The sequence below is a fragment of the Seriola lalandi genome, unplaced genomic scaffold (genome assembly GCF_002814215.2).
Source record: "Seriola lalandi dorsalis isolate HSWRI2012SDOR001 ecotype SW California unplaced genomic scaffold, Sedor1 jcf7180002054736, whole genome shotgun sequence".
NCBI lineage: Eukaryota > Metazoa > Chordata > Actinopteri > Carangiformes > Carangidae > Seriola > Seriola lalandi.
The window spans coordinates 1,540,275-1,660,009 of NW_019525289.1; the positions used below are offsets into that span (position 1 = coordinate 1,540,275).

At 41.2% G+C, this 119,735-nt stretch overlaps 2 protein-coding genes across 3 annotated transcripts; both read right to left on the bottom strand.

The window, feature by feature from the left end:
• Positions 1 to 14,269: 14,269 nt before the first annotated feature.
• Positions 14,270 to 78,633, bottom strand: LOC111668435 (zinc finger E-box-binding homeobox 1-like). Of its 2 annotated transcripts, none has more exons than XM_023424499.2 (8): positions 78,515 to 78,633; positions 34,653 to 34,832; positions 24,869 to 25,021; positions 24,138 to 24,340; positions 23,583 to 23,709; positions 20,997 to 22,813; positions 19,477 to 19,654; positions 14,270 to 18,191 (listed from the first exon to the last, which is right to left on the bottom strand). In XM_023424499.2, the coding sequence occupies exons 1-8, from the start codon at positions 78,570 to 78,572 to the stop codon at positions 17,266 to 17,268; spliced, it is 3,642 nt and encodes a 1,213-aa protein (XP_023280267.1). In that variant the 5' UTR covers positions 78,573 to 78,633; the 3' UTR covers positions 14,270 to 17,265. The 2 variants fall into 2 exon arrangements, with proteins under 2 accessions (XP_023280267.1, XP_087034957.1); XM_087178831.1 differs by lacking the exon at positions 78,515 to 78,633 and adding an exon at positions 76,862 to 77,023.
• Positions 78,634 to 113,025: 34,392 nt separating this feature from the next.
• Positions 113,026 to 117,673, bottom strand: LOC111668437 (acyl-coenzyme A thioesterase 5-like). Its single transcript, XM_023424500.2, has 4 exons — positions 117,520 to 117,673; positions 115,329 to 115,831; positions 114,906 to 115,108; positions 113,026 to 114,108 (listed from the first exon to the last, which is right to left on the bottom strand). Exons 2-4 carry the CDS (start codon positions 115,783 to 115,785, stop codon positions 113,500 to 113,502), a joined length of 1,269 nt encoding a protein of 422 aa, XP_023280268.1. The 5' UTR covers positions 115,786 to 115,831; positions 117,520 to 117,673; the 3' UTR covers positions 113,026 to 113,499.
• Positions 117,674 to 119,735: the final 2,062 nt, after the last annotated feature.

Genomic DNA, 119,735 nt, shown 5'->3' on the forward strand with positions numbered 1-119,735 from the left:
TGCCCAGGAAGGTGCAGAGGTCTGAGGCCAGGGGTGCAGGTTGAGGCTGGGCTTGGATCAAGGCTGGAAGTGGGCCAGAGGGCTGGACTGGACCCAGGGAAGGGTCATGATGGGTTACAGTTTCATTCTCTCAGTGAACCCAGACTGTTCTCCGGTGTCGGAACTTGTGTCATTGAGAGGGGTTTGTGTCACTGCTATGATTTTTCATCTGGACAGTTAACTTTATTACTTTTTTTTTTTTTTCAACTCTTTCAACTTAGGGACAGTTTGGGGAAAAATTAGCTTTGTTGCTAAAAGAGACGAGAGGATCAATACCACTTTCATGTCCGTACGCTAAAGATGAAGCCAATAGCTGTATATTAGCTGGTTAGCTACCAGCTCCTCTAAAGCTCACTAACACATTATTCAGAATCTTGTTTTTAATCCTTGAAAATGTGTGGCCTGACTAACCCATGTTAACACTCCAGTTTTTGTGTGTGTATGTATATAACAAACAAGATATATAACATTAATTACTGAGACTTTAGTGTCTACTAGCACCTCTAAATCTAACTTTTTTTCTCCCTTCTACAGACAAGATTTCTTACGAAAGACCATTATATATTTTTACTGTGTTGCTGACAGTCAATCTTATTGTCTAATATCTGCTTTCTCTGCTACCACAATAGTGTGCTGCAGAGTTTTGTCACAGCTTCAGGCAGCACATATGTTTGTTTTCTGACCAAACTGTATCATTTTTCACATCTGGATTGCGAAGAAAATATTATTTCAGTTGCAGGGTCTCATAAATCACCCACAATGGGGCCCCAATGTGCAGAGGGAACTTTCATGCAAAAATATTCAACTGCATTAGAGGAAAAAAAAAGTGGTAAAGAGTGAAATACCACAGTACGTCCTCATGTATTGGAGGCATTCTGTGCCTACTATAACACATGGGTTTCTTACACCTTTGTGCAAAGTTTCAAGGTCTTTCTGCACCACGGGCTGTTAATTTGTGTCCCTGAGAGGCCAGCACGCCATCAGTCATGTTTGGGATGATAACAATGGGGACTAGATTGACTGACAACGATGAGTGAAGAGGGACTGGACAGAGGATACAGCCTGGAGCTGGACGGAAAGGTCAAGACCAATATAGCCCAAGGCTGAAAGCAGTGTGGAGTCTGAAGAAAAAGCCACAGCAACTTTAAATCCACTGCACTTAAGAGGACTTTTTGTACAAGCTGTTGGAATGACCTTTGGCTGGTCTGAGGACTTGAGCTTTTCTACAATGTTTGACCTGCAGAAGGACTTTTCTGTCATCTTCCTGTTTTTAAGCCGGAGTCTGAAGTGCTGTCAGCCCTGCACGCTCATCTTCAAGCTTCAGCAGCTCCGTTTATTTCTTCTCTCTTCACTGGAAATGCTGACGGAAAATATACAGGGTCTCCTAAGGTGAAGAGGAAGGGTCAGACACTGAGAAACTAATTCCAGACCCACCACGGTGCTTTGTTACATGAGAACTGGCTTACTCGTCTTTCTGTGGTTCTAGAGATGAATCAGTAGCTCAGTAAAATATAATTTTTATACGGACATTCATGGTCCATGGAGGATGAATCCTTCCTACTTTGATTTCCTCCTAATTTCTTCCTCTAACACCACCTGCAGGTCAAAGTAAAAATGTTCTAAATATCTTGAAAATGTACTTTCTTTCTTACAACCTCTACCATAATCATGCATAAATGTTCAGAAACAAGACCAGGTCAAAACCTAGTATCTGACTGGACCGCCTGTGGTCAATATATCTATATTGTGTCTCTCACACAGGTCATAGCCTCTGTCTGGGATCCTCAACTCCAGAGTGTAACAGACTTTTATTGGAGGCAGACCTTCATTTCTAACTCTGATATTTCAGTACAAAGCCTCATTTTGGGTTGCTCCCGTCTGCCGTGTTAAAGTTGCTGCATTATATGGTAATACAAACTGAACACTTCCTGTAATAATTTCAAATTAAAAGCCCTCTAGCGTTTCAGTGAGCAGAAACAGGGCTTGTATTGCTGTGCTGCAGTAAGCATATTGTCACTTCTGGTTGCTGGTGTTTCTGTTGCTTACATGCTATTCAGATCAGCTCGTTTCTTAAGCATTACCAATGAGTTCTCTCTGTAGTTTATTTGCCATAATGGGGGCAAGGCTCAGTGTATTTGAAGCGCTCCTCTGCTTCCCTGCAGTTCCCGAGCAGCCTGGTAAACTTGGCGGCTTGGTAGACTGCCTGTAAGAAGAGGTGTAGCTCTAAGCCCCTAGTTGGCATCGATGCACAGTCAAGTCATATACTAGGTTTATACACAGTGTTGTTTAAAAAAATGTCTCTGGATAAAGCGAGAATGAGCAAAGTTGGCAACACTGCAGCTCTAAACACCCCCCTAACAGAACCTGTTTGCACCAGAAACTCCAACTCAGTGAAGTGGCATTTAGCTGACCAGTGGTGGAAATCTAATCACTGTCAGTCATGTTCCCGCTGTTGCGATCCAGCCAAAATTCTACACATTATAAAAAATGGTAAAACATTTCCCCACATTCACACAGTGTCTCATTAGTCAGTCAGTTCTCTAAGCAGCAGCACTGACAAGTCGATTTCTCTCTGGCTTTTTCATTTCTCACTACAGGCACATTAAGTTCTCTTAAATCCACATTCTGCTGTGGGTCAAAAGGCAAAGTAAGAGACACTAGAGCTTATCTGGTCTTCCAGCAATTAAAAAAACATAAGCTTTAGTTACAAGATGAGTTTTAAGAGTAAACATAAATATTTAACTTTGCTTTCAGTAAAACTTGTTTCTTGTCTTGCATCTGCAAGAAAACCGAGGCACAGAAATTTATTCCCTCCCACTGACCCTCACTGCATTTACAAGACAGATTGAGACAGCAAACACTTATTTTACTCCCCGTTCCATTTATATATATATATATAAAAAAAAAACAAAAAAAACGGGGTTCTCCTCTGGTTATAAGACAAACTGTGACAGCAAACACTGAGAGCAGGGATTGCACTGTGACACCCAACTGCTTCACAGGACTGAATTACTGCCTACTGCTCACTGGGGGAAAAAATGAGCTGGAGTGGAGCCAACTCATCATCATTCTGCTGGAGAGAAGGCAAGACTCCCATCGCAGACGGAGGGATGCAAGGAAAAAAAGTGAAGAGAGGATAGATGGTTAAAGCAAAGGTGTCAGATGAAGGAAGGTTGGCGAGAGGTGGTTGAGGATGAAAGAGGTTTGAAGTGGAAGAGAAGGAAGAGACGAGCAGAAGCTAATGAGCTGGAGCCTCACAGCAGGAGAGCAGGGTGGGGTTTATACTATTCACACTGTTAATGACTTCTACTGTAGAGTGACATGTAAGTTTTTAAATGCTCTAACTTTGACTAAAGATTCCCATTAATGGCTCTCGCAAAAGATTTTCAGACATTTACCAGTGAGGACCTTTTTAACGATGTCACAATGAAGAACTTACATCAGTATTTACTACCTTAGTCTTTTTGGCAATTTTTCTTTGGTCTGCTTTAACAACAGACTGAAACAGTTAGCAACCACTGAACATAGTGGAATATTTAGTACTAGCAAAGCCAGATATTTCCTCCAGGAGTTGGTATAGAGACCAAAAACGGAACTAACGATGGACGTCCGAATGTATGCTATGTGTGAAATGCAGCTGTTGGCTACCAAATTCATTATATCAACTCAAAAGGTGTTTCCTTTGGTTAATCACAATTTACTCAGCTATAGTAACAGTCACAATGTTACTGACACATGGAATACATTCTCTGAGGTCTTACCTATCATAGTGACCAAGCTCTTGCAAATGGGCCTGATAGAGGTGGAGCTATTCATGATATATTTTGGTTAAGGTTTTGTTAAGTAAATGTGTGTAGCCCACCTAAACCAATTTTAATCAGGTAAGGGCCCTGATTCCCTAATTCAGTTTACAAATAAGAATACTTAAATTAAGGCTGTCCTGTTTTTTCTTCAGCCTATACACTTTAAAGTGTCTTGAGTCTCTTTAATCACCTAATGAGCTATAATGCCCTGATTATTGGGTTTTGTTTACCAGAGATCACACTGGAATCAGCAATAAACAGCTGTTATTTACTTTGAGAATAAATGAAATGAAATGAATATTATTATTTCCACACACACACACACACACACACACACACACACACACACACACACACACACACACACACAAGCTAGCACCCCTTTAAAATAAAGTCCCTGATGCAATGGGAGCGGAGAGGCCCAAAACTATATGGCTGTTTCACTCAAAGAGCATTAAAAGCACTCTGACAGATCTTCCTGGGTCCGTATTCACAAAGCAACTTAAGGCTAAAAGTAGCTGCTGATTCAGGAGAAACTCCTAAAAAAAATATTGGGAGTGTCAGTCCTAACTTTAGGACTCCCATTTTTCCGACAAAGTAATTCACATAACCACTTGACTCTAAAAGTGGCTCCTAAGTCTGGGAGAAGTTAGTAGTGGAGAGGACTCCTAACTCACTCAGACCAAATCACAAAGAATCTTAAAGGGCCGCTGTCATTCCACATTGTGATGTTTTGGAAACCTTACACGATGCTGAATTACTTACAAGATACGACTGAATTGCGAGGGAATAATGATCGTCATGGAGCTTATAAAGGACGCAATAACATCTCTTACTAACCGAAACAACCCGATCAGTGCTAATATTAAGTGTTTCGCAACGCTGCGCTACTTGGCAAAAGCGAAAATCCAAATTTACAATGCTGACAACTTTGAGATGTCTCAGCCGTCTGTACGGCCATCTATCCACCAAACAATAAATGCAGCTCACTCCTTCATCCCTGAGCGCAGTGTAGCTGCACTGGTGCGTCTATTCTGCAGAGTCATTTAACCCGGGTGTGACTACCAATTGTACCCTTTTCCATTGCTGACAAACGTTCGATGTTAGTGAGTCTAGGGGGGAAGATCGTGCTTTTGGCTAAATGTTATGTAACATGTTGTTGGTTGTTCACTGTAGACTTCTTCTGTATTAAACCAGAGCACAATCTTCTCCTAAACATAAACATAAAAAAATGTGATAGTGCTGTTGTCACCAAAAGTAGACATAACATAATCCAGGTGATGAGTTTCTCCAAATGATTTGATGTTGCATCTTAGTTGAATAATGCTTCATTTTATCAATATTTTCCCAAATAATTCCCTGGAAACGTTCCTAATTTTTCGAAAGTAGTTATTTAGCTGTTAATAACTAGGATATTTCCAAGAAAAGCCTCTGCAGCTGTTCAACTGTAACTGTTATTTTTATTTTAATACTGCTTTGCAGATAAATCTCTTGTGTCTGCATGATAAAGCTTGTGTGCCTCAGCTGTTCCCCTCAACCTGGAGAATCTGTGTTCGCAAGAGGTTAGGAAAACATTTATGGAAAATAAACAGGCTCTTACATCCAAATGTATATTACACTCACATTCTTGCTGAGAAAGACATTTTGTGTGTAGAAGTAATGAGACGTTACCAGCTACAAAGCCTGCCTCTGAGCCCTTGTGTTTGTGAGGCATAAAAGGATGAAATATTGTTTTGTTTTTAGCTTCCCTTGCACTATTGGTTGCCTACTACTTGCTTGTTGCTTGGAGATTTATTTTAGATCTTTGTTTTGCCATTCTGTGAGTTGAGTTGAGCGAGTTGTTTTGCATGAGGACATTGATTAGACACCGAGAGTTAAATGTGGAGATGGTGTCTGCAAAAGAGATTGAGTTTGACAGAGGCAGACAGAGACGGAGCCGGGGGGAGAGCTGAACTCAGCGCTGCCACACTGGGGCTTTGTAACAGACGGACTCTTTCTCCCTGCTTGGCTGCTTTAATGACAGGCAGCAAACTCATTCAGCAGGACAAACAAATCACTGGGACAAACCTCAGCAGGCATCTGCTGTCTCTCTCACACACACACACACACACTCACACACACACACACAAACACTGCTCCCTGCTGGAAATCTATAACTCTGCTGGGGTCGTCAAATAGGAATAATACTGCATATAAAACCTGAGAAATCTGCTTTGTCTGAGTTGTGAATGGTCATGAAAAAAGCAAGAGAAAATATAGGGGACACACACACACACACACACACACACACACACACACACACACACACACACACACACACACACACAGAGAGGAATATATAAGCCAAATGTACGTCTTCCTTTTTTTTCTTTTTAATGTCCATCCAGCCGAGCTCACCTTTCAGGTCCCTCATTCAGGGATGAAATTCAGTTTTTATGGTTTATTGGACTGAATGAGTTTTTCACCAATGAATCAAAATGAAGCTCGGCGGCAGGAGTGATAAGGACAGTCATCCTTTCTGTTACAGTAGATTACATGTGGTCCTCACTTTTCAAGTCTTTCTCCCTCCACCATCGATTTACCTTTTCAAAACACTGGTGTAATTTTACTGGCAGACACGTCAACCCCAGTAATTTCACATATGTAATTTTCCAACCTCAATTGATTTTAGCAAGGGACAAACTCCCCCTTCGTGAACTTATTCTTCTGCGTGAGAGCTGATGGAGCTCAAACTCCAGATTTCTCAGCTGCTCAAGAAGCAGTTTGGGTGATGAAGAGGCTGTGGGTTTAAAGAATAATGAAAGTAAATCAACCAAAGATGGGTGTGGGTTGCTAGGCTAGCGCAGAAGTACCCGCACTTGCTAAAACTATGGAGAGTGAAGGCCGGGGTATGCTTTTAGTAAACTAGAACAAATGACGTCAGACCATGTCTAAAGGCAAAAGTGTTCGTGCTTCTTCCAAACGGCCATACTTGAAGACGGGGTCAAAAACCTGCTGACATACACTACTGATTATACACACCAACCTCCGATCAGTCACAACAACGGTATTGTTTGTTTTTTGGTCTAGATACAAAAATGAAATATACTTCTAACAGTATATACTATGAAGTTAATGGAGTATATGAAAAATTGGTCTCAATTGTTCTCCCACTGGTCCAACAACCAAAGTCATTTTAACTTATTGAAGTCATTGTCCATCTCCCAGAAAGAGCTCCCTCATCTCTGCAGATATCTTTTCCAAGAGTGTCTGTCTGTCCGTCCGTCTGGTTCCTCCTCCCCCTTAGGTGGAGAATCACACAATGGCCCTGAACCCTCACAGGTTTAATTGACGTCACCTGGTAAGTGATTGAGTGTGAGAGGCTGCAAGGGCTCAAAATGGTATAAAGAGGAATGGGACAGCACTTTGTGACACTTTCATATCATGTAAAACATGTTGCCTACAGTTGTGGGTTTGGGACTTCTGGTTTTACATTTTTAATTCCCTCCTCGCTCCGTTTGTGAACAAAATAATAATATCTTATCATTTTTTCAGTTTAATGGCCGTTGTTTACTGTTTTTTTTTTTTTTTTACACTTCTGGGCAACCCTTGGTAACCATGGTAACACCCTTGTTTAATGTCACAATGCTATGAACTTTTGATAATTCCCTCAGGCAAAGTCTGCAGAAATGCAGATTTACGGTAAGTGTAAATAAAGGCCTCAGTCTGAGGGTGAACACTGGGATTGAGCCAGTGACTCTAACAGTGGCAACAAGAGCAACATTAATCTAACAGCAGCTACTAAGCCAGCTAGCACTGGTAGCCATCATCCGTTACCAGAGCCTGCTCTTCGGTGTCGTTTCTATGGCGTCTAGGGGGAAGCTCGAGGCGGCAGTCGTCTCCTGGCTTCTTGAGTTGGAGGCCGTCTCTTTGTCTTCTGAGTGCTTTACTGTGATTTACTAAATGGACCTCGAGGTGAGTCTGTATTGTAGAGTAGACGCTCTTGAGCTTTCAGTCAATGATAACTGAGCAAACTCTCCTGCTGAAGATCATGTGATGTAATTGAAAGCTCCAGAACTGCTTTTAAATGAAAGTGAGATTGCTTTGTCAACTCCAGTTTCCAAACTCAAGAATGAACTTTGAGTCTTTTTATTTTGTTATTACCATTTTACTTATTAAATGTATGGGTATGAACGACCGTGTAAATCAGAGTGAAAGCTAGCGCGCTCCAATACACTGCTGTTCGTGGAGCTTCCATATAGTATATGACAGAGTGTTTATTATGCACATGAATACTGTCAAACATTGTTGTGACTATAATTGCAATGTCTTGAGCAGATCTCAACAGACATCAACCCCAAACGCTGAAGTTAAAATTGTACCTTTCAGACACGGGGCTGACAGTGACTGCCAGACTGTGCTGTACATAACAAACACCACACTGACAAGATCTACAGTTATGCGGTGTGAATATTTCAGCCTTTGTTTTGTCCTTCACGTGTCGTATTGTGAGAAGCGGCGACAGTGGAGGATTCGTGTCTGACTGATGAAGACACATTGAGTTTGACACATGAACAGCTCTCACTCACCTTATGATAAGCCTGCTCCACCTGTCTGTGTGCTGTCAGGCATCTTGATAGCTGTCACTGCCATCAGCTCCAGAGACTCAGACTACACCTGCATCTATCACTCAGAAAGATTTCAGGAGTTTTAAAGACCTTCATTTGGACGCCACAAGCTGATTAGTCATTTTCCATTTTGCACATTTCTGAGAGACGCACGATCTCCAGGAAAATCTCTTGTAATCTATTATATACCATGTTTTAAAAAGCTTTTTTAGTCTCATAATTCACTTTCATTTCTTTCAGTGAGCTACTGTGTACAAATAATATTTGGTTTGGCCAACTGGGGCGTGTGGGAGTGGAGGTTCGAGGGTTATTGATTTGTGTTGAAGAATATGTCCTGCCATCATGACAACATTGGCTGTGTGCGTAGAAAACAAATATAAAAGCTTTCTGAAAGAGCGAAGTTGAGCTGCATAGTTAAACTTGTCCTAATACTGGGGAAAATGAGTTATTTCATTAGTTTGAAGCGTCCAAAGTGGCTCTAAAAATCATGAAATGTTCATGACTATACGCTGAACCTGTTCTCTTTCTCCATTGTCCATGACGTCCATCGTGCCATGTTGTTAGTTGAAGCAATAATACTTTTTTTTTTTTGTTTTGTTTTTATCCTGAGATGAGACTGAAATCAATGTATACTGAACAATATTGTTTGTTTCTGGATTTGGTTTTGGACGTTTTATTTATTGAGAGCTGTGTGGAAACATGACCACTGTACCCTCCATTACCCAGAGATCAGGGGCAGCTTGTTGTCTCAGCTCTGGTTCAGGAAACAGTTCAGTGCTTCCCTGAAGGACTCCGTGACATTGATGGACACATTAACTGTGGAGTAATAGACCCTGTGACCCTCCAGTGATGGAGGCTCTCTCCTCCTTTCTCAGCCGTCCTAACTCTAAAGCACCGACTGTGTAAGTCGCCTCCGAGCAAAACCAGCTTTCACTCATGCAACATCCAGTCTGCATCTGATCGGGCAATGGACGCCATAATGAAATAAAACAAGGACTTTTCTTATATTCTTCATTTGGTTAATTGTTCATTTATACTTTCAGTGAACTTTAATCCCAGATGTGCAAGCCCTAAGTGCTTCTGTCAAAACCTTCCCCACAGAGCCAGGCAGAAAAAAACAAATATTCTCTGGGTTTATTCTCAATAAATGAAAATTAGCCGAGCTCCCTTCCAAATGATTTCTCATTATTTAACATAAATAAATACTTTACATCTGGAGCACTGAGACAGAAACAGAAGACAGCAGAAAATGAAGGTTGAGATACTACAAACAACAACAAAAAGATAAAACATGGCTGATCACATCATTAAAAGCATGACAGCTCTCTCCAAAGATGAATGAGTTGCGTTTTTCCTGTCCATTACCCTCAACTCGGCCGCGCGGCCTTCGCCAGCGTCAGTGTTCCTGATCAGTGCGACCAGAGAGATTGATTTGAAAGATTGATTGACAGATGGGATTCTCAGACAACACACACACACATCACAACTAATTTTGACAAATAGCTGTTTGTGTGTGTGTGTGTGTGTGTGTGTGTGTGTGTGTGTGTGTGTGTGTGGCATCACAAACTGCAGAAGCGTGAAATGAGCTTTAATTACTGCCTGTTATTACAGCTCTGACGGTGTTGGTGCTTCGCTTCGCTCCAGCACCAGTTTTGGTTTGTAGATGAGTTGAATATGTTGTGGATGCCGCAGGTGAGCATCGCTAAACATCTGTGCTCCGAGGCATTTTAGACTGTTTCCCTCCACCTATAGATTCAGTATTTAGTCACGCTCACAGTGTTGAGTAACCTGCAGCGGTAACATCTATCATGTTTAAGTGTATTATGAAATCATTACTATGAAGAGGCTGAGCAGCTTCCCTGTTCATACAAGCTGAATTTGAAATTTTGAAACAGTGTTTTTTAAAAAAGGCGCACGGTTCAAGTGGAACCTGCATTTCAAAACAGGAATCGCCCTCACACGCCGTATTAAACTCCGCACACTGCGCTGCATATGGATTCTAAAAAGGATCCTCTCACGGTGAGGGGAGAAAGGTGTTCACACGTGTTTTCACTTAATGTCAAACACAGGTTGTCACACGCCTACACACTCCTGAGAAGTCTAATTAAGCAACATAAGTGAAAACAACTGTGTGGGTGGACTATAGGTGTTGAGGGGCTTTTAAATGGTTGACAGAAGAACTGATTAAAAGGAGCTGCTATTTGGACAAGGAGCAGACCATCACGGTTGACTGGGTCTGTTTCTTTGTCTGACTTTGAGCTCACTGGCTTTTCCACAAATTGATACTTGTTTGTGTTTTGTCCTTTTGCAACTGAATGAGAACCAAGAGAATAAATATCACTATTGCAGATTTTAACATTTGTTTTAATCCTCAGCCTGACATGAGATTGAATATTAATATAAAGATGTGATCACAGCACAGAATTTCAAATCTATATCATTAATTTGTAAATAATATTTGTAAATAGTCTTTAAAAAGGAGTTATATGAAAGTTTTTTCTATTGCTACATAGCTAACGTTAGCATTAACAGCTGTTTAACTACCAGTCTAAAAGAAACCCGAGTTCAGCATAAAACTTAATTCCTTGACTCGCCAAGAGCTGTCTGTTTCTATCTCTTCTTTTCTTGTACTAAAGTTAGCATGCTAACCAGCTAGCTCGGGCCCTGTCAGCCCATCTCGTCACTTTCCGATACCGAGTCACTGTGGCGTCCGGGCTGCCCTGAAGAAGTAGTGCTGCTCAGAGGTAGTATTATTACCTGCTTGTATTGTTATCACAACAAAGGCTGAAGTTCTTGTGAAGACTGATGTGTAAACAGCTGTGAATGCTAATGTTGGCTATGTAGCAATATGAAAACTTACAAATAGCTCCTTTTTATTGGTTCATAGTTATTGGTCTTATTTAGTGATGAAAAATGAATTAAGTATTTAACTACTTAACTTGAAGCCACAATGTTTACTATTAAAACGTTTCCTAATTTTGAAGCCCTCCTCAGGGTACCACCACTCTGAGATAGCTTCTTTAACTTCAACACCAGACACTTTTGACAAAATGTGGAGCATGAAAAAAGGTTTTAAAAAACGTCCATGTCTGCTTTGTCCTAACAAATGCATGTTTAAACTTTTTTGGTGCTTGTTTATTTCAGTGCCAACACTTTAGCCCTAACCAAGATTTTCATGTAAGGACACTGACCTCTCCTGCAGTAATATTTCTTTTTGAGTACTTCTTCCAAACACTGTATAGACAGTGGAAACATGCAGCTAACGGAACTCAGACATCCACTGCCACCTACTGGTCATATTAGGACAAGCAGTTAAGTCATGTCTTATTGGGTAAATTGACACAAAATACAAAATCACACGAATCAAATACCAAGTACAGCCTGTCACATCACTGATTATTCAGAAGTTCATGTTGACATTGTCAGTCCATAGAGAACAGTGCAACAATGATCCAGTGACATTAAAACTGCTACAGCTTGATAGCTTGAAAGCTATCATGAGCCATGATAGTTGCATTCCACCTGTAAACACCTTTTTTTTTAAATAAAAAAAATAATGTTAAAGAAATGTTTCAAATTTCCGAGACAAGGTAACAGGTTATAAAATCAGGTAAAGGTTGATAATGGCTCAGATGATGCTCACATTCTGAGCTAGCACATCACAGTTCTGCATTTTGTTCGTCAACACTGGTTGTTAAAGGCATCAAATGTGTTTTCTGACAGTTACATTAAAGCCTGTGTAAGCAGCAGCAGCTCACCATGCTACATGCTACATGCTGATACTGAACCTGAACTCTGACACCGTCCTCTGTTCAAATCCTACGAGCTCAACAGGAACAAGCAGTTTCCATGAGGGTTTGTTGGGGGCTGCTCAGGTTGGGAAACAGGGTCTTGTCTCTGACTGGTCAGCCTCCTCCTGATGGTCTGGCAGGAGCAGCTCTGCCTCATTCTCAAATAAAAAGAATTTGAGTCTTTCCTCCCCTCTATGGCTCCATGCCCTCTACCCCTAAACATGGAGCATGTGTCCCTTTAGATTTTACTCTTAATCTTTTTTTTTTATTTATTTTTTTATTGCCTTATGTTTCTTTTATATCCTCTATCTTTTGAAAGATGACATACAAATGAACTTGCCTTTCCACCGGGGGGGGCGGCACACACACACACACACACACACACACACACACACACACGATATTTCATACAGGGACAAGCGTCAGTGTGTGTGTCTATGTTAAATCACCTGTGGTGTGTTGTGGTGTTACACCACTGATTAAAAGTGAGAGGGAGAAATGTGAGTGTGGTTTTGTCTTCACTTCCCTCATCATGTTCACACAGCAGTCGCTCCACAGCAAACAAAATATCAGGTGCATCATGAACATTGACTCTGTTAAGTATCACAGAAACCACTCACAAAGTTGTCGTACTTGGCTCCGGGTAAAAGTGCAACACAAGCTGACGTTCTCAGTGCCTGGACATTACACTTCCCTCCCATAAAAAAAGCAGCTTACTTTTCAGTTTGATGAGTTCTCCCTGAAGTGATGAGAAGAGTAAATCTTTTGTTCTCTTTGACCTTTTTAAAATGCTGTTAGACAACATTTAAGTCAAGCTCATCTTTGCCGGCTGGCTGCTTTGTGTCCTTATTACCCCCCACCTCACTATCATTTCATTGATTTCTTTTTCCCTCTAATTACACATAATAACTTTGCATATTGAAATCAGCCATGCAGATAATCTGTCATTTGCACACAGGAGAAAAAAAGTGATGGTTAGATTTCATGGATTTATATTTGGATAGAGCTCAGAATTCTCCTCAGAGCTCAGGGGACACTGGCTTACATTAATAATTGTGACTCAATTATTTATGAATAATTAGTGCTGAGTTCTGATCTCATGACACTGCAGGCTTTAGTCCTTTTAGGTATTGATTGTTGTGTGGTCTTCTAGCACCACCTAGTGATGAGTCTTTATTATTTGATTTGATTGGACTGCACTTTTGACTTCATCTGTTGGGTTAACATAAAAAGGTGAAAGTGAGCGGCAGATGCAAATCATTCAGGTCTCGTTTGTCCGGTTTGTCCAGAAAGCCAAGAGACCTGGTGTTTCCAAACTTCTTCCAGTTCAGTTTTTAAGGCTACTCTTTCTGTGTTAACACTCAAAGCTTTAGAAACAGTATTATTCCCCCAGCTCTGATCTTTCCCTGGTCAGGGTTTTATTTTTTTTCACTTTATTTTCCAAAGACAGGTCCTTGGACTTGATGCCTTGGTTTTTGTCCTGACATGCTGTGCAGGTGCGAGCCTTTTTAAACGATGTCCAATCAATTTAATTTGCCACAGGTAGACACCACTCAAGTTCTAGACACATCTCAAGGACAATTAAAACAAATGGGATGAACCTGATTACAAATTGGAGCCACAGCAAATGGCCTGGATTCTTTTGTAAATGAGATTTCAGTTCTTGATTTATTTTTCTTTATGAAATATTTGCAAATTCATTTTAATGTTTTCACTTGGCCATTATGAATAAGTGAGTGTGGATTGACTGTAGTTTTATCTACTTATAATTCAATTTACAACATGATAAAGGGAACAAGATGTGCAGAGGTTTGAATATGTTGTGTGAGAGTCTGAGAGAAGAGGGCGCTGAATGATCCACATTGTAAAACCCTCCGAGACTACACAGTAGACATGAAACTGAACTGATAAGCTTGGTGTGAAATTGGACCAAAACAACCTGAAACAATTCCTCAGTTTATCCTCAGACTGTATATGCTAGTTGGCTGATAAAGCAGGAAGTGGAGAAGTAAAACAAGTGACTCAGAGATGCTGTCTTATATTTTATTGTGATGGGGAGTCATAAAAATGGAGCAAAACTAAAATAAAAACAATACAAAAAGACAGTGGATTTACAAAGGGTGTGTAGAGGACAAACAATATGCAGCCTTCGACAGTACAATGGAACGAGTTGGCACACAACAGAAAACAAGGTGTTGGGAGGAGCTAAATTTGGCTTCGAAATAAAAAGGGAGGAGTAATGTCTTCATAGCAAGATCCTTCATTAAAACAGCGACGACTCATGCTTTTTAAAATCACAGAGGTTTAGAATTCAGTAGCTTCATAACGACGCAAAGAGCGGATGCACATGTAACAGTTTCTATTTCTCAATTCATTCCTGTCTTTTTTCTTCTTTTTTTTTTTTTTTTTTTAGCTTAAAACAGAAGTCATGTTTACAGAATACATGTTTTATCTTTTTTATGTGTTTTTTGTTAAAACAAACTTCAGCTCCCAGAACCACATTTTGGGATTTTTTCTGTTTGTCTTGAGATTATTTTTCATACTAAAATATATTATTGTATCAATTCAAACTACAGTAATGTACACTACAATGTGTAATAAATAACCATAAAAGAAAATATAAAAATAAGACACATAAATATAAAAAAGTCTTCTAAAAACTAAACAGGTACATTTTTTTTTAATCTGTGAAAAGGGTTCTAATACTGCCATTGTTGAAAAAAAAAAAAACAAACATACAGAGGACACACATAAAAACAAAAAATTAAAAACAGACTAATCCTATAAACACTGTTCGGTAAAACCAACTGAAAACATTTGGACAGAGACCACATTCACTAACGTTTGTTACCTGAAGTGCGGGACAGCTTGCAACAACTTTCTTTTTTTTCTGCTAAAAAGAAAAAGTGCACATCTGACAAAAATGATCCTGTTACTGACAAATCCTTCAGTCTACATTTCACTTTAAACTGAACTTGGCTTTGTGTCTGTTTCATTTCCTCCTGAGCCAACCTGCTGAGTAAACTCCCTTCAAATACTTAAACATGCATGAACAGAAAGTTTTCTGTTTTGAAGCACTTCTGTAAACATTTTAAAAACTTAGACTTGTGACGTAAAGTCCAACATATTAACTTGCATTTCTAAATACTTTTACCATCAGTGGGAAACTGATTATCTCAAGGTTACAAGGCATTTAATATCCACACTCGGCTCAGTCTGGACTGTATTTCTGATTTCTACTTTCCAACACAGTCCGCGTACATTTATCTACTTCTAAACCTTTTTTTTGTTACTGTTGGGCAACGAGGACTTTCAACTAACTAAATGAGTCCATAACAGTATTCAGGTCTATTAAAACATGCACTGATTGGCTTAAGGTCCATAGTTTCAATTTACATAGATCTTCTATGTAGAGCTACATCAAACAGTCAATTAGCTGATTTAATCATTTGTTATTTCTCTGTTTTCAGGTTCTTGTGAGGATTTGGAAAACTGGTACCTCTAATTGACTATTAGTTGATTAGTCGAGTCGTCATATTTAGTTTTCTTTGTAATCTTTGCACAAAAACTGACCATTCTCTGATTCCTGCTTGTCCAAGTTGATGCTTCTCTCTGATTTACATCATGGTAAAGTGAATGTTTGGGTTGTGGACTGTTGGACAGAAAGAAGATAATCACAATGTGCATTTTTCACTATTTTCTCACATTTTGTAAACAAAACTATTAATCAGTTATTCAAAATAATAGGCAGATTAACTAATAATAGAAATAATTGTTAGTTGCAGCCCTAATACTGTGTTTCCCAACTTTCACATGTGGTTCAAATACTGTTCAAGGCCTCAAAAATATTTGCATTAATTTCACAGGAAATATCTTTCAATTACTGTGACATAAATTTGCTGCTCTGTGCAAGTGAACAAACATTAGTCAATATGGGTCTTGTTTAAGTAACAGAGGGACATAATACTGGCTACATGTGTGAAGAAGAAATTATAACACTGTTCAATGGCACTTTTAACAGCACACAGGTCTTGCATAAGGCTGGAGGCATTGGGGTGGAGCAGGAAACGGCCCCGTTCCTTCACGTACAGTATGACTTCATAGATAAGCTAATAACACTGAAACACTGACTGAGAACTAAAGCCAAAATAAGGAGAAGCTTGGTAAGAAATGGCGCGTGTGTTTTGGAACCACAGCTGAAGCCGGGCGGGTGGAGTCTGCTTTCGAATCTTCACCTGGAGACTCCACCTTTTTGGGCTGCGCAGGGTTGCAAAACTCAGGTGCCTGATGCTGGCTTTGAGGTTGTGACTCTACCTTCCCTGATAGGACAAATTTGGTTATGGCGTACAGAAGCCACATTCTCATCCCGGACTCCCCATCCCGCCCACAACCCTCCCCAAGAATACTTTGTTTTCCTTAAGGCTAACAGTCAAACTGAAAGTAATGCTAGCTAGCAAAGACTAACACTAACACGAACAACATCTCGCTAGCTAGTGTACATATATAACACTGAAGGGCATACAATGCATGAGGCATGTTTCCATAGGTAAACCAGGAATACTGTAGTGCAGAGGTTTTTGTTCGTAGAACTCAATAAAATACTGATTTAGGAAACTTCATTGGCAATAAAAAGGTATAGAAATCTTTCTCATCTTTACAGGTTAAAATGTTTCAAACAAGAACAAGATTAGTAACATTGACCAAATAAACACAGAACAAAAACAACCTGGGATGTCTCAGTAACAAGTCTAACAAGTTGATGGGTGAGTTTTGCTTTAAAATCTGTACTTCTATAAACAATTTTAACACTGATATTTAATTTTCACAAGAAAAAAAAGTCACTGTTTTGTTTTTTTTTTTCTTTTTTCAAGTTCAGGCACACCTGGGTTTTTGTACACAGTAGTGGACCGTTAAAATCAGGCAACTGCCGTGACTTTCTTCTGATGGCGAGATGCGGTTTTGTCTCAATAAACTCGACTTTGACGACCTTCACATTCGAACTGTCCCGAAGGGATTCTCCTTCTTTTACTTGGCATTTGTCTCCACTTCCTCTGTGGGTTCGCTGCTGTCTGACTCTTCCCTAATGCTTTTGTCCGTATTTGCTTCAGAGTCCGCCATTTCCTCCGTGTCTACGACTGCTGCCGTTTCCTCCGTCCCCACGACTGCTGCCGTTTCCTCCGTGTCTACGACTGCTGCCGTTTCCTCTGTCTCTACGACTGCCGCCATTTCCTCCGTCTCTACGACTGCCGCCATTTCCTCCGTCTCCACGACTGCCGCCATTTCCTCCGTCTCCACGACTGCCGCCATTTCCTCCGTCTCCACACCTGCTGCCATTTCCTCCGTCTCCACGACTGCTGCCATCTCCTCACCTGCTGCTTCTCGCTTGTCTTCGGTTCTTTCCTCCATCACTTCGTCCCCCATGTGATCGTCCCCCAGCTCGATCTCCACCACATCACACGCAAACTCCTTCTCCACCTTTTCTCTCATTGCCTCTTCTGTTACCTCTTCCTCCACCATCTCCTCTCCGTCCTCCTCATCGTCATCAAAGTTACCCTCGTAGATCTCGCACTCGCCGTCGTCCACCTGCACGACCCGAATGTCGTCCATACACATGGCCTCGTCGTCTTCGTCGTCCTCTTCCTCGCTCTCCCTCTCGTCTGAGTCCAGTTGGGAGGGCGGGGTTGTGGTGCGGCTGTCCGATTGGGGCCCAGCGCCGAGCTCCAACTGAACCCTGCGCGGCCCTGACCCGGAGCCTGAGTTTGGCCCGTCCTTCTTGCAGTAGGAGTAGCGATGGTTCATGTGCTGGGAGTACGAGCCGGAGTGAGAGAAACGCTTCCCGCACTTGTCACACTGGTATGGTTTCTCACCAGAGTGCAGCCTCGAGTGTTCGATCAGGTGATGTTTGTGTTTGAAGGCCTTCTTGCAGACGTTGCACTCGTGAGGCCGTTTTCCTGCGGATGAAGCAAGACAGAGTCAGAGGAGCTTTCAGGGCTTTTCCCTGCGACACTCACGCTGGGTAGAAAGAGTATATGTAAATTTCATAATATTAGTGTACATCAGTGCCAGTACTTCCAAGTGGATTGCAGGATTTGGTTTCTCTGAGTGATCACCTGAAATCTGCTATATTTTTATTTGATTACTAAGAAAACAGTCAGCCAATTAGAGAGGATCAGAGCCTCCTCTCTTCTGATTGGCTCACCGACCTGTTGTTTCTCGAGCTCCAGAGAGAGGCCTGAGAGAGGAGATGTAAAACTAAGATGGTTTTTGGTGATTGGAACTACAAATATATCTTGTAATGGATCCACACTTCAAATAAAACACTGGAAAAGTATAAAGTATAGGACCTTTGAAGTCCCATTAACCACATTTAAGAGTAGTGCAAATATTACTTCAAAGGGGCGAGGCTTTTTTCTTGTCAAAAAATCTCATGAAAAGACCAAAATCAACAATGAATTCAAACTAATTATTACTACTTATTCCTCTTTGTCATAGAGCTAAATTGTTGTTCCTCTTAAAAACAATTAAAAATGAATTGAAATGACTTTACTATTAAAAGTTACTTGGCCTCTGAAACTATATATTGAATGGATTGACTGAAAAATGTCTTTAGTGGGAACCAAAGCGCTTGGGGCTGAGTGTCACATACCAGGTAGGGATCTTTTTTTCATGGGGTCAGGGATTTGTGAAATGATTTGAGATAAGACATGAGAACAACAACAATATCCTTTAAAAAAAAAAAAAAAAAAAAAAAAAAAAAATCACTGAGTCATTCCAATAAACATAGGTGTGTGTGATGGTGTGGATGATGTCATGGCTGAACGGACACACACCTGTGCACTACTGTGCATTAATTAAACCACATTCCAATATGATGCTAGCTGCAGCTTCAGGGAAAACATCATGCTAATTCATCTCCGGAGTCTCACGTCTGTTAATAGTGATGTCACCAGTTCCTGGGCTGGAACATTTACAAGCCAGGTGTCCCATAAAAGTTGTAATCACACACACTAAACATAAGACATTTAATGAGAGATGATGTCACATGTAAAATCACAGCCTTGACCACTGGGACTACCTTTGGGCAACTCGGTGGGAAAAGGAAAACAGAACCCCTGGTGAATAAAACCAGACTTATTTAAATTATCTTTAAAAGCACCTTTTGACTGAGAATGAGCAATGAAACGAAGATTAGTGCATTAGCGATAATCATAGTGAGCTTCTCGTTCGGAGGCATACCTGTGTGTTCGTATTTGTGCCTGAGCAGGGAGCTGCCCTTCTGGAAGACCTTGGAGCAAAGATCACAGGGGTAGACACCGTTTTCCAGCCGCCGCTTTTTCATCAGCCCGGCTGGATCAGAGTCGTTCTGCTCCTCCACTGTGGACACGGCGTCTGAACTGCTGTCCGAACGTTTCTCCTGCTCGCAAACGGAAAAATTACACATGAATACATCATTTAACGCCATGTGTTGAGTGGAGGCAATAACCTGGAAGTGAATTTGAATCCCCAGTTTGTGTGAGAGGTCTGCACAGTGAATGTTAATGTGACAATTTACTCTTTTGATTGAGCTGTCCCTATAACTGATACCTTCAGCTCATACCAATAAAAACCTGGTTACATGACTGAATGACAATGAGTGTAATTTAAAGTGTTTACTTTGGGTTTCTATCGGAACATTAAGAGCCACACAGAGACGGCAGAGGTTTGCCGTGGTGCAGTATTCTGATCGGTTATCTGAGAGACCACAATCAGGCAGAGAAACATTTTTTCACGATGAGACCCTCAGGAGGTTTATAGCAATTAAAGTTTGTCTGAATGACTCTCAGATCTCTGCTGCTGGTGTAATGTTGTGTTGCAGATGGTCTCACCTGCATCAGTCGAGAGAAAGTCACTGCAGCAAAGCATGAACTTGAGTTTGTTCCTAAAATACTTTTCAAGGCCTAGATGATTAATTTCATATCAATCTGCCAAAAATCACTTTATTATGTTTTATTACTGTCTGACCAACCATCCAAAGACATTTCATTTACTATCATATATGACACAGAAGCAGCAAGTCTTCACATTTATGAACTTGCTTGAAAAACAAAAACAATTAATCGATTTATTGAAATTGTTGCGGATTAATTTTCTTTCAATCAACTCATCGATTAATCAACTATTTGTTTTGGGTGGATTTAGAGTTGATGCATCTCTAGTCGTATATGGAATCTGTATCTGAATCTATATTTCATTCTTGCATTAGTAGTACAATGCTCTGTTTAAAAGCTCGAGATAAACATCTAAAATGCACAAGTCATTTATTGTATTATCGTAGGGGCCTGTTCTGCCTAGAAACACTCTTCTGCAATAGATGGGTATCTTGTGTGTATGGTCACATCATCATTGACTAAAATAGAAACTAAAATGGAAGTTTTCACCTCGCGTCATTTCAGTTGAATAACTGAGTAATACAGATCCTGAGCTACCTGACTGCTCAGAAAACATGTTGCTTAGTACAACTGTACTGTCCTGTAACAATAAGTTACATTCACTAGTTTCAGCTTCTCATACGTGAGGATTTGCTGCTCTTATCTGTTTAATATAACAATGTTTAAGACTAAGACACTGAGGACGTCACTTTGAGCTCTGGGAATTTCCCACAATTTCTGAATTTTGATAATGAATTGATAAGAAATAAGATTGACAGATTAACTGATAATGCAAACACACCAACCTAATATTGTTTAGAAGTTATAACAGTTTTTAACATTACAAACCTTATGGCCGTTGAGTACGACAGTCTTCGCTCCGGAGGCATTACCGGCCGTTGTGGCGTAGGTGTAGGTGAGCTGGGGGATGAGGATGGTTCTCTTCGTCGTGGTGTTGATGGCTCTGAGACAGCCCACCGTGCCCTGACCGGCAATGGCCACTAACGTTGGCAGCTGTGCGGCAGTGACGATGTTGACAGGTCTTCCGGTTTGAGGCGTGGTGACGTATATGGTTTGACCATCGAGCTGCTCCTTTCTCAGGCAGGTCAGGTTCAGAGGCTGCTCCTGCTGCTTGGCGGGAGGCGTGGTTGTTTTGGTTTTCGATGCTGCTGCGATATGTTTAGGGAGGGACAGGTCCAGGGGCTCTGCCTGGGAGTCTGGGGCCTCGGGGTCCTCTGGCTCGCTTTTAACAATGACAAGGTCCCCGGTGTTGACGCCTAGTGATGTGGAGTCTGACGGAGACGCGCTTCCAGATTCTGAAGAGTCTCTGTTGAATGTTTCCTGGTTGTCGTCGTCTTCTTCTTCCTCTCCATTCTGATTCAATGTGTCCTCTGAGCTGGAATTACTAGTTTCAGTCTTTTTGGATGTCGTGTCACTGCGGTTTTTGCCCAAATTTTTCCCAGAGTTCATCTTGGCAAACCACTTTCTGACCACTTCCATTGGAATACTAACAGACTCTGAGATCTTTGACAGCTCTTCTTCGCTGGGGTTGGCATTTGAGGCGAAGTAGGTCTTGAGGAGTGAGAGGAGGTCGTCCACAGGCGGCTCCTCCAGTGTCACTCCTGCCTCGCTTAGCAAAGCAGCGAATGAGGGGTCCAGGGCGGCAGAGTCAACCGCCTCCCCGTTGGCTGCTTTACGATGCTGGAGGAGGTGCAACGCCTCAAGGTTGTCGGGACAGTCTTCACATAGTAAACATGTACTGGTGGTGTTGGCTTTTGGCATCTGAGCTGTGTCTGAAGTTTTAACCGTTTCCTTTGCTATCTGTGTGGCCGCCACTGCCTCCGTCTCCACGTCAGTGACGGGCACTGATTCTGGCTCTGCCTTGACGATACTGAGGTCGGCCACCTCTGGGTTTGGGGCTTTATCTGTTTTACTGGGGGTAGGGGCTGCAGCAGTGCTGGTCACAGCGGGAGGGGCAGGAAGGTTGTTTTTGACAACAAGCGATGTAGGCTGGGTAGTGGCAGTGGTGGCGGCAGCAGGGCTGATGCTGTAGTTGATGATGATCTTCGTGGTGCCGTCGTGGTCCACGAAGGCCGGCAGGCTGATGATCTGCTGCTGTGGCTGCTGGACTACAATTCCCTGCTTCCCCTGCGTCACCACCCCGTTGGCTGTGCCCAGCACCTGCCTGAGCACATTTCCGTCCATTGCAACCTTGAGCACGTTCTGCAAGTCATTCAGATTGATGCTGATGGGCGACATCAGGCCCATTGTGGGCACGACCATAGCCACACCCTGAGGCAGGGTTGCAGCTGGAGCCACAGCTGGCTGAGCAGTCCCTCCGTTCACCACTCCATTGGTACCAGCTGAAGTTGCTGGTGCTGCCATCACAGGCTTGCACTCATATTCCACAGGTTCAGATTTGATCTGGGTGACAGGGAGCTGCTCCTGGAGGGGTTTACTTTCAGTCTTCTCTTTCAGAATCATGCGGGCCGGGGCAATTACAACAGGTGCAGTCTGGGTGGTGGGAGGGGGGGACTTGATTGGCGTCCGGGCGACGCCGTTGGGGGGTGCTGCACCCACACACTTCTTACTACTGATGTGGGAGCTGTAGGAGCCTGAGTGGGAGAATCGCTTCTTGCAGTTTGAGCATTCGTATGGTTTCTCACCTAAAAGAGTGCACAGAGAAATTACACAAGCTTTTTAAAAGAGAAGCTCAAGTGCATTTTAAAGTATGTTGTTTTTTTGTTTTAAATGTAAAATATAAATGTTTCATAGTTTTTGAGATGCCACTGTTTTGTCATTGTTAGGTTAAGTCTTTGGTTGAACTGAGTATCTAATCTAAACATGTATTTGGGACTGACCAAAATGTGTTTGTAGCACCGAATACTGAAAAAGCAACAAGTATGACAGTGAAGTTGGAACAGCTGGCATTGACAGTGTGGTCGAATGTGAATCTTAGTTAATTAATCTTTCATCAGATAGTTCAATGTCTTATAACTAATGTAGTATTCTGGGGTCAAAACCAAAATGTAGGCATTGTATTGGCACTAATATATGAAACCTTTTTTAGATTTATTTCCTGTTTTTTATTGTTAACATTTGTGTTTGCATGCACAATTTCTGAATTACACAAATGAAACAAAAGGCCAAATGTACCTAATGTAACACAGCCCTCTTTAATATCCATATCCAAACTTACAGAGCTACCACAAACTGTAGCTGAGTGTGTAGATCTGATACAAACTCTGATCAACCACAAATACAATGATTCCAGCTCATAAATGACTGTCACCAAAACAAGACGTGAGCGGCCTGGAGATTTGAACAGCAGCTTAGATTGTGCCAGGCTGGGGATTGTGTGTGTGTGTGTGTGTGTGTGTGTGTGTGTGTGTGTGTGTGCGCGTGCGTGTGTCAGTTGCTGTGACAACAGCTCACCACTGTGAATGCGCAGGTGCTCCTTCAGGTGGTGCTTGTATTTGAAGGCCTTGGAACACTCCGTGCACTTGAACTTGCGCGTTCCACCTGTTCCTCCTGATCCTCCTGTCGACTGGGAAACGTGAACCTGAGACAGAAAAAGAGAAACAGAGATAAGTGATGAGTAACTACAACAACAACAACAGATGTGTCCAGATGAGTTGCTATGATGGAAATAAATGGGAAACTTCTATTTTTCTATTGTTAGCATGAGCTGTTCAGTATTCGGGGGGGGGGGGGTAAATCAGGATAATTCAGATTGATTAAAGTTATTATTAGGAAAATTCACTCTGCAGAAACACGATATTTAAGATAAATAAAACATGTACATAGTGCACATGCAGAATACAAGCCTTCTAATAAGTTACTGAGACATTTGGGCCTTAAATCTAGCTAATACTTTGATTACTTTAGACTTTTTAAGAACCAACCCGCTCTGTGGTTTCACTTTTGCATTGACCACACACCCGTGCCCTGCACTTTAACAGAGTTGACACCTTCACGCTCTGATGTTACCTGCTCCCTGGTGCCCCTGTGGTGGCTCATGTGCCTCTCAAGCTGCGAGCGGTAGGTGAAGGTATAGCTGCAGTGTGAGCAGCTGTAGTTGTCCTCGCTGGTCTCGTGGCGATACTTGATGTGCTCCTTCAGCGAGGCGTTGCGTTTGTAGCCCCGGGAGCAGTAGGGGCAAGTGTGCAACTGGGAGAAGGAATCCGGTGTGCCTGGAACAGGTACATGCAGGGTGATGGTTTAAGTCCTCCAACCTTCACGTGCATACAGCCTCTGTGCACTGTGTGTAAGGCCCTGAGTCGTTGCATCAATTGTTAGCACTTTAAACCTTTTTGGGAATCATATACGATCACAGCTGCTTTACTTATTTTGCTTTTTACAGATGGACCAAATGTCTTTTCCTTATACTTCAGAATGCTAGTTTCAAGTGAGCATGTTCAGTCTCTTTTATTGTTTCCAATACTCGCTAACATGCTAACAGTGATTTCAGTGAGTCCAGTTTTCTCTAGACAAAAAGCTCAATCCAAACCTTCTCCTTTGGTTTTTACTTGTCATATAATGTGGATAAATAATGCAATTTGTACAACAAAGCAAATGTACAACCACAATCTGAATCAAACCTGATATGACGGTTATGTTTTCATATTAAAAGGAGTGGGCATTCAGTTAAAAATACATTCCTGATGCCATTACCAACGTAAGCTTTAAGCAGCGGTTGTGTGATTGTGTTTCGGTGTTACCGTTCTCATCAGCGCCTCCTGTCTCCACTGGACTCTGCTCGTCCTCTGGGGCTTCAGGATAGATGATGGCTGTGTCTCCCTGCTGGAGAATCTCTTCCACTAGAGCATCCTTCACGGCCTCATCTTCCTCATCTGACACACACTCCTCCTTCACTAAAAACACACACACATGTCCAAAGTTTAGGATCGTTTTAGCAGCTGGAGAGTGGAGGTATGTGGAGTTGAATCTGTCTTTTAAGAGACAGCACAGGTTTATTCTTCTGATACTGTCGATCATTTGGTATTACTTTCTTTGGATGTATCAAACCTCCACCGTCAGATTTTGACATACACAGAAAATTGAAATTAATCTGTTCTGCAGCATCACCACTAGAGAGCAGCACAGGGCTTGTTAATGAACCCTTGTGATGAGCATGCTCCTCTTGAACCACCCATCTATCACCAGTTTATAAATTATTAAGTCACATTTTCCAAAAAAGTGAGAGAAACAAGTTTGGAGGTTTCTAGCATAAAACAAATGGCTCTGACAAATTTCCTTAAAGGTTTTATAGCTGACAGCTCCTCAGAATCTGCAAATCTTCCCCTACCCCTCGGGGTGACGTTCTGAAAGTTCAGTTCAGTTTAATATCATCCTGTTTCCTGAAGACAAAAATCAAGAGGAACAGTGGAGTAAACAGAGGAAAATCCAATAAGATGAAAGGAACAAGAAGTAAAAGCACATCAGTGATTCAGCTTCTATGATTCCTCAAGAGCTCATTTGTATAAAACACACAACAAAATCACACAACAAAATATTCCACTTGAGTTAAGAGCTTGTTCCACTGATGTTTTCAAGTGCAGAATTACTCAGCAGGCTGAAGTTTAAAGAAAAACACCAAAATTGCCATGTGGTGCTGGAGGCCAGTCCTCACTACTTAAGATATGAACCAGCACTGAGCTCAGCTGATACTGTGATGTGTTTTTCCCAAGAAGCACTTCAGGAATAAAACCATCCTTAGTTTATAACCTTTCTGTACAGTTACATCCAGCTCATCTGATACAACAACAGCAGCAGCAGCTGAACGGCCCTGTGAAAGTCTGTTGATGATGTGTGAGTTCACTTGGAACAGCTGGTTTGCTGTGAAAGCGACAGGCAGTGTTTCCCTGTAACCAAACTGAGCTTTACCAACAATAATCAATCCAGTGAGCTTGATTTGATTTGAATGTGGCTCTTCACAGGAAAGTGGCCCAGGGATGTAACGGTACAACACTGACACAGTCTGTCCTCTATCCAACACTTCCTCTCATTAAAACCAAACACACTCCTCTGCTCAAATTAACCTCAGGTATGAGGCGTGTAGCAATACAGACAGGACACAAAATTACCCAGCACAGGCTCGATATTTTACACTTTATGCATTTAGAATAGAAGATATAAACAAGTATGACCATACTAGAAGTTGCAGCTATCATCTGTCATGAAATTACAATGGCTTCTGATCTCTGGTGCATTTACACTTTACACAACCATGTGTTTGTTTGACCATATGAAGAATTACAATGACACACATTAAATCACTGTTACAAATAAATACTGGAAAAAATGGTCAAAGCCACTGATACAAAATATATAAAATGTCAACCTATCACAGCCCATGTTTTGAAAATTAGCTGCAAGTTTGTGTCGTGTAAGTCAAGACTATGATGAAGTCTCAAGCTGCCTTTAATTTTATATCTGTCCAAGATCACTTTAGGATTGCAATGTAATAGGAAGGCTCAACTCTGTTATAATTATTTAGATGCACAAAGTGGAGAAAGTCTATAAAAGGTCAATGTCCGTATAAAAGAGGCCCTCTAGTGATTCAGTACTTCAATAAAGTTGGGGCACTTACAAGAGAATGGTCTAAATTGAAGCAGCAGAGGCTGAGATGTCTTCTCTCTAATACGGATCAAGCTCCAAAAAAATGGATCCTACATTTCCCATAATGCAACAGACCGTAAGTTAAGAATGTGAAGTCTTAAGACCAATGTGAGATAACCTGAGTCAGGTGAGTGCTGAGGCTGTTACATGGTTTATAATGTCTCACAGCTTTTTGTTTTGCTCCTTATCCTATTTTTATGCGCTCGCTCTCTCTCTCTCTCTCTCTCTCTCTCTCTCTCTCTCTCTCTCCTTGTTCAGATCTGTTGTGTCACATAATAATCTCTGTAACATCAGTGAAGAAACTAGCGCAAAGAAGTTACTTCACTTTCAGTGTAGAAACACTGATAAGAACAAGCACTGAGGTAAAACTGTGACCAGTGTTTCCATGGAGATCAAGCATTTTAAATGCTGGCAGGGACCGGTGCCAAAGGCCACGCCTCTTCCTGCTGAGCCATGTCAGGGACAGGTGCAGCTGTGGCTGAGTGTTTGTGTGTTAGTCTGCAGGATCTGTAATCACAGAACCAGTCATAAAAAGCAGGGAGGAGTCTGTGTGTGTGTGTCTTCATGAAGAAGAGGGCCCTGTTAAGCCTCATTTTAAACGCACAGATCTCAGCTTCCCATGATCTCATCCAAAAGCTTTCCAAATATCTCTTTCCCCTCAGAGACACACTCATCCAGCTTTCATACTTATTTCTCCACCTCTTTACTCATCCCTCTTTCTTCTTACACTTTTTCCACCTTTCTCTACCCCTACTCTCTTCGTCTATATCTAATTCTGTCTCACTCCCTTTCCTTCCTTTTTCTCTCTTTTTTGGTCTGCTGGTGTTTTTGACACCTAAAAACTGAGCTTCACAAAAACAGCATGAAGTAGGGAAAATCTGTGGCTGAATCTGAAACCCCCGGCCTCATGCTTTTTGAAGGGATGAGGAAATCTGAGCTTTTGTTAAATGATGACATCAGGCTAGTCGGGTGCTTGATGGCAGTAAAGTTAAGAACACAACATTCATTCACCTCTAACCCTCTCTGTGATCTCTCACTTTAAATGCCAGTGCAGCTGACTTCGCCATACAGGTGCTGCCGTCGGGCTGTATTTTTTTTATGGATCTTTCAGACGCTCCGATCATAACACAGTGATTTGAATGACATCACAGTTCAACAGCGCAAGAACCGATACACAACAGGTAGCTTATGTGTCATACAAATCAAATTATTGTTGTCTGCTCGTTCACCTGATGACAAAAACTGAAAAATATGAAAATGCAGAGGTTTTCCTTCTTCATGCCATTGCCGCTGATTTATTACTGCTCCGCGAAACGTATGATGTGATCAATCGCCTGCTGCGCTGAAGCACGTCGATCCTGAAGCATCTCATTGTTATTAATGTAGTTACTAGATGGCAGTTTATAGGTGCCTCATCGTATAAAGGTAGATGTCCTTGTGTTCTTTGATACTTTCACACATATAGAACTTAGACCTGCTTTACAATCAAAGCGCTCAGTCCACAGAGAAATGCACACAGCCTGTATTCAGAAACTGAGCCTTAAAACCAGCCGTCAGAACTTCTGGAACTTTGTGATGTCACAACGAAGCACTCACTGTCTTAGCCATGCCCCAAACCCCGCCCACCTGGACCATCCAAACCTTGCAGGATTTGGTTTCTGAGTGTAAAAAAAAAAATCCCCTGATGTAGTGCTACTGCTCATTTTCCTAAAGCTTAATAAACCTAATATTACATTTCAGAAGTGTTTCGTGAGTGTTCTTTGTTTCAGGCTGGGTGGAGTGCCTCCACAAAAACGCTGATAAAACCTGAAATAAAAACAACTAAAATGTCAGTTTTAAAACACAGTACACAGTCAGCGATAATGGAGAGCAGGAGCGGACAGACCAACTTTAACCAGCTGAAACTCAACAGAGTAACCAGAAAAGAAAGAGAAGAAGAAGCTAAAGAAATGTAGCTGTGTTCCTGTTGTTTAGGTGTATCACTGTGGATGGAGATCTTTACAAAAACAAACTGAACACAATCGTTTTCACAAGTGTTTTCAAATTAGCCCAGCTCAGTGTGAATCACTTTCTCTCTTCCCTCAATCTCTCAAACTCATCCTCCATTCTTTTACTTGTCTCCTCCTCCCTCCATCAGTATTTCACACTTTCTCTGTCACCATCCCTGTTTGTCTATATCACTTCACTCCTCACCACACACACACACCTCTTGTTACCTCCATCTGCCTCTGCACCTTCATCTCATGCCTCTTTGTTTCTGCCCCCTCCCCCTCCCTCCTTCAGTCGCTTGCTTTATTTTCCTCCATCACTCCTTATCCTGACCCTCCTCCCCCTCCTCTGATACACCTCTCTGCATATTTTCCCACCAAACTCTACAATTACACTTAATGCCTCACAAAAAAGCAGCACAGTAATGACGACCAGGACCCAGCAACACACACATGTGGGATATCAGACTGGAATGAAAACAGGAAATCATGTGACACACACACACACACACACACACACACACACACTCACACACACTCTTAACGGGATACGTTTGCGCAGACAAATACACTTGGCAGAGTTAGTCACAAGTACACACACACACACACACACACACACACACACACTGCACACACTGCACACACTGCACACACTGCACTCCTATACCTTGCCAGAACCTGTCACTGTGAGTCCGTGGTGAATTTATAAGGCAGGATGGATTGGAGCTGCAGTGCGGCCCAGACTGCAGGGGGAGTAGCAGACTTTAATCTCTCTCACTAGAGGACTAATTCAACACCAGCTGCTCTCCCTGCTCTCTCCTCTCGCCTCAGACGGTGAAGAAAGAAAGGAGTGAAAGTTAGACAATTCCAAAAATATCACGCAGAGTCTTTGAAGGGTTCCCACAGTGGCTCCACAGCGCTGCAACATTTCATGACTTTTCCACGACTACCCCCCCCACCCCCCCACCCCCCCCCCCACCAACACACAGTCAGAGTTCATCCACACACATGAGAAACGTTTCTCCTTCCTGGTTTGTTAATGTTTTTCTAAAGGAGTGAACAGGCTGGTTTCTGCTCCAGGTGCAGGTGAAAAACAGGTAATGTCACGACACATGACTCAAGTCAAATATGTTATGTTACATACCTGTGCCGAGACTCAGTTCCTGAAATGCCCCAAAAAACTGATTTGCACACAGCTCCCTCTTCCAGACAACACCTTTTGAAAATTCTGTATCTTTCCAGAAATATGTTGATCTGTATATATGGATACTACTGCTGATAGTAATTATATTGACACTTTATGTATTTAACTGCTCTTATGTATTGGAAAAGTGCACACACAAGTTTATTGTCCTACATTATTACCATGAAAAGTGCCTGATAGTAAAGGTCAAGGGTCAAAAACTGCATTCAGATTATAAATATACAATTTTTCTCTGCTATAGTGCATATTTTACTACAGACTCACAACTAACTAACAATGTCAATAATCAGTAAAAGGTGCACACGGCATCAACAAAGAACTGCTTCCTTATCAAATCCCATGCACCAGCTCTGGCAGTAATGGCAAAGTAATTTATAACTGGTCAGTGTCCAATGAGCAGATGGATGACGGATAAACTTGCTAATTAGAGCAGAGGTCCATAAACAAACAGGAACCTAATAGTAACAATAATTATAATACAATCATTTGTATAGTCACCATCTGAAGAGTCTGCAAAGTGCTATAAAAAAGCAAAACACATACGGAAAACCAATTAGATCCTTCCTAATACTGGGTATTAGTGACCGAACCTAAACAATAAATATGAAATATTTCAGCCAACATTCTTTTTTAAAAATAAACACATAACCGTAAACAAACACTTCTGATACAGATAAATTCAATAGTCTAAAAACTTTGACTAGGATATGTACTGAGCTGGACATTTTACAGCTGGAAAGATAAATCACATCAGACATATGGTATCTTCTGCATTTTCTAATACAGGTTGTCCTGACATGCTCTAATAGCCGCGGCTGTACACACTGTGTGACCTGCCACAGCATTGGCAGGATGAGGCCTCCAAAAGTTAAAGAAGTTAGTTTGTCCAAAAAAAGTCAAATAAGCAATGCTAATATTGAGGTTTACTGAACAACAACAAGCTCAGCAAAGCTTTTGTGGATAATTAACAGCTAATAATATCCAAAGCGAGCAGAGCACCACCTATCACTTCAAACACTGAGGAGAGGCTTTCACATAATATCTGACGTTGGAAATCTGGCAGGAGAAGAACAGAGGAAAAGAGAGGGGAAACAAATGCAAAATAAAAGGCGAGAAGAAAGTGAGGTAGGAGAATAGAGAGATGAAAAGGGATCAGTGTAGAGAAACAGCAGAGAAAAGATCGAGCTGAGAGAGGGAGGAAAACAAAGTGAAAGAGAGCGAGCAGCACTCATGAGCACTGCTCACACCATGTAAGGCTTTATTCAGCAACAATGAAACAAGCCTTGAGAGCAATATCTCTGAGTGTCACATTCTCGCCGTCTCCATGGTTTTAGTATTTCCTGCTTGGCTGTAACTAACTGCTGTTGAGATGAAGGCAGATGCTTGCGTGGGCTGAGCTGTTTGCGGGGAATCGAGGATTAAAAGGGCATTGAGAAGCGGTGTAAACACAAGCCAATCAACCTCTGCTGTTGAATGCAGACTTGGTTCTGCTGCTGCTTATTAAATCTTGTGGCTCTTTTGCAGTTTGGTTTGTATGCTAAGGTGTGTCATGTTTTTCAAAGTGTCCTCGGATGCGCAAGGAGCTAATCCTGCAAACTTGCTTACCGGGGGGTATGTGGAGGTTTAAACGTAAGAGTTTTACAGAGAGCTTTTTTTGCAGGCTGTCTGGAAGTGAAAACCAATTTAAAAAGCAAAAAGACACGAAGCCTCCAAAACATCTGTGTCTGTCTGCACTTCCTGTGGCTGCTGAAACTTCTGAAACTATAAATGGGAAGAAGAGGAGGATGGACAGCAGGACACTGATTGATAATCAACATGAGGTCTAACTGTGCTTAATAAAACAGACGTGACGCTTCCTGCATGATCAAACCTGCTATGTATTAATCTACGAGTGGACATGCAGTGAAAATAAAACCTGTCTGCACTCACAGGCATGAAGCAGTTCAGCTGACTCAGCTCCACACAGTCACACACAATCCCAGCAGTGCTAATGAGGGAGCTCATTACAACATTATTTCACTAATATCTCTGTCAACACACCTGTCTTCACAGAGCACAGACGTGGAAAAGATTTCTCAGATGTAGAGATCAAATGAATAACTGACTGAAAAGACTTGGCAACAACTTTGATAACTGATTATTCATTTAAGTAATTTTTTAAACAACATATGCCAAATAATCTCTTCTAACAGCTTCTCAAGGGAGGAGATACATGGAAAAAAAAAAGAAAACATGAAAAAAGCAAACAATAATAACCTATCGATTTTAATTTAAGTAACAAATTCTCTGTAAATAAACCAACAAATACCACATGAACAAAAAGGAGCAGGAGGAACGTAGTACTTATTTCCTGATCCCTCTCTAATGCTCTGTTTATAAACCTAAATAATAAACTTAGTGTTTATCACACATCCAAATATATTCATCTGGTAATAAATAACAAGAAATACAACAATAGAAATAGAAATATATTGCAATGCATTTTCATGATAGAACACATTTTAGAAGAAGGTACGAGTTTGTTTTTCTCTCCATTAATATTTAAATTGATGCACAAATTACTTCATAATGTCAATAAATATAGAGGTGAACATGTGGACCTGAGAGTTTAAGCAGTCTGAGGACAGAGATGACTTGAAATGATGCTGAAGCTCATCACTGTGTTTTATCAGAGAGAGATGGAGAGGGGGAGATCTCAGTTCAGATGTAGATAATGTGCGTGTGCGTGTTGTAGTTTGATTAGCCTTTAGGATGTGGTGATGTACACAGAGGAGAGAGGGCAGCAGAACATCTTGCTCTGCAGGCAAGTGGGCGTTCACTGAGGCTGAGAGGAGGGTGGAACTAATCTGATCAAAGAAGAGAGCAGGTAGATACACACAGACAAACAACCTTATAGTTACACACTGAGCACCGAATTACCAACAGTAAAGAATACAACCCCTATAAGCTGTGTGAAAACAGTGACATTGCAGATCAGGCTGTGAGCCATCGAAGAAAATCTTGCAATCTGTGTCAATCTCAGTTTTGGAGCATGTCAGTTTGTGTGATGACGAATACCTGATGAGTCCTGGGGCAAAGATGTGAACTAGAAAAAAAAGCATGTCTGCACCGAACCTTCGTCAGCCGGTACATTCTGCATAATTTCATGGTGTATTCCAATAGGTTGTGTTTGTAAGTATGGGTCATAACAGCGATTAATAATGTTTCTGTCTGAATTCTGCAATTAAACAGTGCGATCTAGGACCATAGTTTTGGATTGACGGGCAAAAACTGTCATGTTTTTCTTTTCCTTTCTATGAGCTTCACTTCGTTGCTTTAAATCTCTGACTGGATTGAAGTTTCACTCTGATTTTTCACTTCACAAGTCGTCGCTTTCATCTGAGCTTTGACTCAGTAATATCATCTGAACATCTCTTGTCTTTGTATTGTGTTGGATGCTGTGAAGCAGAGCTGTAAATGTAAAGGGTCGCTTGTATAACTCTCATACCAAACAATAAACAGGAGAAAAGAGGTTGAACTAAACTTTCACACAGACAGTTGACACAGTAAAGTGTTTTGTTACTTTACTGTTTAAAAAAAAAATTAAAAATGAAGTGAGATTAATCTTGGAGTGTCTGACTGAGCTGAGGAGATGGGGGTGCCTGTCATATGACTGGTACTGACAGGGATTTTCACAAACACGGCGCAGCACAAGCTGCCTATGAAGAACTGACCCGCGGCAGAGAACTGCATTATTAAATGGAGTGGTGGTCTTTCAGGGAATATATGGGGTTTATCCAGGTCTGTTGGATGTGAGAGCTGGAGATTACACAGACAAACCCCTCAGCATGACAAACTGAGCTGTGATCGTGTTCAGCTGACTCCAGCTCTTCTACACAACAACACTGGCAGCAGAAAGCTTAGTCTATGTGTTTTTATCCCGGGGCATCTTGCTGTCACGTTATTTAAAAAATGCCCTGTGTATGTGCTTTAGTTTGTGTAGGACTGTTGCACAATAACCCTCAGCCAACACAGTGAACATAAGTCTGCTTCTGTCCTGGTCTGGTTGCACTTGATAACAGTTGCATGGATAATTAGTCTCACCACCTGTTCTAATGTATCTCCTGAAACAGAGGAGCCAACACATGACCATATAAAGATGTACACACACACACACACACACACACGGCTCACTCTTTCCAATATTAATGTACCTTGTAAGATTTACTTACAGCCATGACAGAGATGAATAATGCTGAACATGTGGACATTTAAGTACAAATTATTGGCTATCGCTGTCTGATTATTGGCCTGAATGTCCCAAAAGCAGGAAAAAAAAATCTGTGCAATTAAAGTGGATCACACTCTAACTTCCCTCAACTATTAGGTGCAAGGTGCAGCTGGGTAAAAGTTTAACTTATCTCCCTGTCTGAAGCAGAGCTGTGAGGAGACAGCTTGTGTGGGTGCACTGGGAAGCTCCCAGTTAGGAATGTGTGTGTTACTGTGTGGACCTGAAAGAGGGCACTGCTGAGAAAGAGCAAACATGCTCAGCAAAGACTCCCAGGAAGAACAGACAATAAGAAGCTCAGTGTTAAAGGACCAGTCTGAAGTCAGGGAATGGCTGACCTACATTTACTTTTGCACAGATCCTGGCTTGAATGAAAACCTACACACTGACACTGATATGATCGTGTTTCTGTGGTGGCATCTCACCTCCGTTCCAGGAGCCGTTGTGGGGTAATACTGTCGTGGCGGCGTCGTGGCTGTCCTGCGGCGTGGTCCCATCAGCGTCAGCGACCTCAGGCTCCTGCAGGCTGTCCTCCTCCACAATGTGTAGCTTGTCCTCATCGTCAGAGTCTGAACTGGCCTCCAAGCCATTGTTGAAGTTTGTCACTGCAGTGAAGAGAAAAAGAAATGTTGATCTAATGTGTACCAAGATTTTAGCAAGTACAACTTTTAGCACATGTGTTCAGACACCCAGGGCTGAGGAGCACCCTGCTGCTGTAATTTACACCTGGGAGGCAGAGAAGAGGGCTTTAAATGGAATTGCTGATTGCCAAAAATGACATCAGAGTGACCAGCATCTGTCTACATGGAAGGAAAAGGGTTTGCTATGTCCCTCTGTAGGAGCGAGTCCTCACTGTTCTCTCTCACTGTTCTTTCTAGTGTAGACAGCACCTCTGGAATGAGAAGCCTTAACCCTAAACTGCACAACAGTGTAGAATCATACTTTATTGACAGGTTATGTTGCTAGTTTGTGTGAGCTTCAATTTAAAAAAAAAAAAAAAGGTATGTGTGATCTTCCTCTCCAAACTGAAGCCAAGTGGAAAAATATGTTGAGGAAATTCTTTTGCTAAAATACAACACAGGTCATGCAAACCTTAAATCATCTACTGCAAATTTATTGTAAAAATGGGTGAAATATGGCAGACATAATGTTCCTGTCAGTTTATGGTAATTTCCTCAAGATGGAGCACAGGTGGCCCCGGCACCTGTGCTCCAAGCATATACATATCACTGCTAACCAACAGGACGAGGACTATGGGCCAGTGAAAAATACAGTGTACCTGCTAATGTTGGATCTCCTGTATTTTCATATTGAAGATAAATCAATATAACTAGTAAGGAAGAGAAAGGAAACTGCAATTCTTCCAAAAAACGAAGGATAAAAACATAAAATGAAAGCTGATAGTTCTAGTTCAAAAGAGCTTTTCAGCTTTTCAGAGGAGAGAAATGTTGTGTAGTAAACTCACAGGAAACGTTCCTCCAGTGTAATATTTCAATATGAAATTGCATGTTCTCTCATCCTGACAACTCTCAAAACTCAGTTAACTACCAAACTGATGTTAACTCCATCCACCTCCCAATCCAGATCCACTGCTATCATCACTGCTCCAAAACTGTGCAGAGGATAGTCTTCCTCACATCACCTCAATCAGTCTCTGACTTGAGGTACACACAATTTTCCCTCTCTTCATTTTACACAGAGAAGACATAAAAAAGGAGAAACCACAGCCACGGGGAAAAATAATCACCTGTTTATCAGCCTGGGAGAGCAAATCTATTTTACACTGTGCTGCAGTCACTGAGTTTGTCTGTGGGGTACTGCTGCTTAATGGAGGCTCAGGGTGAAATATGGATCAACTGGACTGGTGTGAATGAATTTAGAGGACGAGTGTTTGTGTTTGTGTGTGTGTGTTTAGCAGAAAAGTTGTAGGTGTTGCAGACGTGAGGGTGTATGGGGATTTAAGTGATGATGAGTGCTATGCTGTAGGTAGTATAATTGCCTTTTCACTGTCAGCATGTGTGTTCTTAGGACTGTATGTGAGCATAAATGTATATATGTATGTGAGTGAACAAAAGTGTGTGTGTGTGTGTGTGTGTATGCTCTCTGCAGGGAAGCTGTAGATCTTGGCGAAGATGCTGAAGATGCCTAATGAGGAGGAAAGCCCAGGCCGATTGTTTATAGGTGACAGGTGTACACACACACACACACACACACACACACACACACACACACACACACACACACAGGTCTCAAACCACAGAACAAGCTCGGCATGTGTGTAGTTCTGCACCTCTGCATGAAATGGGAAGCTATTTCAGGTAGCGCCGTTAACCACTGACACACCCTTGCGTGCACATGCTGCAGACCAGATGACGCACACCTTCTGCACCTTCTGTAACCCACCTACATCTGTGACACACCCTGCGCACAAACTGCTTCTACAAACACACACACACACACACGCTTAGAGGAGAGGTGGTGCTATCTGCAGACGACTTTGTCACTGCTCCAGACAGATGACTGGAGCTCAGAATGCAAAAATTTGTGTGTGTCTGTGTGTGAGTGTGCATGTGGGTGGGGGAGGGTGGGGGTTGGATCGATGCACGTCTGGATCGATGTAAGAGGCTGGGCGAGTCATGGAGTGGAGCAAAAGAGAGGAGTATGCGGTTTATACATGCAGCAGTTCTATTTTGTCGTTTCATTTTGTGTCAGATGAATAAAAATGTGATTTACAGCTTTTACTGGTTGATGTTTTCAATCCTTGGATGTGTGTGTGTGTTAAAGACCACGGCTCATTTTCCAGCTCAGTACAGCAATATTTCCACAAAATCATATCCTACATGTGTCTACTGTGAAAGAATTGTTGTTTATCTCAGTTAACTGATGCTGGAACTAATGATTATCTTTAATTATTAATTGATAAATGTCCATCCGACCTTGTTTTGTCCAACCTGGTGTCTAAAATCCAAAGATTTTCAGTAGAAGACAAGAAATCCAGCAAATATTCACATTTATTTACTTAGACAATCAATTGGCAACTATTTTGATAATGAAATTATTGTTTGTCAATCAACTAATCAATCAACTCTGCAGTCAACCAAAATAAAAACAAAGATAAGCACTAAAAAGTGCTGTTTCCCTGCGCAACAAGTTCAATTTGTTTTGCAAATGATCAGTTACAGATGATCATGCAGAGATTGATAGCCCCTGTTCACATGGACGTCATCTAGGGTGTGTAACATCTGCCCTCTGGGCCTTGACTGTCCTGAGAGACAGAAGTTTTACATTCTTGTGTGTCTGTTAGAGTTACACATTATATTCACTTGACGTAAACTGAGCATCAATATTTAACAGGTTGTATACTGTGTGACCAAAAAGCTAAATTGTAACCTAAATGAACCTCTGTGGTTCGGCCACATGCAGATGCAGTGAAGTTAATACCTATATGCGAGGCGGTCGGCCCGAACACACCCTTAGTGCAGGCGGCCAGTTCTTGAAAATCAACAAACTGTGGCTCCCTTCATTCAGACAAAATAACCAGACAGGCTTGAGGCGAGTTCCAATAATAGAAAGGTCTATACTTTCAGATAAACGGCTTGTGTCTCTTCTACACACCAGAGGACGCCTGTTGCAAACTGGTGAGTTATTCTTAACAGTGCTGGCTGGAGGGAACGGCAATCAACTGAGCTCCAGATAACACAGAATACTGGAGAAGGCTGTAAGTAAAAGCTTCGGAGCCATACTCGCATAGTCTGTGTTCATTCCATCACTTAATTTGAAGCTTTTTGGAGATTGTCAATGTGCTGTATCTGGAGTATGGAGACTGATTTGAATATCTTTCTGTTTTCCCAGAAATCTTTGCAATAACCCTTAAGATGGTGCAAAGAACAGGGTCTCTGTTCCCTGTAAAATAGCACAGATAAACTCATCTTCATGTCTACATTGTTATGATGAGTCTCTTCAGTCAGATAGTATTCTCATTAAAAAAGAATCACTGAGGCTGATGGGAGTGACATTTCATTTTCTTGTTGTTTTGTGAAATTGGTATAAGCTTGGTGCTTAAAAATGTGCATCACGCAGATGAATAGATCTTGTCAATGTTCATTTAAAATGCACTCAGCAAGATTTTCAAGTAGACGTACAACCATCTTACAAGCCTAAAAACACAAACTGTGTAAAACAGTGAACCAGCGCTCTGTCCTGAGAAACCTGAACTCAGCAACATTAGATCTGTCTCCTCTCTTGTTTTGTTTGGATTCAATTACAGACTGATCAGGTTAGAAGACATGAGCACGCTGTGTGTGGTTTAATGACATTAGATTCAGGATTTCTGGGTATTATAGATGGTTACGTCTCAGCAGCACAGCTTTTAGAAACAAACGTGGCCTGCTGTGACTCAAATATCAGTTTTTCTGAATAATTTACATCTCAAGTCCAACAAATGTTCTGAAGGAATCTTAAAGATAAACAGGATGAGAGCAGCACATCCTGACTACAAATAATCCAGAAAATCAGAATTTCTGCTATACTGTGCTTTCGCTTCCCGGTCAGACTGTAGTTACCATGACAACAGACAGGGGGCAGAAGTTAGCAGGGTAGAAAAGACAAAAAGACAATGACTGCATCCCAACATGTGTGATGCAAACATAACTATATACAGACACAAGTCATACACATGACTTGTGTGTGTGTGTGTGTGTGTGTGTGTGTGTGTGTGTGTGTGTGTGTTAAGTCAGATAGTCATTGTGTTGGAAAGAGAGAGACCTGTCCACATCATCATGAAATGCGTCAAGTGAACTGTTAATCCTCCATCTGGAGGTCTGTAAAGAGGAGAGGCCAGCGAAGAGAGAGGAAGAGGGAAGTCTAGACGATAGCATTCCTCCCTTCCTGTCATCCATCTCTCTGATTAAGAAGCTGTTTCATAACAGGGCCCTTCATTATTACTCTGAACTAATGTTTCTTTACTGATAGGATTTCTGCCACTTCACATCTGAATTCTGTCATAAAACATCACTTGCTGACACTAAACTCAAAGCAGGCTTGGCCCAGCATTTCAAACCACTGATAAGACAACAAAGATAAATGTTATGTATATTGTACTTCTCAAAACTGAAGTAGCTCAGAAAAGAGGCGATACAAGGTGTAATGAAAACATAACTGAGGAGTGCAAACTAATTTAAAGCCTGAACTTCTAAACCACCTTGTATTCACTTCACTTTTGAGTGAATTATGGTTACAAATATGTTAACTTCAGGAGTAGATGGAGTTACCTCATTCATTTTCAGACATAACTGATACCAAGACACATCTGGAGTACATATGGGAAAATATTTTGATGTACGATATCGTATATTATTGTATTTTATGTTTCAGGTTTGAGAGATGCTGCCACTAAAGAGCAGTTCAAAGTTTTATTTGTCATAGGCCAAGGTATAATGTACAATAAGCAAAGCCGTGAATAGAGCGTCAGACTCTGCACCAGAGCAGACGAAAAAATGAAAAACTATTTTCCCGGTATGATGAAAAAATATTGCATATAATATTGCATAAGCCTACTTTGTTTACATTAAGACTAGGGATAAGAAAAATCATATTGCAGTTAGTTTGGCAGATATTGTGATAGGCAATTTCAGTTGGAATGGTCGTTTTTGTATTTCATTTCACTGAAAGAAATAATAGTGATGTGATTTTTGTTGGACCAAACAAACATGTTCCTTTACGTCTGGACAATATGGTTTGAAGGCCGGAGCATCTCTGTAGCACCACAACTAGATGGTGCTAAGAATATACAACAATGTGACACATTTTACCTTTTACCAAAAAAACTGCAGCTCCTGCGATTTGGACAATGCACTTTGCCATATTGCGATTTTGTTTATATTTCAATTAATTACGCAGCCCCAATTAAGCCCGTTACAAACACAAAACCCCCACGTAAGAAAACTGTGCTTCAATTGTAAGGTGCACTGCCAACAGCTCTCTTCTTGCAGGGTGAAGTTTTCCTTCAATTAAAACAAAGGAAACGGTACAGAGAGGGTGAGAGCAATAAGTCAGAGGATGGAATTCATAATATCCTGTCTGCCTCATCTGACTTAATTTGATCCAACCTTCATTTAATGAGGTAGTCATACTGAAATAAAAAAGAAATTGCAATAAGACCATAACAAGGAAGCAGCATCACTGATAAGCAACAGTCACCTCAATCAACACGGTCAAAAATAAAACATAAAACTAAAAACAAATCTAAGTATGCTCAGCAGAGAAAAAGTCTAAATATCCTTCTGTAAATGAGCATTCCCTGTTCATGCTTCTCTGCTGCAAATATCCTGCACTGAACTGCTCATATGGTTTCTTCCTTTTAACTTCGAATAACTGAAAGAGGAGGAAATAAATAGATTCTATAAACAGTTACAGCATAGAGCAGCAGCCGTTCACTGAGCAAGCAACAAAGCATCTGACTTCTGCAGTGCTGGCATCAGTGAGCCAGACCCACTTCAGGACACAGGACCCTGCAGGAGAAATCATGTGTGTCTGACACACCACAACACAACCCTGACTGGGCCACATGGCCTGGTATCTGGGTCAAAGGTCAGCTGATCTGCAGTGTGGGGAGAGGGGGAGGGAGAGTGAGGATGGGCTGGCTAAAAATAGCATATCAGTCTGTATCAGTCTGCAGATACAATACATCAGGATTATATTGACCTTAATGACATACCTAAGAGTCTACAGGCTCTGTCACATGCTAACATGCTCACAATGACACTGCTAATATGCTGATAGTGAGCAGGTATAATGCTAATGAGGTTCACCTTCAGCAGGTTAGCATTAGATAAGTGGCATGAAACACAAAGCACAGCTGAGGGTGATGGGAATGCCATTAGCTTTAGACACATTATATTTTCTGACCTCATGATGGTGCTAAATGAAATGTTGAGGGATCATACACTACAATGCAATACATCAAGAGGCTAAAAGCCACAAATGCAAACCTCATGGTGGCACTAGAAAAAAAGGTCAGAGGTCAGTGGGATTCATCATCAGGAAATATGAATATCTGTAGAAAATTTCATGCAAAATCATGTCAAGTTCAGTCCAGACCACAGTGGTGAATTCACAAGAACTGACATCACCATCTCCAGAGCCTCCTCTCCAGTATGACTACAAACATCAATCAACTTGGCCTGGCATCTTTTTAAACTGATCGGTGCGAGAAAACCAATAAATAGTGACCAACTCATCACAATCAATCATTAACTAAAGACTTGATGATTTCCTCCGACAGCTGAACAAACACTCATTGTACTGTGCATGAATGAAAACGAGTCAACTCTTTTATTTATGATCCATTATTGAAAAGTCCTAAAGAAAGACGTGTGAACAAAACATTAGACTGTATGACATGACCGCAGCGAGTTTGCCCGCAATGTGTGTGTACGCGCACGCGCGTGCGTCTGTGTGTGTGTGTATTGACCTAGTGCAGCTGTGCAGGATGGGACCTCTGCCAAGCCTCTAACAGACAATTACCCCACTGTGTGTGTGTGTGTGTGTGTGTGTGTGTGTGTGTGTGTGTGTGTGTGTCAGACCAAACAGAGGAGTGTACATCACTAAAGCTGTCTGTCTGCTACTAGATGTGACCAGACTTTAACATGCTGAGCAGCTGCACAGTCAGCCCCCTTAAAGGGACAGTCACACATTTTCTTGTCCTTCCAATTAGACAGCCAGCTTATGTTGTCCTCTTAAAGATGACATGCCCAGATTTTTTTAATATAAAAATGTATTTACTAAGACTTCAAATAATTTAATTATTAATTCATCTAATTTATTCTTTTTCAATTATAACATTTGAATATAGAAAAAATACCTGCCACAATCAGATGTTTGACATTTTTTCCTTGATACTTATCAATTGGCCAATCAATCCATTAACATTTACTTGACACTTTCTATAAACAACTGAGATCACAGTTGAGTTAAAAAGTCTCTGAAGCCTATGGTATTGTTAGAGCTTAAATTTAGAGCTGCAACAATTAATCGATTTAATTCATTAATCGTTATTAACAAAAGTAACGTTTGCTGGTTCCAGTTTTAAAATGTCAGGATTTGCTTAGACAAAATAATTGACAGAGAAAATAATAGGAAAATGGCAAACAAAACTAAGTTTGAAGTGATGATTTCTCCAGCAGATTTGAACAGTTTTAGCTATAGCAGAGAAACAGTATTCTCGTTTTGATCTACTATCAAATGCAAAATGCAGCACAGACACCAAAATATTCTAAAACTCTGCTCTGCGATGGTTTTTTTTGTTTATGTTATTTATCTGAGCTGACATGCTACACACTTTTGAGTGTCTTCCAGGTTAAAAAAAAGGCTACAACAGAGTAAAAGCAGCCTCATTACAGGACTGGAAGATGTTAACTGTGAAGCACTGAGTCATATTCTTGAGGTGTCTGTTAAAAGTCACCATCATGAGGTAAGACTGAGGCTGCGTCATCCTCACAGACAGGAGAGGAGGGGTGTGGTTGCTTATTTCCCTGGCACACCACACCGTGTTTCCATCCCCACCTTGCTTTAATACAACCACCAACAACCTCTGGATAAGCACACACACTGCAGAGCTATAAATGCTCCAGCTCCACATACACACACATCACACACACACACACACACACACACACACACACACACACACACACACACACACACACACACACACAGGAAAGCCCCTCTGGTTGCAGCCAGAAATGTAAGCCAAAGACCAGGGACCCCCCAACCCCCACCCCCCTCATCCTCCCAAAGAGACAGAGCATCTGCCACGTGTATCTTCATATATACATTTATGTGTGCGTGTGTGTGTGTGTGTGTGTGTGTGTGAGTTACAGTGAAAGCATGAGAGGGAGACAGACAACCTTTATGTGAATGTGTGTGATTAATAACTGTTCAGAGAATCTTTATAATTCACCCTGGAAAGACACTGAAGTCCAACGTGTCTAAGGACTGTGTGTGTGTGTGTGTGTGTGTGTGTGTGTGTGTGTGTGTGTGTCCAGAGTAATCAGGACTCTCCAGCTGCTTCCTGCTCGGCCCAGGTGCTCAATCAGACCCCATCAGAACTCTCTCTCTCTCTCTCTCTTTTTCAGCAGAGAACAGTAAGAATGCCCGCCCCCTGTACAAGGCCTGAAACCTACACTGAGAGAGATGACTAGGACTTTTAATAGGACATAGGAGGGGCTTGTACTTTAGTGTTTCCCATATATTGATTTATTTGTGGCAGCTCACCAAAATATTGACATCGACCGCCACATATTGATTTTCTTTTCTTTTTTTACCGTTTGAAATAGATAAAATCTTACTTCATGGTAGAGCTGTGCTAAGGGCACTGACTTGTCTCTTTACCGGCCCTCTCTGTATCATTCAGGGTGTGCAGAGCATGCTCATGAATGGCCTCACTGGCCAATCATAATATGTAGGCTATATCAAATAGAGACAAGCTAGCTATTTCCCCCTGATCCAGTCTGTATGCTAAGCTAATCTCCTCTTGGCTCTAGCTTCATGTTTGGTATTGATTTAGCAGTCGATGAGTCGATGCGAGGAGACCCCACGTCGACTTGCATTTTGAGTCACCACATTGCACTTTTTTTTAGCTGCCTCACAGTACACAGAGCAACAGAGTGGCAGACTTGAAACTTAACAAACTCAGTCTCATCTTAAAATGAAAAAGCCACAAAACATACAGTCAACAGTGCTGCGGGACGGGTTCTGCACAGCGCAGAGGATTTCCTAACTGAGCCGTGACCGAGACGACAACTTTAACTTTCTCTGACTGTGTGGAAATCTGATGTTTTCACAGCCCAGACGATGAACAAAGACATTAAAATATGAAACATAAGTCACATACAGGAGTGTGGTGTGGGGCAGCTGAGCTGAACTGTCATTACATTTCTCCAATTTGTAGATAAGGTGTAATGAAGAGAATAGAACAGTAATAATGTGGAATGCTTATAAAAACAAAAAATATGAAAAAAACATGAACCAACAAATCGGAAGCACCTGATCAATTAATATACTGAAGATGGCAGCCAACACTTTTAATTTTTTCATGTCCTTTCCTGTTTGTGTCGTCTGTTTTATACCTGATCATATAAGACAAATAAACAGTTGCATGAAAAACAGCAACATATTCTTGGTATTCCATGTATCATTTAGCTTCGGCAGGAGACCAAAGGAGTTCATTTAACAGACTGACGACCTGCTTTTCCCTCTTCGAGTGAGTCTGTGTGAGGGAATCATCATGAATCTAGGTTAGTCCCACTGAGATTACAGATCCTCTTTTACAAGGTAGACCTTTTAGCACACACCGCCATGAGAGTCAAGTGTCAGCAATTGATCTTAAAAGTTTCATTTCGCTTTGGAAGGACAGGGGAGAGAAACTACCTGAAATTCACATTGCAGTGTCAGAGCAAAGGGTTCAGTATGACTTAATTTGTATTAAGTAAATGTGGGTGGTGCAGTCACACATTGAAAAATTTCAAAATAAGATTCTCATAGTTATGTGAGGGGAGATCCTAAAAACAGGAACTGTTTACTCTTTTTTATGATTTAGGTATCTACTTTGGCTGCATCAATGCCACACTTTATCAACAGCTAAAACAGTTATTGACATACATATCAGTGAATCTATATTAATGAACCAAAAGCAGGTTAAAAATAGCAATCTGCGTGGGGTGTCCCTGTGCCTGCCAAACACACTGCTGATTACAAGCATCTTCATCAGAGGTAACATCACTGTTGTTTCAGATCAGAAAAGTTTCAGCTAATCACTGAGATCCATCAACACCTGAGCATAGAGCTGCTGGTCAGTAAGTCAGTGGAATGGAGATGATATATCATGTCAAGAACCAGGAGATTCTGTTAGTGCTCAATTGCTCGGCCCACTGCACCAGTTTCTGCCATCAAACTAGAGGATGTAGTTTAAAAAGCATGCAATATTTGGAAAAGCAGTGACTTTAAACTCAACCACTCAAACAAAATCAAAATTTCATGTCTACATTAAACATACAAGAGCCAGAGAGAAACATAGAGGGATATATCAAGGTCCCTTTAAGATGACTCATAACTTTAATAGTCGCTATATTACGCTTTGCTGTCATGCCAGCCATCATTTTCTCAGAGTGCATTTGAATGTTTCCTAATGGTGGATATCACATTCAAAAATGAAACTACTTTGTCACCAGCTGCCCGTAAAAACAGGGTACAGGCCTAAAGTGACTCTTACATCATTTGCAAACTTCCCAGATGTTATTAGGGGACTTACAGGTGATAGGTGGTACAACGCTGTGGCTGATGTCATCTTCCCAAAACTGCTGTTTACTGTAAGTGTCGCTGACTGGGCTGTGACTCACAAGACGACGCTATACCTGAGAAACTACTGACATCACTGCTAAAGTCTGTGTGTGCAAAAGTGTTAAGTGTTAAAAGGGTGAAGTGTGACTGATATGAGCTGTGTTAATACCATTTCCTGGGGTGCTTTAACTACAACAGGACACACTCTGTTTAATCCCACTTGATTCATTTTAGGGGTGAATCAGTTATTTGTCCAAGGTGACATATTCAGATGTGTCACCAAAACCTAAATATACTCACTTTACAATAGTATGTGACAGAGAGGCGCAGCTGCCAGAGAATGTTGATTTCATTTCAGCTCTAATGTGTATTTCACTAGAAGGGTCAGAGGTCAGAGAGGAAAGGATTTGAGGATTTGCTAAAGGCCACTCTGACAATATAATAATGATTCCTATACTGAATAATTATTAGTCTCTCTATTGGAGTTTCATCTTTAACTTGATGCAAGTACGCTGAGCCCACTGCATCAGTGTCATAAACATGTGCTATTATTAAAAGATGTCCATCTTGAAACTGATAATATGCATCAGGTTAGTGATGTATACACTTTTACATTCTGTATTTGTGTGTGTGTGTGTGTGTGTGTGTGTGTGTGTGTATGTGTGTGTGTAATGATTCATGCTCTATGGGGGGTGGCAGCACACAGTATTACATAACACTCCCAGCTCTGAGCTCAGCCCTGTTACAGCTGCTTAGAAAAACCACAGCACCTCTGCAGTCAAATCAGACGTCTAATCAAATAAAGTTCATCAGTGACTCATATAAACACTAATGGGTAAGGAGGTATGCACAGGGGCTGCTTGAGGGCAAGCGCTTTATATAAAAATCCTCCTGTCTCATTAGTTTCTTTAAAGTGTGGCTTTTAGTTGAAGAGGTACAGTAACTCTAGAGATATCAAAAATCTAATTCTGGTGTCAGATCTTTTCTTTTCTCTGTTAAAGTCAAACAAACCATAAAGAAATAAATCCAAATTGTCTTCTAAACAGCAGTGAGCGAGAGCTATGTTTATCAAAAGCTGGCCTCACCAACATTAAATCATTTCCTATTTTGCCCTTTTCATAGAAAGCTTCACAGATCAGCCAGAATAGGGAACACTAATGATGCAACTTTGATTGAAATGTATACAGCCTCAGATGAACCACTGTAGATTATAAACCGAACGATAAGACTTTTGAGGCCGATACTGATATTTAGGAGTACATCCTCATTATCATTATATTCGCATAACAGCAATGATTTTTATCATGAACAAACAAGCAATATTGATATAGATCCCCTTTTTTAAATTGTGACCAAGACACACATCAAATGGGACATATTACAACTGATAAATAAACTTGTCGGTGCGCTCTGGTGGACACACTATGTAATAGAGACACTGATTCTCAAACCTAGTTTTTCAATTCCCTGCTACAACGTCTTGTCACTTATTGGTTGACATATTCACCTATACAGATATATCTGCAATAAGCTATTGTCAGCTGATACATCTGACCAATTCATCAGTCTAGATCTACTGCAGATATTAAAGTCAGGAAATGCAAAGCTCCACGAATCATTATCAGCCACTTAACAAACAAAAAAGGCCATCAGTATTACAATATAAGAAGTCATAGTACAGCACTGCTTCACTCTGATAGGTGCTCTGTGGTAAACCAGGTGGGCAAACATTATAAAAGGACAAATCTGCCACCCTAATGTAAAGTATCGGGCGGCTGAAAACAGGTAAAACGTTTTATTTTATAGGTATGGAAGTTGTTAGATAACAACAATAAACATTTTTTTTTCTGTTCACGTGAAGTTCTCAGTTTCTATATAACCTCAGAGTCAAGTCAGAATGAAACCAGTTCATATTCTCTGTTCAACACATTTCTAGAGCACTGTTACTTCTCGTATGAATGTTGCAATGTTCAAGGTAACAGGAATCCACCCAACCGACATGACAGTGAGTGACTGCAGATGTCAGAGAGCAAATGCAATGTTTAATATTTCTCAAATCTGACTCTTTCTGTTTGAACATACTAAAACTACAAACTAAGTCCATTAAGCCCATTTGTTTTGGGTAAAGCAGACAGGATGCTGTCCTATTTAAACCTGCCCTGTATTGAAGTGAAAGTGGCCACATTGCTCAAAGCAGCCATGCATTTAATCATGAAAATACTAATGTTGAAAATCCATATGTAAAGGCACAATCTGTGACCTAAATGTAAAGAGGCGGGAAGCTCTGCCACCACATTTCAAAACACAGGATTGGAACCTGGTATCACATACACACATTGATTGACAGGTCTCTACTAAAGCTTGTTGTTAAGCTTAAATAATCTTCAGGTCAAACTGTTCAATTATGAAAATATATCTGTTTATTCAAAAAAACATTACTGACAGAGCTTTAATTATTTTTTTTTCAACTGAAAAGTCTAAAGTTATTGAAGCTGCCAGTTCCAGGGCATTTCTCTGCGTGCAACCTGCACTCTGACCTCTGACCCCACAAGAGGTGACGCAAGACAAAAGAAACTGAGCTTTTGTGAATAGAGTTCCACGGTGAAAGGCAGAGTTGGTTTTGCAGTTTCTCCAAGTCCCACTGAGCCTGTGTTCGTAAAAAGTGATCCAACAGCTACATGCATTTTTGACATTCACCTGCCACACTGACTTACCGCTGCCTGCCTGACAAAATGCACACACACACACACACACGTATACTCCATGCACTGTTTGTGTGTGTGTGACAAATGTACGTTCAGCAGGATTTAACTCTCTCTGACAACAACTGGGTCACATGCTAACTCCGTGCTATTAGGAATTTACTCCCACACATACAATATATACAGACGCAAAGTATAAACACAGCTTTGACCTACATATCAACACATCATAGCCGAACCTCGTCATGTATAACACAACATGTCACATCTCTCTCTTCACACACAGACACACATACACACACACACACATCTGGCTCAGTGACATGTAGTGTAGATTCTCCCTCTGTCGGTCTAACCAGAGCAAACTTACAGTAAGCAGACCTCCACATACAGGAAATGACATATGGGGAAGTGGGGGGTAAAAATGGTGAGTGGTCACTTCCTGTTTACGTTAATACCTTCCCTCCTCCTACCTTCACCTCTCAACCCTGTCCTCCGCTCTCAGCTCTACTCTGGGTTAAAAACAGATCAGCTTCCACTGCAAACATCAGTGATTAAGGGACGCAACAAGCTTTTTTCTCACTTTTTTTTTTGTAATTCTTACACAACAATGACTTAATCTGCCTACTCTGTAGTTTACACTTAAAAGCGGTGTGTCACAAGACAGATGTTAAAGGCCTGACATATTATACCTACAGCTTTCATGGTTGATGGTGATAAAAGGGAAACTGGGGAACTTGGATGCATGTTACAACGTGAATAAATAAAGTTACATTTAACTGCAGACAGCACAACAAATAACACAACAACACCTAAAGAACAAGTTGCTCCTTCTTTGATTTAAAAATTAGGAAAGCACCAGTCAAACTATTCCTTTATCGATACTGAGTACTGATCTAATACCAGTACTCTGTTTCTCATATTTAAAACCTGTGATATACAAAGGTAAAGATAGGTAAGGTAAGGTAAGGTAAGGTAAAAATGTGGAGGCACTAAAACCTGAGCTCATCATGACTTAATCAATGCAACTGATTGTGGAAACACTGAATTTTATCATAACAATGACAAAGAGATTCCATTTAACGTGGATCAGTCCCTTCATGGCCAATAACCAATTTGCTAAATGAGGTCTGTGTCAGCTCAAACACAAATCCACCACATTGCATTGGTTCATGTCCAAACATGAACAAACATCTCACTTGATATTAGCTTTCCAATGCAGTGGAGAATTTCCTCAATCCTTGTCGAAATGTGATTGGCAGTTGCAGAGCTACGCATCAACAAACAAAACAACAATCAGAGGAGAACAAAATGACTCACAAAACAAACGTTTGATCAAGTGCAAAACAACATGGAATACTTTTATGTCACAGGCCAAAACTCCTTAAAAATAAAGTTTTTCTAAAGGAAAAGACTGGTTTTGAAGAAAAGTGTTTTTATTTGTCACACTACTGTACTGAAAAAATTATGCTTTTAGTTTTGATACCAAAACTAAGCACTAGTATCTTTTTTTTTAATACAGATTAATAATATTATTATAATAATTAATAATTAACCAGTGTCAATAGTATGACACTTGACATGACAAAGTATGACAGAGAGAAACACCGACAGAGTCACAGAGCCGTGGCTGTAGGTCTGTAACTGTTCTCTGGCCTAATGGAGCGATTTCTTCCTCATTTGTCACCTGCTCGCTGCTGATTCACATCTAGGAAACGAGAAGAGCATCAGTGCTATCAGCGGGCCACTGGTGGAAACTCCCTGCTGGTCCAGGTCTTTTTAAATGCATGGGAGGAAAAACAGAAGTACTCACTTCAAGACAACAAGTACCTAACACCCTGCAGCCTGTCAGTAAGAGTGTGTGTGTCTGTGTGTGTGAGAGGTGTGTGAGGGATGAGGCAGGCAGGCTGTCAATCAGATAACCTGCACTGTCATACTCACTCATAACCTCCCTCCCACTCACATATATATGCACACTCACTCTCTCTTCCTACTTACACACACTCAAGCTCTCTACAACACATACTCGTCTTCACTCATACAACCTCTCTGGCAGGGCGTTTCCCATCTTCCCTCACCACAGCAGCTACACAGGAGAGCTCATGCTCTAGCTTAAATTTAATTTAATACTACAGTACATGCATTAATCTGCCGCATCAGGAGGCAAACACACACACATGCACTAATCTCCTCTGCCAAAAAGGCCATCAATACCAGCTCCACTCCTGGATTAAAGGCTTTTATACAGTAATCTATCAGGCATTTATTGTGTACAGTTACTGTTTGTACTCTGAACTCACTGGGTTTTATCTCCTGTGTGTCAATTAAGTCAGTGATCGGAGTGGAGCTGCAGACAAACACTGACAAGGTCAAAGTTAATGAGATGGCTGAAGACAACATCACACCTTCCAAATTACATCTATATTCTTTTACAAATTTTAGAGCAGAAGCCTGACATTTTCATTGTCTTTGTTTTTATTTATGATCATTTAGTCTAAAAAGTGTCACAAATTAGCAAAGAAAACAGAACAAAACCCTGAGATATTCAGTTAAAAATGATATGAAATACAGGAAATTAGCTTTTCTAAAATTCTAATGAATTTCCCTTGGATACAGTGAAGAAAGAAAAAAGGCTTCCTGTTCGCTGGAAGATACCTCATATGATATTTCAAAAAAATTGTTTATGAAACAAGAGGCTGCTCAAAAAAATACAAAAAATTGTGACAAAGGCATAAAATGCTTAAATTTGGTGTGAAGTGGTGGAAAATGTGACACCTTTTATGAAATGTGTTGTCAGCGTGTCTTGTTTTGACAGACAAACAGTTCAAGATACTCAGGTTACATATATGACATCATATCATATATGACAAAGAAACACATACAACACAACACCACCAAACAAAAAAAGGATTTACACTTAGTTGGGAATTTTTCCTATAAAAAGATTCTGATTTAACACAGAAGACTCAGCATGAACACAGCTCTAATGACACTGAGACACTGAGTCAGTACATGTACATCACTGTGGACCACTCCCACCACTGATGCTGTATTTAAGTCCCAGGACACCTTCAAAATACTATTTAGGACAAACACAGTAGCTGATGGGCTCTGTGCTGGTGTAACATCAGTCACCCAGGAGTAAGAGGCTAGCAGGCTAATCACAGTGATGTAGTCTGCCTGCCTGTCTGACCTGCTTCCCTGCAGTTTGACAAACAGCCTGGGGAACAAGAGGCTGGATTTTGGTGAAATATCTCTTTAATAGCCTTCTGAGTCTGAAAGCTTAGATGGAGGACAGGTTTGAGGGCAGGACCTGAAGTCAGGCAGAAAATAGCTCAAGGAGATTCGTGTGTATGTGTGTGTGCGTGTGTCTCTGTGTGTGTGTGTGTGTGTGTGTGTGTGTGTGTGCGTGCGTGTGCGTGTGTGTGTGTATGTGTGTGTGTGCGTGCTGTCTCAAGGCTGCCTCGCCAAGAATAAGCGATTAACCGGAGCTGGACTGACCCCGTTTTCTTCTAGTCTCTGAAGCAGACCCGTGGGGATAAAAGACTCGAAAGGTTACATAAGCTCTAGTCCCAGAAGACACTCACATATACAGTGTAACAGCCACTGTCACAGTCACAGAGAGACTGACTGACTGCACAGACTTATTAGAAGCACCGCTGGTGACAGAATCCATACATGAGCCAGACATGGTGATGAGCTGTGGCTCTGGCGGGTCCAGCAGGCAGCAGCCATTTACCGGCCTCCCCGGCTTTCAACTCTGCTGGATTCAGTCGACTAGTCAGACCAGCTGTGAGACACCGGGCAGAATAAGGGGGAGGTGGACTGGGAGGGAGCGAAAATCAATCTGATAGCTTGAGTTTCCATGCCAGGGGCCACACAAGAGCCTGACCGACCAGGGAGCGACTGATTCAATTTACCTAAGAAGCCCAGCTGTTACACAGAGACACAGAGAGAGAGAAGAGAGAGAGGTGTGTCTATGTGTGTGTGTGTGAGAGAGACAGAGCGCCAAGAAAAACTACTATACTAGCACTTTCCTTTCTTCTCCCTTTTTGTAATTCCATTTTTATGCAGGTCTCCACTTTGGCAGACATGAGAGTCGAGACTAAGACATTAAATCTTCTTGGCTTGCTAAATGAAGGTGTGTGTGTGGGTGTGTGTGTGTGTGTGTGTTTCTCACAGTGCAGAGGCTCATGACAGACTATATATTATCCATACATCCACCTACATGTGACTCTGATTTCATTATGGGCACAAATAGAGTGCAGTGGATGCGTCAAATGACCTTCAGTAAACAGGTTCCTCATGGAAAGCTGCTCAGCACTCATTTTCCTGTTCCTCCTCCTTGCTGTAACAGTTTTAAAGTCGGAGCCCTTTTAGGCAAGATTCTGCCGACCTTAAGGTATAGTGTAGCGCGGTTAACTTTTATTTTGACATGTTGAGAGAAAACTTCCCTGTTAAAAGGCGTAAAACAACTAAGAACTTCTATCACTTGTTAAAAAGCACACACTTACTGTGAGACATCTGTGGTTCTGTCCCGTCAGCACGTTTCATATACCAGCCAAATAAGGCTTATGAATAGAGTTTGCATTAAATCACATGATGACAAATGGGTTGTTAAACATGCTGCGGTAACATGCCAACTATGTTTAGCTCATAACAGGCTTGTATCTTACTTACTGTCACTCACAAACTACAACCTGTGCCTGTGGGGGTGTCACATCCTGTCTGAGTGTGAAATATGATTACAATTTTTTGAAGTGAATTCAAATGTGACCACAGCTTTTAGGATAAAATGTACTCGGAGCTTGAGGCACTAAAGGATTTTGGAGAGAAAAACTAACAGAGAACAGGTGATAACAAGCAACAATGTGTGGTAATACTTCTACACTTTGTTTCCTGCCTCTTGTTGTTTCGCTTTGTTCTCTCTGCAGAGCTGTGAGTCTCTCACCTCTCTGCTACTCTCAACCTTACTTTACTGGACTGCCTGACTCACCCTGAGGACTGCATCTCTGAAACACACATCACAAGTGTGGCCAACACACTGAAGGATACAAGACCGTACACACGGACACAATCACATAGGACTGTACAATCAGATATCCGTCAGTTGGCCCTCAGTCTTGAAGGACCCTTCCATGCGTTTACTGAAAACACTGTTTCAGAGCTCCGGCTAATTATGCCTCAGTGCAGATCAGATCTGGCAACCGGAGCATGAGAGGGTCAAGGAATATTGGAGCAAGACCACACTGCACCACACTGCAAAATTTGTTTTATGCTGCTCGCACACTTTAGATGGTGCAGAGAGAAGCCCTGTTCAGACATCATTAGTATTGGTAAGGGACATCTGGGAATGAAAGGTTTTCTGGGGTGAGTCAAATATTTAAATCTGGTTCACAGCTGTGATTTTTATTTTTTTTTTACTTTGTAACACATTTCCTTATATGTAATGCCAAAACGCTAATCCTAACCATCAGATCAATACATATGATTAACGAGGCGCTCACAAGACCTTTTCTTTTTAGGCAGTGGGGTCGATTCTTTCCGAGCAGTTCTGTAGGGGCTCCAAAGGTGTCGTTCACAGCAGGACACAAATACAAAATAAAGACAAACGTGTCCTTCCACCAAGGTCCAATGTATGGGCCTATATTTCTTTAATTCATAACAAAATAGAGATTAATTTCCGTCTCTTTTCATATTCATATCTATCTTGATCTGTGGTGAAGCATTTCTTTTGTTTCTTAGTGTTCAGCAGTTTCCAAATGAAGTTATCTGAGCCTCAGCAATTTCTGATTGTACTCAAGTAATCCATACATACACATAAATCACCCACACTGTTTATAGTAAATCTGTTGCCATCTATGTAGTTTTGTTTATGGCAGGAAGTTAACTTTTGGTACTGAAGGATGCCACCTGTAGTCTTTTACCAGTCTAATTGGGTTTTAATGCAAAGGAGCCACAACATGACAAAGATTTTGATCCTGCAACCATCTGACTCGTGGTAACTTCCCACCTTAAAATGTGCCTTGATATCAAATGCCATTAATGCACATCAATGCTGATTCTGTTCAGAGAAGAAGGACATGAGGTGCAGCTGGTAACCACCATGCTGATGGTCACCCGCAGCCTCTGCCACCCCCCACAGTGAGCAGCCATGTTTCAGTGTAAGACCAGAGGCCAGAGAGGAGAGAGTGCAGCCAAGCCCAGCGCCTCGCTACGCCAAGCAGCGCTAAAGAGGTCGGAAAGGTCGCTACCCAGCCGCTAGCGCCCATTGGCTGGGAACGAGCAGTGACAAAGCATGGAGAGGCCACCACATGAAGAGGAGGAGGAGGAGGATGAGGAGGAGGAGGAGGAGGAGGAGGAGGAGGAGGAGGCAGAACAGGTCACTGTGCTGAGGTGGGGGTGGGGGCTCTGACCACATGGCCTTTAACCACATGACAAACTGGAGGACGAGAAGAAAGCACGGCAGCTAGCACGTGGGTGAGATGCAACAATGGATACTGTCGAGCTGGAGCTGCTCCTGAATCCAGTCATTTGAATATAAATCAGTTTATCCAGCAGCAGATGCAGGGGAATCTTTCCTCGTGGCATCAGCGCAGACACAATTTACACAGTGAGCATTACATGAGGTTTTGTACTCCAGCCTGAGCGGCCGATTCGTCTGCCACAATGTGCTGGAAACCTCCCACGCGCTGTCTCAAAGAATTACTATACTTTTAACCAACAAATGACAATTTCAGGTATAAAGAAAAACCATCACATCACAGGGACATACTGTATAGGAATAAAGGTTCTAGTGTTAATATACAAACAAAGTGTTCCTCATTTATTGCTCCCACCACAATAACCAAATTCAACTCACCAGCTACCACCCACTGAGCCAGAGAGCGCAAGTGCTTCAAAAAAACAATTAAAGCAATTTAGACTTTATGAACTATGCAGTTCTCCCCTGACAGTGAGTCTTGTACTGTCATCACATTGTCTTCAAGTACCTGCCAGAGCTAGACTGATATATGTATCTGCCAATACTGTATTTAATGTAGTACCAGATATCAGCCTCCAACATGATTCATGTTGTTCTCTGATTACAGTTAAATAAAAATGTGAAAAGCCGTTATATTTTGTTTGCACATTTTGTTTTGTATTTATGGAAATAATCTAGAAATAGTCTCTTCATTTAAAAGGCCTAATATAAAATTTCCCTGTCAATGTTCTCAAAATTATTGAGTAGGTGACCTTGACTACAAACTGAATAAAATGGGATGTGTTCTGCCAGTGCTCAGTGGAAAATGCAAAAATCTATTGGCAGATTATTTTCTTGATTAATTGTTTAGTCTATAAAATGGTGATAAAAATGCCAATTACAGCTTCCAAGATAACAACAGCGTTTTGTATTGCCCGACCAAGAGTCCAAATTTCAAAGGTACTCAGTTAAGCAAAAGAAAACTCATATTTAAGAAGCTGGAAACAGCAAATCTGTAGCCCTTTTGCTTCTAAAATGAAAAACAAAGATGACATAATTCACTGACAATCAATGTATTTATTGATACTGGCCGTTAAATGCAAATTTTTTGGTCAGTTCCCTGTCCTCAGGTTTATTGGACAGCACAGAGGCCTGATCTCTATTATCAGAGAGAAAAATTCACGTAGGTTTGTTCCACTTACAAAACAAACTGATTCTGTTTCAGATTATATCACACCAGCCTGTTTTCTGCTTTAGTTGATTCATGAATACAGATTTATTTTGCTCTTTCAACATAACCCAGATCAATCAGGGTATGCACGTGAGCTAAATGCTTGAACTGCCACTATAAACAAAAAAAAAAAACATAAACAAACAGCTCCTGAGTCTCCGTCATCTGTCAGACCTTGTGCACATCTGGAGCAGGAAGTGCTTTAACCATCTTATTATCCAGCCTCGGATTCCTGTGAAATGTGCCTACGTGACACTTTACCTGCCGTACACAGACGCTGCGCTGTGCACCTTGTGATCGGCAAAACAAACAACAAAACAGGCAGACATGCAGCAGATGACACTTTTATAAAGCGTCGAAGGTGCTGGGGGATTTATTTGTATTTGCAGCCGCTGAGGGTCTTTTGTTGTTTTCCTGGAGTGACAGATACTGGTGGGAGCAAATCTGGATCATCACGGGGCGTCGTGTAGCGTAGTGGTTTAAGCAGGCGCCCCATGTGTAGAGGCTACAGTCCTCGCTGCAGTCGGCCCCGGTTCGAATCCCGCATCGGACGGCCTTTCACTGCATGTCATTCCCCCTCTCTCTCTGCCTCCCCGTTTCCTGTCACTCTCCACTGTGCTGTCCATTAAAGGCATAAAAGCCCAAAAAAATATACTTAAAAAAAAAAAAAAATCTGGGTCATCACTGTGCTGTGGATGCCCAGTATTAGTATTTGACCCACTCATTTCACTGCACAGTGGTTTTCCAGATATTGTGGGGTGTAGGAGTCTTACACATGCATTCGCACTACAAGCAACAGTCTTATATAATCAGGTGGAACTTTTCAATCACTGGCTGTCAACAGGTTGTCATACTTCATTATTTCAAAGAAGATTCAGAGATCCGTTCATTACTGAAGTGGATGTCAATCCCAAAGCAGTGAAAAACATAGGTCTATCTGCAGACCACTTAACAGAAGATACATAGTTGTTTACAAAAAAATCTTAAACTTCCTCAGAAAACTTTTGTCAGCTTCTCCAGTGAGTGGAAGAAAGCAGAAGACTGTGATTACACTGGGTACTTTCAGGTCTGGATGAATGTGAACTGGGCTGTAGCTGCTGAGCTTGTGTGCTCAGTAAACTTAACTTGGATTTAAAAATTTGTACAGCAATGTGACACAATGCCTTGTGCTTGTATAAGAGATGAGAAAATGAAACATGAACCAGAACAACCATGTAATTAGTTGCTGAATATTATGTGCGATATCAAACTCTCAGCAGGGTTTTAATCAAATAAATGTGATATTTTTGCTGCATTTTTGTGTGAGCAGAACCACAGTGGAGGTAAAACTGCTCCATGTTGAACACCATGCACTGGTTTTTCAAAGTCAACCACCCAAATCACTACTAATCACTACTCTCTAGCATATGTTATATATACGCTGTATACACTCTGGGTCGTGTTATCTCTCTCTGTATGCACAATGTCATCTGTGAGTACAACCTCTCCCAGACAAATTACCTTCCCACTCATTGTACTCAGTCATTCAAGTGATTGTGATTCTTATAATACCTGAAAAAAGGACAGATGAGCTAATTGTCTGTATTATCAAATACCACTGAGCATTAGAAGCAACCGCAACAAAGAAAAGGTGGCAGCACAGGCATTGATATTTAGACTACATGATTTCAGTGGAGTTGAATTGATTGAAAGAAAGCAGATTAATCTGCAACAAGTTTGATAAATGACACATGATTTGAGTCAAAATTTAAGGCAAAAATTACGAAAATGCACCGGTTCTCTCTTATTAAATGTGAGGATAGTTGACTGAATATGTTTGGGCTTTGGACTGCTGGTCAGATGAAACAACCAATGTCAATGTTGGATTTATTTTCTATCTATCGATCTATCGATATTTTCATTATATTCTATCATTATATTTTATAAATCTGTCAAATCCTTTCTTGATCATTCATTTGGTCTATAAAATCTGAGAAAATACTAAAACACTGCCTTTAAACATTTCCCGAAGCCCAAGATGATGGTATTAAGTTCCTTATTTTTGGGACTACAATCCAAAGATATTCATTCACTGTCACATACGACTATCCTCACAGAGGAGGAGATGCTGGAAGTGGGGGAAGTCAGGCATTTGTGCCTGAAAAATGATTTAATGATGGCAATTATTTTTCATTGGTTTGACTAATCTAATATAGACCCAACAATTACTTAATTCATCAACCAAGAAAACAATTGGTAGATTCATTATTAATATAATTAATCATTGCAGCCCAAGGCTATAGTGCAGCTCTAGTTTCATGGCCACTTTGCAGGGCCATTGTTGGACAGTGGAGTGACATTGTGGGAGGACACTGCTCTTAAAACCAAACAGCTGTGTTCAACCACCTGACCCGCGAAAGTGTCCTTGACAGGATATCCCTTCTTGTCCCTGAGTGGTTGTTATGCAGCTGAACTTGACCTGTGACCTCCACGTGCAAAAGGAGGATTTCTCCAGCGGGCATCAGTCAGGTATTAGATTGGACAATATTACAAAACAAAGTGAGAGACGGGATCTATCCAGGTTGCTCAGTGGACGCTGTGGGTTCAGCACTGCCTTATGACCTTTAACACATGGCCCAACCCCCTTTCTCTGTCTTCCATCTTTCCTGTCACTCTACACTGCAAGTGGGGGTGGGGTTGATCTCTTCTAGGTGCAATAAGGTTAATATCCTCTCCATCAAGCCTCCATCAAGCCTCCTTCATCAGAGGCTGCCCAGTGTAAAACTATCGAATGAAACTACAGAGGAAAAACATTCTCTTTTCTGAAAGTTAAAACACAAAGTTCAGAGAAACACATCTGTGGATTTCTGCCGTGTGTGTTAATACCATCTCTACTGACCTTCCCTACAACACAGGTTGGGCTTATCGCACTGAAAATGCCACTCAGGTTCACCTATTAAGTCTTTAATCACGCAGAACACTCTCTCTACTCACTCGATTCACCCTGCCTGCCACAGCCTTAAAAACCATTCATAACACAATGATTATCATGACACATAATGGAAAAGATGAAGCTCCAGAGCCACTCAAATGACAGCTGGAGTGCAGAGTAGAGAACTCAGTTACCTCCAACACATCTTGTGTTTCAATCCACACCCTGATTTTCCAGATATGCTTTCATTAGAACTCATAATGTATTTTCAATCTGGACTAGGGCTAATTTAATATCCATTAGGCTTTCTATTCCACTGGAGCTAAACAAAGGATATCCTACAGGCAATCATGGTAATGCAGAGGCATCCAGCTAATCATACATCAGATCAATAAACTATAGTCAGCGTGTTTGCCACCTAATCTCTGTGGAGACTCTGCAATGCACATGTTTAGGTTACAAAACCTTTGCTGAATGGTTGACAAGCTCCTCGCATGACTGACATGACCATACATAAATCTTAAGCATATCCCAGAGGTTCACAGTTCACAGTATACACATTTTCCAAAGCTCTTTTCTTTGGCTTGTTTGTAGACATCATGTTTGACAAAATGTGGCTTTCTCATTTTGGCATGGAAGTCAGGAGGCTGTACAATGACTGTGAGTTTCAACAGGATAAAACACTTCCATCTTATCAATAATAATAATCTCTGTCAGCCTGATTTATGCCCCAGCAGGTATTGCTGCACTGCTGTGGTCATGATCTCCTGCTCGCTACCAGCTCCCCTACATTTCCCTCCTACTCTCACCTGCTCTGTATTCATATCACACTCGCTCTCTCCCTGGCAGAGAACTCCTTGGGAAATAGGTCGCAGAGCTGTAGACTTTCACCGGTTACAAAGAGCTGTTTAGCATCAGTTAAAGCTGAGCATTGTGATGTGTATAACATGGCAGCTGTGTGTTTAGCTGCGCAAGATAGCTGCCTCTGCAACACAAGCTAGCCTGTGGGGGGAAAGCGTGTATCGCCCTGAGCAATTTCTGTATCTGTGCCATGGTTCGCTAGGCTAGGTTACGCTAAACTAAGCACTTAGCTTAACAGTCGACCAGGCAAGCCTCGTGTGGGTCTGCCTCAAGCTTTTGGGTAAACATACTGGAGCACACACTATTGCTGTCATATCAAAAAACTGCCTTTGGATAACACTGCTGACCTCGGCTGTCTGGACAAACTGAGGTCCGTTGTGAGGCAACATTAGTCAAAATGTTTGCATGAATGAGAGCATGACAAAAACAGCTTACATACAAACTTGATGCAGGTTTACCTACTAAAACACAACATGCAGGTTCCTTTAAGGGCAGAGTGAAATAAAAAATATATTTTCATATTCTTCTCCTGTGTCCCTGCATCAACTGTTCTTGTCTTTCTTTGCCAAAAAGTAAAAATTTTGAGCATTTATATATCAAAACATAACCTCCCTAAGCATCCCTTCATATAAAACCACAAAAATATGAAATAAAAACACACTTGACTTTGTTAGCTTGTGTGTTGTAGTGGCTAGTGGATCTATATTGTGCTTGAATATCAAAAATAGTGCCTAGTGCTGTCTTATTTATTAATTTTCATCTCCCGCCTCACCTCCTGTTCTAACAACACAGATGAGGGACGTGTGGGTGGAGGGTTATATTAGCTCTGTATTGCTGTTGCTCTCCAGAGACTCCATTCTTGCAAAGTCACACACACTTTTGAGCAATAAAATCAAACTCAAAACGTTTTGTTAGAATCTGTCTGATAATTACAGTCGAATGTTTCTGCTTGCCTCAGAAATACCACACGTTACAGAAGCTCAGGACAGTCTCAGTTTGAGTCTTTAAGTCACAGTTGTGATTGTTTACTTAGATTTGGTTTATCAAATGAGCAAATTTGTATTGTAGTCATCCACAATAGGAAACCAGAGCACTCTTAACTGCAAAGACATACTGAGAGAACTGGAGAGAACTTTCAGCTCAGGCTAAAACTATCCGTCAGTTGATTCAGTCACAGTCCAGCTCCTCAAATGCTGAGAGTTTTTCTGAGAGTAGTGTAGAGTATTTTCTGCTTTGCTCTTGCCTTATGTGACCATGAACCAAATAACTCTGGGTGTGGGACTGCTGGGTGGATAAAACAAGCCAAAACGTCTCCTTGGCCAGAAGAAAAGAAAATTAGCAGCTTTATCAACGTCCAAAAAGATCAGAAATATGAGAGTTGGATACTGCCCTACTTTTAACTATACTACTTCTACTAATACTATAATAAAGTGGCCTTACTACTACTGTGCTAATCCACCTGTGTAACTACAGAGTCCAAGCCTTCCTTGAAGATTAAGCCCTCATGAATGGGTCTGTGTATCCAGTCAGCAGCCTAATTTCATAATCAGAACACAGATGGAGAACGGACAGAGTTGCAGCTTCCTCCTCCCTTCCCCACTAACGATATCTCCATCTTCCAAATCCAGCAGGCTACTTCACACCACCCCACCATCTTACATCACATTACTTAATCAGACCACTGTATTTTTGGCACTGCCAGCATAAAACCGCCCATCTACTGTATGTCAGAAGTTGGCACCAGCCGTGGCGTGCTCCGCGGGCAGCTCTCTGGCACGAAGCCTCGGTTGGCACAGCAGTTCTGTCCTCGCTAAATGAAGACCATGCCGCTGCCGTCTGGATGCCGGACGGCTAGCTAGCTCACTTTGAACGGCTGTCAGCGAGGCGAGCGTCAAGCTGGGGAGGGATGAGATTGTGCCCGGGTACCGGAGAGCTGGCAGTGCGGAGGGAAGGCTTCATTATCTGAGTGGCACACGAGCAGAGCAGGAGAACGATCTCCATATGCCCTTAGCCAGCGGATTAAAACTTCAACTGAACTTCTGGGATGATGGGAGAGGGCATGGCTACACTTTACCTCGCTACACAACAACAGCATGTTTGGTATAAATTCAAACGGTCTGGTCCCACAACACTATGTGGAAACACTTCCTACAAAGCATCTAAGATGATCTTTAGTCTAATAACTTGCAGGCGAGCAGATCAAAGAGTCGTATTTGGTGCATTAAAACACTTTGTTTGAATGTCTGGGCACAGGAAAGGCTGAGCAGTAGAGACCCTCCATGAACAGACCGTGAAAAAACTGGCCTGTTTTGAGAGCATAATGAGATGCTAGCCTACTTTTCCTTTACAGGTGTGTTTAGGGAAAACATCAAAAATAAACAATTCAAGGCTGTTCTGTGCGCGGTAAGCAATAAAAGACAAAGGCATAATCCTAAGCCTGCAGGCGTACAAAGCAAACTCCCTGGATGTACGGGGAGTCTGTGAGGATATACGCATGTGTGTGTGTGTGTGTGTGTGTGTGTGTGTGTGTGTGTGTGTGTGTGTGTGTGTGTGTGTGTGTGCCTGTTTACCCAGTCACACAATGCAGGGAGGAGGGGGAAGGAAAACACAGGGACAGGCAGGACCTTCCGAACGCAGTTTAGCAAAATGTCAAGCACGTTCAGATCGCCAGTCGACTGAAATGTCATCCAGACGAGGCAGCAGAGAGGCAAACACTGCAGAGGTGTATCTGCACAAAGTGAATGCCAGACAAATTTATTACACCTTCTGGCCACAGACTGCACCCAATTTGCCATAACAGTTAAAGGATACAGATGAATTAAACTCCAGAACACCTAGATCTCCATGTTTTTTTTCCATTAAACACCATTAAATTTGATGTAAACTTAATGCCTCTGAAAGCGTGTGTATTTAAGTGGCTGTGTGTGTTTTGGACAGGATGATATTCTCAAATAAACATGTGTGGCAGTGGACATTACACATTATAGCCCTGGAGAAGGATCCACTAAAAGAAGGAGCCAACTATGGTTGAGTAAATTCAAATTAACTCACAAGGCTTTTAAAGAAAACAGGTTTGACACAAAGTGCTTTAAATACAGAAATAAAAAGCAGCTCAATCTCAAAGTCATGAGACACAGCTTGAGAGAAACTATGTGTGCTCAGAGTACCTTGGTCTGTTAAGAGGTGCTGGGCAGGGCTGTAGCTTTCCTCCCATGAAGTGTGGTATAATATGATTGTGCTAGAGGGCTGCATGCTTACGCCACAGGAGGAGAGTTTTATATTGAGGCCTGCCTGCTGTAACGGTGTCAGATGGTATTTATGAAACTTGTAATGGGACTGAAGCCCAGGCACACCTGCTACGCTGGGAAGGGTATATGCACAGACACACACACACACACACACACACACACACACACACACACACACACACACACACCAATTCACACACAACAATTCACACATACTAAGACACAAACACACAAATACTAGCAACAAATCCTGGATTTTGCTTGTTTCTTCTTGCATTCAGCTGTTGTTTTAGCTGTATTTTCAGTCCTGTGTTGCTCGACAAATCTGATGCACTATGAAGCACTAAGTACATAACTACACTGGACTTGTCTTGACATGGATTGGGTGGGGGAGAAAAGAGGCTGACAAGAGCTGGGCTTTTCTCAGGAAGAAGTAAAGAGAGTTTTAGATTGAGGTACCTGTGCTATTGTGGATTAATTGGCTTTATAAGCGCCTTTATCATTTTCCAAATTAGCATAAGTTTATTTCACATTATCAATTCATCCGCTGATTATTCTGTCAATTAATTAGTCTTACAGATAGTAGTAAATGCTCATAGTAATTTCTCAAAGACCAAGTTCACATATGTAAATTTCTTGCCCAAAACCAAAGATATTCAAATATTCAGCCATTTAATCAATCAATTAATCAATTAATTGTTGCGACATCTGTACAAGACAAAAAGTTATAGACTATAGATGGAGCAAGCAGTAAAGATATGGAAGTTTAGTGTTCACATACCGCTGGAAAAATGACCCTGCTATGGAACTCTTGGCCTCGGCCTGCCTTCTCTGTTAAGACTGTTAGGGCCAGAGCGACTGGTGACTAATGAGCCTCCACGCAGGCTCACTACAGGTTGGCGAGATTAACTCCAAGTATCTCTGAGCTCACATTAAGATGCCTGCTGCATGAGACTAGAGGGGAAAACAAACAGCGCTGATGAAACCCAGTCAAGGCGTAAAAAGCTGCAGCCTGGGAGCTGCACCTGTGCCAATTCTCATGTAACCATCACCCAAAAAGGAAAACTGCAGCTGAGCCCAGACTTCTGCTAAGGTTTCATACTTGATGAGGGCAGGAAATTAAACTTTCTGCCCATCGATTACACCAGCTGATGGCTTCCAAAAGTCAACAGCTAATTTGGAATAACATGGCTGATACCAACATTTAAAGACAAAGGGCAAAATCAAAAAAAATGTTTTTATCATATCATAGAGTATTGGCCTCCCTCAGAAATATCAGTCTAAAACATTTATTTAAAAAACTGACCTCCAAAAAAAACCTGGTTATCCAGACTAACGATCTACAGACAAAGCTTCCCAACATTTTGCTGGTTATGCTGTACCTTCCCTATCAAGTCAGTAAACTGTTGAGATAAACTGTAAACTATCCAGGCAGTGAGGCGCTCTTACATCTGATGTTTATACTTGCATACACAGTGCAAAGTGAAGATGACGGTTCACCTAGCCAGGTGCAAAGATAACACACAGTTTCCTCTACGTTCACTCAGCAATGGTGCACCAAGAAAAGACACACAATTCAATTATACGGTTACATTAAGAATATCAGCTTTTTGTCAAACATTAAAGTGCACAAAATAGAAATTTTGCAAACAGACCAGTCATAATGCTGCAGCACTGGTGCAGAGAAAACCCTGTCAGGACACACAGTAGACCCCGTCACACATCCTGCCATAGCACACACCTTCTTCAAAGTAAACGAGCCACACAATCATCCACATATTTGTTAACAGTTGAACTTAACTTGAGTCCTGTAACCTTTTAAGAGCGAAGCTTTGCAGCTATCGACAGGTGTGGTGATGCAAACGGTGTCACAGACAGTAGCTTTGATGTTGTCACATACAGTACACTACACATGCACACATAAACATATCTGAAGACGCATTGGCTTTGCCCCACAGGTTTCACTCAGTGAAGGTAGATACTGAGACAAAAAGATGACAGAGCCTACAGTGTTGTTGTCCCACATCTCTCGTAGACTGAACAGCTGACACCTCAGCAGTCATCCTGCAGCAGCAACACTGAAGCCAAAACTGCTTTGATCAACAAAATTCTACCAAAGTGGATAAGCACGGTGGCGTTCTAAGCGGCAGCAGAAAAGACTGTGTGTGTCCTATATCCTGAACACTCAGCAGAAAAGAGAAAAACAATTACAGAGGTAAAGTAAATTGCAAGTGTTGATAAATACAGAAATACAGTGAAAGAGGAGGGGGAGGATTTTTATTTTTTTTATCCAAAATGCCTTGTAGTTACACATGACACTATACTAAAGCTGCACATGATTATTTTCATTGCTCATTAATCTGCCCATTATTTTCCCATTTGATCCATTAATTGTGTGGTCTATCAAATGTTAGAAAATAGTAAAAGATGAATATTTCCTAAAGCCCAAAATGAAATTGTTTGTTTTGCTTGTTTTGTCTGATAAACAGACAAAAAGCTAAATACAATTTACTATCACAAAAGACAAAGAAAAACAGCAAATCCTGAGAAAACTGAAAAGCTGGAGGCAGACAATGTTTGGCATGTTTGCTGTTTGTCAATCGGCTCACTGATAAATTGTTTCAGTTCTAAATTACGCAAGGAAATGAGGGATAAAACTACAAGAAATCTCACATAACTGAGTATCAATGTTCTTAAAATCCTGGAAAAAACACGAGTGCCAAATCATTTCCCTGGAAAGTATCCAGTTTGTTTTGTATACAGAAGAGCTCCATTGACACGGTGAATGAAGGTCACTGTCCTGACTCAACAAAGAAAAGCGTGAACCATAGACTGGGAGGCTCAAATCCAGTCTCCTGTACTGGTTTACAGGTCGTCCTCTGTCTTCAAGCCTTGATTCCTGTAGTGCTCACTTGTGGGTCCATATTTTACTATCAATCTCAGCTCTACCAAGAGCTGATTAGCTGGATCAGGTGTGTTCAGCCAATCACAAACTAATCACTTGTGGGCAGAGTATGGAGAGATGGAAAATATTCTGGTGGGCGCTGCAGTTGTGGAAAATGCCCATTTCTGAGAGCCTTTAAATTGCTTATTTTGTTCAACCAACAACTCTACACCTGAATATATTTGATTTCCAGTCAGATAAACAGCAAATCTTTACATTTGAGAAGCCGCAATCAGCAAATATCTGACTTTTTTCCATAATAAATCACTATGATTGATTAGATTAATGACTGATTATGAATTAATCCTTTCAGCACTACTGGTGAGTACTGTTCATGTTTGCTACCTGTTTATTCCAAACAAGCTGTCACTGCTACGACAGTAAACATTCAACACTTTGCTTCTTATACAACAAAGGATGTTCCCAGAAAACTGACAACATCACATTTTTATAATTTCATGGCCTGGCTATAGGCCGAGTCACGATTGTGTCACATGAATCGGTGATAGTCGCATCACATGTATTCATATGAAAAGCTTGTGCAGTGTGACTTTCAGGCCCTGCCAAGAAACACAGTGGGGCAGTAATGCAGTTATTGTCACAGCGCCGGTGTAAACGTGTTGCTTCATGCCCACAGCTCATCAAAAACCGAGCACTCTTCTCACCCAGCAGCCGCCTCAATTACAGCAGCATCACCCCCCCTGGATCCGTCGTCCCTCCATCCATCCAGTCTGGCTGTATTTTCATCAGGGCTGGGTGGCCTCCATTAGTGCTCCTCCGCAGGGACAGGACAGGCCTCTAAAGCACAGCACTCAGGGAGCGCATTGGGGCCCCGCACTTTACCCTAACAGCTTCATCAACTCTGCATCCCTAGAGCCAGACACACACACTCACACCAGACACACACATGCACACACACTCACACAACCTCTGGAGGGCCCAATTAGCAACCATCACCTGTAATTCAATAACAACACTCCCTTTCTTTCAGCCTCTCCAGCTCCCTCTTTCACTCGACCGTGAATTTGCTTGCGTGATTTAAAAAGGACGACTCCTAATGTTCTCCTACATCAACGCACAAATCTAAATCTACGCTGACAGTTTATTAAGGGCTTTGAATAGACTTGCATACTTTGTTTGCAAGCAAGAGGTGTCTGCCCCCTCCTCTCCCTTCTTCCTCCCGGTGTTCACTTTTACAAGCGTCATATATCATCCCTCTGGCTCCGCGCACTGCAAATCAAGCCCACAGGACACAGGATGGAGGACAGACACAAAGAGAGAATCCACACTGCACATCTCTACTCAGCTTCTAATCAAATCCTCTGTTCCATTTCAACGTGTTCGCTCACCATCCATCCTGCATGATGGGAGAGGGAAAACAGAGAGGCAGCGGCTCTGTCTCCATCCGACAATAAAACAAATGTAACAGAACAATAAATAAAGGGAAACCTGTCGGCAGAACCACGGTAAAGTGGTGCACCACTACACGTAATACATTCAAGACTGAGCAACCTAAATGCTGTTCAAATACCAGTAGCAGCACTGCCCAGTTATAATGTTCAGTTTTTGGTGTTACTTCAACTGTATTCATCATTTTTGAGGTTTGGAGTCGTTGTTTTCTTCCAGAAAAGGGTCACGTGATAGGAGCGAGATGAATCACGGAAGGATATGCCATGACTGATAAACGAATGTTGGTGTGTGCATCATCATTTCTGTTTGTTTCCTCTGTGTTTCTGCCCGACCAGACTAAAACGCAATCCTGGAGTTTTCAAACTAAAATGCGCACGCCAAGCTTAAACGTAGTAAAAGCGGATGTAGCCTGAATCTAGAAAAACATGCCGGGAACATCCATCAAAGACTCAAAAGCCACTGAGAATTTATGCTAAAGTGTCCTGATGTCTGACATAAGAGAACAAAAACTGGGCAACAACCAATCAGCTCCAAGTAAATTAACAGAAAACATTAACAAAACAAGGGAAAAGTTAGACATCAAGGTCAGCGCTTCCCCTAAGATATGACTTTAAGACAAAAACAATACATGGAAACAGAAACACACAGACATGAACTCCATCATGTACCAGTATACAGCAACAAGAGAAAATAACTGTCCAATCAGAGCAGGGTATGTAGATCACCAACTCAATGCTAAACATGGCAACATGCTTCAGGCTCATGAGAGGCAAGAGAGAGCCTGTCACTTTGCAAATGTGTGAACAGGAGATTAGTAACAGAAGACTTTTCTCAGAGGGGCGTGTGTAACGTTGATATCATTTAAAGGTAGGTATATATAAATGGCAGGTATATTGGTATGGCTTGCTAGTCAACCAGCTTTTTGACCAGTGAGGTGATTATACCTCTTTATTCAGCACTATACGTCACATAGTTCCAGTTCCACTTCAATTTTCTGCCTCAAGCAAGAATGACAATATTTAAGTCATTTCTGTGTGACTCTTGCCGTTTGATACACACTTCTGAGACAAAGACGATTCGAATGGGGACCAGGCTACAGTGTAAAAGGGGAGAGATAAATCACTACTGTGCTTCTAATCTAATTCTCTATTCCACTCCCACCTGTCCTGCTGCTGCTGTACCCTCTGAGGTCTCTGGGGTGTCTTTAGTGAGTCCAGGCCCCTCCTAACCCACCTGTCCACCACTCATGATTTATGTCTCCTGAGACCACTGGGGCTGCTGGGAGGTTGCCTCCCCTGCTCTTACTGTAGGTTTTCCTTTTTGACTTTTTTTTTCTCCTTAGCTTTATTCAATCACAAAGAATTCTTTGGTATGGCTGGTGGCTTTATATAGCTTTAGTTTGTTTGTAAGTAATAAAATATTAAATCAGAATAAATACATTGCTGGTTCTTAAAGTTATTGGGTGCTATGAGAAGGCATGATAAAAGCTGGAAGGATAGGGGATAGTGCAAACCTAAAGACACACTTTACATTACTTTACAGTGCACAGTGCTATTTGAGGTAAAAAACAAAAACAAAACAAAAGCAAACTCCAATAGTGTCCTAGTCAAGAAAGCCCCAAGTAAAGAAATGTCACCTGTTCTCATTAAGTCAGCAGAATTTAGTCTTAAAAGCTCTTCTTTGTTATAACAAGTGAGATGATCAGTGATTATGGTGATTTGCACCATAAAAGTAACAAGTGACTAAAGTTAACTTGAATTTTTCTGAATTCGTTATTTTCACTTTTATGTACAACATAGCTTTAAAACGTGAATCACCAACCTTAGGAATAAATAGAATTATCTTTTTCCCAAATAGATTTATTTTGAGAATTTGATTCGACGGGAGCAAAAAATGAGTATATTCATCATCAGCTAATGTGATTATTTTGTTTATGATTGATTAATTGAAAGTCTCTAAAATGTCAGAAAATAAAGAACTATATCCATCTGAATTTCCTGTCGTCTTCAGATTGCTTATCTTGTTCAGCTGAGTCTCAAATCAAAATGAAATGTTTAGATTTTCGCTTGAATATTTGCAATCAATTAAGTGATCGAATAGTTGATGACTAATCAATGACCTGACCAGTCGTATGATTCTATGACTGAATGACACTAATGGCTTGTTACTAAGGTGAAAAACTATATTTCAGGCCAGGGACAAACAGAGGAGATAACCCAATGATGAGCTGGGCTTTAACTTTGTACTGCTTCACTGTTTTATTTACCCTTCTCATTATTCCACTCCTCCGCCTCTCAGCTCCACATTTCTTTCCGTTTCAACTTTCCTGCACCTGTTTCCTTTCGGTTTACCTTTGAGATGTGTCCCAATTTTCAATGGAAGCAAATCAAAGCAAGCAGCCTATCACAGGCAAGCGGCATTCCTCTTCAATTACCAACATTCACGGGATTACGGCTCGACTTAGTCTCTGCTGCACAGCACCCTCGGCTGAGGTTCAGCGTTATGCCTGAAGGCAGGCAGCAGCTTTGGGCTGCGTTTTCACTGATTTCCTCTGAGCTCGAGGAGCCGACAGCCTCTGTTCTGCTTCTCAGGTGGCAGGAGAAAAAAGAGAATGGAGGATGGCAGAATATGCAAATCGTACCACCACCAAAGAAGAGGGAGAGGAGTTTCCCACCAGCTGAGTGTGAAAGAGTGCTCCCCCTCTCCAACACACACACAGGACTTTGAATGGGACTCTTTCTTTTAACACACACTGGCCTGCATGCACACATAACCCCCACAATCACACAAACTCACAAAATGTATAAACTCACATTTATAAACTATTTCATGTCTCACACACACTCATGAAAATGCACAGACGCAGGCATACATGGACATTTTGACACACAAACATACACATGCATGATCTGAGGTGGGATGCTGGTCAGCAGCAGCAGCAGAATAAACTGGGTCCCTTCACCACAGGCTGTCTTTCACAGCTCAGCCTTGGTTTGCAGAGCAGCGTAGATTAAAGTTTTAGCTGTTAGCTGCTCGGGGAGCCTCTTGAATACATGAATATTCAGGTGGTTGAATGAGAATGATGAAAGGCATCAGCAAAGCAGGTTACTTGTGGAAACGGTTTAGGCCACCTTTAAGAAAAGGAGGTTCTGATACGAGTTTGGCAGTTCCTCTGAGATTTTATGCACCAGTGGTGCTGGAGGTAAATTTCACTTCTGGTTCCACATTTGGTTTGTTTTGAGCGTAGGTGGCAGTGAGAAAACTTTGTCTTCATAACATCAATTTTAAACGCCATTGTAAATTTAAAGCAGGATTTGGCTTTGCTGTAATCTTATTTTGATTCGAGCACGGTGACTGTACTCGTCTGAGCTCCTCATTCATAGCATGGCATCTCTCCTGTTACACTTTTATAAGGGCAGAGCAGCTTTAAACTTTCATTAATTACAGCATCAAATGGGCAGCAATGTTTTTCTACTTATTCAGAAAGAACAAGCATGCAATTCTTGATTTCTCTTGAAGACACTGACATCTAAATGTAGTACTCTTCTGTGACATTATTGTGGATATTTGGGATTTATTGGAGTTTTGAATGTGCAACACACAATAAGTAAATTGATTATAAATGCCAGCTGCAATAAATGTATTTTTCTCAACATTGTCCTAAAGATCCACCAAGTTTTTACTGCAGCTTTACTCTTGCACATGTAATACATAAATCAAATGTCTGAATTGTTCCAAACACTTTGTTTTTAAAGTTACATCAGTGCAGATAAGAAACAGTCAGCTTTACTATTAAATGTATACAGCATTTTTGTAATGATCTGAGTGTTTGGGCCAAACAGTGAAACCCTATGGAGCATCCATATCCTGATCACTGCCGCAGAGCTTCTCAGACCATGTGGCTCTTGTGTTCTGTGGTGTAACACAGCTCCAGGGCTGCTCCATTGACCTCTGACCTCTATGTGGAGGACTGGGTGGGTGGGTGTGTTTTGGGGGGTGTATACGACGTATAGCTTGCTGCTACAAAGGTCGTGCTGCCATGCAAGTTTCACATTTATTTACACTTCTCAATGCAAGTGCAGCCTGAATGACAAAATGAGTTGTTCTTAGTTTTGTGTTAAATCAGAGGCAGTGCACGTTTCCCCTTCACGTCCACTAAAAATAGCTCTTGTGTTGAGTGTTCATGAGTTGCTGGGCCAAATCACACCTGCTTGACAAACAGGCAGTTGGTGCATGTTTTTAGTCGTTTGTCCTTTATTTGAGCTAACTTTCTGAATATGTGGGTTAGTTAATGAAGTGATTCTGCTGCTTTGTTTGTCATAGATCTGCTAATCGACAGTACACACCACTGCTGCCATGTGAAAACCTCGTCATTGAGTTTCTATGTTTCAGCTCCTGAAACCCAAAATAGCTAAACTCATAAATACCATTGTTGATATCATGGTGGTTGGAGGTTTTCACTGGGTGGAAATGAGGTGTAAGTGACGCATGTATTATCTATATCCACTATGCTGTTCTGTGTGTTCTTGCATCTCATTTTAATAGAGTATAACTTCCATGTTTGGTTTATAGTTTTGTTATCATCATCACCATCATCACCCTCTGACTTTTTGATTCACCTTCCTATGAATGCACACACACAGTACGAGTCAGATGTACAACCGGTTTAAAACTGGTGCGTTTAATTGTTTGGCTGTATTGAGTCATCTGCCTTTACTTTCCATGCCTCAGCTGTCAAGGTGCCTTTATCAGCCCTACGTCACATAATTGAAACGCAACAGCATCAGCAGGAAGATTTCTCCCTCACAGGCACCATGTTAATGCATGTAAATCCCAACAAGCAGGACCGTGTTGTTATGCAAAGCCTGGAGGAAAGTAGCAGTTTCCCACCTTGATGCTAACACACACACACACAAACACACACACACACACACTCTGTCTCCCTCTCTCTCTCTGTCACGCATACACACAAACACACACACACTGCTCAATTAGTCACAGCAGCAGCATCAGTAACCCTGACGCACCTCCCCCTCCAAACCATAAAAGGCAATGGGAGGGGTTGATGCTGACTTGCTAAAGACATCCTGTAGTGCTTTGTCATTCCACAGGCCCATTTGTGCAAGGGAAACAGCACACACACACGCTCATGCACACTCACACACACACACACACACACACACACACACACACACACACACACAGCTCCAGGCTCTTATACACAAGGAGAAAGTACCATGAATGACCAATGGTCATGGATCAATTAACAGCTTGTGTTGACCACAACCACTTCTAATCCCACTCAGGACCATTTTCCCTCTAACACTTCTCAGTGACAAACAACAAAGATGGACGTGTGCATAAATATTCAAATTAGACTCAAGTTCTAAAAAACTGAAGGTAAAATTCCAATCCTCCATACAACAGTAATCTAGGTTGCAACAAATTCAAATAAAAATCAGGGTGAAGTGACGATCTCTAGTTGGATTTTCAGCAACCACATTAAACATTATAACATCTATTATTTTATATCAGTCTGATGAAATGAGTGTAACAGGGTGAACCCAGCCTATGGCAAGGCATATTAGCTAGAAATAAATGCTCAGTATTAACTCAGAGGCAGGACACTCACATGACTCCTCTGCTCCGTAGGAAAGCTCAAACTGGAGCACCTTAGGGTGACCTCAAGAAAATGGTTCATTCATACATAAAGACAAAAGAGGCCTATAAAACATGCTGCAGCTTTATACCAAACCACTTTTCCTTTAAGAGAGTGTGATTGTGCAAGGCAGAGGTTTTTGGTCCAGACAAGCTGGTAAACAGAATATAGTTTTACACAGTGATACAGCACTTCTCTGAAGAAATACGCTCAGTCAAAGGGCAATAGACTTCATAACAGAGATACAGAGAGAAAATGCTACTCATCTACACAGCTGAACAAAGAGCCTATCACCAGAGGGAGAGAGTAATCCTTTAAAATAGTAATTCAAAGCCCTTTCATGTCAACAAATGTCTGTTTTACATCAGACTGCCCTGATATAATAAGTCACTGAAAGCTGTTGTAAACACTACACTTGTCTGTTAATGCACCACTATCACTGCTCCAGCTAATTCAATCAAAATGTACATGTACCATTGAATTAAGTGTAGGATTATTATAATATATGAAAATAAACAACATCTTTAGCACAGCATTCACTGAACCGTAACTGGCACAAAAACAGGGAACCTAAACAAAAACAACCTACCTCAGCACCCAGTACCATTTCTCCCAAAACCCTCCACAGGACAGGCGGACAGACCCTGCTAAAAGGTCGAGCCCTGGCTAGCTTGTGCGTATGAGTCGTCCAAGCTTTAGAGTAGGCCGCTGTTTTTATCCTGTCAAGGTATGTTAACACCAGGCCACAATCCTGTAGTCCCTAAATTGCGGTGTTAGATTACAGAGGGCACACACAAACACGGAGCACTTAAAAGCGGGAGGAGAGGCGTTGTATGACGAAGCAGTGGGCAAAGCGGCGGCAGCAGCAGCAGCAGCAACAGGCGGTGCACATGAAGGGTTGACACCTGCCATTTACAGTGGAACTGCAGAAGCTTAGCATGAGGTGGAGTTGAAAATGAGATCATTAAGGCTGCGGTTAAACAAAAACATTTCATTTCTCCTCTGCTCTTTTAAAAACACAGGAATAACTGTCTTATTAACTTATTAACTGTTCTGTGTATGCTGCTCCTACTCACTTAAATGTACACTTTAATGTGTGGCACAAATATTATTCAAGTAAAAAAAAGTCCAGTCAGGGAAAAGTGAAAGTTTTGGGCATCCTTGCAGACCTATATCAAGATGACTATCATCATTTGTGAGGCTTTTATACTGGCATGTTTACAGTTTCTGCCTGGTGGGAAATCATCTCTATAAAAAAGCAGAGTAAGGCCAGCTGACTGTCAACTATCACTATACCAGGCAAGTTAGGGTTTGTTTGTTAAGATAGCGAGAAAAAAAAAAACATGTGAATTTGGGTAGTACAACATAACAGCTCAGGGACACTAGAAAATGAGCCCCAGGCCTCTTTCAAGCAAACTCCAAGATGGCTCATTATGAAAGGGATCAGAACTCCAGGAAATGACTCCAAAAAAATAGGTTTTATGGGTATGAAAAGATGGATGTCAACTTCTGACTGCCAGTGATGCTCCTGTATAAAAAATGTTCAAGGACAAAATCTGAGCTGTTGCTCACATACAGCCTTTTCTTTCATGTGTTCCTAACTAGTTTAAATACCAGAGGAGGTATTACAGCAAAGAGCACAGACAGTGTTTATCTTGACTTTCATGGAGTGGGAGTAAAAATCTGCCTCTTACCAGAGAGGATCCCTAATCCATCAGATAACAATCTACTAATGATTTTGTTAGAGGTTCTGCTTCACTTAAAGCACGACTGTGAAACTAAACAACAAAGAAGAAAAAAAAGTTAAAACAAAACAAAACACATATTTTCTTATAATGCAAAACTGTTATAAACCTATGTGGATGTAACTGTGAAAGTCTGTGTAAGACTTTACCTTACAATGTTCTCAGACTCTCATCCATAATGTGGCTGCCACGATTAATCGAATGACAGTAAATTAATGAACAACTATTTTGATAACTGATTAATGGTTATAATCTCTTTTCAGTCAAAACTACCACAATTCTGATATCAGCATTTGCTACTTTTCTCTGTTTTATATCACTGTATGGTAAATAGACTGCACCTATATAGCTTTTCTAGTCGCATCAACCACTCAAAACACTTTACAACAGTTGCCACATTCACTGAGGAACGTGAGGTTCAGTATCTTGCCCGAGGACACTTTGACACATGAACTGGAGGAGCTGGGGATCAAACCTCCAACCTTCTGAATAGCGGGTGAGCCGCTCTATGTCCTGAGCCACAGCTGCCCAATCATAATATAACCAAAGTATGATTATGGTCTGTTGTCATGCAAAAAAAGCACTTTGAAGTTGTCAACTTGGAGTTTGGGAAACTTAATTGCAATGAATGAACCAATAATCAGATTAAATCGATAAGGAAAATAATAGTTGCATCCCTAATCCATAATATACAAAATTAAGCAAAACTCTGAAGTGAGGACAAGACATATGTCTCTGGGACATGTGAGACATTCAGAGCTGAGCTTAAACAAGTTGGTGATTAATCGATTAGTCAATTAATTTATTGGCTATGACGATCAATTTCTACAAAGCAAGCAATGTGAACGTGCCATCTTGAGTACTGGGAAATTATAATGAGCATTTTGCACAATTATCACTGATTTATTGAGAAAATTTGAAGATTAGCTGCTAAATAATTGTTCGGAGGCTCCATAATGACTACAAGCATTAAAATGCATAAACTGAAAAGTATCTATGGTCACCTGAGGAAGATCACCTGTTATCAGAAAATGCTTGGGTCAGTGGGATGGGCTGTAATTTAACATAAATCTACAGTCTGTTTACTCATTTTCTAACACATGGCAGAGAGTTTGTCCACCTTTAGATTGGCATATATGTTCATGAGTTGGACTTACAGAGCACACAGTCATTACTATCTTGTAATGTGAGCATAGGAACTGTTGAGGAAATGACAAACACAAATGAAAGCTTCTGTGACAGTAATAATAAATAGCATCAGCAGCCTCATCATGGTGATGACAGACTGGAGGTCATGGGACATTAGCACAGGCTAATGTTTGGCACATCAGCTCTTTTGAAATTCAAAGAGGTGAACGGGCTGTGAACGAGCAGTCTGTGTCATGTGGATGAAAACTAATAAAAAAAATACACGTTTGAAGAGAGGCAGGTTGAAAATGAAACAAAAACGAGAGAGATGAGTTCCACTTGCATCTGATCAAAGCGGTGCGCACTGAATCACCGTTACACGCACCAGGCTGCGCGCCTTTCACATTATAATCTCATCTAATGTTATATTTCCTTAGAGATAAAAATAAACGAGACGCTCGGAATCATTCCCATCAAGTAGCGAGAATATCACGGGGAAATCGGTTAAAATACACCTTCATAGGTGTTGCATCACCTTGCGTACCTGGCTGTCTCCGGTCCAGAAAAAAGCAGCAACCCCGCCTTCACTGCAGTAATGGTACTGACCGCCATTCCCTTCCGCACACCGCTCAGGAAATTGTATAACGAATTACCGCAACACAATAGATGGAAACGAAAGGTTTGACGATGAGCCCTGATCAGCGCTGTTAATGCACACGGTGGGGAATAACACAGGAATAATCACTTTATGAACCGCTCATTTTCCTGGGCACACACACACACAGACACACACACACGGGTCTGCAGGGTGCACTCGACCAAACGAGTCAACCAATCCACAAAAAAATACATAAAAGGAGAGATAAGACATGCACAAGTGGGTCAGAAATGCGTGTCGATGAGATAAATCCCGCGAGAGTGAAGGGGGCGAGCATCCATGCGAAGCTTGGTACACGGTACACGGTGAAAACTACAAAAAAAAAAATCATGTCTACCTGCACAAGTTGACATTTGGAGCGGTTTTCCTGGCTCCTCACGAGACACAGAGCATTTAGGAAACGGCGAGCAGATCCTGTTCCGTTCACGAGCGAGAGCCGCAGGTGTTATTTGTGTTTATTTCCAGGCCATTTGTCAGACCCGTTATCCTCGTTCAGGTAAACATGATGGTGATGATGGTGATGATGATGATGATGATGGCTCCTGTACGGACGCACAGAGTCACCGTCGTGTCGTCAGCAGGAGGAGAGAAAAAAAGGTGCTTTCCAGCCCCTCGGCTCACACACATCATGCCTCATAACGGTGTCCAAAAATATATATATATTTATGGGTTTACTTTTTTTATTGGCTGATACGATGTAAGAGGGGGGGAGTACAGGTAAGAAACCGTCCAATGAGAGACTCTGCCTCCAAAGGGTTGTCTAAATTTAAAGCTACTTGTAAATTTCTATTTTTATATTCTTTACTTCATAACAGGTGGACTCAAAAATACTCGTATTGAATGGGAAATGCCTCAGCCCTGAAACACCTACTCTGAGATCATGTTTATAACTATATCATGGAGGTAAAATCCCTGCAGGTGACATGAGAGGGTTATTACAGCTATATTAAAACAGAAACAAAGTAGGATAGTGAAGTTTTGTCAACACTGGCAACCAGAGACATGCTATAAGTCCATATATCTCCTTCTCCGTGTATTTTCAGCACGTGCAACGCTTCACAAACCCGATTTTACAGGTGCAAAAAGCAACAGTGGAGAATGTGCACTGGGAGCAATATGCAGGACAATCGACAAAAAACCCACGCCGATTAACAAAAAATGCTGGATTTATGAAGCTAAACTGGAGCGGATATTAAGGAAATGCATGCAAGCATGACGATAAATTTCCCAAATCTACTTTTGGAGAATCAACAACACAATTTCCACTCTTACCTTAACTATATGCGAACATGTGGTGTTGCAGTTGTAGCAGGGAGGGGTGAACTGGAGATAAAATAAACATCCCATCGCTTTGCCATCACCGGAGGAGCAGTGAAGCCGACCAAAGCCCATGCAGAAAATCCAATGCATTGGCCGCAAAAGCACGATTTACCGTCCGGCCATTAAAAACAAACAGCTGAAGTTGACTTATTTTGAACGGGAGCTACAAACTGAACCGTCCGGGGCCGAGTGAGCAGCAAGTTAGCATGAAACTAATCCCGTAACAACCTCGCCCTAAAAATTTCATCCACTACTAAACTACAAACTGCGCTCAACGGGCCACGTTGTTATGTGAAAGCCCCGTAACCTGCCGCCAAGAGTTGCCGTGGGTGGAAAAGTGGCTGAAAAGTACAGAAACAAAGAGGGAGAAAGTGTAGAAAACTAAAAAATACAGACAAGTATGAAGCGCTCCTCGGGTTATTATAACAGACGGATAACGGTTCACTCAGTCAGGCGGCCCCGTGCACCGCTAGGCGGAGAGAGAGAAGGCAGCCAGGTATAACGGTACACCACCACACTGGTATATGAACACACCAATACTCCCCAAAACTCCCCGAAACGTGCTCCAACTCACTCCCAAAAAGTCTCCACAAGGAGTTTACCGAGTAAAAAGCTCGCCGGCAGCCCGCCCGGGTCGCTCATCGGCGGTTACGGAGGAGTTTGTACTTACCGCTGCTCCTCTTCGGGTTCGCCTGTTTTCTGCGCTTACACCTGGGGCCATCCGCCATGATCCTCTCGCTGAGTCTGAAACGCAGCCGCTCGCGAGTCACCTCCTCCCTCCCCCCTCCTCCTGTCTCTCCTTCCTCCTCCTCCCTCCTCACCCTTCTCACCCCTCCCTTCCCCTGTCCGCTTTACGACATCACCTTCCCCCAGCAAAAACACCTGGTTTGCGACACACTGGCCGCTTTTACGGTATCACCTTCTCAAACACCTCAGCACCACATGGCCCCTCCTACTGGCCGCACGTGGCTGTGTGGTGGTCCCATAGCTCTGTAGGGGTCGAACGGGGACTCACACGGTCCCTGCTCCTCCTGACTGGTCAAAAAAACGAGAATATAACAGCAAGGTGTTTCTCTGCAGGTGGAAGTGGAGAAATGTGAGTAGAGAATAGCTAGAGGGGAATGTGTCAGTGAAAGGTAGTGGAGGAAGTGTTCAAATCCTTTAAGTAAAAGTACCAGTACACCAGTGTAAAAATACTACATCCTACTTAAGTAAAAGTAGCATACAGAAACATTTTCAGCAAAATGTATTTAAGTATTCAAAAATAAATGTCCCCTAGTTATTTTATTTTTTATGACAGTGACATGTTTGTACACTGTTTGTACTTTTAACTACTTTAGAGTCTATCCAAAATATTTTAGTCCAGTGGTTCCCAACCCTCCAAAGGGTCACATGATAACTCTCAGGGGTCATGAGATAATTAATGAGGGTTGGGAAGAAGAAAAAATAAAGTTGTGCTACATGTATTTGTAGTAATTTTTTGGACTTTTATTATTCAAAAAATTTTTATTAATTTGGAAATCAAACACTTATTTAAAGGAAACTACCAGAGAAGCTTAGAGGGTTAATCAGTTTTTGGAAATAAAAAACTCATCTGAAGGAGTCACATGCCAAAGTGGTTGTGAACCGCTGGTTTAATCTTTAACAAGGCATTGTACTTTTTGTGTTTGGTCTTAATTTGAAAAGTACCTGGTAATTATGTCTGCCTGATAAATGCAGTGGATTAAAAGTACAATATTCCCTTCTGACATGTAGTGAAATAGTAGTATAAAGTGGCATAGATAGAAATACTTAAGTAAAGTACAAGTACCTCAAAATTGTACTTAAGTTCAATACCTGACTAAATGTACTTAGTTACATTCCTGCAACAGTAAAAGTGCATAATGTATCCTATTACTACAGATGTACTTGAAGTATCAGTATTAATATCACAATGTGATTGGATGGATGGATGGATGGATGGATTGATGGATGGATGGATGAACAGACAGGTACAGACAACAGGTAACTACAGCATGAGCAGCACAAAGGGCACCGCACACAGAGACATTAGCAAACAATCTGGCACTTGACTGGGAAAAAGGGGCTGGTATAAATACTGGCGAGCAGATGAGAGAAGTGAGGAACAGGTGTGTAGGAAGGCAGGGAAGTTCCACTGATTGAACATGGTGAACGTGTGAGCAGGTGGATCTGGAAACAGGAAGAAAGTCCACGGAAGTGTGGACATCTGGTGGGCGGGTGGAGGATGATAGTCGACCAATAAACGGGGCAGGAATAATGAACAGGGTGGCCTTGTTCTGTAAATTAATGTGTTGAAGATCCATCGGTGTTAAAATGCAACATGTGACGCCTAAAAATGTCAAGACCCGAGTCCAGAAATACATGCTCACACTTACATAAAGTTGTGTTTTGTCCTCAGCAGGGACAGAAGTTCAATGACAGTTAACAGCAGGTCAGGGGAGTGGCCTTCACGGTCCTGACGAGCTATTCTTGTACCTGCCGATGATCAGGTTTCCAGCTCAGACACACCAGGTGCTGCGGTGAGCCTCTCACAGCCAGCAAGCCTCCTCCTGACACTGTGGAGAAAGGGTGTGTGTGTGTGTGTGTGGAGTGGGGTGGGGGTGAAAGTACACTGCAGAGGATTAACAGGGGGACAGAAAGCATGAGATTATATGCATTGTTCAAAGGTGGTTCATTGTTGGGGTGCTGCATTCAGCTGCCTGACACAACAGTGACATGACAACATGAGTGAGCTCTGACTGGATTGTGTAGGTTTTATACAGGAGGGAAACATGGAGAGAAGTGCCTCAGTGATGGTGCAGCTCAGCACTTTAAAGTCTTAACCTTTAAATTTCAAGTACACCAAGGTCACGCATTCTTAGAACATTTGTAATCAGCAGCATGCTTACCGTATATGAAGTTCAATATTTTGACACGAGAGTGCTTTTCTTTAATTACTGTACCATTAAATGGAAATGTTCTGATGCCTTCCAAGTCATTTTAAAAATATATACAATTTTATCTTACTTAATACTCTTTATTCCACATTTGTCTGACAGTTATAGTTACAGTTACTGTGTTTTGTTTTTACATGAGTTTATAGAATATGCCAAACTGTTAGAGGTTCAACTGCACAACACTATATAAAGTAGTCCACATTAACTCCTCTTTGGCCACACATTAAAATGCCTCTTACACATTAACACATAATACAAATAATAAACTATATAATGTAAGACTCATGGAGTGACCATTGTTAATAATGAGTACTTTAAGTTATAATGCATTTTGCTGCTAATACAAAATTTGAATGCAGGACGTTAAAATGTAACAGATTATATTTTACATTATTACTTGTATTTTTTACTTTAATAAAGATCTGAATGAAGTGTGCTTCTTATTTATCCAGTCATCCTCAGAGTAGATAATAGACAAAGATCCAATATTAAAACTGGTAAGACGTGTAGTACACTGAGGGATGCTGTGTGGGTGAATTTCCCACCTTTTCTCTTTTCTTTTTGTTTTGCTGACAGTCAATAAAGTTTTTTTTTTTCTGGTAACTGATTCATTCACTCATATGAAATGCATTATGCAATTTACAAGTGATAAGTCCATTGATAGCTGAGACTGTTTGAGAGAAAAGTGATTCTAGCTTTGACAATCATTGAGTTTCTTTCTGGTTTTTCTTTATTGAATATGTTTGGACTTTGTTGGTTAGAAAAAGTAAGTTATCACTTTTGACATTAATTGATCTGTGTAATTGTTTTACATTTTACTGACTAAATGTGCCCTGAATAGTTTCACTTAGTGAATAAAGTGCAACTGACCAGTTTAACAGCCTTTTCCACAGCAGATATTTTGACTGGTCAAAGCAGGAAAAGCACATGTGTCACTAATAACATTAGCAAGACCTCTGTTCTATTCAATGTCCTACTAAGTCCTGACAGTGAGCCAGCATGTTCAATACCAGGAGCCTGGAACTGAATTCAGCCAACTTTAATGTTATTATTTACACCTGCGATATGTCAGAATAAGTTCTGTAATTGTTTATTTGATAAACAGAAAATCAGTTACAATTTTGATTATTTATTAATTGCTTTTTTGGTCAGAGCTTCACATGGGAATAAACCTGTTTTGTCTTTGTTGTGCAGGCTGAATGAGCTGGGACTTAATTGGCCAATTAGGCAGCAGCCAATCATATTGGGAGGTAATTACTGTCTTTCCAGTGGCAGCACACAGTTTTTGGCTCAGCCTGGAGAGTAGCAGGGGTTTGTTTTCCACGTGTTGAGCTTCAGCTGTTCTGTGGCAGCATAAAGACCTCGGTTTCTATCTTAAAGAGACACTTTACGCATGTAACACATGAACACAAGTTCACTTTCAGGCTGTGAAGAGTTGAATTATCTGTGGCTCTGGAGGGAGCCTGAAAAAATATCCCTGTTGATTTCATCTGGCCTGCATTACAAACTTTGTGTTGCTGAGATTGAAAGGTGTGAGCGTTCACCAGGCAGCGCTTGTCTAATGAAAGACACAAGTTGTGTGATGGGAAGTGTAGGATCCAATATTTTTGGAGCTAGAGCCACATTGAAAATAAAAATCAGGGTGTCTCGGCCTCTGCTGCTTCGATGTCTTTCTTACATCAGTCTTTCGAGAGTCGCCGAACCGTATGTGCGTAATACTCCTTTAAGTGTGCACACAGCTAAGGAAACGTGTACGCAGACTAGAAGACATACTGTACACATTAAAGCCATGTTCATGTGCATTCTTACTCTCCCTTCACTGCAAACATAATCTGCTCTAGATTCAAATGTAAAGCCCAAATTACTAAATTATTATTATTATTATAATTTTTGATATGAAATAATTTCTATATAAATGGAAATATATTTGACGTGGCTGAAAGGTTTTGTGTATTACAGTCTCTTTCCTCAGCACCTACACACACACACACACACACACACACACACACACACACACACACACACACACATTTATCATATCATTTTGGTAGATCTGTCCATCAGTTTGAACTAAACCCCCTGCGACACAGCAGTAATGCTTTAATTGAGTCTCCCACTGGCAGGATATGAAGGGCTATAGAGTCCTCTCCTATCTGGGGGGTCGTTGCTCTCCTACATTACAACGTCTCTACAGGCGATTGCTGTCCTGCTGCCTGTGAAGTGAAAGAGGAAATGGATGCCATTATTCAATGCTAATTTGGTATTGACATGAATATTGGGCTCAGAGGGCTTCTGGGCTTTTCTCTCTCTCGCTCTTTAGTAAATTCATTTGTATTTCTGCTGGAAAATCTTTCTCGATGGGAAGTCAGCCAATAGACTATGAGTATTGTTCTTTGAAGAGCGGCTTAGCCTCAGGCCAAATGACTTTTTATTCCTTTATCAGCAGTTTCTTTAGTCATGTGTGAGGTAGGGGTTCTACCTTTAAATGTGAAGCTATGGCTCTGACTGAGCTATACAGGGAATTTAGCCCCTTAACCTGTTGGTGTTACTGCCTAACTCCAGTAACCATTTAATGACACAGGATGACAGTGGCGGCAGCGAGGTGTATAATTAAGTTTGAAAATAAAGAATGGATGTCACTGTCTATTTTAGGGGTGGGTCGGTTATAGGGTAGAGAACATTACATGCTTTGCAGGTTTGGGCTATATAAATAAATTGGACTATAGCTAAAAGGCTAACAAATGTCGATGTCTAACAAATCTTTCTGGTTTATGTACTAACTAAGATATTTTATATGTTTATATTCATTTTTTCTGTGTTTTATATTGTTCATGCAAATTTCTACCTACACTAGACTCAGGTAGAGCTTCAACCTTTTATACCTTTTTGTACCTGATGCATGCTAATGTTAAATGCTAACACAAACAATCGTAATAAAGGTACCGTGGTGCCTTTGATGCCACAACTCACCGAGACCTTTCCCACTCTAATGTGATACTTGTTTTCATTCTAATGTCAATGTATTGGCTCTAATAGATTTGGCCTTTGAAGCAGAGCTGTCCTCTCAGGCTAAATGTGTGCTGCCCCCCCCCCCCTCCTTAGTGTTTTGTTTTAATGCGTGTCAGGTGGTCCGCAGGTTGGTGGAAGCTTTCGAGTAAAAAGTGAGGACAAAGGCACACAGCTATACTCTGTCTCTGATATGTTAATCAACCCAAACATGTAACATTTCCTCTGAACAAATCAATTAACTTCAGCTCTACTGTTCTAGTCCAGTACCATAGAGGGGCTCAGTGGCCAAAAGATGAATAATGTAATTTTGTGTCAGGATGAGTAATGCGGGGTACAAATCACTTGTCTGGATGAGTGGCTGGGGAACTGATAATGGCGAGTCCTCGAGTTACCTTTATAAGGCGAGAGGAGAGAGGAGATAATTCATCTGCTCGCCCTGTCACTCTCTCTGTTAATGAAATGCCGTAAAGGCAGTGTAGCTGCATGACATTATGAATGGCGAGAGGGGCATGAACCTGGAATAAAGGAAACTATCTGCTGGGAAATGTTTACTTTATGACAAGGTTAATTAAAAGGCTTACGTTTGAAGCCTCGGCTCAGTTTTAACCTGGCATGTAAATGTTTTTACACGATGATATGGATCTTTGAAGTGACTCATTAATCTATCCATTACAATAAAGGCAAACTCAGGTATTTCTAAATCTTGATTATTGGGTTTCCAATCATGCAAAGTGCTTTTTTCATTTTATTGATCACCCATTGATTGAGACAGTTTGATGTGAGCTTCAGTTGCATCCTGCTACCTGAGATAAGAGCTGTGTTTGACAGTACAAAGTCTGGACGGGTGTTTTGGCTTCAACAGGTAAACCAAGGGTCAGTTGGCTGACCGCTCTCCCAGGTGTGTGTGTGTGTGTGTGTGTGTGTGTGTGTATGTGTGTGTGTGTGTTATTCTATTTGTCTGATCAATAAACAGTCTAAACACCACAGGAAAGCAGGTAATAGGTAAAGTGATGAGGTGGACTCCACAGTATCTTGACGTGCGTTATAAAGGAACAAACACCAAGTGGTTTCTTTTATGGTCATGTGTCTGTCTGACGTGATTTAAATATCCTCTAACACTAACTTAAAGTTGCATTAAACAATATAATTGGATCGAGCAATCAATGAATTGACCGTGTAACGTTCATAGTGCAGAAATGACACAATTCAGCTGCTTTTACACCTCTTTTATCTCACTGGTTTGGTTTGACAGCCAGCACATGTACTGTATGGTTCAGTCTCAGACATTTTTTATCAACCTTACAGACATTTATAGTGAAAACTGTTGTAATTATGAGTCGGAGGTATCATGACTGTCTGACATCCACTTCAGTATCTCTCACAAAAACAAATGGAAATGTCAACAAACTGGTGAAATAATTGGTGAAAAGCCGCCATCGCCAGCACATGAAATTAAATATTAGCTTTAATAAAGTAAATTAAGCCAATGAAAAAGGCAGTATGCACTGTGTCTTATTTTAAAAATAGTTTGTTTACAGATTGTTTCCATTCATCAGGTCTAATTCAAGGCTAACACTGGAGTAACCGTCTCGTAATAACTGTGAATGCATTAGGAAGGGGTTTCCTGTCCTTTCTCTTCTGTTGAAAAGGTGTGAAAGCAGTATACACTCACTGTAAAGCACCTGCCATAGCACTAAACTGTAGACTGACAAGAGTTTGTGAACAAAAGCAGATCTGAAAGGAGGGAGAGAGTTTGACTTCAGCTTCTCAACTGGGCAGAAATATTATCCAAAATGATTGTGAATGTTTGCAACATGAACTTTTTAAAGCCCATGGTATTTGGGGCTGTTTATCTGACAGTTTGTTTTTGGTATTTTTTTTCTGCCTCCTATTGGCCAAAAATAGATTAATGCAGCTTTAAAGATACAAATCACACCAACTCCCCAATGTAGCTGCTCAAACATACACTCAAGTACTCCAAACATCAACATATACTCACACACACTCCCACTTTTCGCCTTCCAAATGATTCAACACCTCACTATGAATGACAAAGTAACACCCCTCACCCCCTTTCCTCTCTTGCACAACATTCATTTCCTGTGCAGTGGCCATCAACCTCATCACATCACTCTGGTGATCAATAGGCCCGTGTGCAGTTCAGGTGATGTGTGCAGAGATAACCTGGCCTGTTTGCTCACTCTCAGCAGTGGTAGTGGTCAGCCTGTAGTGTCCAGTGCACCGAGTCACACGCAGAAACAGGAGCGACTGATGTCATTTTGCATCACTTCATCTCCGCTGGGACCCAGACACACAGTGTTTGTGTGACTGCGTTTGTGTGTGTCTGTTAATGCGAATGCCACAGCGCAAGCCTTTCTACATGGCTGGATGTGTATGAGTGTGTTTTTATTGCATGCCCGTGTGTGTGTAACGCAGTGCTCGTCCTGAGGCACTGCCTGCTGTTCAAGCCCATACCTGGAGGCTGACCTCATTTGTTGCAGCACTGCAGCTGCGGACACATGGAAGTCACATGACTAAGCCCTCCTCACTCCATATGGAACAAAAGCCTCCTGCTACAGGCCCTGCTGACCTTATTCTAACAGCAGCCATTTTGAGCTCCATGCTAGGAAACTCTACTTCCTCTAAACTTCCTGTGAACCCTTAAAATGAAGCAGCTTCTACCTGCGACCCCTCCACTTTGCATATGTCAGGAAGTGGTAAGAAAAAAAGATTTTCCCTCCTCAGATTGTTTCATTTAAATATATTTTGGAGGCAAAACAGAGGGTAAGACCATCTGGTATCCCACTAGGAAAAAAGCAAGGCAATCGGGTATCACCTGATACACACTTCTGCTGAGCCTATTCAGAACATCAAGTTTGATTCTGCGGTTCAGTCTGATTTTTTTCCCTGATGTTGTTTTGATGTGCTAGTTTTGAGTTCGTTGTTTTCAGGTTCAAAGTTAATACATTACAGTCCGCATGAAATTAGATGTGTTGTGAAGTTCTGCTATTTTCATGGCACATATTTTGACTTCACGAAGCAGGAACAAGACGAGTGTAACAAATAGCATTAATGACGGCTCCATTCTGTGGAGGTGGACCAGAAAGCCGTGCCAGTGATTCAACATGCATATTACCGCGCCTTTAAAGTGGCACGACTAAATGGAATATGGATGTTATTAATCTTATTAGTTACATCTATGCTTTTCCTGCTATAACAAGTCAACCTTTGCTGCATGCTTTCCCATGTTTCCTGTGTGACTCTTTACTGTAAACTATAGTACAGAAGAAAGAAAAGAAGCTTTTGTATAAAGTGAAATGTCCATGTCTTCTTTGATATAGATCAGGTCTAGGTTCTATATTAATACCGTGAAAGTATCAAAGCGCTCAGACCACAGAGAAATGCACACAGCCTGTATTCAGAAACTGGGCCTTAAAACGAACTGTTAGGACTTCTGTAACTATGTGATGTCACAACAAAGCAGTCACCACTCTCAGCCTCGCCCTAAGCCCACCCAGACCCACCATCCAGCCTTGCAGGATTTGGTTTCTCTGAGTGTTTACGTGAAATCTGCTACATTCCATTGGATCACTCAGAAAACAGTCAGCCAATCAGAAGAGAGACTCAGAGCCTCCTCTCTTCTGATTGGCTCACTGACATGGTTTTACCAGAGCTCCAGAGAGAAGTCTGAGAGGGGAGATGTAAAACTACATTGAGATGTTTTTTTTTTCTTTTCTTAAAACTACAACTATATCTTCTTATGAATCAACACTTCAAATAAAACACCCGAAAAGTGTAAAATATGGGACTTTTAAATAATTAGATATCAAAAAATACACCTGGATAAGATATCAATGACCTCTTAGATTTGCCAAAAACACCTCCATTTCTATCTGTAAGGTCTGGAAACCTAACATGTTTAATGTTTGACCTGTGGCTCCTGTCGTTATCCCCACAGGATGTCAGTGTTTGGCTGCGTGATACATATACAGTACATTATTCCAGGTCCTATTTCCTATCAGTCTTATTGTAAACTCTTTTTCCTGTTCAAATGCATGCAATGACTTTGTTCCAACTACCAGACTGCACACAGACACCTGTGTCAGTATTTTAATTACACCCTGTGTTAGACCTTTTTGCAACAGATCCACTCCAGGAGCGTGTGTTACCTTTGAGAATGAGCTCAGTGGGCATATGTGTGGGAAGATGAAATATTCCTTGCACACAGGCATGCAAATTGTATTGAATTAAACAACCTACTACGGCAAAATGCAGGCACATCTATGAAATTTCCATGCATATGAGTGGAAGTAACAGGCAGCGCTGCATAGGAATTATGGCTCTACAACCTTTTACAGCTGTGACTTTACAACTGATGCACTGTGAATGATACACAGGCTTTAGGATTTCATTAAAACCTGTCAGAGATGCCTTAAACTGACATGTTTCTATATTTTGTGCATGTATTTCTATGCTACTGATCTGAAGTCCTACTCCCCTTTTAGTAGCAGGATTCAGCAGTATAATGTGATATTGTTTCTCACCCATCCTCTGTGGTCTTGCATCCCATCAGCGATGACCTCACCCCTGCCTCAGCCCAAGTGTATGATGGGATAGGCGAGCAGTGCTCAGTGTCTGAGTAGAGGGTAAGTCACCGCTGAGACGTCCCCGTGACTCATCCCAGTTGACATTATTCAAGATGAAAGTCAGACTTGCTGCTTGTCATGCTTTCGCTAATAACTGGAAGAAAAGGAAAGGAATAAGGAGGAAAGGACGACTATCAAAGAAAAGAAAAAAAAAACTCATATTATTAATGCTCTGTGTAATGCTGAGTGTTGAGGTCATGGCTGTGACTCCAGTTTATTCTGTGTATTTCTGGTGTTTTCCCCTGTCTATTTCTCTATCTGTGTGTGTGTGTGTGTGTGTTTGTGTGTGTGTCGTGGGTGGGGCACACCTCCCTCTCTCTCAGCTTCCTGATTGCCAATCTGCCTGAACACCTGCCATCCATCTTCTCATCAGCCCAGCAGCGTATCTCCCCCGGTTCTTCACCCACTCTTCACCAGATCATTGTTTCAGCCAGTTTGGTATCACACGCTCAGGCTCCTCGTCTCCTCGTGCTTCAGGATAACCTGACCCATGCCTGCTCGTCTCTCTGCCTGCTCGTTACACTGTCACGCCCCGCGGACCACCTCAGTTTCGCTGGTCTTCAGCCTCCCTCAACCCCTCACCTCTCCTGCCTGCTTCCCCTGTCCACCCCCCTCCCTCCCCGCCTGCCTGCCAGTCAGTCATCCAGCCCCACTCACCACTGACCAAGCAATAAACCCTTTCTTTTCCTCCTCAAACTCAGTCGCTATCCTGCACTTGGGTTCCCCTTGCTGATCGTAACACCAAGCAGTTAATAACGTCACTTGGAATGACTTCAATAGTGTAAACTCACATGGTGCAAGACCAGGGAACGTCATGTGTCTGTGATTTTGCACAGATCATCTATAGAGCTACATTAATGTGTGGTATTTGTTCCCCATTATGTGCAGATTGCACAGTTTTTACATGAAAAATTGGTTTTCAAAACTGATTAAATCCATTTTATCCAGACAATATAATTCCTACATATTACTGATTTTATTGTGACAGTCTTCTGGAACATAAAACATGTTAATATGGCACAATCAAATCATGTTGATTAGTGTAATGTAAGTGTAAGAGTTTCCTGTTTGTCTTCTACAGTCCAGATGTAAGTATTTGAACAGCTGAAATAAAACAATAAATACTACATTAAAGTGCCAACTCTCAGCTTTCATTTGAGTGGGTTGAAATCAATATAGAAAGAACAATGTGGGAGATACAACCCTCTGAACATATGGTGCAAACAGATAAAAAGATACACATTACGTCAAACAAAGTCGTCTTTGTGGCCTGAAGTCTTCAGCAAGTTGAATGCAGCTCAGTCGATCTGAGATCAGGTGACTGACTTCATCCTGAGAAGCTCTTTTTGCTTGTTTTGGCTCATGTTTAGGATCATTATCCTGCTGAATGATGAAATGTTGTCCAATGTGTTTCGATGGATTTGGTGAATCTGAGCACAGAATATTCCTGTTTACCTCTGGATTCATCCTGCTGCTCCAGTCAGCAGTGAAATCATCATCATCTATATTACCCTCTGTCTGAGAGGAAGCATGATAACATGTTGTTTAACAGCTGTATTCTACTTTGTTCATTGTCTTAGTTTAGCATGTTGGCATGCTAATGTTAGCAAATTAGAACTAAACACAAAGTATAGCTGATGGGAATGCTGGATTAGTTTTACGCGTCATAAACCAAAGTGTTGGACAATTTTGACCTGGCACTATATGAAAAGCCTGGGGTCATTATAATTCATCCTCAGGGGATTATGAATATTTGTACCAAATTTCATGGCAGTTCTTCCAATAATTGTTGAGACATTTCACTGAAAAGCAAAAAATGCCAACCCTGCAGTGGCGCTGGAGGAATCGTCAAGGGATGACCAGGTTTATTGGGATACGTCATCTGGGAACCATGAATGTTTTTACTAAATTTTCGTGGCACTGCATTATGCTTAGCTGTTGAGATCTTTCAGTCCAGATCAAAGTGGTGGAACAACCAACAGCTGTAGTCATGGAGCCATGCTGCTAGCATGGCTAAATTGATGGTTTCCACAAATGCTGAAATTGTGAGGGAATGGGAAAGAGGAATATTGTTAGGTAGAATATGCATGTAACTCTACGCTGCTCACATCTGTCACTACAAACAGATAAACGATGGGATGCTTTGACATCACCTTCATCACAACAGAGAGATGAGGCCATTGCCATTATCTCTACTCATTTACTCTTGATAGGTACCTGTACATGCATACAAACACACTTAAATTGCTCTGTTTCAGACCACTGAGCAGCATTCATCATCAGGTAGGACCCCCCCCCCACACACACACACACACACCCCCACCCCTCCCCCTCATCAGCCTCAGATCAGCAGAATCCATCCACGCTCCACTCCTCACTGTTCTGACACTAATTGCACTTTGTCGAGATCAAAGTGCCTAACGGTGTTTCCTCCGCTCACCCCAAAATTCACCTTGACACTTGACAGTCACTGAAAGAGGCTTCATATCTTCCACATCAGACAGATATCTAGTACGATGTGATAAAAGCCAAATTTAATATTCAAACCCCCTCTCTTTTTCTTATTTCCTCCAACCTGCCATCCTCATCCTCATCTGCACTTCTTCACAACTTCAGAATCACACTTTAATCTGCCGGGTCTCGTTCAAAGTGAGTAACAGCGGGAAAAGTTAGTGTCTGTACAGTTTGATGCCCTCTTACTGCTGTGGCATGTTGTGCGTGATTACTGGTGAAGATTTCCTCTTCAAAAAGGAACCAGTCTGTAAAGTTAAAATAAAGGGGGGAACCAGACTACAAAATCTGACAAGTAAAAAATGTCTTAAAACATCGTTTGTTTAGATTTTTCTGGCATCAGTGACTGGAAGAACATGCATCCTATTTTTCTCATGTTAAAGCAAATTTTATACATAAACTGGACTCAGATTTATTAGTGTTGAGTTTTTACTTTCAGCTCTAAAGAGTGATAGATTTTATGAGATGATTTGAAAATATCCGTCAAAAAAAATGTATCTTTAAAAATGTGTCTGAAATAAAGTTGTAAACATACTTAAAACCCCCTCAGCTAGTTCTTATTAGCATAAAAAGCTCCTCTCCAGCTTCAGTCTTGAACCACATGTGAACAACGATAGAAGAACAACCACTTTATCTGGTTATTGACCCACAACAAGGCCAGCCGCTCGCCCCTCCGCCCGCAGGACGCCTCCTGCCTGCGTCTCTTCGCCTACCTTGCCAGGAGCGCTGGCGACACCTGGAACACGGGAAGTGCATAAAGGATTAAATTATGAATGGAGATCCAGCGAGGCAGAAGGAAATGGTTGTGATAATAGCATGACAGCATATTTAATTTGCAGATAATTGCACTTTGGGGGCTTTTAAGAGGCTCGTCTCACACTGGCATTTTTAATGAAATGGGCAAATCATGGCTGTTGTCACCTTCCAGCCACTGAAGAAACTTAAGGTAGATAAAAGAAAAGAAAGGTAAAAGAAAAGTGACTGAATGGACTGTGTCAGCCATTTTAATGATTCAATATTGTCATTTGAATATGAAAAACCAGGTCTTTGCACCACCACTGTTACATGAGCGCACTCTGACTTCAGAGGGCTATGGTTTATCATTTTCTGTTTTCATTCGATAGGATTTCATTGGAAAACCTCAAAGTACAATTAAATGTGTATTTGCAGGAACCATTCGCAAACACATATCAGTACATTTGGGATCACAGATAAAAGCTTTGCTGAGCCGTGTGTTTGCACGAATCTTTTACTTTGTTCTACAAACACAGCTCCACAGTTACACCTTTTCAAGTCATATCCTGCCCTACATACTGTACTATACTTCAAAATAATGAAATTCTCACATTTTTGCTATTATTGCCTCAGTGAATGTGAGACAATTCTGCACATATCGAGAAATGTTAGCTCAAAAATACGGAATATATTTGCAAAATGACAGGCCAATATGGAAAATGTTTTTCCATGATCGTTCCACACAAAACCAAGTAGTTTTTTTTTTTACCTAAATCTAACCAAACATGAAGAACTTAAAGGCATTACGGTGTATTTTGTAGCAGTTGCAAGCTTTCAGTCACATCAGATGATCTTCCTCAGCAGGAGGAGTCTGTCCAGTTGCCATTGACTGGTAAATATTCAAATTTCCTGATTTCTGAGCGTTGCGCACTCTGAGCAGCTCAAGACATTTGTTATTGTTTTTTGAAATCATTGAAAAATGATGCTGCTGCTGATAGGAATGCCAAATCAGACACTCATGTGGGTAATTTTTAAATGACAAATGACCTGGTTTGTTTTTTATTCTGGACGATGTGTTGGCGAAGACAACCATTATATTGAATGTGTTGAAAGGTTATTTAAGCAACTGTTGAACAGAGACATTAAAGAGACAAAAGTATTAGTGAAGTATACACCTGATTTCTGATGAAAACAAGTGTTATGAAGTTTGTTATTATTATTGAATAAATATCTATTAAATCATTCATTATTAATTAATAGTTGTTAAAAGGAGCTATTTGTAAGTTTTGCTATTGCTACATAGCTAATGTTAGCATTAACAGCTGTTTATTAACCAGTGTAGATGAAGTAACGAAGTAAAATGTATTGTGTATGTTATGTATTAAATAATAAATCAGGTTGACTAGATTACTCTTGGTACATACATCTGACTGGACTTGCATCTGCTCATGCTGATCAGTAGAAGTTCATGCTGTTAGCTTACAGGCTAATTTAGCAGGTGGGCACTAGTCTTGCAGTGCTGCAGATAACCTGTTGGAGGTGCTTTACAGAGGGAAATCACTGCTCATCCTGGTGTTATGTTTTTGACATGTTCCTCTCCCACATTCATGATATTCCTACATTAAAATATCATCACCTGTATTCTGTAATGTCATGCAGAACAACAGTGCAACCTTAAAAGCCAGCAGTGTGTCCTGAAAATAGATGTAACACAATATTCCTGCAAGACCCCACTCAGGGAGGAAACCCAACACCCCTCCACCTTAGGCAGCAGCAGACATTTGTAATCCCTCCTGCCTCTCTCCTCTCCTCTCCTGTCCTCTCCTCTGGTTGCTGCTCAGCTGAGCACAAAAGTGGAAAAAGGTAATCTGTGTCTCAGGAACAAGGGCACACACTCGACGGCTCACAAGCATTTAAATGAACTGAAGTTTGAGATTCCTATTTTGCCGATTAATGAGGTAATTCATGTAAACGGTTCGGTTTCTCATTAGCATACTGTAATGAGTAGAGCAGAATACTTCACTCACTGCCCTCTTCTTCTTCCTTCTCTGCCCCAGCATCAGCAAGCCACACTGCCATTTACAGGCAAATTAATACAAAGAGACAGCCGTGACCTCCTGACGTGTGTCTGCGCATGTGTGCGTGTGTGTGTGTGTGTGTGTGTGTGTGTGTGTGTGTGTTACCAGCTGTTTCATTCAGCCATCTGTGGTGTCAGATGTTTGTAAGGATGCTGGAAGTTTCTTGGCTTGGTTTGACAAACACAAGTGCACATTTTGAGCATGATTTGGCACACACACACACACACACACACACACACACACACACACATACACACACAGCTTCAATCATTGGTCCTCTTCTCACCTTATTTCTACATTTCTTTCTCCCACTCTTTTTGTCAGTTCAGCTCAATTCAATTTAACTCAGCTCGGTTCAGTTGCTGCTTCCTTGGCATGAAATTGCAGAACTGCTACACCAGAGTGTGACAAAATTAATTACTAGAGAGGACAATAACAATTAAAACGTATCAGTAACACTATGTTTTAGGCTGTATTGTTGCAGATCAGAATTGGTTATGAAGAAGAGGTTTTATGAGTGCAGGCGAGACTCATAAACGTATATTTTACATTAGAAAGTGAGCAACCAGCAGTTTTTAATAGATAATTCTGGATGATTACAAATAGGGGTTTTATTTTCATATCGTTCACCATTTCTATCAGTTATGATAACATTATGGGATCAAGTTGATTGTGGGTTTGAGAAAAATTGCCACATCGGCAACAGTACAGCAACAAAGTTTGATGGGGCAAGAAACACAAGCAGTCAGACGATGGGAATTAAATGTTATAATTAAACTATGAATCAAAGATCCAAGTTTTATAGCAGAATTTTCCTTTTATGTTTCTTCGGCATGTCCAAGACTAAGAGATACACGAATTGTAAATTAACTGAAAGACTTAACATCTCTGAACAATAACAATTAACTATCTACAATATGTTGTCTGGGATTTTACCAGTTCAAAACTTAGACTTAAATGTTTTGACTTCCTTCAAGGAGTAAACTCTCACAGTAGTCAAGTCCAAACCAAGACTCAAGCCCAGACTTTTGAGACTTAAGTCTGACTTGAGTCAGGCCTTACACCAAGGTGTTAACAAAAGGTTTTTGGATTTTGGGGGAATTATTTTCTAATATAACACAAAACACTTGATCTTTGGGAAGACTGTACGTAACAAAGGAGGCTGGCTCCAAAAGCAAGTCAATCTCCACAGACTCCCATGTTAAAATGCCCATCTTTACAGCAGAAATAAACGTGTTTACAGGTATGCACCGAAGTCTCAGCTCTTTGCCAATCTCAGCCCGCTCTGAGCTCCAAAAACGCTCTTCAGAAACCTATGGGACTAAACATCTGCAGTGATGCCAGCAGCTCTGGCTGTCGGGCGGGGGTGCGAGTGGTGTCCAGAGTTGAAAAGTTAACGTCTCTCCTGATGTTTCTCCGGCCGTCCTCTGACTCCTGGTCAATCATTTTGACCTCCTCCCACTTGATGCTCTGACATGTTTTGGTCTGGTGCTCACAGACGGCTGATGTTGTCTGTGTCCGATGTAGCTTTCTCCAGCTGTTGCATGTGATGTCGTACATCTACACCGCTCCAGTTTTCCTGTCTGCGGTCTTTAATTCATGACATTGTGTGAGCTGAATCAGTCAACATGATGGAACAGCGTGTGGAGAAGTCATCTCCTAACCCCCCAACTGCTTCAGTGACTGGACATCAGAAGTTTATACTTTACTGGCATGTGTGGATCTGGATGAATGTGAAACAGGGTGATTGTCAGCGACGTGCCAGAATAAATACAGGCAAGAAAAAAAAAAAAAAAAGAAGAAAATCTGTGTTGCATCTCAGTTGGACACCTCCAAAAACGACTCCATAAAGCCGATTCCCTTCAGCTGATCGGCCAGGTGATCATAACGAACGCCAGGATGCTGTAAAGAATTACAGAGCTGATGTCTGAACAAAACAGCAGAGCAGAGAGCCGGTGAGATCCTTCCATGTACCTGTCAGCCTGAAATGATGGCTGACTTCCTGTGGGCCCGAGAAACACTAATAGTCTCCAGCTGGACAGAAAGAAATCTTCACCATGTGTGTGTGTGTGTGTGTGTGTGTGTGTGTGTGTGTGTTTGCTTCTAATAGCAGGAAACTTTACACCTACGTTAGGTCAGAGGATGACTTAAACATATGTGAATTTCCGTGTTCACCTGATGTGGTACTTTCCCAGCACAAGAAAAGATGTGACTGTTAAAGGCTGAGAATCAAACCGGAGGTGATTTCATGAACTCTGCACTTTCTCACATGCTGGGAATTTCTCTCCTCGCGTCAGGTAGATGATACTGCGGAGTTTTGGCAGAGCTGTATCTTATTTTCTGGAGAATTTGCAGCTGCATTACAAATGTCCTGCCAACACTGTCTGCTAGTGTCGCGGAGGTCCACTGGAGATTTTATATCTGCAAATAATGGCCAGATACACTGTATAACAACCAGGCCCGAGGTGGGAACAAGTGATTGTGTTTCTGCGGCAGCAGGCTACACTCCACATTGACAAGGTGAAAACATGTTTTTAAAAGATTTTGCAAGTTCATAAAAATCTAAAATTCTCCTGTTTACAAAAGTATTCAGACCACAGCTTTGCATCTACTTGAGTAAGTCTCTAAAAGCTTTGCACACCTGGATTTGGGCAGTTTATCAATTTTGATCCTGACAGATCAGCAAGAAGTGTCTGTGAACTGCCATCTGCAGGTCCCTCCATAGATCTTCTATGGGATTTAACTATGGGATTTGGCTTGGTCACTCAAAGACAATCACAGGCTTGTGCCGAAGCTTCTCCAGCATTGTTTTGGGTCGCTGTCGTCCTGGGCAGGTTTACATCGAGGACAACTCTGTATTTGGCTGCATTCGTCCTTCCCTCAGTTCTAACTATTTTAACACTTCAAATCTATTTCCCTCAGAAGAAGAAAGAAAAGGAAGGAAGGAAGAAAGAAAGAAAGAAAGAGGATGTAAGAGGATAGATTAAGTGCATGCTGTAAAAGCTAAATGCAGGCTGTTAGTTTTATACGAGCAATAAGCTAACCCAGACTCACCTGTGGTCACAGTGACTTTATAGTAACAGCATCCGAAACTCTCAACAGTCTCAAACTGAGAGCAGGTATCTCCCTGTGGATAAAAAACACACATCTACTCATCAAACTGTGGCTGATTTGGGTTTCTGCTACTTCATCTGCACATTATTTCATAACTATCGACATACACTTCCTGCTGTAACATGATTACATCACAAAAAGCGAATGAAATTCAAGGACAGGTTTGGAAGGTGTATAGTGAAGTGTCTGCATCTTGTTTCTGTAGCTTCTAGCCCAATATGATACCGACCTCACCTAACTTTACTGGACTGAAATGAAACATTATCAATTCATCTCTCCACATTCGCCTAAAATATTTATTTCCTTTTTTCCTCCAGTCTTTAAAATTTCTTTGTACTCAGGCGAGAACTTCCTCTCGTAATCCTGTCATGTATGTTTCATGGCAGAAATCCACTCAGCCCTGTCGTTTCTAAAGTTGCAGCTCAGTCGCTTTGATCTGACAGGAAAAACTGCAGCGTGTCTCTCAGGAGGGAACAGACGAGCATTTCTCACTAGTCTCCAACATGTGTCCAAGAGTTTCCGCAGAACATAAACAACTAACACATCAAATATCAGCTGGAAATAATTCCTAGTGTTTACTTCAAAGCGCGCAGTGTAAGAGTTAGTTTGGGGTTTACGAACGAACAAGCATCTTATATTTACATTTGAATATTTCCTTCTGATTTTCCGGCCCCTGCTGCATTGCCATAAAAGGTCTACAGACACGATTTAACCCCCGGTCTAATCTAGTCAAACAGAGAGAATGAAACCATGTTGAAATCATTACCTGAACCTACACACGCTCGAGTGTATTTCTCAGCCTGTTTCAGGTAAGCACTGAAGTCAAACCACAGCGCATACTTCAGATATCTGGCTGCAGGAATGTGTGTGTACCATGCTGCTTTCCATCTTGAGGTGTGTTTTCATGGTCTCCAGGCTGCACGGAGGTCCCTGCTGCAGGCCTTATCCGCATTAAAGCCACATGTCTCTGTTTTTATTTCCTACAGGCGTGTCATACCTGGAGCTCTCCAACGCACACGCGTGCACGCCGCTGTTGTAAGGTGAAAATCTCATGACTCCACACTGGCGACTGTCATGGGTTTAAGTGAAGGATTAATTGGTTCACGGAGGTTTTACAAACATTTATAGGTACATGAAACCTTTTTGAAACATGTATGATGACTCAGAGCTGCCGTGAGGTAACCAGTAACTTATGGAAAAAATTACTGGATATGTAAACCCATTTCATTTATTTTGTTGGGGGACTCACCATTAAAAGTGAGAAAAATCTTCGTCTTCAATTTTCCCAAAATTGCAGCCACACACATTTCTCAATTATAAAGCTATTTAAACTGATTTGTGGCCACTCGGGGCAGCAAAAACATGCACTTTCTCCTTTTTATTGATGGTGGACTTGTGAGCAAACAGTGGCTTATTTACATGTCCAACAAATACAGAGCAACTTTATTATTCATATAGTCAGATTTATGATCATCTGATGAATATGAGATAAAAATTCCCTCTGTTTTAGCTCAGTTTTTGTACTCCACCATCTCCTGAAGAAAATACCTGGCTCTTTGGCTAACTACTGCTCCACTGCGTTCATTACTATTCAGTATGGTTGCAGTGAATGAAAACAGTTAAGTCTGCAGACTGTAAAACCAAAACAATGAGCTGAAAGATGCAAAAGACGCTCCATACATCTGAAGGGGACTGCAAAGATTTTGACATATACATCCATTTTTAATATAAAACAACTGATTATTGTTGACTTTTGACCCTAAATGAAGACATTAGTGTGTGGAACACAAAGGAAACTGCAAGTCAAAGCTTCAAATATCATTGGCTCTCATTTTTAGTTTGAAAAGATTTTTTTTTTGTCGTGTCGTGCAGCAAAGGAAACAAAAAGAGCCACAAATACAAACCAAAATTCATGAGTTCTGACCTCATATTCCATAGGTCCTAATGTAAAGAGTACACAGTGATCAATAAAGGCTCCAACTATTCTATTGGACATTAAAGCTGTTTTATTTTTTAATAAACCTTTTTGTCCCGAGCGTGTTTGTTTCACCGAAAATTTCTGTTCACAGTGGTTGTTGTTTCTTTTTTTTTTACCTGAAGACAGGACAGTTTTTTCTGTCTAACAAAACACCTCATGAGAACAATGAAGCTCCACTGGTTTATACAATGGTGTAAAGATGTCTCTACTGTACGTACAGACATAATAAAAGAGAGTATTTAAACATCCACTTATTTATATGCACACACACATTTATTTTGCAGCCTATTTTTGTTAAGATAAAGGTTTGAGCATGAATTCTCTTTATCAGCAGCACCACCCTGCTTCACATCTGTACAGTTTCATATATTCACACACACACAATCATACAAAAGTGATATGATACAATCTCTCTTGCTCTCTTTCTCTCTCTCTCTCTCTCTTTCACACACGCACACTCAGAGTTGGACAGGAAGGGGTTGGGTTTCATGTTTCCTGTGCTGTATTCCCCAGGCTGTTGGCTGATGTCTTGATGTGAAACGTTCCCAGTTTGCTGCAGCTCCCAGGTGAGTGTTGGGCTGCAAACTTCTGTTTTCACTGGGAAATCAGAAATCTCTTACTTTCACTTCCTTTCCGCCGGTTATTTTGTTCATTGTTTTTCTCACCATCTCTCTCTCTCTCTCTCTCTCTCTCTCACATACACACACACACACACACACACACACACACACACACACACACACACACACACACACATAGAGACAGGTAGGTGCTGCTTGATAAATTTAACATATGTTTGAGAGGTACAGCACAGGCACATTCATGTATACACTGGAGAGGATTTCTCTGCTGGCCTAGATCATCACCTATAAAAAAGAATAATTTTTCATTTTAATACTTGTAATTAATTATAATGACAAATCCACAGACGGGTGACAAATTAAAGGAAAAACCTGACAAATGAAAGGAGAATCAGAATGACAATGCCCCCATCCGTAGGGCCACGAGGAGTCACCGAATGGTTTGATGAGAATGAAAATGATGTGAATCATATATGGCCTTCACAGTCACCAGATCTCAACCCAGTTGAACACCTTTGGGATACTTTGAAGCGACGTGTTAGACGGCGCTCTCCACCACCTTTTGGAAGAATGGTGTTCGTCCCTCCGGTGGAGTCCAGGGATTTGTAGAATCACCGTCTGTGAGTATATTCGGTGAAAAAAAAAAAAACAATTACAGAAAATTGACAGTAAAAAAAATATAGGTCATTAAAACAATTCATTTTTAATGAATACAAGGTACTATTTCAGTGTATGGCCACAAAAATGTGATTCATAGTATAAAAAACCTTCAGAGGCTAAAGTTTGCTGTGGTTCTCAACTTTTTTTGAAGCAAGGTTTACATGGAACCCCTCGTCGCCATGTGCATGTGTTCGCTGGTTGCAACCAGTTCAATGAAATAGTGATTTGTTTTCTTTGCGTTGTATTTCAAAGTTTTGGAAGAGTTTGGAAGAGGTCAAATTTTACACTAATTTACACACAAAAAAAAAAGTATAAGCTTTACTTTACGTAGCATTTCTCCTTCCTTTTCCTGTTAACCATCTTGCGACCCCTCAGATATACAGTACTTTGCCACCCCTTGCAGGGGTCCCAGTCCCCAGGTTGGGCTCCACCGCTGCAGGTAGACCATCAACAGAACGTTGTGTCTTTATTTATTATTTGGTAAAAGTTAAATCATCTTTGTGTGTGATCTGAGAAGTCTTCACTGCACGGACCAGTAAGGCCTTGATGCCAGAAAAGATAAAGGTATAAATTAAGTTTATGCATATTGATTTTCATACTGTAGACGTACTGGAATGGAAACTATTATGTGCTTGAAAGATTTGAAAACACTCGTAAAACATCAGACTAAATGCTTCCTGCAGATGGATTCGGATCTGAAGCTGCAGCCTGCCTCAAACCTTTACTCCTAAAACGTCCTTTATCTCTGTATTTCTCTTTTCCCTCCATCTTCTCCTCTTTCTTCCCGCCTTGAACGCAGTCCTCTCTCCTGGTTTAATGCTGCTGAGGTGGAGTTGTCTGTCTTTACGATGTGCTGGTTACAATGCCTCGGGGCGCACTGTCTCCATGTTAATCCTCTCCTCAAAACAGACACAGACCTGCTTCGCTGAGCAGGATATGTGATGGCCGGGCTGCATTACAGTCACATCAGTGTTCAGAATTATGCCCGAAAGAAAGAATGCTACAGTGCATGGTGACGCTCACAAAATATAAGCAGTGAGGAGTGAATGTGCTGTCGGACGCCTGCAGCAAAAACAAAGCTGGGAATTCAGCAACTAAACTTTTTATTCTTCTTTAAGGGTTTAAATGTGTGGAGACTGAAGAGACTCACAGGGGCTGATAACTGTGCCGCAGCAACGCTGGTGCAGTTCAATATTATGTTTTGTAATTGGAAATGAGATTATTAAATCCCTCTGAGTAAATTCAGTAATTATGAACCAGGATTTCGCATGCACAAGCCAACCTTTCAACATACAGCATAATATACACAACTGTTTCTGCGGAAAGATGTTTGCTACAATGTCAATGTCTACTGAATAAACTGTTTAGTTTCAAGACAGATAAATACAGATTCATATTCAGAATATGACCTGATAGAATACAGTGTGACACAGATTGCCCTGTGTCACACTGTGGTCCTAATGTATTCTTACAGTGGCACAGTTAGTCTGCAGTCCGTACTATTACTCATACCATATATATATAATACTGTTTCTACTACTGTTGTTGTTCTGGCTACAACAATTAGTAAAAAATGATGCTACTGCTAGTAGTACATCTATTGTTATCCATACTATACTTCTCCTGCTATGGTTACTGTGATCACTACCTCCACCACTACACCTACTTCCAACACTAACAAATCCAGCACAGTGCAGGATGTTAAATGTGTAAACACTGAGCTTCTCCCCGAAAGTCTGATATCAGTAAAAGCAGGAGGTGACGTTGAGCTCCGTTTCCAGTCCTGCTCCCCGGTTCTCCTTACAGTCTGTTTTTCACATTCAGTGTAGTGGAAACAGTCTGAAAGAATCTCAGGTACGGTTGTTGGAAACACAGAGTGTGTGTGTGTTTGTGTGTGTGTGGGTGTGTGTGTGTGTGTTTGTGTGTGTGTGTGTGTGTTTGTGTGTGTGACGTCACACATTTTGTTTGTGTGCACATACTTCGCTTGTGTAAGCTTCTGCTGATCGACATTTGTCTGTTTCTTTCCAACAATATAAACTCTCTCTCTCTCATCAAGTTCACTGATGAGGTGAATCAAGGTTCATGTTTAGTGATCGTCAACGATCACAAAAGAGAAACGTGAGAAAAGAAGATTTTTCAAGGACCATGTCGGTGTGTTTTACCTTCTCCAACACACAAGACATTTCACCTTTCAAAGTGTTTTCAGTTTCACATTTTCTGATGCATTTTTCCCATTGAACTTCCAGTAAAAAGCACTTAGTGTACTCATAATTTATCATAATATAAAATTATAATCACATTAATGATCAATCTAATCAATTGCATACATTAATGTTACATTATGGTTGTAATATAATGGAGTTTGTGCAGAGATTGACTTGAAAAATCTGCAGTGTCACTTCAAAACAACAACGTCACTGACAACGTGCAGCAGCTCAGCAGTGGGAACGTCATTGGAGTCATTAGAACTGCACTTCTACAACTGTCACATCTGCCTCAGCCTTCCCTGACACCCCCTCCACCTCTCATTCTGTGCTTCCCCACCATGTTGTGACCCCCTCCTCTCTCTCTTTCTCTCTCTCTCTCTCTCTCTCTCTCTCTCTCTCTCTCTCTCTCTCTCCCTGTGTCTGTGATTGTCTGAGTGGAAGTGAGTGTGCTGGAGTCAGAGCAGAGCCACACCAGCTGCACCTCATCACCGTAATCAAGCCCTCCCCAAATACCCAGCTCCGCCACCACCACCCTCCCACATCGCCTCTGTTTCATTCCCTCTGCTCTGCCTCCCCCCCCCCCGGCTCCTCGTCTTGTCTCCCCAGCTCCCCTCATCACCCTTGTGTCTCAAGCCTTCACCATCTCCCGAGCCTGCTCTGCTGCTCTTCACCCTCATCTGCGCCCACACCTGGGTGCACTAGCTCAGAAAACCCACTTAACAAGAATGTTGTCAGACAGTCGGCAGCAGAACCACCTGTCATGGTTTGCTATGGCAGACACCTTTTGTTAGTTTTGTTTTGGAGTTTTTGTCACTTCCTGTTTTATTTTGTAATAAGGTTTCCATGTGTGTCAGTGTGTTGCTTCCTGTCTTGGTCCTGTGTCTGTGATTGTCTGCCCCGCCCTAATGTGTTTCACCTGTGTTCAATCACCCTTGCCTCCCTTGTCTATATAGTCCTTGTGCTTCCCTTTGTCTGTGTTGGTTCGTCTGTTTAATTCTGGGTTTGTTCACGTTCATGTCATGTTCACGTCTGTTCACGTCACGTTCATGTTTGGATTTTTGTTGAATAAACCTGCCTGCACCGTCTCCCGTGAATTGCCTGCATTTGGGTCCTACTTACCTCGCAAACCCTGACACCACCGTGCAGTCTTGTTCCTTGTCAAGACCTGGTGCCTACATCACCCACAATGCAACTTGACCATGCAGTTTGGTCAGAGATTAGGGTGTGTTATTCCAGTAGTGGCAATCGTAGAATCCAGCCTCAAACCGATAGGTGGGCAACAGAAGTCTGAACTCGCTTCTTTCTGACTCCTCTGATTTTTTTTTTCATTCTCAAACTTGTCGTTCTCAGAACCGCTGAGTCATATCACTTATGGTTATCTATCAGACTTTGCACAGCTCTCTCTGGAGCCACAAAAGGCTTTATACAACTTTTTATATAATATGCAATAGTACTACACCGAACCTGTAATCAGACTTTGATATGGTGAAGTTTTACGAACTCATTCTGTGCAGCCAGACAAGCTACACTCTTCTGGAAATCCCAGTTTCCAAAGACTCCAAATATGTCTGCATGATTTGTTTTGTAAATGTGTTTAAAATGACGTTGGAAGTATAGAAATAAAAGAGCTTTAATTTTTAGATGTTTTATTACAGTGTTTGAAAAATTATGAAAATACTACATACATTTTGTCATTGTGTTCTTATGGATGGAATTAGAGTTAAAATAAATAATTCCCTGTATTGCTGGGGATTGCTGCTCATTGTGTATCTATTATGTATTGTGTGTATATTTGTGTGTGTGTGCATGTGTGTGTGTGTGTGTGTGGCTCCAGGATAACCAGAGAGTGTGTAGAAATGGTCATGTGTGTAAGGAATGATTAGATTATGTCCATCGTCTGCCCCCCCCCCCTTTGAGCAGTGAGGTGTGAGATCCACTTACCAAGCCTGACTCTCCTCAAAGACTGGAGGAAACACTCCTGCACGCTCACACATAACGTTCCAGCACAGATGCTGAGTTATGACGGCTGCTGGGTCCAAACCTCGAGTCTGCAATAAGGAGAAAATCAGCCTTTTTAACCAGAGTGCCTCCCAGCAGCAGGGGTGCATACTCAGGAATCCAATTTCATGTTATTGTCTACTCATATTTTCTGAATACCTGTCGATTTTCTGAAATTATAAAAATGCATGTGAATAGCCATCATCAACCCCCCCCCCAAAACTCATGACTCTGTGGGTCTTCAATTCAAGCAATAACATTAGATGAAACTTTAATGATCTCACAGGGGAAATAGGGAAGCAGCAGCAGCAGCAGCAAAGAATAAAATGACACCAAAAACACAAAATGGAGTTTTGATAAACTTGACAAAAACAAAAAAAAGATGTTAAATGTCTTTCAAGGAAGCGTTGTTGCTGATAATGGTGGCAGAGAACACTGCAGGCTTATTACCTTTCCCCACTCAGATGTGTCAGAGACAAGTTCCCCTAATGGCCATGAATATCCAGCCATCAATAATTCATCATTTCATTCAGCTAATTAGCTGCTCTTTCAGAAAACACTGTAAATGTCAAGCACATTGAACTAATTGGTTTATCTCTGTCGTAGTGAATGAACATACGAGTGGACCTGGACACTGAACCATGAAGAGGGACAGTTGTTTTTATAAAGCCCAATAATGAATTGAAATAAGAAGCTGTTATCTCAAACAGATTTCTCTTATAAAATAATCTGGCACAGGAGGTGACTGTAGACCTATTGTTGGTTTTAGTCATTTCACGGGATTTGTTGACAGTAAGAAAAATACAGAATAAAAACAGCCTTACACTTTAAGCTTTGAGACAGTTGGTGCTTTGATTTTTTATTTTCTTGATTGCACTTCCTCTGTGATGTACAAAAAAACCAACATGTTATTTGCTCTTCTTTTTTTTGTTTGTTTTATTGTCAAATTGCTTCTATCCATCCATTTTACATTTCATTACTCTCTCCTGCTGGTGGCCTTCTTTGAAAAAGGTGCGTGAACACCTGCATGAAATAACTTTCACTCTTGTATTTTGACAGTTGTATTTAAAGTGAAAGTAAGTAAGCGAATGGAAGAATAAATAAACAATGACACACAGTTGAAGGTTTTAAAGATCCGTGCACAGTTAAGCATTCTCTCAGAACTGTGTGGCTGTGTCACCTGTACACCTTGTCGTGACCGGTATCAGCCACTAGAGGGCAGATAGGCTGATGGAGAGCGAGGGAATCAAGACATGAAAAGAGTGAGTTACTCTTGGGGGGAAAAAAAACATTACAGTTTAATGACAAAATTGAAAACCCAGAGGCTCATGTGTTTCTGTTTCTAGATGACTTTTGTTGAAAGTGACTGAAAGGCTGATTTCCCCAGAGTCCTGGAGTTTGTTTTACAGAATATTTCCCTTAAATGAGTGTTGAAACAAGTTTGACACTGTATTAGAAACAACAGCCTACACCTGCTTTAAAACACAAGCAACTGTACTGTAGAGTCAGACTTGACTCTATTGGGACATGATTATATTTCTGGTTAGAGTTAAATTGTATTCATGTATCTAAAAGTTGAACTAAACTATAAACTTTTGCTATGCCATGACATCATTTTGTGAATCTTCTTCTGTTGGCAACATCTTGTATGTCAAGTAGTTTCTGGGTTGATACTCTGGTGATGAAGACTCTGGACCTCCTCCCAACATAGGGTTCAGGTCCCCTCAAAGAGGTCCCAAGATGAATCCAAGGATTCAAGACATGACCAAGAAAATAAGGCAGTAAAATATTATATTAAATATCTCTGTAAATCAAAATGACATTTATTTTTCCTGTCTTTTATGTAAAAAGATGAATTCTTGAATACTTTTTAAATCCTCCAAATGAAACAATCTGAAGGAAAAATCAGTGGGCCTGCTCACAGCTCATGTCCACACACATGGGGTGAGATGTCACTGGTGAACGCTGTTAAGGGGTCACAAGCTAAAACGGGTGGGAGCCACAAGTCTAAACCAAAGTGAGGCTCGACAAAGCTATAATTTGGGATTTGTAGCAGGAGCGAAGCTCCAATGAGACTTGCCTGAACTCACTTTCTCTTTTTCAGCAAAAAAAACCTTTTTTTTTCATTTTCATACAAAACACATTGGCACCGGGGAACCGACAGCCAGATTTCTCCTGCTCCAGTGGAGAAGCTGAGAAGTACATGCCTTGCTCTAGGGCACAACAGCTGCCGAGGGAGGTGAAAATGAAATATATTCTTCTACTTGAAAGAATTCAAGCACTTTGCTGCATTTGATGGTTTTATCCTTCACCTAATTTGTTCAAGAACACAGAGTCCCACAAGTGGCATGGATTTAACTTTGTACTTTATCTTCACGCTGCGAGAGCAACTTTTGAAAGTGCCACTGTCAGTCACCCCTCATGATCATGTTACATAATGAAACCTTTTTTTCCTCCTGACACCTCCTCATCTGTCTTTCCTTTATTCTTATAGAATTCATTATATAACGGCTGCGCTCCCTGTCGTTTGAACTCTTGTCTCTTAGCTGTCACAAGATCTTAAAACGAGGCCAGGGGTTCATTTGAGGCTTTGCTATCTTTCGCTCTCTCTCTCTCTCTCGCTCGCGCACACTGTTTCAATACCGTTTTGTCTCTTAAGCAGAACTCGTGCTGTGTATGAGATGAAGCTACACTTTGCTTCACTTTATTCCATCTAAAGTCGCCATTTGTGGAGATACATCAAAGAAGAAAAGACGATAATATGCGTAAAAGTTCAGTCCAGTCCAGATGACATGAACCATGTCATCTGTAATCAGGTCTGCTCTGCTCCACTCTCCAACCTACTGACTCTGTCTTTGGAGTTATTTCTTTTCATGCGGCATTATGGGTGGACGATAGTTACGGCTCAGTCAGGATGCTCTGAGTCCCCCATGAGACGTGAGAAAACATAAGATACTGGTGTGTGGTATACAGTATTGCCGTTTCTCACTAATGACCTGCTCTGACTGGCTGATAGAAGTGATTGTGTCAGTGGTTCCTGATCAGTGATTGGTTCCCTCGTGGCAGCCTTTTAGGATATAAAGCCAGCTGCAGTTTGCAAATGCTTCTTTTTCTGCTTCCAGTTGTTGTGCTGTTCTGTGATATTTGCAGGATATCTTAGTGGTTTGAGTTGTGAATGGAAGGAAAATGTGATAGGAAGCCTTTTGGTTTATTCTGTTTTCTTTAGGTAGGAGCTAAGTGGCAGAGTAGGCCCATGTCATTTATGGTGTTTTTAGGACACAAATAGTTTTTTTTAAAATTGATTTAATCCCACTTTCTGTTTGTTTGTTTTTTGCTGTTCTTTCCCAACATCAAGCTAATGCTCATTTTTATTCTAAGAAGCAGGGATAGAGTAGAGTCAATTTTTTTTGCTGTGCCCTTTTTATCTAAGATGAGTAGTTTTGGAATTCAAAAAATCTTAGTTAAGTTTGAGTCTTATTTAAGTTGTGTGCAGAATTACCCTTTAAGTCCAGCGAGGTGTATCGTCCTACAAAACTGGACAAGTGGCCCCTGGGAGGTTGTATTTTAGCTCCAAATGTTTAGCTATAGTACCATCATGAGGATGTGCAAGGCACTACGGAAGAGAAGCTACAGTATATTACATCAGAAGGATGTAAATATGACATGCATAATCCATTACAGAGAGCAGTAGAATAGAGTCTAGACTTTACATCTTTACACTTGCTGAAAGGCTGATTTTATAATTGTGATCACATCTATTTTAATGGATCTATCAGAGACAGAGAAAACACAGAGTCAATAAAGTTGCATTTTCTCCTGATCATTTACAGTCTTTCTGCATAAATACATAAATCTACACATCATTAGCAGACATGTCTCAGGACTCTGTAAATACACACACCTACATGCAGCTCTGACACTTGGAAATCTTTGCAGGACGTCCACGTTGTGGAGCCCCGGCGAACCTTTGCAGGTCTCACTGGGACTAGTTGAAATGACCGAACCCGTGGGACAAACGAGCATGATTTCATGCTTTTACCAGAAGCCTGGACGTCTTTGATCGTCTGCTTTCAAAGCCTGGCTCACATAGCTCTTCGTCTGCGTCTTGGCGAAGGCCTGAGGAGAGCTGCCAAACACACGAGCCACTGAACTGCCAGGGGATTTGAATAAATGTTTCTGGAATTGCCGCTTCCTTGTTAAAAGAATTAAAAGGAGATGATATGGTAGCTCTGCTTGTTTTGGATGTATGATGCAGGGAGAGAAACAAGGGCCAAAGATAAAAAAGGTTTAGAGGCGCTTGGTTATGTAAATTAAAAGGCAATTAATGTTGCTGGATGAAAACAGTGGATCTGGATCGAACACTCTGCCTTTTCACTGATGCTCATTTATTTATGAAATCAAAGGGTGCAACAGAGATCTTTCTTCATAGGTCATTACAGACTCAGATCATAATGAGCATGCAAGATTTATCTCCCAGTTAGACAAAGAAAAAAAACAAAATTTGCCACCAGGGCTGCACTGTAGCTATACCACCCAGGTTTTAGCAACCTGGGTGTTGGTCGATATCTTATAGGCTGATTACATTATTTTTAGACTCACTATATTAAAATGTAACTACTTTTAAGTCAATTGACAAATAGTCAAGTAAATAATTGAAATGTTCATCCTCCAGAACTGAATTTTTGGCAGCGTGGAGAACAAATGAATGAACTGCATTTATTGTAGATTTTAAAATCTAAAAACAGAAGAGGTGATAGATTAGTTTAAGAAATAAAATACTGTATATCATAATACATCTTTTTATTCATCTTTTGTAGCCTAATCTAAACAGCGTTCTCAGTCACTAAATCCATCCATCAAGACAAACACACATTTACTGCGTCTTAGAGAGGAAAACAAGTCACCCAGAGGTCTACAGCAGTAAATCTTCTTCTCATTTCTTTCAAATATATTTGGACTTTTCTCTTTTTTTTTTTTTTGTCTGTTAAATTCAAATGTTGAAAGAATAGGAAAACATTTTGTGGATCACATTCCACATATTTCCAACACAAAAGCCATGTCCCCAAGGGGGGAAAAAGCTGATTTTTGAGTAAGTGGTCAATAAACACAATTTGAGGGGTCAGAAAGGTCAGAAATTCTATTACATCCATTTGGACTAAAATATCTGGATGTGTCTGTGGGATCTCCCCTCAGGCACCAATCAAGATAACAGATGCTGGAAACCAAGGACTTTTTTTTTTTCTTTCTTTTTAAAGCAGCTTGAATGTCTGAAGAAGACTGAGGGGGTTGATGTGTGATGCATTATTGAGCAAAGTGCAAGAGATTCTTCTTAAGTCTCAAATATAAAAGAGTTGCGGCTTTCAAGAGTTAGAGCTGTCTGAATTTAAATGACTGTGGGGTCTTTTTTATGCCACTAATGCGTCCCATCGTTTGATGCTAACGACACTTCTAGTCAGGTTGTGCTGGTTCACAGCATAATCAGAACTACAGGACAGAAAAGAACTGCACAAAACTGTTTCTTCAGCAAATGAAATCGCTCAAATAAATAAATAAATTTGCGCCAGATGGGAACAGAGATCCTGCCTCCCATCAGCCCTTGTCATTAGCCTGCTGGGCTAATTACACAGTGTAGACGACATGTATAGAGCCTAATAATACACAGGGGTGACAAGATAGCCTGTTAAACACACAGCTCAAACCAACACAGTTGCGACTGTCACTGGTTTCTGCTCTGGCTAACCAGAGCAATTTAACACAGCTGGTCGGACGTGGAAAAAGGAAAAAAAAAACAAACAAACACATGCATACACCGCCTCGGTTATGTTCACTGCTAATGTGTTTCCAAGGTGATCATTTGTCGAATGTATCCCATGAATTAAATATCAGTTTATGTAACTATAGCCTATACCGTGACTTAATTAGTATCTCAATCACTTCTTTAAGTTTTATTTTTTATTCTATTTTATTATTTTTTTCCTTTTAATTTTCCTTAATGGTTTCTTGGAACTTTGGGGTTCTTTTTTTGCATCACTTTTTATGTGATAATGTTATTTTCCAATGCATAATAGTAATAGCACAGAAACCTAATTTCTATGAGACGAGGTTGTCAAGACATTTGATCACGAAATAAATCACACAGAGTAGAATTGCTGACTAAATTAGAGAAACTGTATATAGGCCTATACCCAGCAGTGTTCTGCTGAAAGAAGACTCAAGTGACTACAGGTCATCAGGTCATCAGGTACATGAAGACGAGGTGCTGGAGCCTGTCTACACATCAAAATCTAGATTCTTTAAATATGCTCACAAACTCCAGCACAAAAATACAGATGATTTAAAAAAAAAAAGAAACTGAACCGCAGCACGTGTAGAAAACTGCTCAAACCTGGGCAAGCTGTGCATACATCTGCAGTGGTTAAACTCTTGTGTTTGAAGTTAAACCCTGGGCAGATAGGGTTTCACTATCCTCAAATAGATTCATATCACAAAAAAAAAAAAAACACACACACACACAAAAAAAAAAAAGTGTTTCAGTATCAGGATGTTTGCTGTTTGATTTTGTTTCCCCTTTCAGCACCACTTCCTGCTTCCTTGTCATTATTGCTCATTAAAAATACAGCAGTTATAGCTGGTGTACACGAGGTGCCTGCAGCTACAATCACAACACATGCCGGCATGATGGATATCCTGTCAGAGGCAGACTGGCATTTGTTCTCAATCACAGAAGCAATGGCAGACTGCTGTAAGCTTAAATCAAAGTGATGGAAACTGTAAAACATCAGTGTGGTAATAGTACGAGAGCATAGCTTCTTTGTGTCTGTTTATGCTGCTGCTGTGACTGATGGAGCACTGAGATTTATGATGCAGGCTTATAATTTTAGGCCCAACTAGAACAGCCCTGGATGTTTTTAAACTTTCCTAAACCTCCCTTACTCTTCTCTGCTCTGCAAAACACACGATTAAACATAGCAAGGAGATGAAGGAAGTGAGCTAGAGAAGTGAATTCAGGTCCAGGTTCAAAAGTTCAAATGTGGGTGTAAAAGGGAGACAAGATCACATGAGATCTCAGTGCCACACGGGAGTTGTAGCTGTCAAAGCCTCATTCCGCAGTCGCAAGTTTTATCTTTGCTGACGAATGAGATGTTCACATTTTACGATTCAGTGCAGATAGTATCTAAAATCAGGACCAAGTCTGTTGCACAAAGATGCTCACAGATACAAGAATTTGAGTCGGGTTCTCTCAGTAATTGTGTGCTTATGGTGAAGTGTAAATAAAGATGGACGTAGATACAGATGCAGTGTTATGTGCAGCATGCAGGTCAACAGCAGCTGGACAAACACATTTTGTTTAGAATATGATCCTAAAAAACTGCAAGGACGTGTTTCACCTTTTCAGAGAGTCAAATGAAAGAAAATGCACTGACACTAGTAAAACAGGAATCTACAAGAAGACAACTAGTAGAGAACTGAAGTTCTGCTCTTTCTAGAAACAACACACATGACCTCCAGGGGCTTTTAGGCAGGAAGTCTTCTCTTTAAGGCCTCTGAGTTCGTTAGAGATAGTTTTGAAGTTTCGATCGGTAACAAACAAACCTTGAAAAATTGGCCTAGCATTTAGCTGGTTATCAACGTACTCTTTCACCAATGTGAAAGGTTCTTGTTATGCTTTGCCAGAATATTCAACTGCAGAATCATACTTTATATTCCACACGCTGAGGCCTTTCACAAGTGCATATAATTACAGCACAGTGGGCTGCAATAAAAATGGAATTCCTAACAATCTGTGAGGCTAGATTTATGCGTATTTGTCATGATGCTGGGGTGCAGGAAGTGATTTGTAGAGTTAAGCATCAGATTTCATCCACTGACGGCTAGTGCAGCACCACAACACTAGATGCATGCGTCATAATTTATAGGGCTGCTTTTTTGCTCTAATTTTGTACCCCAGATTAAACACATTCTTTTATTTGCTTTGTGATACAGCGGCATGTGGGACTGCAGTGAAAAAATCTTCAACAGATCAAAACACACACAATATGGCCAGACATTGGGAACCAAATCATAGCAATGGAAGTTACGTGCATGGGCAAAAACAAATCCACTTTTGCTGAGGAAGACAGAAGCTCAAATATAAGCTCAACCTCAAGTTCCTGATGTTTCTACATCTCTTTGTTCAGGTACAGTAGTGGAACAAATTATTCCCTGCCTTTCAAAAGCCAGAGGTGGCTGAGAGCTCTGTCGAGCTGAAATGACATAAAAGGTGCAGTCACACACAGAAACACAAAGAACCGGAGAGGAAGAGAAGGTGCGTTTCAACAATGCTGCCTCATAAATCGGGGAGGCAGATCAAGGCTGCTTCTGCTATCTTGATGAACTTACACTATGGTGAGCTTGCCGGGAACAATAACCTGTTATCTCTTATTTCTCAAGACTGAGAGAGAGAGGGTGAGATAGTTCCCAGTAAGTCAGGTTTCGTTCCCTGTCTTTCTTTTTTTAGCTCTGTTCTGTTTTGCCAAGGTGGGTTCGATGTGACGAGCTGCTGAGTGCTGTACGCTGACTAAAGGGAAGGTTGAAACATTAACTCATAAAAAGCTTTACAATTTCCCATCAGGTGTTCTTCAATACAACTAAATACAAGAGCCATGAAAATGAACTGCATGAATGACGTGACCTATTTAGCACATTTTAATCTATTGTGCATACAAAATGATGTGTAAATGTTTTATTGCACCTTAAAAATTCATATTCAGTATTCAAAATAGAAAATAAAGTCCTAAATTCTGCAGTCTTATTGTCTCAAGTTCAGAAAATGTAATTATTTCAAAATGTATACTATTATTTCAGTCTTTCAGCACAGTAAACATTTCCTTTCTAATGTCTTACACCCACTGTATTATAACTATTATCTAGACAAAAAGTTATTATGCATTACTTTTCACATTAAACCACTAAAGCCACCTGCTTATAGTGAGCTGGGTTTTTTGAAAGCATCTTAAAGTGCAGAAATTTTAAACAAATTACATAATTCCAAAAAAAATGCAGAAAGTAAGATTCGTGAGTAAGGAATAAACAGACAGTGAGCTACAAGTTCAGTTGGGTCAAAAAATTGTGGAAACATGAAACCAACTTCAACATTAAAACAAGTTTATTTCTTCTAATGTTTCTATCAGTGTATTTACACCTATAACTTGGCTATAGTCTGAGCAGCATCTACGCTCAGGTGAGCTCTGAAGAACTCCTGGATCTTCTTCCACAGGTGGACTTCAGCTGCTGCGTGGGACTGGGCCCCCCCCCCCCACAGGACTGCTTTGCACGCAAGCCAGTGGAAGCTGGAGGGGCAGTAGGGTCCATAAGGTGGCTCTAGGTAATGTCCTGCTCCAGGGTAGCTCACACTTTCAAAGTTCTCCTTCCCATGATGCTTCAGTCTCTCCACCATCTCATCCATGTAGGCCTTAGTGTCCCAGTTGAGGTCGTCCTCTGCGGCTGCAAAGAGGAAACGTCCCTTGGCTTGTTCAATGGGGACCAGGGTGGCCTTGTTCTCCTCTGCCAGGGGATTGTGCAAAACATTCTTGACCATGTTGGCCCCTGACTCAGTGGGAATCATCTTGCTCAAGTCAAACATTAATGCAGGGAGGATTTGGCTTTTCTTATAGTAGAGGGGTAAAGCTGTATTGGCACAGCAGCCATTGATCCACACTGTGGCCTCAACATCTGGCAGGTAAGAGGCGATTGAAAGTGCAACATCTCCCGTTTTTGAAATGGTAAGTACGCCAACTCCTTTACTGCCCACCTGTGGAAAAGAAAAATGCAACATTAGCTGCTTTTTCATTGTATTTTTTTCTAGTCATTGTGAAGTCACACAGATGAGCTCTTTAACAGATGCATGTGTTTTCCACTTCATCCAATAGACTACAGAGACGCTCTTCTCGAGCCAGGCCTGAGAGGAGCTCAACAAAGACGAGCATCAGGCTCTACGTGAAGGAGCAATGTGGGGCTGCCTGCTTATAAAACTGAGCATGGACCAGAGGCGCAGTGTCAGGAAAGGCAAACCAGGCAAATGCTTGGGCCGTCGAAGGGAAAAGGGGCCCCTAATGGCCCCTCATATTGGTATATTTTGCAATGACAACTAGAAACCCCCTTAAACTTCCCAAGGACACTATACAGTGCACTGCTGCCGGTCTCTTGCTTTAGCTAGTGACTGCATGTGAGGTATTCAAGGAACGGACTACTAATACTCTACATGTGAGGCATTTAGGGAACATCTGTAAATTGTAGCCTTTGCTAATAGTCTTTATTTGGGGGGATTCTTGCACTCTCTGGTTCAGTCCTGGATAGGGCTCTGCCTGGGGACTCCACTGTTCTGTTGGCCCACATGGACAATACAAGGGAAATATTTGGGTAATCACTTAAAGAAAGAGTAATGGATACAAGCACACTAAATGAGTTTCTTTCACAGGATGGCTGGGCTCATTGTGAAGAGCTCAGAACAGCCAGAGCAAGGTCAAAGTAATAACACACTAATAGACACAAGCAGATGAAGAAATGTGTCCCCAAAAATCAAGATTCTCAAAGATCCAGAAAAATCACCTTGTCTTGTTTTTTTAAAAACTGTATTGCTTCCTCAAAATAATCCAGATGAAGCTCTTTAATGTTCCTGGGCATGTCATCATGGCCGTACGCCACAACAGACAGAACCACAAATCCTCGACTGGCCAGCAGAGAGGCCCTTTTCTCGGACAAAGCTCCTCCTAAAATGTAGAGCTCCAGCACGGCAGGGAACGGACCTCTTCCTGGACCAGAGGACATACGACAAAGCAAAATGACATACAGCTAATATATGATGATGCATTTTAGCCAGTACAGCTTTTGTTAGTTGTTCATAGGAAAACAATGGACTTTGCACAAAGCAGACACTGTAACCCATAGCTACAGAGACAATATTTGATGGTTTGTCTTCTAATAAATTCTATTAATCAAAGTCTAAAAATATGCAACAATAAAGCAAGTAACCTGGGGGAGTAAACAGGACTCCACGAATATTCCCCTCTTTGACAGGGCGCCGGATGACACCATCCCCAATCAGAATCCTCTCATTGGTCGCTTCTGCCAGCATCCTTCCCTCCCCCTCCTCTTCATGGACAGAGAACCTCACCACATGAGGATTCAGTGAATTCTTTATTTGAAACTTTTTGTGCAGGGTGTCCGGCCTCATCGACCACAGCAGACCCATGGGTTCAACCCCGACATAGCTCCCACTGAGTGAGGGGTCACTGACTAGGTCGATCTTCCCGCTCCCATCAGCCCTGTAGGTGGCCGAGGAGCTGAACACCACCCCTCTCTCGTCTGTTGACCTGGCTCTCAGGGCGACCACCTGTCTCGACCTCAGCCCAGACACCTTCACCTGAATGGGCTCGTCGAACAAACACCTGGCGCTCGGCAGCAGCCTCAGTCTGACTTGGGAGGACATCTCTTCTGAAGCTAAATTTCCTCTCTTCACAGCTTTAGACTTTGATCTGTAACAAAGTAGACAGGACAGTCACTATTTCTGGGCAGTGTGACAGAGCAGACACAAAATCAATCAATCACAAGTGCAACAATTCCACCACAACTAAACAAATTTAAGAAATAGAATCACATCACTAATAGTGAACTGTCCCTCTGATACACACATTTAAATTATTTTACTGTATGTTCCCATGCTTTTCAGTAAATAAGTATCTTGACAAGAATAACTTGTGAACATGTGAACTGGTGATACTGCTTCACTAAAGTGATATAGTGTATTACTGCCATTGCAGTGTTATTGCAGCAGGCTAAGTGGGTTACATCTGTTGTTTCAATGCATAAGATTCATATTTAATCACAACTCATATCTTACATGTGGCTCAGATTTTGTTTTCAGAATGCAAACATGAGAATACTTCTGAGTATTTTTAAGAGCAAGAATTAATTGTCTGGTATTTAGGTATTTAGGTGCTTGGTATCCAAAGTGGCTAATGTGAAAGTATATGAGGCACGCACATGCAGACACATATGTGTGTGTGCCCTGTGCACAGATGATGGACAATCAGTTATATGCATCAAAGTCAAGCAAAGCAAATGTCACTGAATGTTTAACCTCATTGGGTTGTTGCCATTGTCTGACTGAAGTTTTCCACTTCCAAATATGAAATACTATGACGACACAAGTGAACACGACTTCGCTGGACAATGCTTAACATACTGAGCATATAGACAGTGGAATAGTGTATGCTGTGACAATAGTAAAGAAATGTCCTTGGTACTTTTTATGGTGACAGTTAACTGACTTAAATGACATACATGATCAACACGGCTGATCAATACTGCTAATTGTCATATCATATTGTGTGCAGCAGGTCCGATTTGATTCTAGTTAGTTAAGTGTCCTGCTTCATTGTACCACACGGTCTTTCACAAAACCAAATGTTGTTTCTCAAAAAGTGTGAAGATTGAATTTTTGAAATATGATAATAGCCATTAATGATCACTGCAAAATTCTGCCATCTCCATGGGCCCCTGCTCTAGTCTTCTCCACCACTACGTCTGTTCTGATAGCTGATTTATATACATGCGCACTAAGTTGAGGATTAGTTACAATGTTGATAATGTTGTTGATGCTTTATAATACAGGACATAACTTCATCAAGTCTTTCCACTCTGCCATGTTGCAGCTCTGATGTTTGAAAATCTGTTGAAGACAGTGAAATACAGTATGTGCAAACACAGTCTATACTGGTGACCTATTATATAATTTCATAGATCTATCAGACCCCTTCACTTTTTGCACACGTTGTTTTGTGAATGCATAAATCCTTTACAGTGGCTGATTGTAAGAGAAAGTGGACAGCACGATTTTGTGCATGTGTTCTGCTCGTTTTCCTGAGTCCCTGTTTATGTATGAACTGCAGACAAATCCATTGGTTACTTACTTACTTAAAAAAAACAAACACTCAGTGTTACTAACCTGTACTTAAATCCGGTGTAAACCTAGTCTATACTGGTGACCTATTATATAATATCAGACTTGTAAATAGAACTGTTGCTCATTGTATTATACGGTATAAATAAGTTTTGCTCACAGATAAGATAGTTGGGTCACGGCGGGACAGACGACAGAAACGTACAGTGGACAGGGCTTAACATGAAGAATTTTCGTGGATAAGAAATGATGTTAGCTTACCTGTGAATCTTATTTTCACTCTCATTAATATTTAAAACAAATATCACTGGGAACAAAATGTAGAACGAATAGTTTACAGGAGCGTATGTTCACACACACAGAGTAGTTAAAAGTCCCGGAGGTCTGAGAACAAGCCGACAGGAAGCTGTGGCTGCTTCACAATAAAAGCCTTACAAAGGGTGGGATGTAATAAGCTTTAATTGCGATCAGCGAAAGGAAGTATCGTGTTCATATGATCATGAACTTAAACCGGAAATACACAGTGGACCTCGAGGAAGCTCAGTTACATAAGCCAAAACAGCAAAGAACGGAAAAACATTAAAAGCACTTACAGGTGCTTATCTGGAGAGTCTTATACCGCCATCTAGTGGTCAGAGTGACGCTTGACAGGCTCCTGACAGAAACTCATGTCATTGAGAGTGTGGGAGAAAGACAAAGACACAGACACAGATAGAGATCTGGTGAGAAAAAACATCTCACAAGCATGATTAATTTCACGTACTAGCGCATGGCATATATATGTATTATTTTCAGACCCCTTCACTTTTTGCACACGTTGTTTTGTGAATAGGTATTTAGGTACTTGGTATCCAAAGTGGCTAATGTGAAAGTATATGAGGCACGCACATGCAGACACATATATATATGTGTGTGTGCCCTGTGCACAGATGATGGACAATCAGTTATGTCATATAGTTGTCGTATGCATACTTAATCCATGTCTGTCCTCTCAGACACAAAAGGAAAAGACACTTGTCTATGCGTCCCCTTCAACAGAAGATGACAAGGCAATAGATTAACTGTAGAGCCATAATTCAGAGGGCACCTGGAGAAAGCTCTGGTCAAACTAACACATAAAGAGAGGGAATGAGACAACAGACAAAGAGGTTCATTTATTACATGATAGGAAGTGGAAGTGATGAAGAAAAGGCAGAAATGTGACCTACTTGCAATAAATGTAGCTGTCCATCATAAAAAAAGAAAATGATTAGTTGCAGGTTTAAAAGTTCCCTCTTTGCTTCACTGTGTCCTGATGATGCAATGGTTTAAGTGTTTAATGTTTAATGTATTTAATCTGAACTGCCGCCACAGCACAGCGTTCTGTTTGGACCTATGAGATATGTGTGTGTGTGTGTGTGTGTGTGTGCGCGTGCTTTGGCAGGCTGGAAGGACAATTAGTGTTTTGTCTCTTGCACATTCGTATATGCACCAAAGTCAATCAAAGCAAATGTCACTGAATGTTTAACCTCATTGGGCTGTTGCCATTGTCTGACTGAAGTTTTCAACTTCCAAATATGAAATACCATGACGACACAAGTGAACATGACTTCACTGGACAATGCTTAACATACTGAGTATATAGCCAGACAGTGGAAAAGTGTATGCTGTGACAGTAACTGTTGCAAATATACTAATAATAATAATAATGATAATAACATATCTTGCTTTAAGTTGCTTTGAGTTCCATCTTTTCCTTAATTGATTAATATTATGTGGCTATTATTTGCAAATGTGTGTAGAGAGTTGCGAAACTATAGTTTGTATGTGTGTTCTCAGATTTGTGCATGTGTAAAAGAATCTGCAAATATATGCACCCTAAAAACTGAATGTAAATTTACCTATACAGGTACAGGGTCCTTCACACATTTACACAGTCCACACACACACACACACACACACACACACACACACACACACACACACACACACACACACACACACACACACACACACACACACACGGACTGAGGTTCACAAGTCTGCACACACATATAATAACACTATGACAAGCAGCACATCTTGCTTTATCTGACGGCTTGAGTTTGGCATGGACACCCTTGTATTACAAACAGTGATGATATAGACCGAGTTAGGGCTGCAACTAACAATTATCTTCATTTGTGCCACGGGTGCTCAGCTCCAAGGCATCTATTAATATTCCTCAGACTTATTATTATTCTTCCGCCAAATTTTGGCGCGTAACTCGTCCCGCAGCTTTGAGAAAACCTCAGTAATATATACATCAAAACGTGCGTCTTGATCCCGAAAGAGGTGCTATGACTTTTGGTGTTAAAATTCCAATTTTTCCCAAAGTTATTCCCAAAATACTGGGAATAAATAATGCATTAGGAATGCATTGGAATTTTCTTTAGAAACCCACAAAATTTCACCTTTTTTCTACAAAATTGCACCTTTTTTCTGAGTCACCCAGCTCT

What these genes read in the sequence shown, in the direction of transcription:
- LOC111668435 (XM_023424499.2), bottom strand. Translation starts at nt 78,572, where the DNA reads ATGGCGGATGGCCCCAGGTGTAAGCGCAGAAAACAGGCGAACCCGAAG. An exon ending in GCACCTGCGCATTCACAGTG is followed by an intron (nt 22,814 to 23,582) that starts GTGAGCTGTTGT and finishes GCACTCTTTTAG; the next exon opens with GTGAGAAACCATACGAATGC. An exon ending in GCACAAATACGAACACACAG is followed by an intron (nt 18,192 to 19,476) that starts GTATGCCTCCGA and finishes CTTCATCCGCAG; the next exon opens with GAAAACGGCCTCACGAGTGC.
- LOC111668437 (XM_023424500.2), bottom strand. Translation starts at nt 115,785, where the DNA reads ATGTCCTCCCAAGTCAGACTGAGGCTGCTGCCGAGCGCCAGGTGTTTG. An exon ending in AGTCCTGTTTACTCCCCCAG is followed by an intron (nt 115,109 to 115,328) that starts GTTACTTGCTTT and finishes CCTCTGGTCCAG; the next exon opens with GAAGAGGTCCGTTCCCTGCC. An exon ending in TTTTAAAAAAACAAGACAAG is followed by an intron (nt 114,109 to 114,905) that starts GTGATTTTTCTG and finishes TCTTTTCCACAG; the next exon opens with GTGGGCAGTAAAGGAGTTGG.